Source organism: Neovison vison, chromosome 5 (genome assembly GCF_020171115.1).
Source record: "Neovison vison isolate M4711 chromosome 5, ASM_NN_V1, whole genome shotgun sequence".
Taxonomy (NCBI): domain Eukaryota; kingdom Metazoa; phylum Chordata; class Mammalia; order Carnivora; family Mustelidae; genus Neogale; species Neogale vison.
The window spans coordinates 112,740,718-112,872,354 of record NC_058095.1 but is presented as its reverse complement, the minus strand read 5'-3'; the positions used below and the strand labels follow the sequence as shown (position 1 = coordinate 112,872,354).

At 38.6% G+C, this 131,637-nt stretch overlaps 1 protein-coding gene across 2 annotated transcripts; it reads left to right on the top strand.

The window, feature by feature from the left end:
• Positions 1-26,914: 26,914 nt before the first annotated feature.
• On the top strand, positions 26,915-111,971 carry DNAJC15 (DnaJ heat shock protein family (Hsp40) member C15). Of its 2 annotated transcripts, XR_006384685.1 has the most exons (7): positions 26,915-27,073; positions 55,450-55,501; positions 58,544-58,617; positions 66,447-66,523; positions 75,461-75,531; positions 104,837-105,033; positions 110,880-111,971. XR_006384685.1 is itself a non-coding variant. In XM_044249798.1 (6 exons), exons 1-6 carry the CDS (start codon positions 26,969-26,971, stop codon positions 104,905-104,907), a joined length of 450 nt encoding a protein of 149 aa, XP_044105733.1. In that variant the 5' UTR covers positions 26,915-26,968; the 3' UTR covers positions 104,908-105,062. The 2 variants fall into 2 exon arrangements, 1 of the variants encoding a protein (XP_044105733.1); XM_044249798.1 differs by lacking the exon at positions 110,880-111,971 and having other exon boundaries at positions 104,837-105,062.
• Positions 111,972-131,637: the final 19,666 nt, after the last annotated feature.

Below are 131,637 nucleotides of genomic sequence, written 5' to 3'. Positions count from 1 at the left end.
AAGGGAGCAAAATCAAGGCATTCCGAATGAAAGGTTAACATGGTTAGATAAAAAACTAGATACACAGGTGCCTGGCACGCTCAGTCAGGGGAGCAGGCGACTCTTGATCTTGGGGTTGTGAATTCAAGCCTCACATTGGGTGTAGAGATTACTTAACCCACTGAGCCACCCAGGCGCCCCCAAGTGTAGAGATTACTTAAAAAATAATAATAATAATAATCTTGGGGCTCCTGGGTGGCTCAGTGGGTTAAGCCTCTGCCTCATGATCTCAGGGTCCTAGAATCAAGTCCCACATCGGGCTCTATGCTCAGCAGAGAACCTGCTTCCTTCTCTCTCTCTCTGCCTGCCTCTCTGCCTACTTGTGATCTCTCTCTGTCAAATAAATAAATAAAATCTTTAAATAAAAGAATAATAATAATAATAATCTTTAAAAAAAATACTTAACTAAAAACAACTAGATGCAAAAAGGAACTCAGCTCCAGAGGTAACAAAGACAGATGGGGAGACAGCTTTTACAGTATCCTTAAACTCAGCTCTGCCACATACCTGCCCCATGACCAAGGACAAGTCAATGATTTCCCCAAAGACTCATTTTCCTGATCTACACCATGTGGAATGAAGCTACAATACTTAGCTTGTGGGATACTGCAAAGAATAAAGAGATAGTCCACAGCAGTGCTTCTCAAATGGAGCTGGAGTTGATTTTGCTTCCAGCAGACTTTTGGCAGTGCCTGGAAACACCTTTTATTGTGAAGCCCAGGGTCAGGATGTGTCTCATGGTGTCTAGAGGGTAGAGGCCAGGAATGCTGCTAAATACCCTGTAATGGACAGGACAGCCTCCCAGAGCAGAGGATCATCCTGCCCAAGATGCCAATAGCACTGAAGTTGAAAAATCCTGATCTCCATAATATTCTTAGCTTAGAGTCCCAGTAATTTCATGGTACCTGTCTTAGCTTTGTGTGGTTGGAAGGCAGAACTGTTGATCTTAACCAGGAGGAGAGACAGGTTTTTGGCAAAAGTGAAAGACTTTCACTTGGAAACTGTTGGGTTGCAGGTGCCTACAGAGTAAGAAAGAATAAGAAAGGCAGTTGGCCAGCCCACCAAAAAGTGGATCTGGCTAGTTTCTCTGTAGGTCAGAATGCATCAGAATGTCATCTGGGGAAAATACCACTGGAATTTTTGTTTCAGAGGAAAAAGCAATTGTCTTGGTGATTGGATTCAATAGAGAGTTTGAATAAGGGAAATCCAGTTCTTCTAAAGGAGCTAGTAATAGTAATGCTGACCTCCGGAATACACTTAGTTGACTGTTATTTATTTTGCAACCCAACCATGGAGCACACCAAAGTTTCAAACATGAGATAGAAATAGAGGATAAGGGGCGCCTGGGTGGCTCATGGATTAAGCCGCTGCCTTCGGCTCAGGTCATGATCCCAGTGTCCTGGGATCGAGCCCCGCATCGGGCTCTCTGCTCAGCAGGGAGCCTGCTTCCCCTTCTATCTCTGCCTGACTCTCTGCCTACTTGTGATCTCTCTCTCTGTCAAATAAATAAATAAAATCTTTAAAAAAAAAAAAAAAGAAAGAAATAGAGGATAATAGGCCAAATATAAATTGCTTGATCTGTTCATTTCATTTTGCTACACTCTCAGAGTGTTAAAAAAAAAAAAAAGGTGACTATGATTTATTACTGCAACGGACGTCTGTAGGCTCCTTTAGGAGACTTGAGAGTGGGTCATCTACTTGTGTATCATGTATGCTCTTATGTTATGTGTGTGTGTTTGTGTGAACATATGGACTGACCTTTTACTCGGGCTGCTCAGAGTCATGTGCTTCTGCAGCAATGGCTGGTGGAGCGAAGCATGGTGAGTGAAGAAGGTTCTGAGTCCACCACTGCCTCAGCCAGAGTACTTGAGCCCTTATCTCTTCCATGTACCAGATTGCTGCCTGATTTTGTTTGCACAAGAGTTCCGTGGCTTAAAGTTTGACAAACCATTGTACTAGACAATTACCTGTATGTTTCCTTTTTTGGAGGGAGGTGGGGGTTGGATCATTCTTGATTCTAGCCTGTCCAAAGCATCCTGGGATGTCTAGCAGCATTCTTAGCCTTACTGGATGTCAGCATTACCTGTATGTCTCAAGGGCTATGGGGGAATCTCTGAAATCCAGTGAGACTGCTAAATTGCCTGAAGTTTGGCCGGTTAGAGATTCCTTTAGGAAATGGTTTTCTTTTAAAATGTAACTGCCTCCAGGAAATAATCATTTATTTATTCCTTCCTTTAGGTAAAGAAGTTTAATCTAAGCAAAAGACATTTTGGTTGGAGGAAAGGAAACCTGAGTGGAAAGAAAAGGAGGATTCAAAAGGCTGTACACTGGAAAATGTTGTAAAATGAGATATTGATAGGAAATAACGATTGGGGACTACAATGAGCCCAACACACTAGGATAAGATTAAAGATAAGATGAAATGAAAAAGAAACGCCACCAGTTTGGGCTAATGCTAACAGATCGAAGTATGTCCTTTATCTTCCAAGGAAATAAGTGAAAACAAGGCGCCTGGTGGCTCAGTGGGTTAAGCTTCTGCCTTCAGCTCAGGTCATGGTCTCAGGGTCCTGGGACTGAGCCCCACCCACATCGGGCTCCCTGCTCAGCAGGGAGCCTGCTTCCCCGTCTTTCTCTACCTGCCTCTCTCCCTCCTTGTGATTTCTATCAAATAAATAAATAAATAAATCTTTTAAAAAAATGAAAACATATATCTGATTTTAAGATTAGTTGCCTTCTATTACTCTTTCATTATTGTGAATAAATACATAGAGATGTAGCATCTCAGCTGTTTCTTGTCATAAAGTGTCTCAATGAAAATATTAGCTTCTGAAAATTCGAAAAATGTCATGCTTCCTTAAGTATGAGTCTGCAGTGTAAGGTTAAATTAATCCAAGAGATTGAGGAGAGCAGTTATTTTAAAGCTTTGATTTCTCTCTTCAACAAAGGAACTATGTAAACCTCACCTGCTACTAAGCATCTCCTCATTTTAAGCATGTGTGGGGTGGGGGGCTGACTTGTGTTATGGCAATTTCATATTCTTTAGAAATTCTTTAAACTTATGCCATAAAATCATGGAATGGTACAGTAATAAGTCACCTTCAGTTTGTGTAATAGATGTTTATTGAATGATAAGCATAGTCTGCTCACTCTGTCAGACCCAGGAGCTACAGTGGGGGACAGAACCTTGTTATGCTAACTCCATGTTTAAGGTCATCTAGCCACCTCATTTTAGATGGGAGGAAATGGAAACTTAGAGAAGTCAAGTGACTTGCTAGTATCGTGGGACAAGTTAGTGGGAGAACCCAGAATTTGAATTTAGGTCTTCTGAGTTTATGGCTAGCTTTCCACATTTTGGAAGATGATTGTTAACAATATGTATCTTTTGACAAAATTCAGAATTTGGAATGCTTTTCATTTGTTATAATCTTCCCCATGAGCAGCTATGTATTCTTTTCCAAAAACAGATATGTCAAAGTCTCTAAACCTATTAGAATCAACATTAATAAAAGCCATTGTGCTCCAACATTCATCCCTATAATTAATGGTCAGATAATCCTTACAGTGACAGTGCTTTACCCAATTTGTCAAATTTTCATAAGTAGCAAACATACTAAATTTGGGTTAGAATTCCTTTTTCATCAACAGTGTTAAAATAGTGAGCTTTGTAGTGTAGCATGAAGAATTCTACTTAGGAATGGAAAGAGGTATATTTGTTTGCTCTATTTTTCTGATGACAATGAGTACTGTCACTTGGGAAAAAAAGGGGGAAAGTGCTTTCAATAATATTTACTATCTTCTGGAAGGTGGTTGCATTGCTTTGTTTGTAAACTCTGATCTGAGCCAAGGGTAGTGGCTTCCATCCCTGGGTTCTAACACTATATAGTAACTGTCACAAGACCTCTGCTGGCTGCAAGGATGAAAGGAATTTCCCTTAACTGGGGAAAGTTCTGAAGACTCTGTCAGTGGCATGGGAGAGAAATTCCCCTGAAGGGTTTCTTTAGTTGTGATAAATGAATCAAACAGAAACTTTGCACAGCCCTGCTCATTTTTAAACCCCACCACTATGCTTTTTCCAAAAAGAGTTCCCACTCTTAGGTAACTCCTAATTGTCCTGATGTTTAAACTCTAAGTCAACTCCTGTAAGTATTCACATCCTTTATAAATATGGCCAGGTATATATAAAAGAAAGTGTAGTGAGGGACAGAAGACCTGAACTTGAGACTTGGCAGAGCCATTTAAGAATTTTGTGACCTCAGACAAATACTGAAACTCTCTGAGCTTTGGCTGCTTCATTTGTAAAATGGAAATATTAATCATAATAAGACCAGCTGTCCAATCTACCTTCAGGGATTTGTGATGGCCAAATTAGATAACATATGTGAAAGTGGTTCCAAAATTGCACCTTGATGCCATATAAATGGAAGGTTGTGTTGTGGGGTTTTTTTGAGCTGTCAATGCAAGTGCTTTATATATGTTTTCTAATAATACTTAAATTTGTCCTCAAAGAGTTCTTAACTTCAGTTCCAGCTGCTCTTGACTTTCAATTGCTAAAACACAACAGAGCTATATCCTCAGTGTGCTTTATCTTGAAATCCCTTTCAGAATAGAAATAAAGCAGTATGCAGTTTTATCTACCAATATATAAATGTCTGGTATAAGTGTACAGTCCCCACTGAAGTGGAACTCGATTGGCATAACAGGAAGGTACTGAGTACTCCCTAGGCATTTCATGACACTGTTCCATCCCTAATATCTTCAGGAAGCCAACAAGTGTTCCATTTCTGTAGATAAAACCTAGGGTTCTTCTATTTGACTTGACTTGTAAAAAGGAGTCATATTAGAAATTCCCATGGTCTTGTAGGCTTCCAGGAGGGAGATTTGGGCTTGGGACTCCCCACAGGCACATGACAGAGGTTAGAGTTCAAGACTCTCTTGAATAGTCTTCAGGAGCCAGCCAACTATATGGCTCTTCTCCAGTAAAACAATCTCTGACAAAGGGAGGGTGATGAAAATGATTATAGTAATGAAGTTACATGCAGTCTGAAGAAAGGCAGTGATTCCCATGATATCCCCCACAGGTTTGTCATGCAAGCTTCAGGCTTTGTCAGATCAGCCTGGGTTTAGATCTTGACTCTACCACTTAAAACTGAAAGACTTTGGGTGAACTACTGAACATTCCAGGGCTTCGGTTTCTTCAACTATAAAATGCAAATGAGTTATAGACCTACTGAACATTGTTGTTGTATATATAAAGTAAGCATAAAGTGCTTAGTACCATGTATCCAACATAGTATACTCAATAAATATACTGATCAATACTATTTAAATTTTTTTTATTTGTTCAGGATTTTATTTGAGAGAGTAAGAGAGAGAATGAGAGGGGAGAGGGTCAGAGGGAGAAGCAGACACCCCGCTGAGCAGGGATCTCGATGCAGGACTTGATCTTGGGACTCTAGGATCGTGACCTGAACCAAAAGCTGTCACTCAACTGAGTCACCTAGGTGCCCAATACTATTTAAATTCTCAAAAAATAAAGTGAGCGGAGTGAAATACTTGAACAAACACTTTGCATTAAAAAAGAAGAAGAAGAAGAAGAAGAAAAGATATCCAAGTGGCTAGTAAATATATGGAAAGGAGTTCCACTTCATCTGTCATGGGAGAAATGCAAATTAAAATAATGGTGAGATACCTTCATATACTCAACAGAATTACTAAAATGAAAGAAAAGAAGTACCATGAGTAAGGATGTGAAACCAAAATTTTCATGCCCCACTAATGGACTTGTGAATCAGTACCTTTTTGGAAAATTGGCAAAATCTTCTGAGGCTGAATATTTTCTTATCTAGCCATCACCATTGGTGAGCATGTGTTCATCAAGTCCTGTATAAGAATTTCATATGAGCATTATTCATAAGATTATAAAACTAGAAATAAATTAATATACCTATCAGAAGCAAATGGATTGTAAATCAAACCATCATGTTATGCACTTTAAACTGATCCATTGATGGGACACCTGAATGGCCCAGTTGGTTAAGCATCTGCCTTCAGCTTAGGGCATGATCCCAGCGTCCTGGGATCGAGACTTGAATCAGGCTCCTTGCTCAGTGGAGAGTCTGCTTCTCCTCTGCCCCTCTCCCTCTCTCTCTTCTCTCATGCTCTCTCTCTCTCTCTCTCTCTGTTCTCTCTCTCTCTCTCTCAATTAAATAAAATCTTTAAAAAAATTGATCCAGTGTTGAATGCCAAGTACATCTTAAAACTAGGGGAAAAAACAAGGAAAAGAAATAATAATAGATGGAGTATTCTAACAATGTAATCCTACATATGAGGAGTTCTGTATTTGTCATTCTCTAAGTGCTAAATGGCCATTTATCTTCCTTCCTCAGGCTATTTTCAGGCTTGTATTTCTATCTAGCCCCTCTCATGTAACGTATTAAACTACAGGTTCAGCTGCAATAGTAGAGACTCAAAATTACTGTGGTTTAAACAGCTTAGAAATTTGCTATTAGGTACAAATCCTAGCATATTCAGGCCAGGGCTAGTGTAGTGATGGTGTTACTCTATTCCAGTGTCAAGGGTACAGGCTTCTACTGTGTTGTTCTGCCTTCTCTAGCATGTTTCTCTTATCTGCAACTAATGCATAAATAATCCAGCCAGTGAGGAGAGAGTAAAAGAAACTGCAGGACAAGTTTACCTTTAAGTACACAACCTAGAGATCACACTCAAGACTTCTGCTCACATTTTGCTGGTCAAATTTAGTTGCATAGCCACACCTAGTTACAACAAAGGCCAAGAAACATAGCCCTACTTCAGTCATTTAACACACACATATTGAGTACCTACTATAAGCCAGGCACTAGGGATATAGTAGTGAATAAATGCCACACACTTTAATTCTGGATGGACAACTAAGAAAACAAATAAGTAAGATACGTAGTTTATTATTGTTAATTACAGAAGTAGTCAGATTTCAAGACGGCTTCCTGTGATTCTTGCTTCCTACCCCAAATCTGGGATGAAGTGTACTGCAGAAGTTAACAAGTAATATAAATGATAGTACCTGGAAGTGTGGCATAGTCTAACAAAAACTGCATATATGGGCTTGGCTTTAAAACTGGTCAGAGGGCAGAAGCAGGAAGGACTCTGAGGAGAATGTCAGCGTAAGCTGAGGAACACTGTGAGGGATCTTTATAGTGTGGTGGTAGACAGCAACCCTGTGATCTGTGGTAATGCAGGAAGTAGGAAATGTGCTTAATGAACTGAGTGAGCCAGCTGAGAAGATGTCCAGGCAGAATGTGGAAGATCCTGCCTCTTTCGTTCTTGCTGCTTATAGTAAAGTGTGGGAAGAGGGTTGCTAACCTAAAAGGAGCTAGGCATTGCTGGTTTTGGAAGTTCCCAACCTCTCTAAATGGCAAATTATGCTAATTTGGCGTAGTTTGGCTTGCTAAGGAATGGCTCCAGGAAGAGTTCAAGTCAGGGCACCATCCTGAAAGCCTGATCTAAAGTGGAACATAAGAGAGTGCCTATTAATTTGTTTGTTAAGACATTAGAATGATCTAAGGAAACAAATATCTCCAGGAACCATTCAATCAAAGAATAAAACTTTCAGAAGCTTAGGAATGTTGGCCTTAAATAGTGTAGCAGAAGCCCAAAGTAGACAGAAGCCAAGATGTGTTTTTTGTCCAATGGGATAAACCAAAATTAAATTTGTAAAGAACACTCAGAGTTAGTTTCTTTCTTTCTTTCTTTCTTTCTTTCTTTCTTTCTTTCTTTCTTTCTGTATTTAGAAGTAATCTCTGTACCCAAAGTGGGCTTTGATCTTACCACCCTGAGATCAAGAGTCACAGGCTCTACTGACTGAGCCAGCCAGGCACTCCTCTCCCCTTAAGACTTTTGGAGAGAATTGTACTTTCAAAAATGCCACCAGTTTGGAATGAAAGGAATAGACACATGATGAAATGAAGTCCCACACTGACAGGGATCAGGCTGGGAAAACCACCAACTGCACACTTGGGCTACCTTTCATGGAAAAGAGAAGATCACTTAAAGAGAACTGAAAGCCCACAGTGTGTAACCAAATGCCACAATTATTCCCATGCCTTGAGTCCTAATCAAGGAAGTGCAAGCCTATACCTTGCTGAATTTCAGAATCATTATAGCCCAGTGACTCCTATGTTCTTCCCATTTCCTCCTTTGAACAAACCTATACTGGTTTTGAACAAACCATATACTTTGAACAAACCTATACTATCCTATGCGCATCCTACAATTTTATGTGGGCGATATTGGTGGTCAATAATTTGACCCTTTACTTCATAAGTCTTCAGGTCAAGAGAACCATACTGGAGGAGCTATACCTAAGTAACTACATGTGTGGACTTGACTGCCCCAGACTTGATTTAGATAACAAGATTCTAGATTTTGAGCTGATGCCGTAATGAGCAGAGTTTGCATGTGAGTCCCGTGGGGACCAGTGGGCATACTGTCTAAGGCAGCCTCCAGTGATTCTTGTGTTCTGCTATTCTTGCCCTTAAGTAGTTCCCTCCAACTCTGAATAGGATGGTGTGGTGTAAGCTCCAGCTTCTGTCAAGATGACTATAACTCCAGCTGACATCTTGGTGCAACCTGAGCAAGAATCATGTAGCTAAGCTGTTCCTGCATTTCTGCCTCACAGAAACTGCTCGAGAAAATAAATATTTAATATTGTATTAAGTCACTATATTTTGGGGTAATATGTGATGCAGCAAAGAATAACTAATACAAGTATGAGGAGAAAAATTAAAGTGGAAAGAGAATAGAAAGTAAAATAGGTATGAAATTTTAAATAGGGTGGCCAGAGAATGTCTTCTTGTGACCTCTTAGTAGGAATCTCAGGGATGAGAGGGCACAGGAAGAACATTTCAGGTAGAAGCATGTTGATACTCAGAATATTTAACAATCAGTATAACACAGGCAGTGACCAGTCACAGCATATGCCCAAACCAATAAAATCTAATGCAAGTCATAAACATCCCCTAGGGCCCCATGTTGAAACCCAGCTGAATTTCAGCCTTGAGCAATTGGGATGGAGTCAAATGCCCTGAGGTAAGAAAATGTCGGTTGGATAAACAACAAGAAGGTTGATGTGAACAGAAGGAGAGAGTAGTAGGAAATGAGGACAGAAGCATAACTTGGGGGCCAGACCATATAGGGTTCTTTAAGTCATAGTAAAGCTTTTGGCTTTTACTCTGCACAAAATAGGAAGCATTTGGAGGATTTGGTGCAGGGAAGTAACGTGATGTAACATGTTTTAACAAGATCACTGGGACTGGTATTTTGAGAATAGACTGAAGAAAAGCAAGAGTAGAAGCAGGAAGGAAAGGTGAGAGGCAACTGCAATAACCCAGATGAGAAATGTTGGTGGCATGAACCATATATATGTGCGTGTGTGCGCGCGCGCACACACACACACACACACACACACAAAAGAAGTGATGAGAAATGCCCAGATTCTTGATATATTTTAAAAGTCTAATGAACAGGGGCGCCTGGGTGGCTCAGCGGGTTAAGCCGCTGCCTTCGGCTCAGGTCATGATCTCAGGGTCCTGGAATAGAGCTCCGCGTCGGGCTCTCTGCTCAGCAGGGAGCCTGCTTCCTCCTCTCTCTCTCTCTCTCTCTCTCTCTGCCTGCCTCTCTGCCTACTTGTGATCTCTCTCTGTCAAATAAATAATAAAAATCTTAAAAAAAAAAGTCTAATGAACAGGATTTAAAGTGAAGAATGAACAGAAACAAATTGGATGTAACTTGCAGAGAAAGAGTCAAGGATGATTTGAAGATTTTCGACTTAGTTGCTGGAAGATGGAGTTACCATCAACCAAGTTGGGGAAGGCTGTGATGCGAGTGTTTCTGGTATTGGTGGTGAGGAAGGGTATTGTCATGAGCTCACTTTGGGACATGTTGAGTTTTTAAGAGCCTACTAGACATCCAAGTAGAGTAAGTTGTTAAAGGAGAACTGTGGGCTCAAGGATGATGTCCAAAATGAATATATAAATATATATTTATATATTTGGCTTATATATTTATATCATTGGCTTATAGAGTATATTTAAAGCCAAGTGGTTGAATGAGATTACCTAGGAAGGGAGTTTAAACAGAAAAGAAAATTTGGGTGTCCTTTTCCTAGCTTTAAATAATAGAAGCAATTTTATCACTACAGAAGAAGAGAAGCAATAATATTGAAGGAGAACTAGAATTCTCTCCCTGCTTACTCCAGGTCCAGGCTGGTTAGTTAGTTGGAAGGCATAGGTGTCCAGGGATGGATATTAGTGAGCCAGGCCAATATTCCAGTGGTTTGGGGTCAACACTGAGAGTACAGGAACAAACAGACACATCTGAACATACAAAACTCAAGTCCAATCAGGAACACAGCCACAGACAAGGTAGAATAGCTATTGACTAACCAGCAGCTGGTGAAGCAGCTCTTTATATTCTAGCTCAGTGGTTCTCAATGTCAGCTCTCTTTGGACCCACTTGGGTAGCTTTAAAATCACTGAGGCTTGGGTTGCACCCCAGAATTCTGATTTACTCAATCTAGGGTACAACATGGACATGGGAAGTTTTACATGCTTGCCAGGGATTTCAGTGTACAGCCAAGGTTGAGAATCAACATTGTAGATGAAGCACTACAGTTCATAAGTCAGCATTGCCAGCTCTTTTAAGAGAGCTCTTAGTTTCCTTTTTGTCCAGACAGACATTAGAGAGAAGATACTAAACTATAACAAAATGATAGCTTAGAAGGCTCAAAAACAAAGTATAAAAGAAAGTCTTGAACTTATATTTTACATTGCTTCTAGTAGGTCATTTCTCAGAACATTAGGTCTAGACCAAATAAATGCTGGCTGCAAGCAGAACAACAATTTGGGTTTCTTTTTTCATAGTTTGTGATAGAGTCGGTGTTGTATAGCATAGAGCAGAATCATCAGCTGGATAGGATAATGAAATATGTACACAGAATGTACTGAAACAGAGGCTATGGCAGTGAATGCAATACCTGACCCTTTTTAGGAGAATGAGGAAAAAGTAAGGATATAAAAATTGTTCATTGATGTAAGAAATTTCTAAATGTTTAGACAGTGCTTTCAAAATTCCTTCTGAACACACTTCCAGTAAATCTGTTTGTCAGAGTACGGTTCTACTGGACCCCATGCAGGTGACCCTGAAGAGGTCACACTGCTCTTGGGTCTGGAGTACAGGGACATCACCTCAATGAGATGAGTTTTGTGGCACAGTGTTGTGAAAAATTAAAGTATTTTGAAGAGCAAGCCCACATCCCACTTAGTCCCTTTTGCTTTCAATAAATTTTCATGGCTATAAAGTAGGAAGAACAAGTAAAATTCCAGGAAAGTAGTACAATTTGCACTCTGTCAGTATTAGATAGAGGTTCTTTGTTACTCAGTGTGGGTTAAAACAATCCAGTAGAGGTTGTCTCAAAACCTCGCATATTTACATAGAATCTGCCACAAAAACAAAGTTGAGGGGCGCCTGGGTGGCTCAGAGGGTTAAACCTCTGCCTTCGGCTCAGGTCATGATCCCAGGGTCCTAGGATCAAGCCCCACATCGGGCTCTCTGCTTGGCAGGGAGAGTGTTTCCCCTCTCTCGCTGCCTGCCTCTCTGCCTACTTGTGATCTCTCTCTCTGTGTCAAATAAATATATAAAATCTTTAAAAACAAAAAGCAAAGTTGAGACCCAAACAAACAAAAAACAAACAATAAAAAAAAAACCAAACAATGTTTTCTATTTCCTTGTTGTGTTTGTCAGCAATGCTTTTTCTGACACAAACGGTCTCGGATCATCATGCTGTTAGTCCCTTGTGGGGTGTATTTAATCCAAGATAAAACATACTCCTGGGCTACGGAATGCCAAGATGAATTTTCAACCCACTGGGAAAATAAATGAAGCAATCAAACGTATTCTGTTATAAATAGTAATAAGTGGATTAGTTCTCAGGTACCATCAACAATCTATGCTTCAAACCAGATGTTTACTTCTGGCTAAGCTGTGTTCTAGACAGATGATTGACAGCGGTATTTTAGGAATTTTAAATAAGAAGGTTGCCCATGTTGTCTCTTCTTCTTAAAAGCTACATGACCTTGAGAGAATTATACAACTCCTCTGAACCTGTTTCCCTCTCTGGAAAACCTTTCCTATCCCATTTGCTTTTATATGGTTTCAGGGCCAAATGTGATCATGCCCCACTGGAAATGATAAAGGTGGTTTTTCGGGTTTGTTTTCCTAGTTGTTATTTCACAAGTTAACAATGGCAAACCTGATCATCCGGGTCTGCAAATTGGAATTGTAAGCATGTATTAGTGGGATAGTAACATTTTTATAGATAATATAGGTATTCTCTGCAGGAGGGTTTAGAAGTTAAAAAGAAATTTTACATTTATTATCTCATTATTTATCCTGACATAACCTGTGAAGAATGTTAGTTTCTCGATCTTAAATTTAAAGCAAGCAACTCAGAATTATTGCATAATAATTCACACACACACACACACATATACATTTACACTTACTGGATGTGTACTAGTGTGTGTCAGACATTGATAGGCATTTTCACCTGTGTTGGGTCAATTCCAAAAGCAGGCTTCAGATCCAATTCATCGAATTCTCTACCACTCTGTCCACTGCCTCACTCTGCTTTTTCGTATTGGCCATTTTAAAAGAGATGCTATCCAATAAGGAAATAAAAATTAAAAGAGAGTATCATAGTCCATTTGGGCTGCTACAACAAACACCACAGACTGGGTGGCTTATAAACAGAAATGTATCACTCCAGTTCTAGAGGCTGGAAGTCTAAGATCAGGGTGACAGCATGGTCAAGTGAGGCCCCCCTCTTTGGGTAACAGACTTCTTGTTTTGTATTCTTACATGACAAAAGATGCTAAGGAAACTCTGTCTACCTCTTTTATAAAAGCACCAGTCCCATTCATGAGGCTTCTACCTACATGACCTAACTGCCTGCCAAAGGCCCCTATCTAGTAATAGCGTCACCTTTGCGGTGAGGATTTCAACCCTAACATACATATTCTGACCATACCAGATATCATACGCAAGACTCGCATAGGTACGTGGATGAAAGCAATGTGCATAGAAAAATAACAAATATTTTTTATGTGTACATAGAAATACATTATTATATTGCTCTTTCATTTGCTTTTTTAAAATATCCAGAAAATCAGATGCATAAGATGCTGGTGTTAATAGCAAGCCAGCAATTTGGTTTGTCTTAGTTTCCTAGGGCTGTCATCTCAAAGTATCACAAACTGGGCGGCTTGAAGCAACAGAAAGTTAAGGTCTTACAGTTCCAGAGGCTGGAAGCTCAAAATCAAGGTGTCGATCAGAATTGGTTCCTGTTGGAGGCTCTGAGGGAGACTCTGTTGCACACTTGTCTCTTAGCTTCTGGTGTTTGTCGGAAATCCTCAGTCTATAACTGTATCACCCCAACCTCTGCCTCTGCCATCACATGGCCTTTTTTCTTGTGTCCCTGTACCTCCCAATCTCTCCCTCATCATACGGTCATCCGTCATTGTATTGAGGGACTACCCTAATCCGGCATGCCCTCATTTTAACTTTGATTCCATCTGCAAAAATCCCACTTGCAAATGAGGACACATTCATAGGGATGGAGTTAAATGTTCAACATTATCTTTTTAGGGGCACAATTCAACCTTCGACAGGGTTTTTAAAACTTACTTTTGCTGAAACATTTGAGTATAAGTTGTAGACACATAGCCCCATTATTCCTAAATACTAAGGCATGCATTTCCTAAAAATGGAGACACTCTTATACATAATCTTATTATCCACATAAAAATCAAGATATTAACATCAATACCTGCTGCCATCTAGGCCACAAAATTCCATTCACATTTTGCCACTGTGTCAAAAAAAATCCTTCCTAACAAAAACAGACAAAGAGAAAACTTCTTTCCTTTTCCCCCCTTTCTTCTTGATCCAGGATCTAGAACAATTTTGTTGTTGTGCCTCTGATCTCTTTCAAGCTGGAACTGGTCCCAATCCGTCCCAATCCGTCTCTACCTTGACATTTTTTGAAGAGTATAGCCTAGTAATTCTGCAGTATTCTTTGCAAAGGTTTGTCTGGTATTTCCTCAAGATTCAAATAAAGCTATGCATTTCAGCAGAAATACCACCACAGGGATAGTCTGTTTTTCCCAGTACATGATATTGGGAAACATACAATGGCAGTCTGTCCCATTATTGGCCATGCTGTTATCACTTGGTGAAAATAGTACGGGCTGGATTTCTCCACTGTATAGTTAATGAATAATTAATAAGCAATTGGTATGTAATTCATGGGAAGTTACTTTGAGGCTATGTAAATATCCCATTCCTCATCAGACTTTTACACACTGGCTTTAGCATCCACTGATATATTTTTTGCCTGAATCATTTGTCATTGCAAGAGAATAATTTTTAACTCTATCATCTCTTCAACACTTATTAGCTAACATTCTGCTTTTAGGAAGAGATTTCCCCTTTTCCCTTATGTATCCAATTATATGAATAAGGACTCATGGATATCTATTTGATTCAGTAGGTTTTAATCCATTATTATCATTATTTAGATTGTCACATTTGGCTAATGAGAATCCCTTCATCCTGACCCCTGATCCTTTTGACATGGCCTACCATTTTTTGAGCACTCCTTACTTTCTGTTGCAAGGCCTCTTGTACTTTCCCTGCTTCAACCACAGAATTATCCAAGAAACCCTATTTCCACTTAGTGGGGAATGATATTTAGAAACCATTTGAGTGCAAGGTGTACTCATCGATACTGGGGTATCATCGTTTCTAGGCTCTTTCCAAAGACATGTATAGGAAATACACACACACATAAACATTTCTATATCTTCCCACATAGATATTTACTAACCCATTGATGATATGGGGAAAAAGAATTCTAAAGATAGCTTGCCTAAGATTCTTGTCTCTCATTTATTCACTCAAACACCAACTGGGTACTGCTGTGAAGGGATTTTGCAGATATAATTAAAGTCCCAAAACATTTGGCCTTGAAAAAAGATGGTTCAGATAGGTGAGTCCTTTAAAAGCAGAATTTTCTCCAGCTGGAAGCAGAAGGAAAGTCAAAAATGGGAAGCACAAGAAGGTTTGACATGCTTTTGCTGGCTTGAGATGAAGGGACAGTGTATTGAAGAATACAGGTGGCCTCAGGTAGTGGAGGATTGCCCTGACAGCCAGAAAGAAACAGGGACCACAAGAAACATAACTTGCAACCACAAGAAACATAACTCTGTCAACAACCTGACTAAAACAGATGCTTTCCCAGAGCTTCCAAATAAAATCCCAGCCTGACCAACACCTTGATTTTGGTTTTCTGAGACCTTGAGTATAGAACCCAACTGAGCCCCCTTGGATTTCTGACCTACAGAACTCTGAGCTAATAAATGAGTATTGTTTTAAGCCACTAAATTTGTGGTAATTTTATAGTAGCAATAGAAAACTTATACAGATGGGCAATGATATAAATATAAAACTGAATTTACACTGATTCTAACTGAATACCACTGGGTTTTTCTAATCTTTCCTTTTTCATATCTGAACCTTCAAAAATTAATAACCAATTCTTCTTCTCTTCAAGATATTTAGTTATTTGCTTAATCATCTTACATATAACCAACTGCTTTGCCTGTGGACCAACCATTTCACCTGTGAGTCATCTCCTGACCTTGACCCCACAGTACAGAGGTTGTACTGGTTGAATTCCCACCACCTGTGACCCCATTATACACACTAAATCCAGACTTTACCATCCATGGGAGCCATGCTAGCTAAGTTATGACACTTGGCCTGTGCTCTGCTCCTTCACTCTAGAGATTTCTGTTTAAGTATATTCATTTTTTAGCATCATTTTAGAGACAGTTCTTCTCTCTTAAAAAATGGTGGTTAGGGGGACATCTGGGTGTCTCAGTGGGTTCAGCGTCTGACTTCAACTCAGGTCATGATCTCAGGGTCCCTGTATCCAGCCCCACAAAGGGTTCCCCACTCAGCGGGAAGTCTTCTTGTTCCTCTGCCCCTTCCCCCGCCTGTGCGTGCACATGCACTCTCTTTCTCTTCTCAAATAAGTAGATGAAATATTTTTTTTAAATGGTGGTTATGTACCACTTCCTGTTCTAACAACTTTATTGCTGCCATAAACATGAAACAGCACTTGACTGAGTATCACAGTACTCACTGCTGTGTTCGATATTGTGATGCACTTCTAAATGAGAAATATGATGCCTGCTTCCAAACTACCATTTTATAATATAATAAGTGTGGAAGAATTACAACCCTGAATTGATAGCTGAACTTTTACTTTGGCTAACATTGTTTTTCAAAAAAAAAAATAGACTCTCTCATCCAATTTTGAGTTTTTGTTTTTAAACAGTCCATGTATTTATTAGTATAAAGGAAAAAACATGCCTGTGTTTGTCCTTTGCTACTCAAGCTGAACCCGTCAGACACTCCTGGTCACAAATGTGTGTGTATGTGTGTTGGGGAGTGTGGGTTTCCCCACACCAGGCAATTCTGCAACATCAGCTGGGTGTTCTATTCAATTCAATTCTGACACAACCTAAAGACAGCATTAGATCTCAGATGTTAAGGGCTCAGACCCACAGGACTATAACCTCAGTCTCACCTCCTATGCCAGTTGCAAGTCCAGGTTGTTATCCATGTTTCTGTATGACTGACTAGAAATTGGGGGTCTCCAAGACTGTCTCCTCAGGTTTGATTAATTTATTAAGAACGACTCACAGAACTCAAAGAAACATTTAGCTTTTGTTTACCAATTGACTATAAAGGATATTACAGAGGATACAGATGAACCTCCAGAGTCCAGAAGAGTGCCAGGCACAGGAGTTTCTATCCCTTTAAAACTGGGGTGAACCACCCTCTTGTGTTCACTAACCCAGAAGCTCATCAAATCTCACAGTTCCAGACTTTTTATAGATTTTAGTGTGCAGCCCCCCAGCCCCTCTCATTCCCAGAGGTTGATGGGTGGGGTTGAAAGTTCCAACTTTGTAATTACTTGGATTTTTGTGACTGGCCCCATCGTGAAGCTATCTAGGGACCCCAACGTAAGCCATTCATTAGCATAAACTTAGGCTGCTCAGAAGATGTCCCTTATGAATAATAAGGGACAATCCTATTGGTCAAGAAATTCCGAGGTATTCAGATTTGTGTCAGTAGCCAGGAACAAAGATCAACTATATTTCTTATTATACTACAAGTAGGAATGCATCTTCCATACATTTCTTCTCTTTTGGAACAGAGAGAGAAAAGGGAAGGGCTAGATTTGGAAAAACATAAAACATCATAAATTTTAATTATAATAGGCAGGTAATAGAAAGAACTTGTTTTGCTATCTGGTAGAAAAAGCCCTCCTCTCTCAACTATAAATCTGGCTGAGAGACAAGGACAAAATAATTATATATGCACCTCAGTCTTTCAATAAAGGCAGAAAGAGCTTTCCATTTCAAATTTGTTTTGTTTTGTACCACATGTGGGTTAATTAGATAAAACCATGTCATGTGCCAGATTCAATCAGCCTGAAAATAATCAGAAAACTGGGTTTGGCATTGTTTATGCTGTTCTGGCTCAGATCGACAAAAGCACAAAATGTAAATTGGCTCCAGAAAATAACATATGTGCGCTGGTGCCAGGTTTTCTTTCATGGGATTTTCTCTAACTGGCACCGGAACAGCAGATGCTGCTCTGGGTGACCATTAGACAAACCTACACCATGTAGATCCCCATTTTCTGTGAGTGGACACCTCCATGAAGGGCACTTGTCTTCCTGCCTTTGACATTGGCCCAAACCAGCTTTCCAGCTATTGGCAGACAGTCAACTGAAAATGCACGTTGAAGTTTAAAAATGAAAATGCGTTTTTGTTTGGCTTATCCCCCAGTGACTTCCTTTGGGTTTATTTCTTTGTTTTTAAAATCTCCTGTAAGATTTAGAAATACAGTCCTGACACCACTCCCCTATTTCTTTGCTGTAGATAGTTCAGTGAATATTACTAAGGGGAAAACGACAGAACATTTTCTTGTCTTCCTACTTAAGTTCCAAGGGAGGGATAAACATTGTAGCAATTATCCAAGCAATCATGGAATTGAGGTGGTTTTGGAGTATAGGTGAGGTTTGGTGGGGTGAAGTCTGGAGCCAACGACCAAGAAAGAATTCTTGACATGTCTTTGGTGCAAAATGGTGGTTTATTAAAGCACAGGGACAGGACCCACAGCAGAAAGACATGCTGCCCTGGGTTTTGAGGAGTGGCTGATTATATACCTGGGAGTTGGGGAAGTAAGGAAAAGGGAGGTTTCAAAAGAACTTTCATTTGCTAAGATACCTACAAGATACCCACATGATACCTTGCCATTGCCAAGTTAAGGTTGTTTTCATCTCTAGCAAAGTATTAACAATTAGATAGTTGAGAGATTCCTGGAAGAATGTCATACATACGCCACCCAAGAGTAGGGGGTCTGGGGAGGTTCCCAATGTCAGCTTATGTTTTGTCTTCAGCCAGCCTTCTGTTCCCTCATCAGAATGACATCCGTTGGATGATAGAATCCAAACTAGCTAGCTTTTCCTTCTCTTTGTGCTATGTAAACTATCTGATATCAATGCACAGGGGAATAGGAATTTCTCTCCTTACTTTTTTTTAAAAAGAAAATATTTTTAGAATATTCTAGAATATTTTTTTAGGGTATTCTAGAATGTGTGATGGTGGTGATCACTTCTCCCAGTATGGATGAAACTACTTTGCTTGGGTCACCAGTGAGTACCTGGGATAGGGAAACTAAAGGGATTCTATAAAGAGTTGCTTTCTTGTCCCTTTTCCTGGTTCTATTTTTCCTAGGACCTGCACCCTTGCCCTACACATGCTTATAATATGTCCTCTTTTAAGGATCAAGGAGTTAATGATTTCTTTGGAATCTTCCAACATAGTAGATAACATCTAAGGAGTGACCATGTGAGATCATCATGTATGTTTTCCAGACCACTAACTCCAGACACCTTGACCCCAAGATAGCCCCCTAGCTCTGTTATGGAAAATAAAAATCGGACTGGTGAGAAACCAAGTGACACATGGAAAAGTAGGAGAACTTGGGTTTATTTTATACAGGAGGACCCTGAGGAGCTCACATTGGAAATTCTGGGCCCTGGGTAGTAGGGTCACAGAACTTTTATAGGGAAGTGCTGGGGGTCAAGTTACAAGGGCTGTGCTGACCCTTGGTAGGTGGGTTTAAGTTGAGGGTGGGGGTTGCTTTAGGTGGGAACAGTGGATAGTGCAGTGGCCTGAAGCTTGTTTACAGAAGCAGAAATGGCTGGTTATCTCTTGCTCAAGTAGGACTCCTGGTTATCTCTTGGTATTACTAGTAACTTTCCATCTTCTGGGGCTTGAGGGCACAGGTCTGTCTGAGTTATTTTCCTCTTCAGCTTCAGGGCATAAATGACTTATGGAGGATACCGGGACCCTTGCTTTTGTTTAAACCAGTTCCTGGATGCCTGAGAGGACATGTACACCAGACCACAATCCTCAATAAAAACCCAGACTCCAAGAAAAGGGGACATTCACCCTCCCCTTAGAGGCTTCCAGATGCTCGGTCCAAATCTGTACTCTCTGTGTCTTCAGTAAACTCTGCTCTCACTTCCTTCTGGTTCGTGTTTGATTTCTATCCTGCGTGAAGCTGTTGGGTCATCAATGTTGGGTCCCGCAAGAATGGGTCCATGGTCAAAGGAGCGAAACTGATACAAAGCAAAGGTCAAGCAAAGCTTTATTTCGCCCCAAGCATCAAGAATCAAATCGACCATTAAACAGACCGGTCAGGGCCACCCCTTACAGAGAGGGCGACCCCTCCCTACCTCACAGACTAACTTTTATAGAGCAAAGGCCATGTGGTTGGGCCTGGCCACACACAGGTGGCGAATGAGATTGTAACACACAGAGAAAGCTGCACAGTCATGCTAGGTCATACAGGGGTGGCCAATTGAGTTACAATTCATCCCATAGTAGCTATTTGAACTAGCCTATCGCCTTAGTCAGACTTGGCGGCCAAAAGGCGGGGCCCACACTCCTTGGTAGCTAGCGAGACAGTATGCGCACTTTACTGACTGGATGTCTCCACCTGACCGGACTTATCCCTGCATTCCAGCCATTATCTCCACCTGACCTGACCCACCCTTGTCTTTGGGCTTTGTTACATGGGACTGGTTTGACGGACTTGCTTTTAAGTAAGCTCCCCTGGGGGGTGGGGCAGGGTAAGTTTAAGTTTTATTGCATAAACAACAAAATGGCTGTTCAACCAAGGTGAGGCTGCTCTGGCTAAATAGGCCGGTACAAAGCTGAAAACCCTTTTGTGGTCCTGCCAGACCGCTTCTGGGTCTCCAGGCCTGGCCCGAGTATGGCATACTTACTTGTCAAATTCAATGGGCACATTTTATCCTCATCTTACTTGGTTGTTCTGTAGGTATTTGGCGTTTTTCTCTATTTCATCCTTTTTGAAATTTCCTTTTTTTCATGACCCCACTCTCTCCTGACTTCTACCACTTTTATCTCTGGCTTCTTATTTGTAGTTCCCTTTTATTTCCCCTTTCTTCTGTCCACTTTTGAGTCTCAGTGTGCAGAGGCTAATCTTTTCTTTCTTTCTTTCTTTCTTTTTTTTTTTTTTTGTTCTATGTTTTTCTTAGTTCTGTAGTTACCAGTGGCAGAAAGCTATGATTCTTGGATTCTTCCCTTTTCCTTAACCCTTCTATCTGCTCAACTCCATGTCTTCTTGACACTATCTCTTCACCCCTTAGATTTCTCCTCTTGAAATCGTAAGACTACTTTGGTTGCAAATACAGAAAATCCCACCAAACCTGGTTTGAAAATAGGGTGACAGTTTGTTCAACGAGTCACTGGGTGATGGACATTAAGGAGAGTTCGTGATGTTGATGAGGGAGCAGAAGGCTAGCTGAAGACAAAACATAAGCTGACACCAGTAATCTCCCCTGACACCCTACTCTTGGGTGGGACATGTGTAACATTTTTCCAGGAATCTCCCAACTGTCTTAGCGTTAATACCTTGCTAGACGGGAAAACAACCTTAACTTGACAATGTCAAGGCCTCTGGTATTTTGTAGGTATCCTAGAGGTATCATATCTTGTAGATTGGTCCTCTTTAGTATATGAAAGTTCTTTTGAAACCTCCCTTTTCCTTTCTTCCCCCAACTCCCAAGTATATAATCAGCCACTCTTCAAGACCCTGGGGCAGCATCTCTTTCTGCTGTGGGCCCTATGCCTGTGCTTTAATAAACCACCATTTTGCACCAAAAGTATGCCAAGGCTGCTAGGCAGGAAGCCTGCTTCTCCTTCTCCCACTTTGCTTGTGTTCCCTCTCTTTCTCTCTCTCTCTCTCCCTGTCAAATAAATAAATAAAAATCTTAAAAAAAATCAGTTTTTGGTTGTCAGCTCTGGACCTCACCCCAACAAACCTCACCAATATTCCAAAACCACATCAGTATAATGAGCACTGGGTATTATACAAGACTGATGAGTCACTGAGCTCTTCCTCTGAAACTAATCATACATTATGTTAATAAATTGAATTTAAATTAAAAAAAAGATTTTTTGTAACAGAAATTTGCATAAGAACTGGATATTAGATGATACTGTAGGGACAAGAGTGGAGTGCCCCAAGATGGACCACTTTGGCATGAACATTATTTTGAGTTAAAAGTTATCAAAACCCGGCATGCTTCTCTGTTCATGCCCAGCTAACTAGAGAAAAAGTTCCTTCTCCAGAAGCACCCCAAATGTAACCCCAATTTTCTGTAACCCCAATGTCCAAGAAGGGCTATGTGCCCATCCATGAAACGAATCACCATGGTTAGAATGATGAGATACCTTGGTTGGCTTAGCTTAAGCAGAGCCCGTCCTGATAGTAGGGGGCAGAGTTAATCCTTGGGTCCTCTTTGGGTAGGGCTATGAGGAATTGAATGTGGGGAGGAAATCAATAAAGGTAACTACACTCCTCCTTGCCATGTCCCTGCCACTGTCCTAGTTTAGCACCCAACATTTCTTACTCAGACTACTGAAATAACTTTCTTGCTGATTTTCCTCCTTTAGTTTTGGCCCATCAAGCCCACATTACTAGCAGAATGATCCTAGCATGCAGATCTGATCATGTCACTGCTACATTCAACATTTTTTTTTTTTTGATGTCTTGCCTTTACCTATAAGATCAATTCCAAATGCCTTTTCTTATTAAGTAAAGCTCTTTAATATCCGGCCCTTTTCTGGTTATCTGTCCACTCTCATCTGTCTATATTCTCTTCTCTATACTTTAAACTTTAGCAAAACTGAATTAGTTGTAGTACTGTTCATATGCAGTGCTTTCTCATACCTAGTTCCCTTAAGCCTGCCTCAATCTTATCAACCAGCCAATCTGTATTCATCCTTCCAGTCAGCTTGAATGCTATCTTCTCTAACTCCTTTCCTTTCTTTTCAGACCTATCCTTTTTTATGCCCACTGCACTTGCCACAGAGCAGAGCCCTCTTTTCTGATCATACCGGCATAGTGGTTGATAGGTTAACTGAAAAACTAATTAAATTGGGGATTATAACAATAATGATACATACTTTAAACATTTATAATCTTTTTTAAAAAGATTTTATTTATTTATTTGACAGAGAGAGATACAGCAAGAGAGGGAACACAAGCAGGGAGAGTGGGAGAGGGAGAAGCAGACCCCCTGCTGAGCAGGGAGCCTGATGCAGGGCTTGATCCCAGGATGCTGGGATCATGATCTGAGCTGAATGCAGATGCTTAATGACTGAGCCTCCCAGACACCCCTAAACATTATATTTTTAAGATTTTATTTATTTATTTAATTGAGAGAGAGAGAGAGAGAAGGGATGGGCAGAGGTGGAGGGAGAAAGAATCTGAAGCAGGATCTGCCCTGAGAGCCCAATGTAGGACTCAGTCCTACGACTGAGATCATGACCTGAGCAGAAACCAAGAGTCAGACGTTTAACGGATTGAGCCATGCAGGTGCCCCTAAACATTATTTTTTTAAGTATCACATACAAATCTATCACTATTTCTTAGTAAGGAGTGTTGTTTGCTTGCTTGCTTGCTTATTTATTTATTTAGCAAGAGCTATACCCAATGAGAGGCTTGAACTCACAACCCTGAGATCAAGAGTCATATGCTCTACCAAATGAGCCAGTCAAGCACCCATTACTATGGAGCTCTTTTAGACTTTTTCTAGTAGATCCTTCTTCCCTCTCCCTGTGATTTTTAATACCACAACAAACATACACTATATCTATTCATGCACTCTATGTATGTCTACAGGATCAAGGCCTTTCATTTGAATGTGGGTCCTCTGCCTCAGATTTTTTCCACATCAATAATCTATCTTATATGATGCCTAATTTCAGTTTGTTTAAATTGGAGGGGAACAAAACATTTTAAAAACAAACTGAATGTAATGACTCAATTGTTATTTTATTCCCGTGCCTACCACTTGACACTTCTTATACTCTGTGTATGTGCGTGTGTGTGTGTGTGTGTGTATAAAACTTGCTGTTATTAAGTCTTTCCAAAACTTGCTGTTATTAAGTCTTTCCAGCATATTAAGTCATTCTCAAAGCTTTTAATTTAGTTTTCATAAAAATAACTTCTTCTCTCCCCCACAATTACACTTAATCACTAAATAATGTCTAATCACATTTTATCATTTCAAAGACAAGACAACCACTTGAGGAGCCAACACCACTGTTGGCAGGGGGCAGCAATAAGAAAATATACAGGGGATGCCTGGGTGGCTCCATTGGTTAAGCAGCTGCCTTTGGCTCAGGTCATGATCCCAAGCTTCTGGGATCAAGACCCGCATCCATCTCCTTGTTCGGCAGGGTGCCTGCTTCTCCTTCTCCCTCTGCTGTACTCTCTTGTGCTCACTCTCTCTCGTGCTCTCTCTCTCTCTAACAAATAATATAAATAAATAAAATCTTAAAAAATATATATATATACAGGAAACAAATGAAATAAGTAATATACAGAAATAGTAACTAACACTATCAGAGAATTTATAAGGTATACAGCACTGTTTTAAGAGCTTTACAAAAGTCAACTTGTTTACTTCTCACAAACAGGGCTCCATCATTACCCCCCATTTTCCTGATAAGGAGACTGAGGCACATAGAGGCCAAAAAAATTTTTTTTTCTTTTTGCCAAAAGTCTTTTTAAATAGCAGATGTTTAAAACATCTTTTACTGAGATGTTTCTAAGATATATTACCAACATCTGCCTTTCTTTCACAAAGTTTATTGAACATAATGTAACCTGTTTCTAAAATGGTGTAACTAGTAAAAATAAGCTGATGAAAATTTAATGTGGCTTCCATTACGATTTCACTAAAGCATTCCTCTTCATTCTCAGGGAAACAAAAGGAGTGAGTTTAGCTAAATCAGGATGAGCTCTGTGTGAGGAGAGGCAAGACTTAATTGCTCTTGTTTCCAACCTTTATTAGGAGGGGAGGGTGACCTTAGCAAAGAACCAAAAGCTGAGAACTGACAGTCTTTATGGAAGGTTTTTCTTTAAAACTGACTCCTGCCGTAGGAGCAGATGCTCCATGCTCCAGTCAGCAGTAGAGCTGGGGCAAGTCAGCAATCTGCTTTCACTAGGTTGGGTTTTGAGCTGAGGCACAATCCTGCTGAGCCCACCTCCCCAGAATATTACCATTCTCTCTCCTGCCCCATTCTCCTTTCTCTTTTCCTGACTTGTGCTATGGAAACTTCCTTCTAGTTCTGGGGTGGGGGAGCAGCTTCCCAAAGAGGAGCTGGGGTTGACTTAGGTCTTGCTCTAACTGCTTGTTTGCTCTAGGCTGGTAGCGGGTGATTGAGAGGACCCAGCTGCTAGGGCACACTAGAACCCTCCCATAGTGTGGAATGCAAAGAATCAGTAATCTTACTTACTTGACCCTGTAGGCCCAATGCATAGTATAGTGTGCAAGACCTAAGAGATGCTAAATAAATACTTACTGAACAAATAAATGGACGAATGAATGAATGAATGAATGACCTGTGAGCCCCAACCAATTCATTTGCTTAATTCATCAGCATTCTTGATAGTTGTGGATCAGTCTAAGGAAAATTAATTTTTGTAATAAGATTGAAATGAGAGAGCTGGATTCTTGTCTCATGGAGTCAAAGAATGAATCTCATGGACAAAGGAGAGTGAGTAAACCTGTAGAGTTTTATTGAGTGAGGACACAGAAAAAGTCTCAGGAGTGAAAGGGGTCCCATTAGGGTTGCCATTGAGGGCTTTTAGGGTTGGTCTTTTATAAAAAGTTAACCAGGGAACTTAAACCTTTTTGACTTCTCTACTGGGAGCACCATTAATTAAGGACTAGTGATAACATTTTCAATAGCTTCCTTCTTTTTTGGGTCTGCTTATTTTCTCTTGACCACAGGAGGCTGTCAAAAATCAGATTTCCCTTTGGACATCTAGGGCAGGGTGGTGTGGTATGTTCCCTTATTTCTGGTTTCCTCACACCTCCATATTTTTGGGATTTCTGTGAGTCTGATCCCAGAGCCCCTTATCTATCTCTCCATTCCTAGCCCTGCCTGTCCCTTACTCAAGATCATGTCTCTGAAGATCTTGGCATGATTTTTTTTTTTTTTTAGTCCAGTTTTACATACTACCTTTGTCATTTCTTTGCATTTGTTTCCAGCTGAAATTTTCAGCCCTCCTCCTCTTACATCTAAAAATGTTTCACCCATTCTTTATTGACCATCTCAGCAGCTAAGCCTCCACTGACTCTTCTCTGAAACCTGGTTAAGAGTGAACATTCCCTCCCATAAATGCCAATAGGCCGGTGGTGGTAACTGTTTGAGTGTATGGTAATCGCATTGTACAAACTGCTTCCATATCCTTCTCTCCCCTCCCCTTTTGTTCATTTTATCCTTGTAACTTTCTGAGTCATTATGTTAGACAAATATTATTCCCCTTACACAGATAAGGAGATTTGGAGAGGTAAATGGGTATTTCAGGGACACAAGCCTAGAAAATTATAGAACATACAGTAGAACTCACGTCTTTTACAATGGATACAAAGGGCAAAGGCACTGCCTTGTTGGCTCAGGAGTTGGAAAACACTTCACCAGCTTCATTTGTTGGTTAAGTTTTGCTCCAAAATGTTTTATTTAAAAATTAATTTAAAAATGGGTCTTTCTATGTCCAAGTCAGCACAAAACCATTTGTGAGGAGTGAGGTTTATTTACTTGTTGTAAGTTTCTTCTTTGTTTCATCTTAAATATAGCCATTCATGTGGAGAGAAGGGGTAGAATAAGGAAATTGCCGCTACTATTGCTTTCATGGGTGGGAGATTGCAGCATTAAAGAGAAGTATGATCAGTAGCTGGGGTGGGAAGAATGGTCTGGTGTGGTTCAGGGACCTTCAAGAACTGCAGTTGGAGTCTCCGGGTCTCCCCTTGATAGCCCTTTGATGAGACCAAAATCTGACCATAGTGCTTAAATCCTGGTCCTTGGTTGGGAAGAGGGCTGGGGAGGAGCCAGGCTCCACCACACATTGCCCACAAGGCCCAACGTAGACTTTGGGCCTGCGGATCAGAAACAAACAAAAAACTCCTCCACGTCCCAGAGGTCTCCGCTCCGAGTCTGAGCCTCGGCTTCGTGGGGACAAAGTGGCCCGAGCCTGGGGGAGAACGAGATCTCCTGGAGACATGCCCTCCACCCGCGAGGCAGGGGCGGTGCCAGCGAAACCCGCGAGTGAACCGCCCTAACTAGTTTGTCCCTGCGGCCGTCTCGTAGCCGACGCCTCGGCGCCCCGAGTCTCCCTGCGTCGTATTGCCATGGCTGCCCGAGGCGGCGTCGCCCCTGCCGGCGAGGGTCTGCGCTACGCCGAGTACTCGCCGCCGGCGACCAAACGGCCGGAGACGGACGTGGACCAGGGACTGGTGAGTCCCGCCTGCTGCTCCCGCCTCTCCGCGGGCCTGCCTGCTGGCACCCCCGGATTCCCGAGGGCGCTGCCTCGCTCCTTTGTACCCTCTCACCCCCGATCCGCGGTGGTGCCGGTATTCACATTTTTGTCCCACCTCCTCCTTCGTCCCGCGGAGTCGTGCTCTGTGCCCGGCGCACAGAGTCGCTGTTCCCTCCAGGAGCTCACAGTATTGTCGGGGGTCCGAGCGGGAAGACAAACAATTGCACCTACTGTGTGATAAGTACTCCAGGGGGGATTCTCAGAGGAGGAGAGCCCGCCCAGTGTTGCGGGGTAGGGAGTGAGGTCAGAGGAGGCGTCCTGGAGAAAGGGACGATTAAAAACGGAACTATGAAAACGAGTGGCTGTGAAGTCAGCGGAAGGAAGAGGAAAGAGGAAAAAGTGTTTGACTTACCGGTAGTAGTAGTAGTTACGGAGTCGTAGGCCAGAGGACCAGGGGCTAGTTGGAAATCGCCAGGTGGTTTTTTTCAGGTTGAGCTGCTGAGTTGGGAAAAGCGTTCGACAGAAACGTAATGAGAGCCTCATATATGTCTTTAAGTTTTCTGTAATGATATTTGAAATCTAAAAAGGAGATGAATTTCATTTTAAGTGTATTTTTATTTAATCCAATGTATCCACAATAATATTTGACATGTAATCAATATAAAATTACTGAGATATTTTACATCCTCCCCCCCACTCCATTTTGCACCAAGTCTTTGAAATCCAGTATGTGTTTTATAATAACAGCACATCTCACTTGGGACTAGCCACATTTCAGGTGTTCAGCCACGTGTAGCTAGTGGCTACATTATTAATCATTTTAGTTCCCAAAGATTAATGGGAATTAGAACATATGAAGCATCTGGTAAAGCACCTGAAGGAGTTGGGATATCCTGAGGGCAGTGGTACCATTTTGATGAGTTTTAAGCGGAGAACTGATAGATTGGGCTGTTAAACCAAGCTCTCTCAGGCTTTGTATAAGAAGAATGGATTAGTTGGAGAAAGTCTAGAGACAGGGCTGTTTTAATTCTTTTTCACACGTCATTCCACGCTGTGCCAGCCCGCACTGCTATATAATTTGCCTTTAGATGCATAGCACTTATTGTCCATACCAGTTGCTGACTACTCATACACTGTATTGTGACACCTTTTAGGTTGACCCGTCATTTTCCAATATTTTTCTAAATTTCCCAAGAGCAGGGACTGCGGATTTACTTCAAGGAAGCACCAATTTATGAGCACTCAATTATCATTACTTGATTAATGGGTAGATTTCTGCAGCCATCAGAAGGGCTTACGTGGGAAGGTTTCAGAAAGCAATATGCTTTCATTCAACAGACATTTCTTGAATACTGCTAGATGCCCTGTATTATCCTAAGACCTTGGAATAGAGAAGAAAACAAAACAGATTGGGTTAAAGCCTCTGCCTTCAACTCAGGTCATGATCCCAGGGTCCTGGGATCGAGCCCTGTATCAGGCTCTCTGCTCAGCAGGGAGCCTGCTTCCCCCCTGTCTCTGCCTGCCTCTCTGCCTACTTGTGATCTCGCTCTGTCAAATAAATAAATAAAATCTTTAAAAAAAAAAAAACAGATAAAAGTTTGAAGTAGCAGGCTCTAAGCTTCTGCTTGTCTGATTCCTTCTTTACCACAACCTTGTGAGGCAAGTCCTTTTTAATTCTCTCTTTTTTTAATTTAGTGTTTTCAGTGTTCCAAGATTCATTGTTTATGCACTACATAAACATGTAGTTCCATGCAATACGTGCCCTCCTTAACTACATAAACAAGTGTTCCATGCAATACGTGCCCTCCTTAATACCCACCTCACTTAAGAGATGAGGAGACTCAGGGATGCTTGGGTGGCTCAGGTTAAAAGTCTGCCTTCCATTCAAGCCATCATCCCAGGGTCCTGGGATCCAGTCCAGTGTGGGGCTCCCTGCTCAGCTGGGAGCCTGCTTCTCTCTCTCTTCTCTACCCCTGCTCTTTCTCTCTCAAATAAATAAATAAAATCTTGCAAAAAGAAAGAGAGAGACTTAAAGTGGTAAGTAACCTACCCAGAATCATTCTCCTAGTAAGTGACAGACCTAGGATTCCAAATCCTGTATACCGTTTCCACTTACTGACTTCTTAGAAATAAGGCTTTCTGAGTAGAGTGTTCAGTCTGTGATGTAGACTGGATAAATTATTAGGTTAGGTAGAAGGAATCTCTTTATGGGGAGTTGTAAAAATCTCCATACTGGACTGATTGGCAAGGCAGCTGGGAGCTTCTGTGGTATATTGAAGATAGAAGTAATGTTGGTGATCTTTTACATCTGTAGGTACTTCATTTGGAAGAAGATACGTGTAGAATTTAAGATATCAGTTAGGAGACATCTTTAGTAGTCCAGTCACGTGAAGGCTAAGATGTAGGCCAGTGATTCTAGTGATTCCTGTCCAACCTAGTGCCCCCAGTGCCCCCTTTTTTATAACCCCATTCTTCAAAGTCTCCTGTAATATCCTAAAATGCTACTGACAGGCAATGAAATCTGTTCATAAAATAACTTAAAAATCAGTGTAATGCTCTAATTGAGACATAAAGGTGAGGTATTTTATTAGAAAAAAAAACATGTTTACTATTTAAGCATGTAAATGGTCAGACATGATTACATTAGGAGACATAATGAAGTAATCAGTTGCTGGCATATTGCACCAGTGCAAAGAACCACTGTGAATGTAACAGCTACAAATACAGACCACTTTTCCAATGTATTATACTGGCGTTTCAGATACCATAAGGGCCATTGTCATTGGCAAACTGATTTTTCCCAAATTGTTAACAATTTTTGGTAGAATTTTAAATTAAATAAAGTGGAATCTTCCCTCAATTTACATAAGATTTGTGCTTAAGAAAAATTTAGTCTTTTTAAAACAGTGTGAAATGATACATTTTATATATACTGTATTACATAAAGTTCTAGACTAAGATGATAACAAATAAGCTTTTTACCTACTTCAGTGTACAGTAGAATCTTTTAAAACCCTGAGGGATGCAGGTAGTTCTTTGTTGTAAAGGTTGTTTCATACATTTTAGAACTTCTAGGATGAATAGTCCCCCATCCACCAAATACTTGCCCTCCTATCCAAATTATTATTGCAACCAAAAGGTCCTCACAAATTTTCAAAATGTCCCTAAGGGCCTATTCTGCTTCTGTTGGAATCATTGGTCCAGGTAATTATGAGTGATGAGTTAGAAGTTAAGAGAACTGATAATAATAATTTGGGGGGAGCTCAGAAGTACTGAAAATGATGGAAGGCTGACAAAGGGTAAGTGTTAGGAAAAAATAAATGACCCAGGAGTGGGACATTTTGGCAATCTTACTGAAAATAGTAGAAAATAAAATGTCAAGGAATTGAAGAAAAGATTTTTCTTATCATTTTTTTTTTAAGATGCAATTTATTTTGAAGTTTTTGAAATACAGCATCTGTAGTTGTAGATGTTAAATAACTCTTAGGTAAACTTTCCCTTAGGGACTAAGAATTCATCTGCATTAACCAGTTTAGGAGATTAAAAAGATAAAAATGTAGATAAAAGTACTTGGGTAGTACCTTGAATAAAATAGTATCTTACAATTAATTGTGTAATAGTCAGAGGTCATGGTCAGATTTTGCTTTAGCAAATCTGATTCTCATGGAAAAGTAGAGAAGAAGCTTTAACGTTAGGAAGAGAATATTATCAATTTTTAAAGCATTTTGAAAAAAAAAAACAGTTTGTATGAAATGATAACCTTTAGTTTTCAGTACTTTACCCAAAAGTGTAACTCCTTGTGTTTGTAGGATAGTGTAAAATACAAGAAAATTTGCTATATATACATTTCAGTGATAGGCCAACTTGATAACATGAAAATTAAAAATGTACCAAACTTGTAAATTATTAAGTACTTATTTATTACTGAAACAAAAGAAAGCACTTCTTCTATTTTTCATTTAAAATGTTTACCTTGAAGCTTCCTTTTAAGAAATCACATGGATTACATGGATTACAGATTTTTTTTTTTTTTTTTTTTTTTTGAGAGCGACAGGGGTGCTGGGTGGCTCAGCTGGTTAAGCTTCTGTCTTTAGCTCAGGTCATGATCCCAGGACCCTGGGATCAAGCGCCACATTTTCATCGTCAGGGCTCCCTGCTCAGTGGGGAGTCTGCTTCTCCCTCTGCCTGCCACTCTCCCTCCTTCTGCTCTCTTTCCCTCTCTCTCTGAATGAATAAATAAATAAATAAACAAATGAATAAATAAAATCCTCAAAAAAAAGTGACAGCAAACATGAGCTGGGGGGAGAGTGGAAGAGGGGGTGGAGAGAATATTAAGCAGGCTCCACAGCCCAAGGTAGGGCCATCTCAAGACCTGGAATCATGACTAGCCAAAACAGAGTTGAATGCTCAACTGACTGAGACACTCAGGTGCCCCAGACAAGAACTTTCATATGCTTCTGTCATTGGCACTGTATTTGACTCATGGTAGTCACTTAGTTATAAATTAAATGAACAGCTATTAGCTTCTGTTACTATTGAGTGACTTTGAATGTTTGATTCTAACTTCTTGATAAAGGTATTTTTTTCTGTAGGACTTCTCCTTAATGTTAGCTTCTAAAGGAGAACAAGAGTCTTTCTTACTCACTATTCTATTCCTGGAACTTAGCATAAAGTCTGGTGCATGCTCAACAAATATTTGTATATGTATATGGTAAATGCTAAATAAATATTTGGGGTATGAGTGAATAGTCTCCATCTTTCCTTTCTCCATCACAACTATCTTCTTGAGGCAGAATAATGTTTTTCCTTATTAATTTCCCACTGGTACAACCGTTGTCTATCTTGAACTTAAATATTATAGTCTTGAGATAGAAGTTTTGGCACTTTATAATGCTTTCAGCAATTTATATTCATTGAGATGGTTATTACTGCTTATTTATTGTTTTGGAAGAATTAAATGCCTTAGGGAATTTGTAAACAACTTTGATTCTACTCCCCACCCCTCCACCGCCCCCCTCACCGCCCCCCCCCAATTGCCAATGAGCAGTAGCTGTGATGGAATGGGCTGTTTTCCCAGTTTACAGAAATTCTTTGATTCGTAGTAGTGGAACATTTAATTTTTCTGGTTTGTTTTTTCTGGTGGATATATTTTTTAAAGATTTTATTTACTTATTTGTAGAGAGGAAGAGGGAGAGAGTGTGTGTACAAGAGCTGGGGAGGAACAGAGGGAGAGGAAGAAGCAGACTCCCCACTGAGCAGGGAGCCCAGCATGGGGCTGATTCCAGGACCCTGGGATCATGACCTGAGCTGAAGGCAGACACTTAACCAACTGAGCCCCCCAGGCGCCCTGTTTTTTTTCTGGTGGATATTTGAAACTAGATGGCAGTAACAAGAGATACCAGACTTGGCCCATTTGTTGATTTGCTGGTGTTATTTAAATAGTGCTTCTCCTTTTTGAAATATGTCTTTTATTTATTTTTAAAGATCTGTTTATTTTAGAAAGAGAGAAAGAGAGAGCAAGCGGGAGCAGGAGGGGCAGAGGGAGAGGCAGAGTGAATCCAAAGCAGACTCAGACTCTGAGCTCAGTGCCCAGTGTGGGACTCAATCTCACAACCCTGAGATCACAACCTGAGAGGGTGCTTAAACCTTCCACCACCCAGGTACCACTGAAATATGTCTTTTAAATTAAAATTAGAGGGGCTCCTGGGTGGCTTAATGGGTTAAGCCTCTGCCTTCGCTCAGGTCATGATCTAAGGGTCCTGGGATAGAGCCCCACATCAGGCTCTCTGCTCAGCAGGGAGCCTGCTTCCCTCTCTCTCTGCCTGCCTCTCTGCCTACTTGTGATCTCTATCCGTGAAATAAAATTTTTTTTTAAATCTTAAAAAAATTAAGATTAGATATTCATTATAGGCAGAGATCATGTTTTAAGGATCCTCTTTCTCTCAGCTCTCAACATAGTACCAGTACCAGTCACATAGTTACTGCTCCATAAATTTTTGTTAAATGGTTAAATTAGTGGTTCAATGAAACAACTGGATAGGAAAAAAAATAGAGGATTTGAGAAATGTTTTATAGAAGTATAAGCTGATAGCCCTAAGGAATAAAAAGAGTAAGATAAATGAGACTGTCTTTTTTTTTTTTTTTACTTTTTTAATAGTAAAGGCTAAAATATAAGTATCTAATACATTTTATATACCATCAGAGTACACTCTGGACTTCTGATGGTTTTTGTCATTTTATTGCTTATTACGTCCAAAAACACAGTCTCCAAATCTCTTTTTAAAGTTTTGTCAGTGCATTCAGTTTAATAAAAAAATTTTTGAATACCAAATACATGGAGGCTATATACTAGATGTCTCTGGGGCAGGTATGGATAAACCACAATTGCCCCTGACCCTCAAGGACAGAGGTAAACAAATTTTTTTGGTAGAGGGCTAATAGTATTTTAGGCTTTGCAGGCCATGTGGTTGGTCTCTGCTAAACTAGGGAACTCTGCCATTGTCAAGCAAAAGCAGCCATAGATAATGCATAAATGTAGCTGTGTTTCAATAAAACTTGATTTACAAAAGTAGTTGGAGGGCCAGATTTGGGTGTGGCCTGTAAGTTTGCCAGGCACCACTCTAGAAGGTAAATTGGATCAAATTTAAATACCTAATTCAAGACCAGCTCTATTAAGCACTGTTGTTTATTTGTTCATTCATTCATCCAACACTTATTTATTGAGTTTCACTTTAAAGCTCCTAGAAAAAAACATGGGCACTAATTGCTTTGATATTGGCCTTAGATATGTCTAAGATATGTCATTTTTTAGATATGTCTCTCGGGCAAAGGAGACAAAAGCCAAACTTCCTAAATGTGAGATCTGGAGTCCCATTAGGTAAGGTACTGAGGCTAAGTGCTGTAGTTAAGTACAAAGACAAATTAAACATGGGTTTTGTCCTCAAGGGGCTTGAAAAATATTTGATTTTTCAAAAGAAGCTAGAGAGAGAGAAAAGCAAATGTAGTTTACTATCAAGGGGAAAAAAATAAGGAAAAATATATTGGGATTACAGTTGTGGATACACCTGAATGGCAGGTTTAGGAGCAAGGACCATGTCTATAGGCAGTTGAAGTTTTGTAGGAGCTGGGCTTCATGAATATTAAGCCTAAAGAAATGTTTAACAGAGGGGTAGAGGATAGAGAAGCAGAAAAGGGCAGGATCAGTGAAGACTGTATTAGAATGGGCAGTCCTCTGGATTCTAGAGGCCATAATGGCAGCAGTAATAGCAGTGGTAGCCAAATTTTTTTTTACCAGGCATTAGGCTAATTCTTTAAATGCATGAACTCATTTAGTCCATGTAATAACCCTGTGAGATGTAGGTACTATTATAACCCCCCACTTACAGATCTAAATTGAGGCATAAAGCAATGAAATAATTTGCCCAGGGTCCCACAGTTGATGTGTGGATGAACCCCAAAGGTATTGTGCTTTTTGGCCTCTGCTTTTAGTCAAAATATAATTCTATCTTCTTTCCCCTTCAAACTTCCTAATTGTGTCAGGGAAGGTCTAACCAGGAAAACAGACACATCTAAATTATGTAAAACGAAGGAAATGTAGCACAGAGAGTTGGCTTTATAGGTGAAGGAGTTGCTGCGAAGCCAGGCCGGATTGTGAGGCAGTGCAGAGGTTGAGAACAGGAAAAAGCTGTTAGCCTTCTCAGGGCTGTGGGGTCAAAAGGAAAGAGGTAGTGTTTTCATAACCATCCTTGGTAACTGGACCACGGGGGTCTGTCCAGTGGGGAGCTGCACTCACGGAGACACAGAGAGGAAAGAGGAGAGGTACCCTGGCCTTTCCCCTTTACCACCCTCCTGTCTCCCACGATTGCATCCCATTGGTAGGACCCCGCTGGACCAGGTGACGCAGGAGCCTGCAGGACTTAGCTGTCCTGCCAATGGAGCGGAGTAGGGGGAAGCCGGGGAATGGATCAGTGAATACAAACAGCTCTGGGATGAGCACTCTCACATTGGTTATTTTCAGCTGTGACGTGATTTGAATTCCACAGAGGTTGAGAAATTTGTAAGCACAGTCTCCTAAAAACACTGTTACAGAACACTATTTTATAAATGGTGTGTAGTCCTTTAGTCCACAGGAGTCTCATTCACTCGCAGTGTAAGGCAGAGTATTCTTTCAGGAACTCCATTTTCACTGTCTTATGCTCTCTGAATATTATTTAAATGCTATTAGGAATTAAATAAGCATTATTCGCTCTCATGAAAATCTGATCACCATGGGTAACATTTTTTCCTTTTAAAATTAAATAGGCTTTTTTTTCAAATACAGATTTAGATTTATAGAAAAGCGAAAAGATAGCACACAGAATCCCCGTGTACCTCACTCAGTTTCCCCTGTTAACATCTTGCATTAGTATGGTCTGCTATCATTAACAAACCAATATTGCTTAATAACATTACTAACCAAAGTCTGTACATTTTTCAGATTCTTCATTTTTTTTAAAGCAAGTTTTTTTTTTTTAAAGATTTAATTTATTTATTTGACAGAGAGAGATCACAAGTAGGCAGAGAGGCAGGCAGACAGAGAGAGAGGAGGAAGCAGGCTCCCTGCTGAGCAGAGAGCCCGATGTGGGACTCGATCCCAGGACCCTGAGATCATGACCTGAGCTGAAGGCAGCGGCTTAACCCACTGAGCCACCCAGGCGCCCCCAGATTCTTCATTTTTTACCTGTTGTCCTTTTGATGTCCCAGGATCCCATCCACGGTACCACATTACATTGAGCTTTTGTGTCCCTTTTGGTTCCTCTTGGCTATGAGAGTTTCTCACACTCACCTTGTTTTTGATGACCCTGACAGATTTGAGGAATGCTGGTCAAATATTATGTAGAATTTGTCCATATGAAAGGCACATACTATAAACATGATCTCTCACTATATAAGTTAGCCTTGATCTAATCTGATGAAGTAGTATATTTCTGGTTTCTCCATGGTAAAGTTAACTTTTTTCCCCTTTCTATTTAGTACTTTTTGAAAGGAAGTCACTATGTGTGGTGCACATTTAAGGAGTGGGGAGTTAAGCTTCCCCTCCTTGAGGGTAGAGTTCTTTATGAAATCACTTGGAATTTTTCTGCACAGGAGATCATTCTCTTCTCCCCCACTTATTTACTCAGTCATTTATTTACATCAATCAAGATTTGTGGATATTTATACTTTGGAGGGTTATAATCCAGTATTGTTTATCTTGTAGCTCAAGTGGTTCCACCTTTGGCCTTGGTGGCTCTTTCAGTTGGCTCCTGTGCACTTTCGACATACCCCATTGCTGTGGGGGGTTTTTTGAGCACTTCCTTACTTTTGGCATTATAAGGTAAGGTGCTCTAGGCTCATCTTGTATATTTTTGTCCCTGTCCTAGAATCAACCATCTCTCTAAGAAGCGTTTTGTGTATGAAATCTTACCTCCTGGGAAACTTCATTCTGGGTCACAACTCTGGATCCTAATAGTTTCATTTTTTTCCTGTTACCCAACTTTTCCCCATTTTCCTTATCTTCTCCTTATATCGCTGATGAAGTATGATAGTAAAAGAGCTCCTTGTCTTGAGGTAGGTGGCTACCCTTTCAGTCCACCAGAAAATGTAGTATTTCTCCTGCAGCTTCAGCCATGCTCTTTTTTGTTTTGTTGGTTTGGCTTTATTTTTATTTTTCAACTTCTTCTATTAGGGACTGCTAATAGAGGATGCCAGTGCACTGTGAAATCAAAGAGAGAGATAGAGAGAGAGAGATTCATCAGTCTTTTTGTATTTATCATTATATTCCAGGCTTGTTGTAGAATTTTACTGAGTCAGTGAGCAGAAGTGCCTATCTCCAGGTATAAAGTAAAATATTGCATATTCTCTAAAAGATTTATTATGATCTTCCAGGGAATAATTTCCATTTCACTTTGGCATACCTGGAATTTAACAACAGTTGTCACCACTGCCTCAACGGAAAAAAATAATTTTGTATAGCAGATATATAGAACTGAAGGGATAAGAACTAAAACAGATGAAATCAGTTATATATGGTACTATAAATAGCCCTTTTTCCCTTAAATACTTCCTATCTGCAATAATGCTAAAGTTTTACTCATCAAGAACTTTATAACTGTATAGTACTTACTTTTTTTTAAAAAAATTAACATATAATGTATTATTTGTTTCAGGGATACAGGTCTGTGATTCATCAGTCTTACACAGTTCACAGTTACTTACTACAGCACGTACCCTCCGCAATGTCCATCACCCATAGTACTTAATATTTCTAGGTATATTTTATGGGTTTTTGTGAAAAGTTTTATTTTATTTTATTTTATTAAAAACGTTATTTATTTATTTATTTGACAGACAGAGATCAAAGTAGGAGGAGAGGCAGGCAGAGAGAGAGGAAGGGAAGCAGGCTCCCTGCTGAGCAGAGAGCCTGATGCGGGGGGGGGGGGGGGGGGGGGCTCGATCCCAGGACCCTGAGATCATGACCTGAGCTGAAAGCAGAGGCTTAACCCACTGAGCCACTCAGGCACCCCTTGTGAAGAGTTTTAAATAGAAGTTTTAAAAAGTACCATGAATTGATACCTAATTTGTATATTTCCTTTAAGTAATTTGGGGTAACTTGTTTCCGCCTTTACTTCCATTCTAGAAAACTTGTGCTATTCTACTATAAATATTTAGACTATCATGTAGTTTAGAACAGTTGGAATATCATGTAGGAATATCATGACTCATTCATTCTCTTTTCTAAGTGTCAACAGGTCTGTTTCTGACGCTAACATTATTGTCTGCATTGGTATTCTCGGGCTTTTTGACACTGAGATTTTGTAGAATATCACTTTAGGTCCTTGTACTCCAAATACTCTTTTGGCCAGTACAAGTTTTTTTTTCAAGTTGTTTGCCCCAAAACGCTGCTTCTTAATCTTTTTTAAGTACGTTATTTTATAAAGTGAAAAAAATTCATACCTATCTCCTGCTTCCATAATACTAGTAATGTTTTCTGTTTTTATTTTTTGAATATATAAAAATAAGATAAAACAGAATGATAGGTATGAAGGTACTGAGTTCATGATGTGCATGCACATAACTGAGGAAGTAAACTAGCACTTAGTCAGTGTCTGCTAATTACTAGATGCTGTAATTACATTTTCCCATTTCTCATAACCCTGAGAAGGTGGATGTTACTTTTCACCATTTTATATATAAGAAAACTGAGGACCAAAGTGGTCAAGGTCATATAGCTGGTAAGTGGCAGGACTAAGATATTAAACCAATTTTGACTTAAAAAGTCCTTGACTTTTTCACTGAATGATATTGCTGCTCCATCATTTAGTATCGGAACCTGATGATATCCAACTCTGAGAAATGATTTATAGTCCTGGTATTTGTGGTAATTTTCAGTCTTCAGATACTTCAAGATACGTTTAGAAATTCTTAAACCTTGAAGCCAAGTTAATTTTATTTTACCTTAACTCAGAAAGGAAGAAAAGAATACTGTGTAATGAAATTTAAGCTGTAAGCATAACCACTCTTAAGAAATTGTTGCCTAAAGTGAAAAGCTTATTGTAAGGGAGTAAAAGTTTTCAGAAAATGGCATGATTTCCCGAGCAAGAAGAATAAGCAAAGCCACAGTGTTGCAGGTAAGGTATACATCAGATGTAAGCCAAAAGAGTTTAGGGAGTACTTGCCAGGGACTCTAAAGTCAGTGTAATAAAAGCTTGTAGGAGTACATGATAAAGACGAGGCTAGCTAGAGGTGCAGCAAGATCATTTTTATGATCAGGGTGCAAAATTAAGTGTAGCGATAAAAAGGGAGATGCCAAAGATCAGTGCGTTTGTTTTTATTGAAGAGTGCCAGGAGGAGTTTGTTTTCAAAGTTTATTTGGAAATAGATAGGTCAGAGGGTTTCTGGCTTAAGAAATTAAGTTATTAAACCCTTCTGACCAAGTAGGATTTTCGCAAGGTTTTTCTTTCCTAGTAACCTTTATTTTTTCCTCTGACTTTGAAAGAAACAACCGTGTAATAATATATTATAGTAATTGTAATACCTACCATTTATTAAATGCTTATCACATCCCCAATACTAAGTGATACATGTGAATGTTCTAGTTTATAAAAATTCATACTTATCTATAATTATTATCCTCATTTTACAGATGAGAAGGTTAAGTAATTTGTCAGAGGTCATGGAGCTGACAAGTAAAGATTCAAAAGTCAAACCATATTTCTTTGATTTAAAAATCTGTGATCCTAGGACTTTGTTTAAATGATAAAATATAGGTACTAAGAATATATAACTACAGTTAAATTTTGGTTTATCTCATTCTGTTTCCTTTTTCTTCTGTGTATATGCTGTGCATTCTGTTTTATAATCATTTATTATATCATCTATAACCATTCCTCAGTATATTATTTGTCAGTGCATATTTCAGGTATGCCCTAATTTATTTAATTATCCCCTATTGCTGGGTATTCAAATTGTTTCCAGTTTTTATATTGCGAATAGTGCAGTGATGAATATTCTCATATGTAAGTTTTTATGCACCTCTCTGATTATTTTCTTAAAGATAATTTTTTAAAATTATACTTACTGAGCCTAATGACTTGAATATATTTAAGGCTGTTGATTCCAATGATGAAATTACCCTCAAGACAGATTGTCCCATCTGTCCCATCTAGCATCAGTTCATGAGATTTTTTTTACTGACTCACTCCCTCAACAACTTGTAAGACTTGGAGTTGTTGGCTAAAATGTATGCTTCTCATTAGTGGCCTTTGTACTGGAAGAATGACAAGATTGCCACATGTCCCTATCTAGAAGAAAAGTTTAAGGATATAAGAGTGATTTCACTTACATACTTATTAAAGTGGTCAGTGTAATCTATTTCCATACTTAACAAACTGGGTGATTTTATATTAAATGTAAGAATATTGAAAATACAATTTCTTGGGGGTGGGTGAGGGAAGATCAAATTTGTGAAAAAGTAGGGAGTTATAAGAAGCAAGGGCATCAAGGACTGGTGCTAGGATCTAGTTTGGCATTAGATAATTAAATGGTAATATGTTTTCTAGGTAATTAAACTAATAAATAGGATAAGACATGACAAGGTTTTTGTGAATGGTCATTAAAGTCAGATAGGGATGTTTAATCAAATATGAGTTTACAATGGAAAGATTGACAGGTTTTTATAATTTGAAGAATATGGGACTAATTTTAAATTGTTGGTTGAAGACATAGGGGCCCCTATGGAATTAAAATACTTACATTTTAGTTCTAAAGCAGACACTGATAACCCCGCTATAACTTGGGCAAGGCATGTCACTTTTCAGGACTTCAGTGTCTTCCTCTGGAAAATGTGGATTTTTCTATGCTAGTTTTCTGTCTTTTGTTTCACCTCTATAATTGTGACTTTGACTTACTGCATTGTAGTAAGAAATGCCAGCAAAACATTGGACACCCTGTGGAAGCTGTTGAAAATAAAACAGAAATATATCTTTTTGTATAAAAGTATAGTGTCTCTGTATCTAGAATAATGTATTTCTGCTTGCATCTTTTAAAACAGTCAATAGAAATTTTCCAGAAAGAGACAACAAATAAATATATTGAGGGGAGAAGTAGGTGTGGAGTGTGGAGGTGTGGGGAGGGGAAAGCTCATTTTAAAAAAAAGGCTAAAAAGTTTAGACCTTAATTTAGGGATAGTTTAGAACTCTTGATTCAGGAAGTCACTGGAAAAGAAATAATTTAATAAAAGTACAGTAATAAAATGGTAAAGGATATCCATTGGGTGAAAAAGTCCCTTTCTTCCAAATTTTAGAAACAGAACTAAGGATACTCCTTAAACTTGAAAGAGAAATTTAGGGCAGTGAAGAAAGTTAAAGAAACCAACTCTTAGACCTAAATGAACCTTGAGTGCCTAAAAGACACAGCTTTTGAGAGCAGGTGTATCTGAAGCTTCAGATCAAAGAACAAGTCTCAAAAGTTACATTTATAGATTTGACGTGTTTAGCATTGGGAAACACAAAGCAAGGATGCAGAGCCTACACTGGATCTTACTTCTTAACAAATCTTTTCCAAATGTGATAGTTGTTTTTCAGTACCATTCTGAGTTAATTTTCTGATTAGAATTTTGCTTTGAAGATCTTACCTGCTTTTGGTCGATCTGCTTAATCATGAGATGATTCCATATTGTTAAATAGATGGAAGTTGACTTTATATAAGTTGTCTGGTTGAATTTGTTTAACTATTTCACAGGCAACGAATCTAATCTAGATTTAACATTTTATAGGTATTTAACATAGTTTATAGATGATCCCTGTTCTCCAACACAGAGACATATTCACTCATGGTGACCTAAGTTCACAGTGAATTAAGAGCAAACCTTAATCAGAATTCAGGTTCCCCATCTTCTAACCTTTTTTTGTCCTAGTACCTTTCCATTTTCCTCCTTGGCCTAACCTTGACTCGGTGTTTCAGGTTTATCTGGACTCTTCTCAGAAGCCATCTATTACCCAGAAGCAGAGTACTCAGCCACCTGGCCATCTGTCTGTCTAACCATCTATCCCCATAGGCATCCATCCTGTCACTCATTTGACCCATACTCTGTTTTGGGACTACAAAGTTGAATAAAGCCTACTTCTTGCTCTCTAGAGGCTTATAATTTAGTAGGGGAGACAGATCATGAAGTTGTAGTCTGGGATCACAACAGAAATAAACTGGGAGGTAGAGAGGTGGTGCTATTGGAATAGGGGAGATTCCAGGGGCATTGATTTCTTTCTTACTTGGGTGTTTACTTGATCTTGCTGCCTGTCTAGAGTAGTTCCATTTCTCCTCTTTGCTGTTTAGTAGCTGAAAAGCCATATATCAAACACCCTTCTGTGTTAGGGATAGGGATTGATCATCTCTTTTAGTGAAGGGTGGTGAAACAGAAGGGCAGGGACAAATAGAGTCAGTGAGAGTAGTGGGGATATGACTCAGGTACCTCCGCTCCCTTCCTCACAGCCAGCATCTTCAGAGGAGAGAGAGTATTTTGAGAAAAAGTGCCATGGTCCAGATAGAGGGTGGGGCCGGCTCTCAGGGAAAATGTGTAAGAGTAGGTTCAGGTGTCTTATTGGTGCCCCCTGGTCAAGTATCTGCTGAAGTCATCTTTTAGCCTCTCCATTCCACTGCTTCCTACTACATTGACTAAATTATAATGAAGATATAAAAATGAAGTCTTCCCATCTAAAGTTAAAGTAAAAGTTTTTACAAATTTTTAGATAATTCCAATTACTATGTGACTATAATTTTATATGCTTAGGGTTTTTGGTTAGTGCATCCTTGTTCCAAAATTGACTGATGAACCTTGTTAACACCAGCAAAGTCTGTGCACTACATTATTCTCTGCACACTGTTATCTCAGTAAAATTGTATAAAGCAGTGGATCTTAACCTCAATGCTCCTGCACGTTAATATAGCAAGATGAAGAAAGGGATGGGATTTATAGCCATGTGCCTTTGCAAAGAAACTGGAGTATGTTTTTATCTGGTTTAAAATTTGAGCTTAAGAATGGTAATGTCCTATGTGTCAACTTTTGAGAATCATTAACAAGTAGTATTAGCATACTTTTATTATTCAGGAAGCATTTCTGGCTAAAAATTTAGTAAGTTCTCAAAGGAATTAGATACATTTATAGATAAAATAATTAAAGCAGGCTAGCAAAATTTGAAGACATACATTTTTTGTTTTAAAAATTTGAATCAGTTTATAACTTTTGTGAGGTCATCTTACTGTTCTGTTTCTTTACCCCTAGTGCAGTGCCTGGTCCTGTAGTAGGCAACCAGATTAAATGTTTGAATATTGGATGAATTAGTGAACAATGAACAGATTAAGGGCATATAACTAAAAGCTTTATTTTCTGATCCTGAAACACTGCAGAAATCTTTATCAGTCAGGATTTTTCAGAAAACTGAACCAAGTAGTTTGTATTATTTATTTATTTGTGATAAATAGTAGTTTGTATTATTTATTTTTGTATTATTTATTTTGTATTATTTATTTATTTTGTATTTTGTATTATTTATTTTGTAGTTTGTATTATTTATTTATTTATTTTGCTGATTTGGCTTACGTAATTGTGTGGACTGGCAAGTCTAAAATTTGTAGGGCAGGAGTGCCTGGGTGGCTCAACCAGTTAAGCACCTGCCTTTGGCTCAGGTCATGATCCTGGAGTCCTGGGACTGAGCCTCACATTGCATCAGGCTCTCTGCTCAGCAGGGAGTCTGCTTTTCTTTCTCCCTCTGCCCTCCCCTCCCTGCTCATCCTCTCTTTCTCTCTCAAATAAATAAGTCTTTTAAAAAAAAAAAAATTGCAGGGCAGGCCTGAGGGCTGGAGACTTAGACAGTAGCTTATTCTTGAGGTTGAATTTCTACTTCCTGAGGGAAACCTCAGTTTTGTTCTTAGGCCTTTCTACTGATTGTACAAGGCCTACAATATTATCAAAGATAAACTCCTTTAAAAGCAACTGATAGTAAACACTAACCACGTGTTCGAAATAATCCACACAGCAACACCTCCATCAGTGTTGCATTGATGACCTAACCAAATGGACATGGAAATGAACCACCTTTGAGTTTAAGGACTTGTAACCAAATGTACAATCTTGTTGGGCAAACCTGTGATAAGCCCAGGAGCTCTTCGTGCTTTCTGAGGCATCCACAGCTCTGTTGATATGGGGGCAGAACTTCAACCAGCCACACTTAATATCAACAAAGAAAGCTGCTTATTTTATTAGGAGAAAGTGGAGACAAGGTGGATCACAAGAAAGTGGATCACTGAAGAAACAGTACTTAAAAGACTATTCTTGGGGTGCCTGGGTGGCTCAGTGGGTTAAGTCTCTGCCCTCAGCTCAGGTCATGATCTCAGGGTCCTGGGACTGAGTCCCACCTTAGGCTCTCTGCTCAGCAGGAAGCCTGCTTTCCCCTCCCTCTCTGCCTGCTGCTCTGCCTACTTGTGATCTCTCTCTGTGTCAAATAAATAAATAAAATCTTAAAAAAAAATTATTCTTAAAAAATCATTATGTAGGGGCACCTGGGTGGTTCAGTCTGTTAAGTATCAGCCTTCAGCTCAGGTTATAGTCCCAGGGTCCTGGGATTGAGTCCTCTGTAAAGGCTTCCCACTTGGTTGGGAGTCTGCTTCTCCCTCTCTTTCTGACCTTCCTCCCTGCTTGTGCTCTCTCTTTCTCTCTCTCTCAAATGAATACATTTAAGAAAGAAAGAAAGAAATCATTATGTATAGCGAGGTTATAAGTTTGGGGAATTTTTATTAATTATTTTAGAAGTTAGAGAAATACTCAATTGGGCCAAGCCTAAGAGTTTTGTTTTTTATTATGTTTGGCTTTTGGTTTTATTTTATTGTTTTGCTTTATTTTTGTTTTGCCATTTTATTTACTCTCTAGTCTCGGTATAGAAATTAATGCTTGCCTGCAGTTAAAAATAAACCAAGTGACTTTAAAGTGGAGCAAATAAAGATGTAGTTTACTTTGTCTTTCCTTTTTTGCTTAATTTAAGGTTTTCAGGGGAATTCGTATTTGAGAGTTTCACATCTATTTGTTTTTGGCAATGGATGGTAAAGGCTAAGTAAATTAATGTGTACTGGTCCAATTTAGATATGAAAGTCTGTGAAATTCATGCCAGCTTGAAGATTTTAGGGAATGATTATTGTAAAAATTCTCTTCCTAATGTCATTCATTTTATCATGTCTGACACTTTTTCTTGAGTATAAATTGTCTTCTCTTTCTTTTGATCTGTATGTGCAATACCTTTCTTTCCCAAATTCTGCTGATTTGCCAACAGTCTTTCTTGTTTCCTATCTTTTTTCTTATTCACTTACGCTGTTTAAATTCAAAGAGCTTTCTTTGTAGAAATTGAACCAAATAATAAGGCAGCATAAAACACTGAGTTCAGCAGAAAGTGATTTGCTTGTGATTAACCCTTGAGAGTTGAGTCACTGCAATATAACAAAGAAAGAATGTTTTTTGAAACAACCTGCTCATTCTTCTTCTCCATTCTTAGATGAGAACTTTTTTTCTCCCCAGGTGTTATGAATTCACATACCGCTTTGCCTGGGCTTTATTTACCATTTTCATCATGATATGTTTTTAGAAAAAAAAGTCCAGAAGAGAGCTGATGACTTCCCTTTCTTCTGACCTCAGTCCTCTCACAGATTTTTTTTCTCAGGCAACACCATTCTTCCAGTTGTTTAAGGCAATAACCTTGACATTCCTTTTAATACCCCAGCTTTATTGAATTATAATTTACAAGTAAAAATTGTATATATTGTATAAAATTGTATATATTGAAGGTATACAGTATAATTTGATATACATATACATTGTATATGTATATCAAGCTAATTAACACATCTATCACCTCACATTGTGTGTGTGTATGTGTGTGGTGAAAACACTTAAGACATACTCTTGGCAAATTCAGGTGTAAAACTTACTCATAAGTGCAAGTTTGGCCACCATCACCCCATTTCTCCTATGCCCAGCCCCTGGCCACCACCATTCTAATCTCCGCTCCAATGAGTTCATGAGTTCAGCTTTTTTAGATTCCACATAAATGTTAGATCATATATAGTATTTGTCTTGCTGTGTCTGGGTTATTTCACTTTGCATAATGTACTTACTCCAGGTTCATCCATGTTGTTACAAATCCCAGAATTTGCTTGTGTTTTTTTTATGGGTGAATAATATCCCATTGTGCGTATGTGTATACACAAACACACACATTTTCTTTATCCATTCATCTATCATTGGACACTGTTTCTTCTCCTCTCATTACTTCCAATCTCTCAACAAATCTTAAAGCCTTCAGAATGTATCCAGAAGCAAACTACCTTTCCCCTTCTTCATCACTAATCCCTTTGGTGCAAGTTACTATTATTTCTCGGATTGTTTTAATAGACTCCTAAGTCATCTCCCTGTCTCTGGCTTTGACATGTTTATTCTTAACATGACATCTAGTGAATTTTAGAATTCTAAATAAGATAATGTTAGGCTTCTTCTCAAAACAGTCATGTCTCGTATCACTCAGAGTTAAAATCCTTATGTTGACCCCTAAGGCCTGACATGATCTGTCCCCATGTTACCTTCTAACCTCATTCCATAATCCTTCCCACTCTGTCAATTTCTGCTCTGTGCACATTGGCCTTCTGGGTATTCCTTAAACACACCAGGCTTACTTATGGTATGTCCCTTCCCTTGGGGCCTTCATTCTTATTCTTCCTGCCCAGTGATCTTTCCTTAGACACTGGCATGGCTTCTCCACTTCCTTCCGGTTTTTTTTCCCCCTAAAAATCACCTTTTCAGTGAAGCTTTCCCTGCTTACTCTATCTAAATTTGTTGCTCTCAGTATACAAGTACACACCCACTTCTTTCCCTGCTTAATATTCTCTACAGCACATAACACTTTCTATTGTATATTTTTCTGATTTATATTGTTTAATGTCTGTTTCTTGTGCTAAAGTGTAGCTTCAGAAGGATAAGGATTTTGTCTGATAAATCATCAGAACTTAGAATTGGGACTGGCATATAATACAGTAGGCACTCACTGAGTATTTATTGAAATCAGTCAACCAGTCAAAGATGAGAGATAGCCTCCAAATAGCTACTTGAAAAGTACCTAACTCTTTTATTGGAAGTTTCTTTATTTTCTTTCTTAAAACAATTCAGTCTTTTCATGTTTTCCTACATGGACCTGTGAATTATCTTGATTTTTGTAATGAAATTTAACTGACACACAGCTCTTTATTTCATTTTCTTGGTCATCTGTGAGATTGTTAGATATATTTACCTGGTCTAGGATGTTTAGAGACTTGATTATGTGTTAGTGTCTTAGTGAAATTTGATGACCACTGTCCATTTCTTTTCCCATTTCAAATATAATTCCATTCACTTGTAGACACACAATGCAGTATATAAATCATACAGATTCTAAAAGCCATTTGTATAGTGGGGAAGCTTCTTAAGGTCATTTTCATCTCATTATACAAATTTTTAAAAAGCTACTTTGTACTGGGTACTTTGTTAGGTATTGGAAATCCAAAGAGATAAATAGTCCCTACTTCCAGAAAGCTCCCATTTTAGAAAGTGAAATAGACAGGTAAAACCATTATTAAATTGTGTACCATGTGTTATAATAGATCTGTTAAATACTGTGAAGGCACTAAAGAGGTTTGCTTGGGTAAGGAGATGGGTGGGGAAGGCTTCCCTGGGAGATAACCTTGAAACCATTTGTTGAGGAGTAAGTAGGAATTTTCCAGGAGGACTGAGCAAAGTGGACGGAGTAAGAGTATAGACATGGGAGTAAAGAAGGAGTAGCAGAGATCTGCCACATTTACACAGTGTGCTGGTCATTTTTCATAACCTTGTTTCATAAATTATTTTGAGCATATTATGACATAGGTATTCATATTTCCATTGTATAGATGAAGAAATGGGTTCAGACAAATCAGCTTAGGGTGACAGAACCAGTAAATGTTGATTTGGATTTTGAGCCTGATTAACTTCAAAGCCCATACTTTCAGGGGTGAAAGGTATGGATAATCAGAGTGGAAGACTGAGGTAGTTCATGCTTGCCACATGGATGAAAAACATGAAGTCTTATAAAAGAATACAAATTTAGAATACTAAAGGCAAAGAGAAATGGGGAATGGTATGAGTTAAAGATGAGGAGGAGATGATATTAAGCAGATTTGAAGGCCAACAGACATCAGAAGCCATAATATTCTTCTGATACCGTTTAGTGTGGACATAAGACTTTTTTCTTCAGTCAGACTTGGCAGTGTAAGAAAAGGAATCTCTGTGGTACCTCACCAACTATTTTGAAACCATTCAATGATTTCATTGAGAGTTTATCATTCATTGGTTTCTGCAGTGCTATTATGCGTATGCCTGGACATTTTAATATCTAAAGTATTCATGCTTCGTGTATGGTCAAAGGTAACACAGTGAAAACTGTTTTTTGACATTTTTCACAGATAAAATCTAAAGTTGTCCTGAATTTTTAAGAATTAAATATCATTGGGGCACCTGGGTGGGTCAGTGGGTTAAAGCCTCTGCCTTCGGCTCAGGTAGTGATCCCCAGGGTCCTGGGATTGAGCCCTGCATCAGGCTCTCTGCTCAGCGGGGAGACTGCCTCTTCTTCTCTCTCTCTCGGCCTGCCTCTCTGCCTACTTGTCTGTCAAATAAATAAATAAAATCTTTAAAAAAATTTTTTTTCTTTTAAAAAAAAAAGAATTAATACCATTGGCCAATATCACATGAATTTGTTATGTGTATACATATTGTCTTTGTTTTTCAAGGTGACCATAATGAAATTGTTAAAAACTGAATTTGTGAATTGAAACAAATGGAATGTTTTCTATTTTCCCTATATCATAGACCGCTGTTTCCGAACACCAGTCTGGACTAGTTGTAAAAGAATTAGTTGGTAGAGTTTCTAACTGATGTGTAACTGATCTAGTTCTTATGTATATATGTATACATTTTTTCTAAGTTTTTATTATAACCAATTAACTCTAGTTGATTAACATATAGTGTAATATTACTTTCAGGTGTAGAATGTCACTCGTCATTTAACGTAGGACACCAGGTGCTCATCACAAGTGCCCTCCTTAATCCCCATCATCTATTTCACCCATACCCCCACCCCTGTAACCGTCAGTTTGTTCTCTGTAGTCGAGTCTGTTTCTTGATTTTTGTCTCTCTCTCTTCTTACCCCCATGTTCATTTGTTTTGTTTCTTAAATTCCTCATATGAGTAAAATCACATGGTATTTATCGTTCTTATATCTGCACATTTAAGATCTTTTATAGAAAGATATGCTTCTTTAAGTATGTTCTAGCCTAATTTTGTACAGAGAAGAAAAATGTATCTAAGAATTTATTTAGACCTTCTGTGGGTCTAGATAATGTTCTTTCCAAACCCATATACATCCGAGTCTGCAAATATTTCAAAACTAAAACTTGCCCAAGACAGCTTTGTGGATATTTTTAAAAACAACAACAAAAACCCTTGTATGGCATCCACATTTACCATCTTCTCTTTCCTGTGTGTATATGACAACTATGGCACTTTTAGCTAGGTGAGAGTAAAGGTATATACACATCTTTCTTTTTTAAATACCACTGCCTGATTATTTTTATTTGCAGCACATATTATAGTTTTCCTAAGTCAAAGAAGTGCATTTCTCTAGTTTCTGTAAAATCACAGAAGTACCATGATGCTAATCCAATCACATGAGCAATTTTAGACATTTAAATTGGTTATTGCCTCGTTGTTAGAAAATGACTTTCCTTGTGGTACTAACACTATGCTTGACTCACCCTTTTGCTTTTAAATTGTCTTTGCTGTGTTGTTTTTGTCATTCTGTTACTGGAAATTTAGCTTTACAGAGTCATTATTTAAAAAACATTTAAAATAAAAATTGAGGTGGGAGGTTGGGGTACCAGGTGGTGGGTATTATAGAGGGCACAGCTTGCATGGAGCACTGGGTGTGGTGAAAAAATAATGAATACTGGTTTTCTGAAAAGAAATAAATTGGAAAAAAAATTCCAAAAAAAAAAAAAGCCACCAAAAAAAAAAAAAAATTGAAGAATACCATGAGCTTGACACTGGATCAGATACAATGTTGCATATGTAAAAGAAATAAATTAGATCCTGTTAGCCTGAGGATAGAATACTGAAGTTTAAGTAAATGTGAAATAACGTAGTAATAAAGCTTATGTGAAATTTTTTCAACAGTTGTAAATTAGAGAAGATGTTGATGGAATTCTCTGATACTTACCCAGTTGTGCCAAATAACCATGGGCAATTTAAAAGCCCTAGATGTTATTTTACTTTTAAAAATTAAAGCCAAATAAAGGTATGGTTAAGAATTCTGTGTGAGCTACTTGCTGAGATTTCAGATTTGCTCTCCTGTACTTCCTGTTTTCTGTATTTGTAATTAGATAGTTTCTTTTCCGCATTGGGGTTGTTCACATATGTGGAGGGCTGGGGAATTTATTGCTCTTTTAGAGCTTTCTCAATTTGTGTCTGAAAAAGAAAAATATCAATGACTTTTTAGTGAATGGAAAATGGTTAGGTAGTAGATAAATATGTTTTTCTGGGAAATTGATCATATTCTTATTCTGGACCAGTTAAGGTTAAAGTTTTAACTTAATGGCTTATAGCTAATAGTTTTAGTATTTCCACTGAAAACTTTATGAGAAAGACCTTTGTTCGTTCATTTATTTATTTATTTATTTATTTGACAGACAGAGATCACAAGTAGGCAGAGAGGCAGGCAGAGAGAGAGGAGGAAGCAGGCTCCCCTCGGAGCAGAGAGCCCGATGTGGGGCTCGATCCCATCAGGACCTGAGCCGAAGGCAGAGGCTTTAACCCACTGAGCCACCCAGGCGCCCCAGAGAAAGACCTTTGTTCTTATGTCAGAGTACAAAATCTGATTGTGTAAGTAAGATACATGGTATTTTTTTGGAAATCTCAAGTTGAGTTCATTTTTCAAATAATATGTTTTTGTTTATCAATTATCTATGCTTTAAAGTATAAATTATTTTAATATCATTAATTGCAAATACTGTTAAAGAGGTAAATTAGATATAACACCTTCCAATAAGGAATTTTAATCCCATTAAGGAGAATGAGTTTTTGATGAGCTGTACTATAGTTTATCCGTTCACTGTGGATAAATAAGACTTGATTCCACAGTTTTTGGTCATATATTGAATATTTTTATTTGCTCCAGTGATCTACCTAATCTGGGTTTGGTTTTGTTGTTGTTTTTAAAGGTTGCAAGGCCTTTCACATTTATCTTTCTGTAACGTTAGTCTTTAGAAATAGAGGTTAACTCTGGCATCAACATTATTTTTCTTGTATTACTATTTTGTTATAATTATTAATATTTTTCTTGTTAAATGAATGAAAAATGAAATTACATGGCAGGTTTCTGATGTGCTGTAGGAGCTCAAATATATCTGATATACTCATTTTTACTTTAGTGAGCTTTTTTATTTATATATTTTTTTACAGAGAGTCTCATACTGGGACTTGTAAACTGAAAATCTTCAGAGAAATCCTTGGATCCCTTCAAAGTATATAAAAATTTTGCTGTGTGTATGTATTTGTGGTTTTCTGGGGTGATCCATAGATTTCATTAGATTTTAATTTTATTTATTTTTTTTTAAGATTTTATTTATTTATTTGACAGAGAGAGATTACAAGTAGACAGAGAGGCAGGCAGAGAGAGAGAGAGAGAGGGAAGCAGGCTCCCTGCTGAGCAGAGATCCTGATGCAGGGCTCTATCCCAGGACCTGGGATCATGACCTAGCCGAAGGCAGAGTCTTTAACCCACTGAGCCACCAGGCGCCCCTGGAAGAGGAGCCCTTTAACAGGCCAAAGAGGAAACATAGCAGGGAGTAAATTCTACCATTACTTCGATCTCCTTCTACCTTTTGCTTTTCTGCTAATGCTTCCTGTTGGGAAGGACTGTGTCTTATGCACAGTATTATGTGGCCCTGTTGGCCACATAAAAGTGGGTCTTGGGCTCAGAATTCTTCCCTACCAAGAGATGAAGACCTCATATAGCCTCTGCTGGATTTCCCACCTCTGTGGCATTATCTTTCCTGGTTTTGAGCTTATTGAGTGTTTCTTTGCTCCGCTTAAGCATAGTCAATGGCTTCACATATGCCCTCAGATATTTCAGTGTTTCCGACTCTAGAGACAGTGTGGGGTAGGGAGGGGGAAGGTCCTTCCATCATACCACCAGAGAGGTGGGTGCTTATAGGCCCATTTCCTTTAGTCAGCTAACTGCTGGGGGCACCCACTAGCCATAAGGGACTAATGCATAAAACTAGAACTGATCTTTATCTTCTTTAAGTAAGTAAAGCATTATCCAGTGCTTGACTTTACAGTGTTTTCCTTGGCAACTTTTATACCAAAATGCAGTAGGCAGAAGTGTCTGGAGTCCTGCCTGCTATTGGTAACCTATGCTTGGTGTTCTTTTTGACACTTCCTCTCCTTGGCAAAACCCACCCAGAAACTAGAGGGCAACTGAGGATTTGGATAATGTGGTCTTTAGAAATAAGGGAAGACAGAAGTACGAAGAAAGTCTAAACAGAGTTTAGGTTTATGTATTAAAGTGAAAAATGAAAAAAAAAATTTTTTTAAAGTGAAAAATGACCAAATGCCTAGTGCTTTAATGTTTCTGATATAAATACCTTTAAATTAAAATCTCTTTGGAATTGTAGAGACAGCTATTTGTGTTTTGAGTAATTGAAGTCATAAAAATGATAAAATATTAATTTATAAAAATATGAAATTAGAATAACTCAACTTTTCAAGACTTTGTATTTTTTAAATATGCATTTTTTGAAATGTGAAAATTGGGATTATTTAATCTAGAAAAAAATCAATTCATTTTCGAGGGCCTACCTCAAATATTACTTCCATGAATTTTCCTCTAGACAAATTTCAGTGTTTACATAACACCATTCATACTTCTGTCATACCACTTATATTCAGTAATAGCTAGTTATTTTTATTGATAATGTTAAAAGCAGTTCCCACTTACTATTTACTATGTGCCAACCCACTATATTAAGTCCTTTATATACATTATTATATTATATCCTTACAATAATCCTCCAAAGTATAGATACTGTTGCTTGGTGCTTAGGATCCCTCAGTAGGCAGAACAAGTTCCACAAAGGCTAGAGATCTTTATATGCTGGTATTAATATTTCAGCGCCATTTTGTTGTTGTTGTTAGTATCCCCTAGTTACTCTTTCAGTTGAGTACTTTTTATATGTTTTAACCATTTAGCTTTTTTTCTATGAAGCTCCTGATGTTTTGCCCATTTTTCTATTGGATTGTCCCTCTACTTATTATTGATGTAGGGGAATTCTATATATGTCTTTGGATATGTGCTCATTGTAATGTGTTACAAATGACTTCTCCCATTCTGCGGCATATTTAGGCTGAAGTGTTGTCAAGAACAAGTCCTATCTGGATAGGCAAAGATAAAATATTTCTAGTCAGGGGAAAGAATAAACAAGGTTTAAGGAAGGAAAATAATTCACAATGAAATAGTTGAGTAGTTTGTTTGGACTGAAGTTCATTGAAGTGAACCAGTGGAAGGTAAGACTGAAAATTTCAAACTATATAACTTCAGAGAAGCTCTAGAAAATAGCAAAAATACACCTCAAGAGAATATCTTCTTTTAAATCAGTACTCACTTCCCTTCTGTTCAGGACAACCTGTTTAGACAACCTAAAAGGAACTTTGGGAACTATTTTGCCTCTCTTTATAGCTGGCACTAGGCTCCCATTCCTCTGCCAGGGGAAAAAAATCTCCTTTTCCTAAAGTGTGCCAGTATACTGCCTTGTGAAAGTTGTATCTTAGAACTAGAACTAAGAACTATAGATAAACTTCATCTTGTCTATGAAGAGCTCTAGATTTCTAAGAGAGAGCTACTGGATATTAAAGTTAAAGCACCTCATATAGCTGCTCTTCGTTTCCTGGTGTTTCTCATGATAAAATCTTCCCCTGATGATTTGGAGCTTTGATTTCCCGAGACTTGTATTCCCTCATGGAACTTGTAGACTTGTAGATGTTTGCAGGGCTTTTTGGTTTTATCATCCCTCTGGTCTCAGCCTCCAACTTACTACTTATGCACCAATGTGAAATGAATCCATTCTGATCCCTACTGAGACTATTCTGGATTTGTTTTTGATGGTCTTTCCTGGATCTTGTGGATTTACCTCTCTCACCATTAATCAGGCAGAAATATTTCTGTGGTGTCTGTATTTAATTCTGTATCATCAAAATTTGATTTGGTTGCAAGTGCCTGGAAATAATAGTGGCTTATGAAGCTAGAATTCTGTTATTATCTCACATAAATAAAGGCAGTCCAGGGGTGCTGTGGCAGCTCCGTGATAATCTAGGATACAGCCTTCTTTCATCCATTTGTTTTCCTTCTTTATCCAAGATCTGCTCCAGGAAGAATGTCTACATTTCCAGCAAGCAGGAATGGAAGTTTTCGAGAAGGACATTTCCCCTGTCCCCGAAGGGCTTCTCAGAAGTTGCACATACCACCACCCTTCTTATTATCTTAAAAGCCAGCACTTAAGAGAGGCTTAGAAATAAGTCCAGCTAAAAATAGGAACTCCTGATCCTAGAGAACAAAGGGAGAATGGATGTTGGGGGGAAACATTGATCTCTGCTGCATAAACCTTTTCTGTTGTGACTGAAATACTTTTCTGAGATGGTAAAGGAGAAAAGCCTAGAATAATATGAAGTATATAACCAATTTAAAGTAGATTTTTATCAGAATGAGCTCATAATTTTATATTCTGAATTCTTGACTAATTGAAACATTTTTACATTGGTCTAGAAAGGTAGAAATTAACTTTTAAGTTATTCATTATTTTTTTAAAGATTTTTAAAATTATTTATTTATTTGACAGACAGAGATCACAAGTAGGCAGAGAGAGGAGGAAGCAGGCTCCCTGCTGAGCAGAGAGCCCGATGTGGGGCTTGATCCCAGGACCCTGGGATCATGACCTGCGCCAAAGGCAGAGGCTTTAACCCACTGAGCCACCCAGGCACCCCAAAGTTATTCATAATTTTTACTAACTGTTGTCAGGTTGACTTATTTACTAAACATAGATCTAATGTTTTGTCAAAATTTTAAATATAGCAAATGCCATTGAGCATTGTAAATATTAAGGAAATATGTGCTTTTTATCTTTGTAGAAGATAAATATATTTAACCAACTATTAACAATAATTTACAGGAGTGCCTGGGTGGCTCAATCAACTGAGCATCCAACTCTTGGTTTTGGCTCAGGTAAGGATCTTGGAGTTGTGGGATCGGGTCCCATGTTGGGCTCTGTGTCAGTATGGAGTCTGCTTGTCCTTCTCCCTCTGTTTCCCCACCCCCCAAAATAAATGAATACATAAATACATAAATAAATAAAATCTTAAAAACAAGTAATCTACAGAAAATATTTTACCAATAGGTGACATACAAACTCTTGGGTAGAATGAATTCAAATATATGGAAATTAAATGATATCTAGAATGATTTTAGTTTACTGAAAATTAGCTGATATAGTATGCAATAGGTAGAATCCCATAGACACTGCAGATGAAAAAAATTCTCTTCTTCACAGCAGAGGTTGAGGAAAATGTATTTAACATAATTATTTTCATTATTTAAAATAATTATTTTCACTATTTAAAATGGTTTACTTTAAAAAAGCTAGTGTGTAAGACCGTAAGTGATATAATCATTTTTTCCTTCATAGGCAAGAAGTTTGATCGCTGTAGGACTGGGTGTTGCGGCTCTTGCATTTGCAGGTAAGATAAATAAAGAAAACTTATCAATAAATGTTGCAGGAGAAATATTTTCAAATAGTTTCTCTAGTGATTCATGAGGAGACCCTCTGTATTCTGAGGTTTGGGTTTTAAGACCTACATTCTCATTTTTCCTCCATGTATAGTCACTGAACATTTGTCAGTGTAGCAAAAACTAGGTAAACCATGTAGTAAAGAAAATTAACAGAGTAGAAGTTAGGAAAACTAGCCCTAATAGTAGTTGACCTTCCTGGCTTTTTTTTTCTTTTTTTTTGTTTTTAGTTTGAGCTATAGTATACTTTAAAGAAATTCTTTAATAATAAGCAGTGTAAATGATATAGGATTCCTTTAATCTCCCATGTTGATTTTTTTTTTCCTTGCAGGATTAGATTACACATTTCCTGAGCTGTTGCATGTTCTGATGAGCATAGTTCCCTGTAATGTATTAGTAACTTCATTTTTAACACATTGCTGTAATTTCTTTGATAAACTCAGGAGAATTTCTTTTACTGCCCAAATCACCAAAGAATAGGTATAAATATTTAAAGCAAAATTGCTTTATCTTCCAGGCATTAACTTATAGTTTTAAATTGCATAGCTATTTCCTAATCATATGTTCTCTGAGAACATCTCCTTGTTGATAAAGATTTACATTTTTTGTTTTAGCATTTGTATCTCAAGTTCCATGGATTTGATTTTGCTTCTTGGATCTTCTTTTTAAGTGAAGCTATATACCATTGTGGCATATATCCAGTAAAAAAATGATACATAAAAAATTGTTGTTTCGTTTTATATGGTACTTAATTTCACACAACAACTCTCTTTTAAAGCACCTTAACAATAAATGCTTTAAAATCAAGAAGATCAGTGGTTCAGATTCTCTTGGTCTTTATGATATCAGGGTCTTGTGTCTTGGCATTATAACTATACTGACGTTTCATGAGGAGACTCTAATGTCCAGAAAGGAATTCTGACAAACTTGCCCATAAACATGAAACAATTGTAGTTCTAACTGTTATAGTATTAACTATTATTGACATAGTTATTTTAAAATTCAAATGTAAGATTTTTATTTGAAATTAAAGAAAGATGCTGTACTTCTGCCAGATTCTTCTTTCTAAAATGAGAAGAACTGGCATGTGTATTATATATATACCACACTGTTGCCAAGTTCTTATTACTAATTTGAATATTAAGTAGCAGGCAGATCTCTTCCAGAGCCAAATATAACTGAACAATAGAATTTAGGAGAAAGTACACTTAAACTTGTTGGAACTAGATCTTCTGGTTTATGATTCAAGTAAACCTCCAGATGTCACTTGTTGAAGGCCTTACTTGCTGTTTTCATTGAGACTGCCTGATTGTATGTGCTTTTAAAGGAATTCCGAAGTAATTTAAAAGGTATGCTTTGTACTATTATAGAATCAGATGAAAGTTCAAGATGGGATCAGGAGGGAGACAAACCATAAGAGAGTCCTAATCTCACAAAACAAACTTAGGGTTGCTGGAGGGAGAGGGGTTTGGAGAGGGTGGTGGGGTTATGGACATTGGGAAGGGTATGTGCTATGGTGAGTGCTATGAAGTGTGTAAACCTGGCAATTCACAGACCTGTACCCCTGGGGATAAAAATACATTATATGTTTATAAAAAAATAAAAAATTTTAAAAAATCTCTAGGATAAGAGATTTAAAGGAGTTAGGCTTTCACTTATTTTAGTTATTTAATTTCACTTGTTTAATTTATTTAATGTTATCCTTGATCTCGAGAATTTTTTTATCTTCTGCTTGGGTGGACTACTTCCCATTTTCCATTTATAGCATCCTGTTTTTCATTTTTAAATGTTGTTTGCCAGGAATAACAGTATGGTTAGACGGTAACTTTTTCTAAAAGATGTATATAATTATACTCTCCCAGTGGAAATCTTGATTTGCAAAGAAGGTTATGGCTGGAAATGAATAAAGTCCAGAGTGTCATAATGGGTTTTCTAGCAAGACTTTTGGGAAGAAAGACAATACTGTTAGTAGATCTATATGCTGATTAGGGCACAAAAGGTAAATTGGCCAGGTAATATTTTATTTTTGTTTTATACCCTTGAAACAGTTTGGAACCTGTTTTGCTATTGAAGACTCAGAGGAGTTTTAATTAATAGGATACCCAAGAAAAGAAAGCACCAAAATAAAATATGTTCTTAGGAGAATAGTCATCCTCAGTGAGAAATTGACAGAAAACATCTTTGGTGAATATTTTTTACATAACTGCTTTTTTACTTTAGAGGTAACGCCATTAAAATTATTCCTGTGTTGTACAAATCATAAGTAATTTTTGTTTTCTATATATTTCAAAGTGATTATCACTGAGAAAACCAGTACAAATAACCAGATGTGTGAATATACATACGTGAGAGGACTTTATCTATAGTTTGTGGCAGAAAGAGTACTAGGATATTATTTTTTTGTTACCTAGTATATTGTATATGTGTGAGATACATAAACATTGATATTTTCTAATCTTATAATCATGAATTAGAACTTGATAAATTTAGGAACTACTTTAATTATGTTAAAATGAAATGCTTCCTCTATTTAATAAATTAGAATTTGAAAATAATAGGACTTTCCAACCAGAGAAAGTAAATTATCGTATGGTTTCACTTACTTGTGGAGCATAAGGAATAACATGGAGGACATTAGGAGAAGGAAAGGAAAAGTGAATTGAGGTAAATCGGAGGGGGAGATGAACCATGAGAGACTGTGGACTCTGAGAAACAAACTGAGGTTTTGGAGGGAGGAGGGTGGGGTGGTAGGTATTAAGGAGGGCATGAATTACATAGAGCACTGGGTATAGTGGATAAACAATGAATCTTGGAACACTGAAAAAATAAAATTTAATAAAAGAAAAAATAGAGGACTTTCTAGTAGATTTTGAAATGATTGTTTGAAATAACATAAAAGGAAGAAGCTATCAGTAAATATTGTGGTTAGTACCTTGTGGGTATTGTGTTTGATTACAGAAAATATATTTGCTTTTATTCCTGTTATCATTTAGGTCGCTATATGTTTCAGATCTGGAAGCCTCTAGAACAAGTAATCACAGAAACAGCAAAGAAGATTTCCACTCCTGTGAGTTTAAGATGGTTTTAGTTAGAAGGATCATTTTGATTTTTGTTTATATGCCATATTTGATAGTAATTCAGAAAATGTCTTGGATTTTCCAACATTTGTAGTTTTCTTCATTTTATCCTTGGACAGTTTAATTTATTGATTTTTTTAGTTTCTTGGTCACATTATTTTTATTTCTAACCTCATTCCTGTTTTGACATCTAATTACTATATTCCTTTTAGTAGTATCACACTAACTTTGAGGTAATTTATTGTTTTTGTTGAATTAATACTAATTTATTCTTGCAGTGATTTTCTATACTAATCCCTGTGGTAGAAGCTGGGTATAGTTAATGAACAAAACAGATATGGTCCCTCCCCTGATGGAGCTTATTACCCAGGAGTTTATTTCATCCTAAAATTTGAAATGGGTCCCCTTATACCACCACCTGGTCATCTAAAACACAAAATTAGAAGATTCCAGTTCTGAAATCTGTATGATTTCTACATTCATCTACAGGCATTATTGTGACTTTCTGAGCTGAATATAAGTGAAGAATGAGTGATAGTAGGTACCTGAAAAGCTACAGTGTAGTGAACTGGTTTGTAACCATTGGACATAATGCAAAGAAAACTCACTGAAGCGTTATAGCGTAAGCATTGACTTCTGGGCAGTAGAAGTGGATCAGCTTGGGATAGATCAACTTGGCTTGCAGTAATCTGAGAATGAATGGTTTGTTTTAGCAAAGTCATTACAGGCTTGTGAGGCTTAGTTAGTCATGAACAATGACCACACTTTGAAAGGATGACAAACTGACAAGTAATTAAACTCAGGTTCAGAAGAAGTGCAAGTGATTTTGCAGACCTAGAAATGCATGTCTGTGATTAGAGGGAACATGTTTTTTTTTGGGGGGGGGTTCCTTCTGTTTTCCTATTTATATTTTATTTGGCTGCAGTATTAATAGGCATTTAGCATTCATTCAGTAAATATTCATTAAACTCCTACTACATGCCAGACGTTATTGTGGGGAGTGGGCTATGGTCAGGGACCATACAAATACGTTGCCCTTAGGAGCATACATTTTAGTGGACACAGGCAATTTACAAGTAAATAAGTAAAATGCATAATATGTAGAAGTGTTGACTGCTTTTAAGAAAGCAGGGTAAGAGGTTAAAGAATAATTGCAGTGAGGAATCTATGTTAGATGGATCAGGGAAGACCTTTATGAGAAGATGAGGGACTTGGCCAGGTGAATCTTTCCAAGCAGTGAGAACCCTGCAGAGGTCCTGAGGTGGAAATGAGCTTTGCCGTAAGAATAACTCCAGAGGAGTATGCAAAGATAATAGTGGTAGAGAAGGGCCTAGATCATTTAAAGCCCCATAGATTATAGATTAAAAACTGAAAATTTTACTTACAGTGTAATGGAAGGAAAGCTTTTGGAAGGTTTTAACCATGGAGGCAATGTGATTTGCATTTTAGATTATCACTTTGCCTGCGGTGGAGTGTAGACAAGAATGAGCCAGAGTAAAAGCTATCAGTCCAGTTAAGAGGGTATTGAGATAGTGCAGGTAATAGATAATGGTGGCTTGAAATCCAGGAATGGAAATAGTAGCATAGTTCTTTAATGGATTGTTATTTTTTTCTATATGTTTATAAATAACGAATGGAGAAAATTTCAGAAATTATTTCTCTTCTGTTAAGGTGATCTTCAATAGATATATTTATATTGTAAATAAAAGATTCACAGGTTTTGTAGAACTACATCATTTAACATACAGGAAGAGAGAGCAAGAAAATGAGGAAATTTTCCCTGCTCTGTGGAGGCCCACGGATAAGGTGGAATAATTTAAGAGATTGTCATGGGTATATTGAACTTGGTACCTGCATTTCTTAAGGAGAGAGAAATGATGTATTCTTCTTATCCTTCACCTTTGTGGGCCTGAGGTAAGGAACACTTATACAAATCTGCCCCCCCCCCCGCCCAACAAAGTACTATTCCTACAATTTGTAGTGAAAATATTTCGTAGAACATCTTTATCATCATCACGGCCATCAGAATTATACCTCTGTGAAGATAAGAGTGTCTTAAACAGTTCTTTAAATATTAATAATTCTAGGGAAACTGAGAAATAAATATATACATACTTTCTCTTGGTAGTAATGATTTCAAATTGTCAAACTTCACAAAACACGGCATTTACAGTGTTTTGATGTTGTAAGTATGGTTCATTATGAAACCAAATAGAGTTGCTAAAAAATGCAAATTATAATCATGGGCCACTAAATCTCTGTGACTCAAAAGAAAGCCTTCAAGGTTCAAGTTTCTGTGAAGTTTGCTTTCTCTGTGCTTTAACATCATCTTGTTCTTAAATCTCATCTTTGTTTTTTCATACCTTTTTCCCTCCATTTTTCTGGAATACTGCCTGGAGTAATTTTTTTCATATGGGATGTATGGATGGTAAATGTCTTAAGTTCTCTGCTAACAACTTGTTTCTTTTGCTCTCACCATCAATCCTCAGCTTTGGAATCTGATGGAGCCAGTATGAGAGGAGTATAGAAATCTCTGCTCAGGGAGCTCCTGGCTGGCTCAGTCAGTGGAGCCTGCTGCAACTCTCGATCTTGGGTCTTGAGTTTGAGCCCCACACTGGGGGTAGAGATTACTTAAAAAAAAAAAAAAATCTCTGCTCAGATTGAATGAACCTCAGTGGCCATGTACATGCTTTCTTAGCCACATTTTCTGGTACACTCAAGGCTCTCAGCCAGAATGTCTGATGTTCTTATTCTTCTTACTCCTTTGTAAGGTGCCTGTTTTAGTTTTCTTTTGTTGTTTGTGTTTTATGCTTTGGGGTTTTTTTTTTTTGGTGATTTTTGGTTGTTTTTTTAACTCTGGAAGTTTTGGGGGGTTCTCTTTATTATTGATGTTCTGAAATTTCACAGGTCTTCTTAGTGAGACTTAAGTGAAAATTGCCTTTTATTTTAGAAGATTCTCTTAGACTGTTTTTTAATTTTTCCTTCCATTGTCTCTCTTCTCTGTTCCTGGAGCTCTTATTAGAGACACATTGGACCTCTAAGTATGTCCTTTATGTCTCTGAACATTTTCTATTTTACATCTTCTTATCTTTTTGTTTTGCGTTCCACAGTATTTCCACAGCTTATTTTCCAGATCATCAGATTGGTTTTTAGCAGTGACCAATTTCTTATTTAGTCCATCTGCTTATATCAGTAATATTTTAATATCTGAAAATTTTCTTATTTCTTTTTCATAGCAACTTACACTTTTATGGATATAAGATACTAATTCAAATTTTGACAAATCCTCTTCTGGTTGCTGGATTTATTTCTTTCCTCCAAAAGCCAGTTGTTATTTGTTCATCTTTGTTCTGCTTTTCCCCCGTGATACTGGATTTGTTCAAATGTCTGGTAATCCTTGGTTTTTCGTTTATGTTTGTGAGAACTAAGTTGATTAATATAAGTGGGCTTCCCCAACAGTTTGGTAGACTCACTTCAATAATTTTATTGAATGAGAAGGTTGATAGTGGGCCATGAATAGGTAGATGGGATATATCAATAGCATGTCTTCCCAAGCAAGGAGCCAAGAGGCAGGCTTGGAACCTCCAGAGAGAGGTTGAGGAGACATTGAGTACTATGTATATCTTATTCATTGGCATAACTGTGTCCCTCTCTGGCCTTGTGGGTTCTGATATGTGATCTGCTAGTACTCTACTTTGCTTCTCTTGGGACCTACCCCCCACAATGAGATACATCCCAGGACATGCAGTTGTCTTTCTTAGCCTATGGGCAAAATGACAGGTGGTAGGCCCGTTAAGCTCTGTGTTACTGAGGTTAGAAATTGTCATTTCTGCTGTCGTAGTTTAATTAGTTATCCTGATGTTATTGTATGGTTGATTCTAAAGGTATATTTTTCTTTTTAATTTCCTGAAAAGGGTTTTCTTCTTTCCTCTGGTATTTAAGGCTGTAGTGATTTTTCCATATGTGCAAGTCTTACCTGTTTACAGCCTTTCAGTATTTATCTTTAAAGTTTTTGGTTTGCTACTTGTATCATCTCTCGTTTTCTAGGGCTATAATGGGCTTTCCTTTTAAAAACATCTCTCTTTAAAAACAAAAAACAAAAAAACCTCTCTTCTCATTTCAGAGGTACTTTAGAAAGCAAGAGAGTTTTTTTATGCAATCTTCTGTTTTGAACCAGTACTTTTTTGCTTGATTTTTAATATGTTAGTATGTTATTAACTCAGCTAATGTTTACCCCTATTTTTTCCCCCTAGGGGGGAAAACCTAAGTCATTCATCTTCTTTTAAGACTTTTTACTTTACTATTTGTGAAAACGTCCTTTTATTTGAATATAATTTTTTTAAAATTTGACTTCCTTTGTCTCAAGGTTAAGTGAAATTCATAGAAACAGCACAAATTAAAATCATCCCTCTGTGGCTCTCTAAGTAAAATAGATTATTGTAAATGATAGGAATTTATAGTTTATGGTAAATGTGTTTCTTCTCTTAAGATTATGGAATGATATAGTTCTTTGTTGTCTGGAGAGTTTTTGTATATCTAGCTCTTGGCTGAGTAAATTTTATAATGAAGATTTTGTTTAACTTGATTCATTTCATATTTCCTTTGATAATATATAGCACTATAGTATTTAATGATAATTTTAGATGGAAAATGATTTTGAGGTATGTTTATATATATACTCAATGAATAGAATAACACAAAATAATAATTTGTAAGGTTCAGGGTATATTTCAAATAGACAGCAGCATAAAAGTAGTGGAATCATACTGCTTTTGTTCTTAGAAATTCTATTAGAAAGGTATAACCAAAAAAAAAAAGTTCTAATCATCCACTATTTGATGGAGTTGTTCTATAGTTGTTCCTTATAGATAGATACACACATGCTCACTTATTCTTCAGGAGGTCCGTGTTTTAGGGTATGAGCCTTATCCAAATGCTGGATTTTAAGTTCTGGGTCTCCTTTTCCACCTGGGCAAAACTGAAAGTAAACAACTGCTCAGATATGATTCGCCATTAGGGTTAATGAGCATTGTGACTAGTGGGAGTGACACTTCCTGAAACATCAATTTATCTGTTTGTTATGTTGAAATTTTGGAGCTCCCCAAGCTAAATAAATACTTACAGAAATGTCAGGGAGGAAGGTATGCATCTAGGAAAAACTTTAGTCTGCTGAGAGAAAACTTAAAATCATCTGTTATTTCTCTGTTAAATCTCCTAGTCCTTTATATATTCCCCTCTGTGTGTGTGGAAGTGTATGTGTGTGCATGTGTATAATTTGTCCAGGTTACTATGTGTACTTAAATAATTTGATTCTCTTCCTCCCGTCACAATTTGGAGAAGGGTATTGTTTTTAGTTTTCTTTCTAGATTACAAATTACTTGAAACTTGAAATAGTATGTCATATTCCTCCCAGCATTGGTACATTAATAGATTAGCATCTCTGTGATGAAGAACTGAACTTGACCTGTCTCATTTGAAATGTTCCTGGCTTTACTAGGTGCTGAAGTGCTTGTTACGTGAATTAATTGCCAGCGAATTCTTACCAAGTAGAAATTTATCACAAGCTGTTCGAAGACAACAGCTTATATAAATGACCAGATCTGGCTCATTTTTTAAGTTCTACTAATTTCCTTGGTCTTTTATTTAGTTCTCCTTTTTAAAAAATTATACAGGTAGCCTGTGTTCATTTTTGAAAATTTAGAAAGTAAAAATAAACATAAGAAAAAAAATTATTCATGATATCACCAACCAAAAATAACATTTTAGTGTATATACTTTCTGATGTTATTTTATGTAAACATACACTTACTTATTTTTCCTTACAAAAATAGAGGTTCATGTTTTAAAAACATATATGCAATACAGTCACTGATGCATTTTTTTCCTTCTAAAAGTTGAGTTCATGCATCCTGTTTCTTTGTTAAGAACTCTTAAAGCATTGTCTGTACTGCTGTCTCCCATTCCTTCCATCCTGTTCTCTCTTAAATCCACCCTAATCAGACTCTCACTCCCACTCCCTGCAGCTCTTGTCAAAGAGTTTGACCTCTTTGATAAATCCAACAGCCAGGTGTCAGCTCAGTTCTGATATAACCTATCAGAAGTGTTTGAAACTGTTTTTCCCTCCCTTACTTTTGGTGTCTGCACTGCTAGGCCTCCTCAGTCTGCTTACTGACTTAGCTCCATTTCTCTATCCCTCAAACTTGCAATCTCTAGGGCTCAGTCTTTGGACTTTTTTCTCTTCTCTCACTCCGTAGGTGATCTCACCCAGTGTCATGCCTTAGCAGCCATTCCACAGGGGGCCCACACTTAGGAAGCTTCAGATAGTTCTGCAGAAGATCTCATAAGAATCCCTGGATTTAAATGTCAAAACGGCAACCCTCTTGGGTCCCCTCCCTCTTTGGGAGCTTTGTACTACCGCTCAATAAAGTTCCCCTTGCTGCCCACCGCTCTTCGTCTGGTCTACCTCTTCATTCTCTGAAGCAGCGTGACCAAGAACTGCGGCACTAAAGGAATAGAAATCCTGCAACAGTAGTTCATTAGGAAGTGCTCTTAGGATCCGCAGCTCCAGAAGGGAAGAGAGGGGAGAAAGGCAGAGGGACAATTTAGGCTGCAGTACGGTCATAACAAAGGCCTCAGTCAACCTAATACCAAGCTCTGAAGCTCCTCTGGCTCATTGTGGTTGTCCCAGATTGGGGCAAGGAGCCATGAGACTAAACGAGATCACCTGGTCAGTGAACTATAGATATGAAGTTGAAGGACTGAGCTCTAGAGAACTACAATGTTTATACCCCCATATCAACGAGTCATTACATAGAGACTGCTCTGGAAAAGGGACCTGGACTTGACTTTCTTCAGCCAAGGCAATTCCTAAAGAGTCTGACAGCTGACTGCTATCTGCCAGTGATAGCCCCAGCACCCAAAGTGTTAAGTCCTTCACTTCTAAAGGGGAAGCTGCACAGTGTATAGTGTGTTTAGTACATCATCGTCAATCCTTCTCTTTCTCGTATCCTTTATTTATAATCTACCAAGAAAACGTTAGTGTTGCTTTCAGTATACATCTAGAATCAGATCACTTTTAAACTAGCTCTGCTCTTACCATGTTCGCACAAACCACTATCATCTCTTGACTAGATTATTGTTGTGTCCTCTTGGCTGGTCTCCTGCTTGCCTCTTGCACCTTTCTTTCTATTTCCCACATAACGTTTAGAGTAATCCTTTCAAAATATAGTCAGATGACATTACTCAGTGCTCTGAGAATAAACTCCTAAATTATTTCTGTTGCTTACAGCCTTGCTCCACCATTCTGGCCCAGTTGCCTCTCTGATTCTGCTCTCTTTCTTGCTCATGCCTTTCCAGCCACCTTTCAGTGACCTTGCAGTCCTTTGCTGGTCTCCCTTGGCCTGTCTGTCTGCTCTCCTGATGTCCACCCCACTTGGTCAGTTCCTTTTCTTCCTTCTTTATCAGCCAGTCCAGGAGGTAAAAAAGATGTGTGTCCTATCAACATTAGTGACTTAGCAAGGTTAGCCAAAGAGAGAATTGCTGCAGAGCTTAGGAAAAGTTCAAGCCTTTTGCTTCTACTGATTTATTTTAATTCTGTTATATCTTAGTGTAGAAAAATTAATGTATTTGAAAGTGAAAAAATTGTTAATTTTTTTAAGTTCATTTTGGTCATAGTTTCTTGTAAAGGCTCATTGTTTAGTTCTCCTCCCTCCACAGATTCAAGTTGACTTCTGGTAAAATGCATAAGCTATGATGGGATTGAGGTCATGCCACCTCATACATGGAACTAATTATTTCATGCTCTTTCTTTCCTGTACAGAGCCTTTCATCCTACTATAAAGGAGGATTTGAACAGAAAATGAGTAGGCGAGAAGCTAGTCTTATTTTGGGTATAAGGTAGGTGTGCTGCATAAGTATTATTTTGTTCTGTGGCCAAGCTTGTTTTGAAAAAAATGAGAAAACATTACAGTAAAGTTATCCTTATATTTTAAGTTATGAATAGGAGGCAGAGGAGAAAATACAAAAATTTTACATTTTAAAACCTCAAATCTAAAAATATATCCTATTCCGCTAAAAATATCAGGCATGACGTAATATGTCTTTATTTATTTATTTATTTTTAAAGTGTTTTTTTATTTTTTATTTTATTTGACAGAGAGATTACAAGTTGGCAGAAAGGCAGGTAGGGGTGGTGGAGAACAGGCTCCTCCCAGAGCAGAGAGCCTGACACAGGGCTCGATCCCAGGATCCCGAGATCATGACCTGAGCCTAAGGCAGAGGCTCAACTCACTGAGCCACCCAGGAGCCCCGTGATTTGTCTTTATTAACAAGGAACTCTGAATACTAATTTCACAGCAATTATCAAAATATCCCTTATTGTGACACTGAATTTTTTTTGGATTTTTTAGTTTCATAATTTGAAATCTATCATTTTTCTGTTATAATATGGGATCTGTCTCACAATTCTTTTTCCATAATTTGACATATAGTATTTTTTTTTTTAAAGATTTTATTTATTTATTTGAGAGAGAGACAGTGAGAGAGAGCATGAGCAAGGAGAAGGTCAGAGGGAGAAGCAGACTCCCCATGGAGCTGGAGTCCGATGTGGGACTCGATCCCGGGACTCCAGGATCATGACCTGAGCCGAAAGCAGTTGTCCAACCAACTGAGCCACCCAGGCGCCCCGACATATAGTATTTTTTATTATAATTGTTTCACCTTAGTAATCTGTTTATTGTGTAACTTTGGACAGTGTAGGAGAAAGTTAATGTTGTGTGATTGCTCTGTGATATTTTCTTAACTTTTAGTATTAAGTGATGTCCCTGCTATAGATTTGCCAGTTGCTAATATTCATTTGTTTACCTTATGATCCTTTAGAACTCACTTAAATTTTTGTGGGGGTTGGTTACAGTATGTCATCTACAGCAGATCTTCTGATAATTTAATCAAACAAGCAAAATAGGTCATAAAGCCCTATGTTGAGATAGTCTTTTAAATCTCTTGTAGATCAGCATGTTTTTAAGACCAAAACATTTAATTATTTCTTTTGACTTAGCAAGAAAGCCAAAGAGGTGGAAAGCAATGGAAACAGCTCTTTCAGCTTGGTGCTTTATTAAATAAGAGATGAATTATCTCACTGGGAATAGGTTTTAGGTAGGGGAAACCAAATTAGGAAGTTGGCTATATTGCTGATTATTATTTGCTTTACTATTATTCAGGATGGCATTTTTATTTTTCCTGAACTTTTATTGGACCCCCATACCATCCATTCATAGTCTTGAAATGTGAATATGAAACTTACTTTAAAACTGAACGTAAAGGTTTTTGAGAATATTAGTTAATATCATCCAAGCCAGTTCTGTTGAAACAGATAATTAGGACTTAAGATTTATGGTTATAAAGGTTTATCCTGTTGAACTAGAAGCTATAGAAAATTTTACAAGGATAATTTGCTGATTAATATGAAGAGTATATCCTCTAATAACAGGTGAGGATGAGTATGAATACTGGTTTTACCATTTACTAGCTATGTAACCTCAATGTCATTATTTGTAAAATAGAGATAAAATAGAGTTTCTATTGCCTAGAATTGTTGTGAGGTTTAGTACATATATAATACATGCATTCTTTGAAAGATTTTCTTTATTTATTTGACAGAGAGAGAAAGAGAGAGAGAGAGTAGGAACACAAGCAGGGGGAATGGGAGAGGGAAAGCAGACCCCCTGCCAAGCAGAGCGCCTGATGTGGGGCTCGATCCCAGGACCCCAGGATCATGACCTGAGCCGAAGGCAGACGCTTAATGACTAAACCACCCAGGTGTCCCAATACATAACATTCTTAGTATAAACATGGCACTTAGTATAAACATGGCACTTAGTAACTACTCAACAAATACCAACTGAACCAAACAGATCCTTCTCCTGGTTCTGTCACTGAAGCACCGCATTGTATGAGCCTCGTCAAGTTATTTTTAGCTCTTCTGCCCTTCAGTTTTGATAGAATTAGTACAATTTAGCCTTGCTGAAATAATATAAAATGATAGGATACCTTTTTATAAAAGTACCAACCAAACAACAGGTGCGAAATAAATGTTGGTTCCTCTTTCTTCCCATCGATATCACCAATGCAGAAGCTAAATATTTACCCTTACTTAACACATTAAATAGAAAGGTAAGCTTTATTTGCTTTCTTCTAGCCCTTTCAATCAGGTAGTATTGTATTTTGAGAAGATTCTTTAAAATATGAATACATTGCCATGGCTCCATTCTCTTGCATTTCTTACTTCCTCTAATCTATCTAGTTCAGTGGTTGACAGACCTCATAGTACATAAAGCTTTATGGACTTTCATGTACAAAACCACGTGTACTGTTCTTTATAGGCAATGTAAGTGATTATCAAGGATAATCTATCAGGTGTAATTATCAAGGATAATATTCAAATGTTGTCCCATATGCTAAATTAAAGTTTAACATCCAGAATAAGATACAACCTACCATGTAAACCGCCCCCCACCAAACACACAGAATGCAGATTTGGATTTTACTGGACTTACAACTTAATTATGTAGTGGTCCACTTTAAGAAATGTTTTTTAAAGCTCCTCTTTTTCTACTTTAACATTTTCTGTAATAACAGTAATGCCTTTGAGTGTTAGTATTTACTAATATAGAGCCATTATTCTTTGAAGGAGTTTGCCTTTTTAATAGCCATTTTCTTTTGGAGGGTGCATAAAATGCATTAAGCCCTATTGTGTATTCAATACTAGATACTACTTTTTTTTAAGATTTTATTTATTTATTTGACAGAGAGAGAGAGACAGCAAGAGAGGGAACACAAAAGGGGGAGTGGGACAGCCTTCCCGCTGAGCAGGGAGCCCGATGTGGGGCTCGATCCCACATAGTTTCTGCTCTATAGTTTAGTGTCTACCTAAGGAGACATATCAAATATATACAGAACAACTAGAAAACATAACTAATAAAGGAAAGCAGTACTACAGAGCACCACAAAAGAGAATGATAAATGTATATTTACTACAAGAAACTAAACATACTAGAATTTTAAAAAATAATGTATTTTTCATTTCTTAGTGGGCAGTAAAACAATAAAGTCTTCATAGCCCTGGTGTAGTGTTTAGTGACTTCTTTTTCAAACTTAGTAGTCTTTAGAATCAGAGAGTGTCTTGATTGGTTATCTGGGAAGTATCTGCAAACCAGTAAAGTAAGTTTGAAATGGTTTCCCAGATGACTTTCATAAACAGCCAAAAGGAATACCCTACTAGTCCTTACAGAAAAAGGCTTTTTTAATTATTTTTTTGGAACGAACTAAACTTTTTTATTATTCAAAAATGTTTTTTAATTTAAAAATTTTCCTTTCATTTTTTTGAGATATAATTTACGTATAACGTTGTATATATTTATTTTTAAAGATTTTATTTATTTATTTGACAGACAGAGATCACAAGTAGGCAGAGAGGCAGGCAGAGAGAGAGGGGGAAGCAGGTTCCCTGCTGAGCAGAGAGCCCGATACGGGGCTTGATCCCCAGACCCTGGGATCATGACCCAAGCCAAAGGCAGAGGCTTTAACCCATTGAGCCACCCAGATACCTCTAACGTTGTATATTTAAGATGAATTACATAGTGATTTGATATATGTATAATATGTATAGATTGCAAAATGATTGCTACAAAAACTTTAGTTAACAGCCTTCACCTCACAGTGTTACAGATTTGTTTTTTCTTATGATGAGAACTTTTAAGATCTACTCTTTCAGCAACTTTCAAACATGAAGTACAGCATTGTTAACTGTAGTCACTATGCTGTGCATTCCATCCCCAGGACTCACTCATAACTGTAAGCTGGACCTTTTGACTACCTTCACCTATTTCCCCTGCCGTCCTACTCTTGCCTCTGGCAACCACCAGTCTGTTCTCGGTTTCTGTGTTTTGCTTTTTCAGATTTCCCGTATATATGAGATCATACAGCATTTGTCTTTCTCTCTCTCTCTGACTTATTTCACTTAGCGTAATGCTCTCAAGGCCCGTTCATGTTGTCAACAAATAGCAAGATTTTCTTCTTTTTTAGTTGATGGACACAGATAGTTTCCATGTCTTGGGTATTGTAAATAATGCTGCAGGGATCATGAGGGTGCAGATATCTCTTGGAGACAGTGATTTTATTTCCTACAGACACATACCTAGAAGTGGAATTGCCGGGTCATAAGGTAGTTGTTCTATTTTTAATTTTTTCAGAACCTCCATACTGTTCCATAGTAGCTGTACCAGTTTACGTTTCCATGAACAGTGTGCAAAGGTTCCCTTCGCATCTTTCTAACACTTATTTATCTCATCTTTTTTATGGCATTCATTCTAGAAGCTGCGATGTTGTATCATTGTGGCTTTGATTGCATCTCCTTGATGATTAGTGATGCTGATCACCTCATGTACCTGTTTGACATTTTCTGTTTTTTGTAAAAATGTCTAGTCAGATCCTCCACTCATTTGGAAATCAGATCTACTTATCTATGTATCTAGCTATGCTGTACTATTGATTTGTATGAGTTCTTATTTTGGCAATAACCTCTTATCAGATATATGATTTGCAGATATCTTCTCCTTATTTCATAGGTTAATTTTTTTCATTTTTTTAATAGTTTTCCTTGCTGTGTAGAAATTTTTTTAAAGTTTGATGTAGTCCCAGCTGTTTAATTTTGTTTTCTTGCCTTTGCTTTTGGTTTCAAATTTAAAAGTTACTGCAAAGACTGATGTCAAGGAGCTTACCCCCTGTATTTTTTTCTAGGAGTTTTATGGTTTCAGGTCTTTATCAAGGCTTTAATCCATTTTGAATTGATTTTTGTGTGTGGTGTAAGAGAAGGGTCCAGTTTCATTACTTTGCATGTGGCAGTCCCGATTTCCCAGTACCATTTATTGAGGAGACTGTCTTTTATTTGTTTTATGTTTTTGTCTCCTTTGTTATATGTTAATTGACCATATATGTATGGATTTATTTCTGGGTTCTCTCTTCTCTTCCATTGATGTATGTATCTGTTTTTTAATCTAATACCATGCTATTTTGATTATATTTTAGCTTTGTAATATAATTTGAATTTAAGAAGTATGATGCTTTGGGGCGCCTGGGTGGCTCCGTGGGTTGGGCCGCTGCCTTCGGCCCAGGTCATGATCTCAGGGTCCTGGGATCGAGTCCCGCATCGGGCTCTCTGCTCAGAAGGGAGCCTGCTTCCCTCTCACTCTCTCTGTCTGCCTCTCTGCCTACTTGTAATCTCTGTCAAATAAATAAATAAAATCTTTAAAAAAAAAAAAGAAGTATGATGCTTTGTCCTTTCCCAAGATTGCTTTGGCTATTTGGAGTCTTTGTGGTTCCATATAAATTTTAGGATTGTTCCATTTTTGTGAAAAATGCCTTTGGAATTTTGATAGAGATTTCATTGTATCTGTAGATAGCTTTGAATAGTATGGGCATTTTAACAAAATGAATTATTCCAGTCCGTGAATGTGGGATATCCTTCTATTTATTGGTGTTTTTAATTTCTTTCATCAATGTCCTACAGTTTTCAGTGTATAGGTCTTAAGCTTCCTAGTCCAATTTATTTCTAGGTATTTTATTCTTTTTTTTAATGCAATTGTAAATGGAATTTCTTTCCTGATAGTTTATTAGTGTATAAGGGGCAACAGATTTTTGTATATTGATTTTGTATCCTCCAACGTTACCAAATTTGTTGATTAGTTCTAACAGCTTTAGGGTTTTCTTTATGTAATAATCATGTCATATGTACTTTTCCTTCTTTGTTTCTGATTTGGATGCCCTTCATTTCTTCTTGCCAAATTGCTCTGGCCATGACTGCCAGTACTATGTTAGAAAAAAGTGGTGAGAGCATACAACCTTGTGCTGTATCTGATTTAAGAAGAAAAACTCTTGAGCTTTTCACCATTGAGTATGATATTTGCTATGCATTTGTCATATGGCCTTTATCATGTTGAAGTATGTTCCCTCTATACTGAATTTGTTGAGATTTTTTGTCATGAATGGGTATTGAATTTTATCAGATGGTTTTTCTACATCTTTGGAAATGTCATAATGATTTTTATCCTTCATTTTGTTTCACATTTATGGTGTTTTACATTGACTGATTTGTGAATGTTGTACAATCCTTTCATCCCTGGAATAAATCCTACTTGTTCATGATATATGATCCTTGAATGTTTTGTTGAATTTGACTTGCTAATATTTTGCTGAAGACTTCGGTATCTGTGTTCATCAGGGAAATCGGCTTGTAATTTTCTTCTAGTGTCCTGTCTACATGTGGTATCAGGATAATGCTTGCCTCATAAAATGAGTTTGAAAGCATTTCCTCTTCTATTTTTGGGAAAAGTTTGAGAAGAATTGGTATTCTTTAGATGTTTGGTATATTTCAGTGAAGCTTTCGGTCCTGGGCTTTTTTTCTTTGTTGGGAGGTTTTCGATTAGTGATTCAATCTCACTGTTAATAATTGGTCTTTCCAGATTTTCTTTCTTCCATTCAGTCTTGGTAGTTTATTTCTTCTACGTTGTCCATTTTGTCAGTGTATAATTGTTGATAGTAGTCTCTTATCATCCTTTGTATTTCTGTGGTATCTTTGTAAAGTCTTATTTCTTTAATTTCTGATTTTATTTGAGTCCTCTCTGCTTTTTTCTTGTGAGTCCAGCTAATGGGTTGTCTGTTTTGTTTATCTTTTTTAAAAAAACACAGCTCTTAGTTTCATTAATACAATAAAAGATAACCTTTTATTGTCTTTTTAGTCTCTCTTTCATTTATTTTACTCTGGATCTTTGTTATTTCCTTCCTTCAGCTAACTTTATTTTAGTTTAGCCTTCTTTTTTCTACTTCCCTGCATCATAAAGTTGTTTATTTGAGTTTTTTCTTTTTTCTTAATGTAGGCATTTATTACTATAAACTTACTATAAACTTTCATCTTAGAACTCCTTTCGCTGCATCCCATAAATTTGTTGTTATATTTCCAGTTTCATTTCCATTTGTCTCAGGATGTTTTTTCTCTTTTGATTTTGTCTTTGACTCAAGACTTTTTTTTACTCATAGAAGAATATTTTATATGCATATTCAGCAATTGATAGTATGTTTTAACATGCTTGCTGATCTGTTATTTCATCTCAAAAGATTAGAAGTGTAATTAACTGTCAAGGAATAGCTAGACTGGAACAATGGCAGAATCAAGGGTTCACAGCTGATAGCAAGGGGGGCAGTGCTAAATAACAGACAGAGGAACTTAAATGGAAGGCATTGGAGGACTCTTTAAGGGTGACAAATCTCTTCAGACCTTAAGAATTTCTTTGCTCTTAATTTATACTCAGATTAATACTATTGAGTCATTCAAGAAACATTAGGTGATTTATACTATATTTCTAGAAGTGGGACATATGTAATATATTTTCATAAATATGCTTTATCTTTATGATAATAACTAAAGACTAGTTATTCTTGAACACTTTCAATGCTATCTCTCTGCTAGGTTATGCTAATCTTCTTACTTACATTATCTAATTTATTCTTAAAATAATCCTGGGAGGTAGTTTAGAATGTTCATTTTACTTATGAGAGAGTTTTCGCTCAGAGTTTAAGTGAGCAGGACAGAGTGGAATCAGGATGTTGAACCTATGTCTGACGAACTCTAAAAGAATCTGCTTTTTAGCCAGTACAATGTGGTTCATCCATACAAATTAAATTACTTTGAGGTTTGCAACAACCACTCTGTACTTTACGTCAGCTGCTATTATCCCAGTTTGAGGCCCAAAAGAGTAATTTAGATAAAATCATATAGCTATTAATTAGCAATACCAGAATTTTGTTGTTGGTAAGTGTTAATTTTGTTTCCTTGCCTGGAAAATGTACTAGTGAGAAACATTTCCAATACCGGATAAATTAGTTTTTATTGAAATAATTTTAAGTTGATTTAACTTTCTCAATTTTTGTCTCTAGCAAGGGCTTCTCCCATACATTTCTTACAAGTCAAATAAACTACGAGTCATGAAGAGTTTTGAGATGCTCTGTTGAAATATAATAATTAATAAAAACTAACTGTTTTGGAACCCTTGCTACATTCCAGGCACTGTTCTAGCACTTTGAAGGTTTTAATTAATTTAATCCCTACAGTCTCTCTATGAGGAATATGTTGTTCCTAGCCATGTTTTATAATGAGGAGATGGGAGTACAGAGAAGTTAAGAATTTGACCAAGTTTAGCCCATCCTAAGTAGCAATGGAAATGAAATCTGGCTGTCTAGTATCTCTGGAGTCTGGATACCTGTCTGTAACACTTTTTAAGCTGCCTTCCCCCAGGTAACTTGAGGCATATGTTTTCAAACTCAGTCTAGTCTAGAGAAAATGCCCCTCCTACCTTGTATGCTGTTTTATTTATTTATTTATTTTAGAGAGAGAGAGAGAGAGGGAGAGAGAATCTTAAGCAGATTCCACACAAAGCCTAGAGACTAACTCGGGGCTGGATCTCATGATCCTGGGATCACAACCTGAGCTGAAATCAAGAGTGGGTTATTTAACTAACTGCCCCACCCAGGCACCCCATTGTGTTTTATTTTTTAAATTGATTGAAAAAAGAGACTGACATTAAAAAGGAAGAAAAATATATGCATCAATCAACAGTTTATTTTGATGGTTAGTAGACTTAAGTGACAAGCTGTAATTTCATATTTATCCACAAGATGGTGAAATTCTCATTAGTTTTTAATTCCTTGAAACCCATATAAACTGTTAATTTATAATCTGCATTTGACACTATTTATTATAAGCACTTTAATTTCTTTTTACAGCCCATCTGCTGGCAAGGCCAAGATTAGAACAGCTCATAGGAGAATTATGATTTTGAATCACCCAGATAAAGGTAAGTAAAATTCCTATTATTCATAAAATGTGCATCTGAATCTGCTCTGAATTCCTTTCAGTTTACTTAAACTCATTTTAAGTGATACATATAAGTGATATATATATATAAATATATGTATATATACATATATTTGAAATGGAAGTTTATATGCCACATGTACTGTGATTTTCTTATAAATAAATAAGCTTTTGGATTGAAGTTAAGTAGCCCACAGAAGTGGTGGATTCATATTAGTGCTTTCAAGAACTTAGTTACTGATTTTTATATATGTGTACCTAGCCTCTGTGTGAGGCTCCTAGCATTTTGACTGGGAAAGAGAAAACATGAGTTGTGAACTCTTGTGTAAACTGATATGGGCATCGTGAATTATGTTTGTTTAACCTTAAACATAAAAGCATAAGATTTAGAGGATATCTTCTAAATCTCTGTACTATGTCATAGATAATTCTAAATTTCTTAATTTTATTCTGGAACGCTCTGAGGCTGAGCCATTTGTTTTTAACTGGCCAGGTTTTTAATGTAAATTTATCTTACAGAAAGACAATTATTATAACTTTAACTACACTACAGCTGCTTGAGAGAGAAAGCCCATATGTTCATTACTGTTTCTTCTCTAAAATAACAGATGGTAGAAAGTTGCACTGTATTTCAGAAGTCAAGGGTGCGGAAAGGGGAAAGAGAGTAAAGGGTTTTTTGGATTCTTATTTACAGACTTTCAGTTTTCTAATATTTTGAAAAAAATTAAAAACAAATTTTAGATTTTTGCACATCATAACTGACACCAAAGTAGGACACTCTTTTTCAGTCTTCTCACTTAATTATGTACTATAAAAATTCTTTTCACTAAACATCATCTTTGGCTTTTTATTTGCTGTTGAAATTTGCTGTTCTTTAGTATGAATAAACAAGAGATTAAACTTTGAAAAGAGATTTTGCTTAAAATTTCTAAATAGCCTCAACAGTTACTGAACGATCCACTCAACTAATTTACTTCGCATTGTGGGCTTTCAGAGTGATTGACTCAGAAAGAAATGTGTTTAAAGTGCCTGCTTGAAACCCTCTGTCTCCTACTAAACATCCTTTGTCCTTTCCAGGTCAAGTGTATGCCCTTCTCTGATTGATTGCAGTAGGATCAGGCACTCATGTCTTTCAGATGATTGACAAGTTGTTGATTGTGCCTACTGGGAAGGAAGCAAGTTCTAAAACGTATCTAAGAGAAATTGTATTTTTAGATACCTTTAGTAAAGAAAGAAAATGTGTGTCCTGTGAGCCAGTAGTATTTACAGAATTACTTGATTTACTCTGAGGTTATATATTTATCAGAAGTGGGATTGATTGCCTGTAGTATGCTTATTGTTACCTGTTCTGGCCCTGTACAGGTAGCAGGATGTAAGGGAATGAACCTGGAAGCCAAAGGCTGATGTTTTTCTCTGGCTTCTGCCTTCTAACTACCAGTATGACCGTGAATACTCCCTTAACCTCTCCAAATGTCAATTTTATCTTCTACAAAATGAAGAGATTTATTTTTAAAGTCCTTTTTGTTAAGTAATATAGTATCTTTATATGCCTATTCAATTAATGAAGAACCTGTATCCTATATTTCTATTCAGATCACATTTTTCACTCCAGAAAGATGCTTTTAATCATTTTGGATTATTGTACCCTCTAGGAATGTATTAACAACTGGACATTTTGTTCATATAATTGGTCATTCACCCACAATTTTAAAAACATTTGGAGTTTCAGAGCTCATAGATTCCCAACACCCACACATAAGCTCACAGTTAAGAACTCTTACTCTAGTAAAAAGTAGGATAAACTTAAGGAATATTGGCATTACTGGAGGGAAGGTATTCATGGATGATGGAGTTGGGAGATGATAATGCATAAATCCTGAAATGGTGTCTTGAGAAGGAAGGTGGTTTGTTTTTTTTCTTTTCTTTTCAATGAGAAGTTACCATATTTTAACAAGAATGTCTCATTGTCCTTGGATAGAGAAAGCTAGAAGTATTGGGGGAAATATGAGAATAGGCAACTTTTAATTTTGTCTACTCTTTTTCCTAATTCCTTACCGTATTTGCTTTGGCCAGGTCAGCACTGACCGAGAATTATATAGGTAGTTTCAAAAACTTAAATCCTGTACTCCATGCTTCTGAAATTCATGAATGTACCCCCACTTCATCCCCAAGTCAGTTTTCTTCTGGTTTTGCTGCCAGCTAGTAAAACAAAGTTAGAACTTCAGATGTGTGATCAACTATAATTTATCACACATTTCATTATCAGTTTTTGCAAAGAAGGTGACATAAGAAAATTAGGTGTGGGGATGGCTGAAAATAAATTTTTTGTAACTAGTTTTAAATGAGCATTCACATGTGTTTTGGTAAAAAGTATATTTTGCTATTCAGTTTAGTGAGATAAAATCTCAGTTGATCTAATGCTTTCAGGTTAATATCTTTTAGGTTATGCTTTTTTAAATTGCTGAAGAGAGAGGTTAATTATTAGGAAATAAGCAGTTCATATTATACTTAATATAAAGGAAGACAGACTAGGTAAATTTGAAAAGCTGTAGAACCTCAGTGATCTCTTATAAACTCTCTAATTCAGTGCTACTCAAAAGTATAGTTTGCTTGTTCACATGGGCCAATTTGTTACCGGTATGCAGTGAGTTAAGAACAGAAGTCAAAAGAAACCCTTATGGCCGTTTGACATTGTAGTAACATCCAAATGTGTGATACCTTTGTAATTTGTAATTACAAATTTACCACAGAATGGAAATTTCTTTACAAGTGCGTCTTCACCATAGTTTGAGAGACACTGATCTGAACAATGCTGCCTACTAAGTCAAGACTTAGTCAAGTTTCTGCTGTATCATGGGGACAATGTCTGATTAGTTATCCTTAAAGATTTTTAGTGGTGGAGAGCTTCCTGCTTTATAGGAAGCCTGTAGGTAGGCAGCTCTAAGTACTAGAAAGTTCTTCCTTATATTTAACTGAAATCTGCCTGCCTATAGCAGAGATTCTCATTCCTTTTTCATTTATGCCCCCTTTCAATGAACCTACAGTACTGTCACTCTTCTTTAATTATATTTAAATAGGGCTCCTGGATGGCTCAGTCGGTTAAGGGTCCTGGGATTGAATTTCACATTGGGCTCCCTGCTCAGCGGGGAATCTGCTTCTCCCTCTCCGCTGCTTGTGTTCTCTCTTCTCTCTCATGTGCTCTCAAACAAATAAATAAAATCTTTTAAAAATAGGATTTAAATAAAAATTAAAAATTGGGGGCGCCTGGGTGGCTCAGTGGGTTAAGCCACTGCCTTCAGCTCAGGTCATGATCTCAGGCTCCTGGGATTGAGTCCCGCATCGGGCTCTCTGCTCAGCAGGGAGCCTGCTTCCCTCTCTCTCTGTCTCTGCCTGCCTCTCCATCTACTTTTGATCTCTCTCTGTCAAATAAATAAATAAAATCTTTTAAAAAAATTAAATATTGGGATTAAAAACAAATCAAAGTGAAGGGATTTTCACTAATTACTCTCATTATAGAAGAAGCTAAATTTGACAGAAAGTCCTGGTAATATATTACGATTTATTATGATATAGTACATTTAAAAGGTGTATTGTAAACATTTACAAAAAGAAAGACATGATCACCAAGAGTCAAAATGAATTCACTAAGAAAAAGTCATGCCTAATTAGCTTGGTTTCCTTTTTTTGATAGCTGTAACTAGACTATTAACTTCTTTCAAAGGTCTCATCTTTTCTTCCCCTTATTTTAACATTTTAATTAGACTTAACATTTTGTATTTAATAACTGTTTTGGTAAAAGTATAGTTTTATTTTATCCATATTCATTTTCTTTGATAAATGGTGTGATCTTTAAAAGGTAAAGAACATGGCCTATTCATTTTTATAATCTCTATTGCTGACACTTAAACTTTTAATTTTTTTCATGAATGAATGATTAAGCAAGTGAATAAAAAGATGGTATACAAAGAAAATGTACAGGTAAAATAGAATTGAGATTGATAACTAATACATAATGATCATATGAAAAATTTTAAAGATTTATTACACTGATATGAAACAACCTATAATTATTCTTTCATTCATTCAGAAAGCATTTACTCAACTTCTCTAATGTGCCAGATACTGTGGTAAATCTTAGGGCTTTAACTGTAAAACAGGACAACTACATCCTTGTCTTCATAGAGCCTGTATGCTGATGGAGGGACAGACAAAAAACAAGTAAACCTATTTCACATTGTAGTAAAGGATGCAGCAGGCAGAGATATAGAATATGAGAAAGAGGCAGCTTAACATAAAGTGACTGGGAAGACCTCTGTGAGGAGAGACTTAAAGGATAGAAAGAAGCTATCTCTGTGAAGAATGGTTGGAAGGTTGGGGAACTAGCATATGCAAAGACTCTAAGGGAAGAAAGAAAATAATGAGCTTAAGGCCTTGAAAGAAAACTAGCTTGCTAGAGATGTAATATGTAAGGGGAGAGATAGCCTGAAATGAGGTGGTGTTCACATTTTGAAAACTGCAGGTATGCTTTCTGATAATGAAACACACATATGTGCTGTGTAATACTTGAACTTGATTCTAAAGTCAGTGGGAAGTTTCCGTTAGCTTTTAAGCAGTAGAGTGATATAATTTAATTTACTTTTTAAGAAATCACTTTTCTCCTCAATCTTTCCTTACTTCTTTTTATTTTTAAATATACTTCATATTGAAGTATATAGTCATAAAAGTGGACAAATCATTAAGTATATATCTACGTAAATTTTTACAAACATCTGTATAACCAGCCTCCAGGTCAAGAACTAGGACATCATCACCCTCTGAATCCCCTTCATGAGCCCTCCCAGTCTGCTTTATCCCTAGAACGAACATTGTCTTGATTTATAATATCATAAGTTAGTTGTGCCTCTTTTGAATGTGTGTAGTCATTTGCATCTGGCTGCTTTCAGTCAATATTTATCCTTGTGAGAATCATCTATATTGTAATGTGGAGCAGTAATGTGTTCATTCTCATTGATATAGAGCAGCCTTAACAAAGTAAACCTAATCTTTTGGTACCAGTTGAGACCTGATTTGTGACCCATTATGTGATCTATTCTGGAAAATGTTCCTTCTGCACTTGAGGAGAATGTGTATTCTGTTGCTTTAGGATGGAATATTCCGAATATATCTGTGATATCCGTCTGGTCCAGTGTGTCGTTCAAAGCCCTTATTTCCTTGTTGACTTTCCGCTTAGATGATCTGTCCATTTCAGTGAGGAGGCTGTTAAAGTCCTCTACTATTATTGTATTATTATCAGTGTATTCTTTGATTTTGTTATTAATTGGCTTATGTAATTGGCTGCTCCCATGTTAGGGGCATAAATATTTAAAATTGTTAGATCTTCTTATTGGGTAGACCCTTTAATTATGATAGAGTGTCCTCCCTGCCTCCTTCTTACTACAGTCATTGGTTTAAAATCTAATTTGTCTGATATAAGGATTGCTACCCCAGATATCTTTTGATGTCAATTAGCATGATAAATGGTTTCCACCCCTTCACTTTAAATATGGGGGTGTCTTGGGGACCTAAAATGAGTTTCTTGCAGATAGCATATTAATGGATCTTGCTTTTTTATCCAGTCTGATACCCTGTGTCTTTTTTTTTCCAATTTATTTATTTTCAGAAAAACAGTATTCATTATTTTTTCACCACACCCAGTACTCCATGCAAACTGTGCCCTCTATAATACCCACCACCTGGTACCCCAACCTCCCACACCCCCGACCCTGTGTCTTTTGATTAGGGCATTTATCCCATTTACATTGAGAGTAATCATTGAGAGAAAGGAATTTAGTGCCATTGTATTACATGAAAAGTGATTGTTAACTGTATATGGTATCTGTTTCTTTCTGGTCTATGCTACTTTGGGGCTCTTTCTGCTTAGAGGATCCCTTTGACTATTTCTTGCAGGGCTAGTTTAGTGATCACAAATTCTTTTAGTTTCTGTGTGTCCTGGAAGATTTTTATCACTCCTATTTTGAATAACATCCTAGCTGGATAAAGTACCTTGACTCCATATTTTTCTCATTTAGCACCCTGAATATATCATGCTGGCCCTTTCTGGCCTGCCAGGTCTCTGTGGGTAGGTCTGCTGCCAATCTAATGTTTCTGCTATTGTAGATTATAGAACTCTTGTCCTGAGCTACTTTTAGGATTTTCTCTTTGTCAGATTTTTAAGTTTTACTATTAGATGTTGCGGTGTTGACCTATTTTCATTGATTTTGAGGGGGGATTTCTCTGTTTCCTTCCCCAGATTAGGAACATTCTCTGTCACAGTCTGCTCCAATATACTTTCTGCCCCCCCCCTTTTCTTTTCTTCTGAGGTCCCAATTATTCTAATATTGTTTCTTTTATCTTTTGAATTCTCCCCTCATGGTCCACTCGTTGCTTATTACTCTTTTTCTCAGCTTCCTTATTCTCCATCATTTGGTCTTGTGTATCCCAAATCCCTCTTCTGCCTCATTTATTCTAGCAGTTAGAGCCTCCATTATTTATTGCATCTCATTAATAGCCTTTTTGATTTCAATATGGTTAGATTTTAGTTCTTTTATTTCTCCAGAAGGGGATTCTCTAGTATCTTCTATGCTTTTTTTCAAGCCCAGCTAGTATCTTTATAATCATTATTCTGAAATCTAGTTCCAGCATCTTACTTATATCCATACTGATTAGGTCCTTTGCAGTCAGTACTTCCTCTTGTTCTCTTTTTTGAGGTGAGCTTTTCCATCTTGTCATTCTTTCCAGAGAAGAATAGATGAATGAAAGAACAAAATACTAAAATGGTAAAAACAACCCCAGAGAAATAGACACTAAACAAATCAGAATCAACCTGAAACCAGAGTTGGGGGAGGAGAAAAAAAAGAGATAAAGAGAATATAATCAGACAGGTGAGCAGAATAGAGCAGTAACTGGATTCTGTGTGTAGTTTGGTCTGCTTTTTAGAAAATGAGATCCCATAATTAGAAAGAAAGAAAAATTTATCTGTGTACAAAAATAAAATTAAATACAAGGAAAGGTTAGAATGTCTCTGTAAAAGTGGAAATTAAAAGCAAGGAAAAACAAAAAGAGAAAAACCCTTTAAAAGGGAAGGGATATAAACACACAGGTGAACAGAACAGAATAATACACTATCTTCTGAGGGTATTTTGGTCAGTTTGTTAGAAGAAACTACATCTCAAAATTGTAAAGAAAAATGTATATTAAAAAATAAAATTAATTAATTACTATAAAAAGGATAGAATGTAACTGTAAAGTTACTTTTTTTTTTTTAAAGATTTTATTGTTTATTTGTCAGAGAGAGATTGAGTAGCAGGCAGAAGGAGAAGTAGGTTCCTGCTTCAGCGCAGCAGGGAGCCTGATGCGGAACTTGATCCCAGGACCCTGGGATTATGACTGAAGCCGAAGGCAGGCACTTAATCAACTGAGCCACCCAGGCATCTCTAAAGATGAAAATTTTAAAAGACTTTAACAAAACAAAAAAACAAAAACAAAACAAAACAAAAAGCAAGAAGACAAAGAAAAGAAAAAAAAATCACAAAACAACAAAAAAGGGAATATGGTCAGACAGGTGAATAGAACAATGCCATACACTAGATTTTGGATGTATTTTGGTCTGTTAGAAGAAACTGCATCCCAAAATTTTAAAGAAAGAAAAACTTATATATATACACAAAAATAAGATTAAATACAATGAAAGGGATACAGTATAACTGTAAAAATGAAGATTGAAAAAGATTTAAGAAAGGAGTTGATAAGAAATTGGTTGAAAAGGGAAAGAAAAAATACTTTTTTTAAACTTGAACTTAATGGATTAAATAACCATGGGGAAAAAGCCATGAATTCTATGTGCTGTATTCCCTTCATGCTGGAGTTCTGCAGTTCTCATTGATCAGTAAACTTGGTCTTGGCTGTATGTTCCTGCTGATCTTCTGGGGGAGGGGCCTATTGCAGTGATTCTCAAGTGTTTTTGCCTCAGGCAGAATTGCACCTGTTTCCTCTGTTTGGCTTTCATTCCCTGAAGGCTTTCTGTGCAGCTTTAGAGGATGAGAATGAAAATGGCGGCCTCCCAATCTCTCCCAATCTCTGCCGAGAGCTGAAAGCTTGAGGTCACACTCCATGTTCACCAGGTCACTGGGTTTCTATCTCTAGCACACAGCCCATTTGGAATCTCCAAACCCTGCAGACTCCTAGGGGAGGAAATTGGGGGTGATCTTGCTGGTTCTCCTGCTTATTGGGCCCCTGCTCAGGAGCAGTTGCTTAACTGTGCTGCAGTTTGGAGTTTATGGCAACCCAGAGCTGAGAGCCCATTGCTGGGCTCGCTCTTTGCAGCTGGCTTCCCTATTCTGATGCCTGGGAGTTCTGCTGCACTCAGGCACCCAATCTTCCTGCGACCCAAGGGTCTTGAGACCACATTGTCCCAGCTAGGTTTCGGCCCCCACTTGGCCAACCTGAGTGATATCCCTTACCAGAGCAGACTTCTAAAAGTTCTGATTTTATGCTCCGCTGCTCCACCGCTTGCCAGGAGCCGGCTAACGGAGGCTCCCCGCACCAGGTCTGTCTTTTCATTTATCACCTCGGATTCATTTCTCTGCACCTCCTACCTTACAAAAAGTCATCACTTTTCTACTCATAGACTTGAAGCTATTCTTTTCTTCTGTTTCCGGTTGAGTCTGCAGGTGTTCAGAATGATATGAAAGCCTTCTAGTTGAATACCTGGGACCAGCACAATTAAGATCTACTCCACCATCTTGAACTCACTCCTATCTTTGCTGATTTCTTATTTACCTGCTATGGTTGTATGTTTCTCTATTTCTCCATTTAGGTTTTGTTTGTTTTGCTTTACTTATTGTGGTGATATGATTGTATGATTTGGGGACAGATAATTTAGATTATTATATTTTCCTTGTGGATTGAACCCTCCTCATTTTAAAATGTCCTCCTTCGTATCTAGTAATGCTTCTTGCCGTAAAGTGTGCTTTACTTGTAACTATAAATTCATCAGCTTTCTTTGGGTTAGTGTTTACATGGTATATCTTTTCCAGTCTTTTTCTTCAGTCTTTCTATATCTCTATTTTTGAAGTTTGAAGTTGGTCTTTCCTAAGAACCATGCAGTTGGGTTTTAATTTTTTTTAAGACTTATTTATTTGAAAGAGAAAAGGCCATGTGCACACACCCATTTGAGTTAGAGGAGGGACAGAGGGAGAGAATCCCCAAGCAGACTCTTTCCTGAGCATGTAGCCCAACATGTGGCTCAGTCCCATGACCCATGAGATAGTGACCTGAGCCAAAACCAACAATCAGTCACTCAACTGAATCAGCCATCCAGGCAGCCCTGGGCTTGACTTTTTTTAATGAGGTCTGACAATTTTTGACTTTTAATACAAGTTTTAGTTCTTTTACATTTAATGTACTTAGTGACGTTTGAATATATTTATACCGTGTTACTTATTTGTTTTCTTTTTTTTTTTTTCATTTTATTTCTTTTCAGTGTTCCAAAATTCATTGTTTTTGCACCACACCCATGCTCCATGCAATACTGTTTGTTTTCTATCTGACTCACCTCTTTTATGTTCCTTCTTCCTTACTACTTTTTTTTTTTTTTAAAGATTTTATTTATTTATATGACAGGCTGAGATCACAAGTAGGCAGAGAGGCAGAAAGAGAAAGAGAAGAGAAAGCAGAGAGCCCGATGTGGGGCTTGATCCCAGGACCCCGGGACCATGACCTGAGCTGAAGGCAGAGGCTTTAACCCACTGAGCCACCCAGGCGCCCCATTTTCTTTACTACTTTTGGCACATTCAAAATTTTAGTGACTTCATAGATATACTTAAAAAAATGAGTAGAGTGAAGAGAATGGTGCCATAGAAGCTAAAAGAGGAATATATTTCAAGAAACCAGTGATTGGCTTTGCTGAATATTACTGTGAGAATCATTAAGATGAAGACAGAGAAGGGGATCCATAGTATTTTTGCAACTTTGGAAGACTTTGATGACCTTGTAAAACAATTTAATTGGTGGTGGGTTGAAAAGTGAAAGGAAGATGAGGAAGTTGAGTTAGCTTATATAAACAGCTTTCTTTAGAAGTATTGTAAGGAAGATGAGGATAGAAATGGAATAGTAGCTGGAAAGTAGGGATGTGGCATTAAGGGAAAGAATTTCTTTTGTTTTCTTTGTTTTTTACTTGTAAAATATACTTTTTGGAAGCTTGTTGAACAGTTTTAAGCAGGTTTTTATGTCAGTGGAAATGATCAACTAGAGAGATCAATGATTTAGAAGAGATTAAATTTAAATTCAACAGGGATAAAGGTAATGTTCTTTTAGGTCCCCTAAATCAATTGTGTAAATACGGACAGAGACTTGGCAGTGTTTCAGATGTAAAGGAGCCATGGGGGTATATTTGGTCTCAAAGCCTATAAGACTCAGCAGTGTAAAAGTCACTAAAATATGTCAGTGGATTCTTAAGCTGCCTTAAAGGACACAGGGTATCAGTATTATGAGATTGAATGTTACTGTTGTCTTTTGTGCTTGTCATTCATTCACTCATTCATTTACCTGATACTTATTTTCCTGCTGTACAGAGCTTGGGCAGTTAGACCTTATGTAAAATTTTGTATCCCTTTCTAGATCCCAAATTTTGATTAGATCCCTGACAAACTAAGTAGTATTCAAAGGAAAGCAAACAAATGATGAAGGGCTGAAAGCAATGTCATGTGAATGGTCATTCATTCATTCAGCACACATTTATTGAGTATATAGTACAAGCCAGACATATACTAGACACTGAAAAGAGAGCCAGTCTTGCCTTCACAGATCTTATATTCCACTGGGAGAGGCAGTAGATAGATAATTTGTTAGGTTAAAATTGTCCACAAATTCTTTACAGCACCTCACATCAAGAGATGGTCTGTTTCCTTACCCTTTATATTTAGGCTAGCCTTGTGACTTGATTTGACCAATAGGATATAGTAGAGCTCAAGAAGTATTGCAGCTTCAGCCGTTACCCTCTTAGAAACTGGAGACCACCATATGGAGAAAACCAAGCTCAGCTCCTGAAGGATGAAAGGCAAGTGAGAGTGCCTAGCTGTGCAGTCAAGGTCCCAGTCCATCATTTTGCCCGGGGTATCCTATCCACGTTATAACCATCCAGTTATAGCAGACCTGACCCAACCCAGAAGAACCACCCAGCTTAATCCACTGAATAGTGAGAATAGAAAAACCACTGTTTTTAACCACTAAGTCTTGGGATAGTTTGTTAGGCAGAAAAGGCTAATATAGAAAATGTCCCATGATGGTACGTGCTTTTAAGAAAAATGAAGTAGGGGGAATAGAGATTGGCAGCTAGAGAGAGGCAGCTGCCTCTTGTAACTGCAGTATTACTTAGAGCATCTTAGAAATTCTCTGTAAGGAGATAATATTTGAGCAGAGACCTGAGAGAGTAAGTTATACAAAAATCTGAAGAAAGAGTATTTTAGGCAGAAAGAACATCAAGTACAAAGCGCATACTGTATGTTATGTAATTGTAAGGAGATTGTCCAGAGTATAATGAGCAAAGGAAGGAATGACAGGACGTATGATTAGATAGGATATCCAGGGTTAAATGATGGAGTAGCTTGCAAGCTATACTAAGAATTTTTGGCTTTTATTTTTAAGTGTGACAGGCATGATGTTACTTGATTTATAATAATTAGACTACTTTGGTATGGAAAAAATAGGGGAGTCCAGAGTAGAAGCAAGGAAGTTAGTAGAGAATACTGTAACCCAAGAAAGAATGATACTGGTTTAGACTAGGATTTTTGTGATGAAAGAGGTAAAGAACGGTCTACTTGATGATACAGTTTGAAAGTGAAGCCAGCGAGGGGCACCTGGGTGGCTCAGTGGGTTAAGCCTCTGCCTTCGGCTCAGGTCATGGTCTCGGGGTCCTGGGATCAAGCCCCACATCAGGCTCTCTGCTCATCAGGGACCCTGCTTCCCCCTCTCTCTGCCTGCCTCTCTGCCTACTTGTGATTTCTCTGTCAAATAAATAAATAAAATCTTAAAAAAAAAAAAAAAAGTAAAAAGAAAGTGAAACTAACGAAGTTGATGGATTGGGGATAAGAAAAAAGTAAGGAAGAATGGCTTAGGTTTTTGGCCAAAGCAGTAAAGAACAAGAAACCTCACTATAATGAGAATCTTGGAGGGCTTCTTTGTAACATCTAATATTTAAAATGTTGCGCATATGTGTGAAGTTTCTCTTCTATGCCTTTGTGAGGACAGAAGTATGTTTACTGAGACGAGACCATGAGCAGTGTGAATATTGGACCTCGATGTGGAAGACTGTTCTTATAGTTGGAGTTATATTAGTTCCCCTTCAAAAGATATCAGTCAGCTAGTTATTATGGAGTACCTTCTGGGAGCCAGGCCCTGTTCTAGGCACTGCAGCCACAGCAGTGGAAGAAGAGATGTTCAGACAGAGCAGTGAAGTGAACTTGAGATTGAGAACTGCTGGAGGACAATTTGTTAGGGATATCATAGGAAGTGTTCATTTATTGGGTAATGAGGTGTAGAACCCTTTCAGACTCTTCCAACTCTATGTTTCAGTGTTTCTCTACACCTGATACACTGAATCAAGATTCAAAGTTTTCTTCAAATTCTCCTGTCTCTACATGATTGTTTTTTTAAACCTCTATGTTGATATATAATTCATGTACCATGTGATTCATCCTTTCAAGTGTACAATTCAGACGTTTCTGATACATTTACAGATATGTGCAGCCGTCACCACTGTTGATTAGACTATTTTCATTACCTCACAAAGAAACCCCATATCCTTTAGCCAGAGCCTCCTTCCCCTATCCCCTCCCCTTCTCCCTTCTCCTAATTCCCAGTTCTATTTAACTTACCTGCATGTTTGTCCTTCTACCAGTACCACACTATCTTTGGTGACTTTTGCTTTTTTTTTTTCCTCTCTCTCTCTTTTTTAAGTTTTATTTCTTTTCAGTGTTCCAGAATCCATTGTTTATGCACCACACCCAGTGCTCCAGGCAATACATGCCCTCCATAATACCCACCACCAAGCTCACCCAACCCCCCACTCCCCTCCCCTCCAAAACCCCCAGTTTCTTTCTCAGAGTCCACAGTCTGTCATGGTTCATTTCCCCCTCCAATTTCCCCAACCCACTTCTCTTCATCTCCCAACGTACTCCGTGTTATTCCTTATGCTCCACAAGTAAGTGAAACCATATAATTCACTCTCTCTGCTTGACTTATTTCACTCAGCATAACCTCCTCCAGTCCCATCCATGTTGATACAAAAGTTAGGTATTCATCCTTTCTCATGGAGGCATAATACTCCATTGTATGTATGGACCATATCTTCTTTATCTATTCATCCATTGAAGGGCATCTTGGTTCTTTCTACAGTTTGGCAACTGTGGCCATTGCTACTATGAACATTGGGGTACAGATGGCCTTTCTTTTCACTACATCTGTATGTTTGGGGTAAATACCCAGTAGTGCAATTGCAGGGTCATAGGGAAGCTCTATTTTTAATTTCTTAAGGAATCTCCACACTGTTCTCCAAATTGGCTGCACCAACTTGCATTCCCACCAATAGTGTTAGAGGGTTCCCCTTTCTCCACATCCTCTCCAACACTTGTTGTTTACTGTCTTGTTGATTTTGGCCATTCTAACTGGTATAAGGTAGTATCTCAATGTGGTTTTGATTTGAATCTCCCTGATGGGGACGCCTGGGTGGCTCAGTTGGTTGGACTACTGCCTTCGGCTTGGGTCATGAATCTCCCTGATGGCTAATGATGATGAACATTTTTTCATCTATTAGCCATTTGTATGTCTTCTTTGGAGAAGTGTCCGTTCACAGTTTTCTGCCCATTTTTTTGACGTGATTATCTGTTTTGTGTGTGTTGAATTTGAGGAGTTCTTTATAGATCTTAGATATTAGCCCTTTGTCTGTAGTGTCATTTGCGAATATCTTCTATTCCGTGGGTTGCCTTTTTGTTTTGTTGACTGTTTCCTTTGCTGTGCAGGAGCTTTTGATCTTGATGAAGTCCCAAAAGTTCATTTTCACTTTTGTTTCCTTTGCCTTTGGAGACATATATGAAAAAAGTTGCTGTGGTTAATGTCGAAGAGGTTACTACCTATGTCCTCCTTAGGATTTTGATAGATTCCTGCCTCACGTTGAGGTATTTTATCCATTTCGAGTTTATCTTTGTGTATGGTGTAAGAGAATGGTCGAGTTTCATTCTTCTACACATTGTTGTCCAATTTTCCCAGCACCATTTATTGAAGAGACTGTTTTTTTCCCCTGTATATTTTTTCCTGCTTTGCCAAACATTATTTGACCATAGAGTTGAGGGTCCATATCTGGGCTCTCTACTCTGTTCCACTGGTCTCTGTGTCTGTTTTTATGCCAGTACCATGCTGTCTTGGTGATCACAGCTTCATAGCAAAGCTTGAAATCAGGCAATGTGATGCCCCCAGTTTTGTTTTTCTTTTTCAACATTTCCTTAGAAATCTGGGATCTCTTCTAGTTCCATACACATTTTAGGATTGTTTGTTCCAGCTCTTTGAAAAATGCTAGTGGAATTTTGATCGGGATGGCATTGAAAGTATAGATAGCTCTAGGCAGTATAGACATTTTAACAATGTTTATTCTTCCAATCCATGAACATGGAATGGTCTTCCATCTTTTTGTGTCTTCTTCAATTTCTTTCATAAGTGTTCTGTAATTACTTGAGTACAGATCCTTTACCTCTTTGATTGGGCTTATTCCCAGGTATCTTATGGTTCTTGGTGCTATAGTAAATGGAATTGATTCTCTGATTTCCCTCTCTGTATTTTCATTATTAGTCTATAAGAAAGCAACTGATTTCTGCACATTGACTTTGTATCCTGCCACATTACTGAATTGCTCTATGAGTTCTAGTAGTTTGGGGATGGAGTCTTTTGGGTTTCCCATACAAAGTATCATCTCATCTGTGAAGAGAGAGAGTTTGACTTCTTCATTGCCAATTTGAATACTTTTTATTTCTTTTTGTTGTCTAATTGCTGTTACGAGGACTTCTAGTACTATATTGAACAAGAGTGGCGATAGTGGGCATCCTTGTCATGTTCCTGATCTCAAAGGGAAGGCTGTCAGCTTTTCCCCTTTGAGGATGATATTCTCTGTGGGTTTTTCATAGATAGATTTTATGAAGTTGAGGTATGTTCCTTCTATCCCTATACTTTGAATCGTTTTAATCAGGACCAGATGCTGTATCTTGTCAAATGCTTTTTCTGCATCAATTGGGAGGACCATGTGGTTCTTCTCTCTTCTCTTATTGATTTGTTCTGTCACATTGATTGATTTGCAAATGTTGAACCACACTTACATCCCGTAGATAAATACCACCTGGTCATGGTGGATAATCTTTTTAATGTACTGTTGTATCCTATTAGCTAGGATCTTGTTGAGAATCTTAGCATCCATATTCATCAGGGATATTAGTCTGAAATTCTCCTTTTGGTGGGTTCTTTGTCTGGTTTGGGTATCAGAGTAATTAAAGAGTCTGGAAGTTTTCCTTCTGTTTCTTTTTTTTGAAACAGCTTCAGAAGAATAGATACTATTTCTTCTTTGAGTGTTTGGTAGAATTCTCTAGGGAATCTTTTTAATAAGTTTTAATTTTGTGCAGTGCAAGTCCTCTGACTGTATTCTTCTTTTTAGGATTGTTTCAGCTATTCTGGGTCCCCTGGAATTCCATATGAATTTTATTTTTTTTTCCAATTTATTTATTTTCAGAAAAACAGTATTCATTATTTTTTCACCACACCCAGTGCTCCATGCAAGCCGTGCCCTCTATAATACCCACCACCTGGTACCCCAACCTCCCACCCCCCGCCACTTCAAACCCCTCAGACTGTTTTTCAGAGTCCATAGTCTCTCAAGGTTCACCTCCCCTTCCAATTTACCCAACTTCCCTACTCCTCTCTAACGCCCCTTGTCCTCCATGCTATTTGTTATGCTCCACAAATAAGTGAAACCATATGATGATTGACTCTCTCTGCTTGACTTATTTCACTCAGCATAATCTCTTCCAGTCCTGTCCATGTTGCTACAAAAGTTGGGTATTCATCCTTTCTGATGGAGGCATAATACTCCATAGTGTATATGGACCACATCTTCCTTATCCATTCATCCGTTGAAGGAATTTTAGAATCAGGTTGTCAATTTTTGCAAAGAAGTTAGCTGGATTCTGATAGAGATTGTGTTGAATCTGTAAGTCAGTTTAGGGAATATTGCATCTTAACATGTTAGGCCATTGATTCATGAACATGGGATTTTTCCCATTCATTTAGATAATTTCATTTCTTTCAACTCTAATTTTATAGTTCTAAGTGTATAAGTTTTGCACTTTATAAGTTTATTCCTAAGTGTATTATTCTCTTTGATGCTAGTATGAAAAGAATTATTTTCTTAATTTCATTTTATATTATTCATTGAAAATGTATAGGAATATCACTAATTTTTAAATATTGGTCTTATCACCTGCAACCTTGCTGAACTTGTTTATTAGTTCCAGTGCTTTTTTAGTGGTTTCAGGAGAATATCGTGTCACCTGTGAATAGAAGTAGTTTTACTTCTTCCTTTCCTGTGTGGATCCCTTTATTTCTTTTTCTTACCTAATTGCCCTGAGTAGTCTCCAGTACAATATTGAAAAGTTGTGAGAACAGATAGTCTTATCTTGTTTCTGATATTAAGGAAAAGCATCCAGTCTTTACCCCATTAGTATGATATAACGGGGTTTTTTATGGATGCCCTTTATCAGGTTAGGAAGGTCCCTTCTACTTTTGTTTTTTACTCTGTAGATGTAATGGATCACATTAATTGATTTTTGGTTGTTAAGCCAACCTCACATCCCTGGGATGAATTTCAGTTGGTCTGGTGTATAATTTTTTTAAAATGTGACTAGATTCAGTTTGCTTGTATTTTGTTGAGGTTGTTTTTTTTTTTTTTTAAATCCATACTCAAGAAATATTTGTCTGTAGTTTTATTGTGATGTCTGTGATTTTAGTGTCAAGATAATGTGGACCTTATAAAATGAGTTAGGAAGTGTTTCCTCCTCTTCTGTAAACCACCTAGGCTTAGCCTTTGTTTTATGCGAAGTTTTTTGATTACTGATTCAGTCTCTGAAGTTGTCAAAGCTCTCTTCAGTTGTCTGTTCCTTCTTGAGTTAAGTTTCAGTAATTTGTATCTTCCAAGGAATTTCTTCACTTTATCTAAATTGCCTAATTTGTTGAAATGCAGTTGTTCTTAGTGTTCTTTCATAGTCTTTTTTATTTCTTTAAGGTTGATAGTAGCATTGGTTTCTAATTCTAGTAATTTGACTGTGTTGTTTTTCCTGGCCAAACAAGCTTAAGGTTTGTATTGCTGATCAACAAGTTAAAGGATTCTTTCCAAAGAATCAGCTTTTGGGATTGTTAATTTCTCTCTCTCTCTCTCTTTTTTCTTTTGTTATCTCTTTTATTTCTATTTTAACTTTACCTCTTTCCTTCCTTTTACTTGCCTTAGGTTTATTCTTCTTTTTTAGTGTTTTGTGTTTTTTTTAAAGATTTTATTTATTTATTTGACAGACAGAGATCACAAGTAGGCAGAGAGAGAGAGAGAGGGAAGCAGGCTCCCTGCTGAGCAGAGAGCCCGATGTGGGACTCGATCCCAGGACCCTGAGATCATGACCTGAGCTGAAGGCAGTGGCTTAACCCACTGAGCCACCCAGGCACCCCTTTTTTAGTGTTTTAAGGTTGAAGTTAGGTCATTGATTTAAGATCTCTCTGTTAATGTGGGCACTTACAGCTGTAAATGCCATGTTGTAGACACTGGTTTCGTTGTACTCATGAGTTTTAATATATTGTGTCTTCATTATCATTTATCTTAAAATACTTTCTGATTTTCCTTTTGATTTCTTTTTTGACTTGTTAATTGTACAAGAGTATGTTTAATTCCCACAAATCTATTTCTTAAATATGTCCTTGTTTTTATTTCTAATTTTATACCATTGTGTTTGGAAAACATGATGTATTATTTCTATCCTTTTAATTTATTTCGGTCTCTTTAATAGCCTAGCACATGGCCTCTCCCGGAGAATGTTTCATGTGCACTTGAGAAGAATGTATATTCTGGTTTTTTTTTTTTTTGGTGAAGTGTTCTATAGATTAACGGACATTATATAGATGTCTGTTAGATCTAGTTGTTTTAAATGTTGTGCAGTTTTTGCTTTCTTGTTGATCTTCTGTCCATTAATTGAAAGTGGAGAATTAATTTTTGTTGTTGAATTGTCTTTTTTCTCTGTTTATGTCTTTTAGTTTCTGTTTTTGTGCTCTGTTGTTTGATGCATATATGTTTATAATTGCCAAATCTTTTTTTTTTTTTTTAAAGATTTTATTTATCTATTTGACAGAGATCACAAGTAGGCAGAGAGGCAGGCAGAGAGACTGGAAGGGAATCAGGCCCCCTGCTGAGCGGAGAGCCCGATGAGAGCTTGATCCCAGGATCCTAGAATCACAACCCAAGCCGAAGGCAGAGGCTTCAATCCACTGAGCCACCCAGGTGCCCCTATAATTGCCAAATCTTAATGAATTGGCCCTTTTATCATTATTAAATGTCCCTTTTAAAGTCTCATTTACATTTTTTGTTTCAAAGCCTATTTTGAGTATATGCACTCTAGTTTTTCTGTGATTGATTTTTTTTTCATGATACATCTTTTTGCATCCTTTTTGCATCTTTTGACCTTCAGTCTGTTTGTCTTTTAATCTGAAGTGTGTCTCTGGCAGATAGTATGAAGTTGGGTCATGTTTTTTAAATCAAATCTGATAACTTTTGATTGATTACATTATTTAATTCATTCACATATATTATTATTATTATTATTATTATTATAGTTGCATTTACATCTGATTTACTTTTTGTTTCCATATCTCATGTCTTTTTTACCTCTTTATTAATCCCTTTTACTACTTTTACACTGAGTGAATGTTTTCTATTTAGCTTTTTAGTATCATTAATTAGTTTTTCATGGTTTTTGAGATTTTTTAAAAGTGATTGGGGTGCCTGGGTGGCTTAATAGGTTAAGTGTCTGCCTTTAGCTCAGGTCATGATCCCAGGCTTCTGGGATCAAGCTCTAAGTCAGACTGACTGCTCATTGGGGTCTCTGCTTCTTCCTCTCCCTCTACCCCACCCATTATTTACTCTCTTTGTGTCTCAAATAAATAAATTCTTTAAAAAATATTTTTTTAGTTTTATTTGTTTATTTGACACAGAGAGAGAGAGAGATCACAAGTAGGCAGAGGCAGGTAGAGGGGGATGGAGAAGCAGGCTCCCTGCCAAGCAGAGAGCCTAATGTGGGGTTCAATCCCAGGACCCTGAGATCATGACCTGAGCCAAAGGCAGAGGCTCAACACACTGAGCCACCCAGGCACCCCTCTTTAAAAAAAATTTTTAAGAGTTTATTTGAGCAAAAAATCTATTTGAATTGGGTATTGCCAAACTGAAATTGGTTAACCACTCCACTGACAGGAGCTAGGGGAAATGTTTTTATAGAGAAGAGGCAGAAGCAAAACAAATTATTTGATTGGCTGCAGCTTAAGCATTTGCTTTATTTAGAAAAGCCTAGTTGACTTTGATTAGTTGTCCTCAGGTTTCAATTTCTTAATGTTAAGGGATTTACAGCCTTAGGTTTTGATTTGGCTATATAGGCTACTAAAGCATTAAAGCCACTTCAGTCTAATGACTTCTTTATTTAATCAATTTAACACTACTTTATAGATTTTCTCCTTGTCTTTGACTTTCTGCATTTTTACTATGATTTAGATTTACTATGTTTTTAGATTTACCGTGTCTTTAGATTTCTTTTTATTTATCCTACTTGGAATGTGTTGACCTCATTAGATGTGTAGGTTTTTGTTTTTCAGTAAACTATGGAAGTTTTTAACTATTTTTTCTTCAAAGTTTTCTTTGATTTTCTTTCTCTCCTCTTCTTCTAGTACTCCCATTACATGTATATTTGTGAGTTTAATGATGTCCCATATCTTTCTAAGGCTCTGTTCTTTTTTCTTACTTTTTTTCTTTTAGATCTTTGGCTTCCTTAATCTCGATTGTTCTAACTTCAAGTTCACTAATTCTTTCTTATGCCAGTTCAGATCTACTCTTCAGCACCTCTAGTGGTTTTTTAAAAAATTTTGTTCTGTAGATCTGTAACGACTATTTTGGAATCTTTTCCCATAAATGCATCTGATCACTTTCACAGGTAGTTTCTGTTGCTGCTTTTTTCATTACATATGCATGGCTCATACTGTCATACTTTGCTTTTTTATTGCATGCCTTGCCTATTTTGTTGGAAACTGAACATTTTATATTATGTGTCATAGCAGCTCTGGGTACTTGTCCACCCCAGGGAGGGCTTATTATTTTTATTTGTTTAGTATCTGTCAGTATTATTTTAATGAAATCGATACCCCCACCCTGAAATGTTCAGCTTCTTACACTGTTCCCCAAGGAGGTATAGCTTTGGGTATGCCATCATTTACCATGGGATGACAGTGATACTAGAAGGGCACTCTTCCTCTCTTTTCTTGATCACACCCAACTGTAAACTAACCTAATTTCTGACCAGTTACTCAGTCATTCTCAACAATGCCCTGAGATATAAATTCCTCTACAAACTAATACAATCAAATAGTTGCTCCTTTGATGGAACAGTTTCTGAGGTCAGTGTTTGATATTTGTTCTGACCCCAGAGGGACGCCTCTCTGCCTGTTTGTTCCCTGGTTCTGTCCTGTGAACTGGCCTATAATCTATGCTGTATGTTCACTAGATTCATGAATCTTCTTTCATTTGTTTTTTTGTCCCTGTGAGCACCCTCCATGCTATGTTGCAAATGAATTCTGTTCCTTTGGAAAGAAATTAGGGGTGCTCTGTTCTATGGCCTGTGTACTTCACAGGCAAAATCTCTGCCGGGACTCTGGAGCTGAGGGTGGAAACTATGGCAGTCTTCTCTCCAAGTGAAACCCCCACTGTTGGATCCAAGCATGCAATGCAGGGAGCAGTAGTCTTCTTGGCTTGCCTCTTCTGTGTGAGACTACCATGCCTGATGGACTAGGAAAAGGGCTCTTGAGACCCAGTATTCTGAGGGAGCCACAATTAAGGTATAACTTCTGTATCACTTCCTTAGGACTTAGCCTTGGTATCAGGCAGCTAGAAGCAGGAAGGGAAATATGGAGAGCCTCCTCCTCCCAAGAAGAAAGTCCTTTGTGCAGGAGCTGGGGAGAAAGGGAGCCCTGTTTTTTTGGCTGCAGCAGTCCAGTGCCTGAGCTGGGAGGAGCGAAGGAAGAAGCTGTTTTGGTTCAAATACCAGTTTCCTGCCTTTCTTACTGAATTTTTCATAGGTTTTCTTGAATGGATGTTTCTTCTTCACTTTTAAGACCATTTTCAGAGGTTTTAAGTGATTGGGGTTTTTTACATTATTTTCACCAGTTCCAGTGGGGAGCAGATCAGTGGAACTCCTCATGTCAGAAGTCAAACTATCTGCCTCCACATGATTTTACCATCTTTCTTTTAAGAAATGTGGGTGGCCTTTAAGAACCCTTCAGACAGTAGATGATAATGATAATACTTTTTACTTCTGTCTTACAGATTTGGTATGTAGATAATCATAAGTTATCATCAAAGTTAAAGAATATATAAAAACCCATGAAAAGATCTAAGAAAGACCCAAGGATATAAGGCAACTTGTATCTTCTTATTCCTCAGATTGGTGTGCTTGTTATGAAACTCACATTAGTAACAATTATTATACTTGATTAGATATAATTATTATCAAATTATAACTATTATTCTTAGTTACATATAATTATTAATAATTCTACCTAGCTTTGAAATTCTTATTTATAGAATATTTGCTTATTTTCTCTTGTGCTGGTTAGATTTCTTACTCAGATGTATTGCAGAATTTACTTATTTTTTAAAGCACCTACTTGTAACACTTGTTTACCTGTTTTCTGAGTCTTTGGAGTAGTTTTACTTCTGTGAAGCTGATACATGATGCATGAAAATAATGGAATAGTGACTCATCACTTTTCCTACTCCTCCACAAAGAGTATCTCAAGCCCCATCTGTATACTCAGAGCTGTGTTGATAATACATTCATATCTAAGGCAAGAATGCTCTTCAAGGTATTTATTATCTAATGGGTAAATAGACATATTTAAATGATAAATCACAGTCATGATTTCAATCTTCTCCAGGCAGAAGGGAACCTGGGATGAGATTATATTAAAAAGTAGACTAATGCCTAGTCACTGTCCTCATCATCGTGGTCTTGATCATAGGTTTGTTGAGCCCTAGTGATTTGGGAAAAGTATAAATTTATAGTGTCATTGAACTGCAGGAAGTCAACATATCTTAGTAAATTTTTTAAAAAGATTTTATTTATTTATTTGACGGAGAGGGAGAAAGCACTAGCAGGGAGAGCAGCACGCAGAGGGCAAGGGAGAAGGAGGCTCTTTGCAAAGCAGGGAGCCAGATGCAGGACTCAATCCCAGGACCCTGGGATCATGACCTGAGCCAAAGGCAGACATTTAACCATCTGAGCTACCCAGGCTCCCTTACAGTAAATTTTTTAATAAACTTTAAAAAATTGAAATATATATATTTATAAAGTTACACAGATCATAAATATACAACTCAATGAATTGTCCCAAAGTGAACCCATTTATGTAGCTATCACCCAGATTAAGAAAACCAGACAAAACCTCTCCTCATGGGGCGCCTAGGTGGCTCAGTGGATTGGACCTCTGCCTTGGGCTCTGGTCATGATCTCGGGGTCCTGGGATCAAGCCCTGCACTGGGCTCTCTGCTCAGCAGGGAACCTCCTTACCCCCCACCCCACACCTGTCTTTCTGCCTAGTTGTGATCTCTGTCAAATAAATAAATAAAATATTAAAAAAAAAAAAACCTCTCCTCTCCTGTCATTCCCCACTCCCCAAAAGTGATCACTATCCTAGCTTTTATTGCCATAGATCAGCTTTGCCTGTTTTCTGAACTTTGTGTGGGTAGAATTATATAGTGTGCAGTCTTCTGTATTTGTCTTCTTTCATTTATTATCTTTGTGAGATTCATTTATGTAGCAGTGAATGCAGTAGAAATGATTCCCTCATTTTTATTGCTGTATAATATTCCATGGTATGACTATCCTGCATTTATTCATTTTTTTCTGTCGTGTCATCTCCTTTTCTTATTGACTTCTGAGAAAATCATATATTTTGGTATTCTAGACATGAGTCTTTGTGTTATAGGTATCTTCTCTCTGTGTCTTGCTTTTGCCTCTTAATGGTATCCATTCATTGTACAGAAATTTTAAATTTTAATATATTCCAGTTTATCCAATTTTTCCTTTATACTTAGTGTGTTTTATTTTGCCTAGGAAATTTTTGCCTGTCTCAAGGTCATGAAGATAACTTCTGAAACCTTTATTATCTTGCATAATTACATTTATAATAAACTAGAATCATTTTTTTAATATCATGTGAGATATTAATATAGATATCCAAGTGGTCCAGCATTGTTTACTGAAAAGAATGTTCTTTCACCTGGTGATCTACAGTATTACTTTGTTATAAGTCAAGTAACTTGATATTTATAGAAACCTTTTTGTATTTTCTCTCTTCTTCTGATTGCTAAATTCTTTGTCTTTATGCCAATACCATACTATTTTAATTTGTGTAGCTTCATAACAAATCTTTATTTTTGGTAGTGTAAATCCTACTTAAGATTTTTTTACTATGTTTGGCCCTTTGCACTTTAATATAAAGTAGGAATTATCGTATCGATTTGCACGTGAACATGTGCAAGTGCACACGTACACATTCATACATAAACCTTCTGGGGTTATGATCGGGATTGCCATGAATCTGTAGATCCACTTCAGGAGAATTGACATCTTTACAATATTGAATTTTCCAATCCAGGAGCAAGGCATATCATTCTGTTTATGTATGGGATCTTTAATTTGTTTCAATAAGGCTTTTCCGTGTTCTGGGTTGTAGTCATATACTTCATTTGTTAAATTTATCCTTAGGCGTCAATTTTTTAAAAGCTACTATAGATTGTGGTGTTTCAAAAGTTTATATTGTATAGTCATTTTTTTCTAAGACATAACTATTGAGTTTGTATATTTGCTGTTGTGTATCCAGCAACTTGTTAAATTCATTTAATTCTGTGATTTTTGTCTTTAGATCCTTTTGGATTTTCTACATATTCAGTCGTGTCATTTGTGAAGAATGACAGTTTCATTCTAATCATTATTTTTTTTTAATTGGGAAAGGAGGGGAGCATTTATTAAAATGGCTAGTCCCTTGAATATAATGTTAAATAGAAATTATGATAGTAGGTATCTTTTTTCTTGTTGCTGATCTCAGAGCCAAAGGTCTCATCATTTTACTAAGTATGTTTGCTATATATTTATTTTTATGTTTGCTATATTTTTTGATGACTTCTATTACGTAAAAGAACTTCCCTTCTGTTCCTAGTTTACTAAAAGTTTTTGTTATGAATATGCATTGAGTTTTCTACATCTATTGAGATGATTATAGGATATTTATTCTTTATTCTATTAATGTGGTGAATTACATTGATTCATTTTCTAATGTTGAAGCCTTATGAAGTATCTTATGATACTTCTCTCAGGGTTTGTTATCAAAGATATGCTAGCCTCATAAAAAGAGTTGAAATATGGGGTGGGGGAGGTTTTTTTTCTTTTAGTTTTTGGAAAAATTCACTGATGAAACCATCCTGACCAGGCTTTTTGTTTGTGGGAAGATTTTGATTATAGATCCAATTTCTCAAAAAGAGAGTATCCTTTTGGTATTCTATTTCTTTTTGTATCCGTTTTGATATATTACATTTTTCCTGGAGTTTATTTCTTTTTTTTTTTTTTAAGATTTTTTTTTTTAATTTATTTAACAGACAGAGATCTCAAGTAGGCAGAGAGGCAGGCAGAGAGAGAGAAAGGAGGAAGCGGGCTCCCTGCTGAGGAGAGAGCTCCATGCGGGCCTTGATCCCAGGACCTGGGATCATGACCTGAGCCAAAGGCAGAGGCTAAATTTAACCCACTAAGCCACCCAGGCGCCCCATTTCCTGGAGTTTATTTCATTTAAATTTCAGATGCTTTGCTATGAATCTGATCAGTTTTTTCAGAGAACTAAACTTTAACTCTGTTAATTCTCTTGAATGCTAATTTCTGTTACATTTTCCTTGATGCATGGGTTATTTACAAATATAGTGCTTAATTTCCAAGCATTAGAATCCCCAATGTGTGTTTATTATTGTTGTCCACCTTAATTCTACTGAAGTCAATTAGCATGTTGCATATAGTACTTCTCAAACTGTGATAGAGGACTTGTTCCTTTTTCCCAATCTATGTTGGACTAGCAACTTTTAAAAAATACAATAAAAATGAATTTATTAGAAAATCAAATAAAAAGATATTTAAGAGCAAAGCCCCAGGTTTATTTTTTATTATTAGGTTCTACAGAGATACACTACTATGTCAAATGGCTATATTTTCTAAACACTTATTCTCAATATTTAAACCTATCTAGTTGTGGTTCATTAACACCTGTGAACCAGCAGTAGTCCATGGGACACACTTCATGTTGCACTGCTTGTTGTGATTTTAGTCTTCAGAGTTTGTTGAGACTTGCTCTATAACCTTCCACATGGTCAGCTTCAGTAAATGTTCCTCATGCAGTTTAAAAGAAGGCATATTCTATACTTGAAGAGTGGAGTGTTTTATATATGTTACTTAGATTGTTTCTTTATCATGTTTTTTAACTTAACTGTATTGAGACATAATTTACATGCAATAAAATATATCTATTTAAATGCACTGTTTGATGGATTTTGACAAATGTAGACACCCAAGTAACTACTAACACAATTAATACAGAACATTTTAAAACTCAGTGCCAGTCCCTAACCTTAACTCAGGCAATCACCATTCTACATTCTGCAGCTATGGGTTTGATTAGATAGATTTGTGGGTTTTTTCTGTTTTTTGTTTTTTTTTTGTCTTTTGTTTTTTGTTTTTTTTAATGGGGAAGGAGGCCCAGAAGGAGAGGGAGAGACAGAACCTAGTACAGAGGCCGATGTGGGTCTTAATCTCACATTCCTGAGATCATGACCCGAGCTGAAATCAAGAGTCAGATGCTTAACTGACTGAGCCACCTATGCACCCCTAGAAATGTCTTTTCTAACGTTTCATATAAGCAGAATTGTATAGTATGTGCTATTTTGTGTCTGATTTCTGTGAGGGATATAAATAGTGCAGAATGTTGGGCTCATTATAATGCATTTTCCTTATCTCTAAGATCTTGACCCTCAAGACCTGGCTGACTTGGTAGAACTCCAGTGCTTTCCTACTAACGTGTTTTTTCAGCTCTTGTAGTTGGTGTTAGTGGGATGGTTGGTCTAAAACAATAGTTCATGGTAGCCAAAGGCAGAAGAGCTCTGGCAGTATTTAGTGAAGGTACAATGGTATAGAGATCAGGTGTGAGGGTGAGTGTTCTAACAAATGGAATTCAGATGACTCTCCCAAGAAATCTGAGCAGGATTGAAAGATCCAAAAGTAGATTGTGTCCATTAAATATAGGCTATATATCATTATATCAGTCAAGATTCAGTGCCAGAATCTGGATGTTCTAAACAGGAGAGCGTTAAATGCAATGAGTTAGTGTTTACAGATTGTTGGAAGGTTTGAAGGTGTAAATTCTAGACTTGGCCTACAAAAATGACTCCCAAAATAATGCTAGAGCTGCTGTGTCAGGGAAACTGCTACGCTGTGGACTGCCACTAGCACTGCACAGGACGCCTGGGTGGCTCAGTTGGTTGAGCAGCTGCCTTCGGCCCAGGTCATGATCCCAGCGTCCTGGGATCGAGTCCCACATCGGGCTCCTTGCTCGGCGGGGAGCCTGCTTCTGCCTCTGCCTGCCATTCTGTCTGCCTGTGCTCGCTCGCTCTCCCTCTCTCTCTCTCTCTGACAAATAAATAAAAAATCTTTAAAAAAAAAAAAAAAAAAAAAAAGAAGCACAGTTGCTGCCACTACCATCCCATGATCTCACTGATAGCAGCAAGAACAAAGAGGACCATCAAGAAAGCCTTGCTATCGCTTGAGCCTTCCAGATCTTGCAAGATTGCCCTTCACTGAGAGATCCAAATTAGAATCACACACTACTTGTAAAGAATATAGGAGTTGTAGTTTTCCAAGTTTTAGGAAGACAGAATGAGGGTAGAATGAGAGCTGACCAAAGTTCCTACCACGCACATAAATTGAAAGTGCAGTGTGCCTCTGACTTAAAGACGGTGAGTGCTAATCCAGCCATATTCTAAATTGTCAGTTCTTTTTCTGTAACTCTGCCATCAGTAAATGTAGTGTTTAATGCAACTTTTTAAAAAAAGATTTTATTTATTTATTTGACAGAGATCACAAGTAGGCAGAGAAGCAGGCAGAGGGAGAGAGAGGAGGAAGCAGGCTCCCTGCTGAGCAGAGATTCCCGATGTGGGGCTTGATCCCAGGACCCTGAGATCATGACCTGAGCCAAAGGCAGAGGCTTTAACCCACTGAGCCACCCAGGCGCCCCTTTAATGCATCTTTTAATTTAAGTGTCTCTGTTTTTTTCTAGCTGCTAAATGAGCATATTATGGTCTATGATTCAAATATCCAGAGTGCATATCAATCAATTACAGGTTATATTTGAGTTCAATTAATATTTTAATATTTGTTGAAGACATACAAAATACCTGGCATCACCTTGGAAACTCTAAACATTCAAACATCTTACCAAGATTGACACTACCTAATTCAAGATTATTTTCAAAGATAATCATGAAATAAATTTATTTCATAACCAAGTGCATATGGGAACGTTCATCAACTTCATTTGTAATTCTTGCTATATAGTCAAAGACACTCCATAATATATCCCATAACTGTTCATAGCAATTGAGATCTTGATATGGAAATGTCAGTAGGATCCTCAAGGGTAAAAAGCTATATATAGCTTCCTCTAGCGTTGCCCTTTCTACAATAGCACCGTGTTTGTTGATCTGTTTTCCCTGCTTTCTTCTTCCTGTATAAGTTGGTGTTATGATACTAATAAAAGGCTTGGTTATGGTCTGGACAGTTTATACACCAGTGCTATCTAGATATGTTTTGGTTTGTTGTAAGCTACTGAGGTTTTCACAAGCCATAGATGGTTTGTACTCAGGGGGAGAATGAAAAAATAAAAACAAACACAAAGAGACTGGTGAACCGTAGTATGATTGTTAGTTCAAGCATTAAGCAGTGAAAATATTCAGGACTAGAAGTTAGAAGGCATATAATGCTTAAATAGCTTTAATGTGACTTTTTGGGGCTAGTATTTTTGTATGTCAGATTCTGTTTGTGATTCATGATGATTCTGAATTTGAAATTCAGCTCAGTTTCCTTCCATCTTGCTGTTTGCATTAGAAAGAATTCATTGCAAAGAATTCTAAAAAAAGAACTGATGTAATTTTATTTTAGGGCACAGTGAATCTAAGACTGTATTCTAATTAGGATCATTTCAGAGAATAGGGAGCATTTCCTTTAACGTTATTTTTATGATCTTCATTTATTAGTTCATTCACCTGTATGAATAATTATGATTTTTAGAACTGGGTAGTACATAAGTTGCATTTTCTAATATTTTGTGTGTGTGTGTGTGTGTGTGTGTGTGTAAATGTAAGGCTTGATATGACTCTGAAAGTTCCCTTGAATTGCTTTACCTTCTTCAAAAAGATACCCTCTTTCATAGTCGAATATTCTTCCCTTTACAGAAAAAAAGTTTTGGAGTGAGACCATTATTTTATATACCTAACCATCCACTTAATCTCTGATCAAGTATTTGAATGGCAACGTCTGACCAGTGAAATATTTGAGCGTTTTTCAAATTATTCCTGATCATAGCTTTCTTTCATTATTTTTTTCAGAGGTTATCTTTGATTGTTGGGTATCTGTAGTGCTTTGCTAAACAAATTTAATTTATGCTATTGTGATTTCTACTTAGCTTATAAAATAATTTTGTCAAGAAGATGTATATGTGGGAAAATATCAGAGAATTCTAATTAAGAGTGTTTTTCTTTATTTGAGACTTTAGAAAATATCAATAATGAAGTATGTTTTAATCCATTTATTTTTTCTTTGTCCTTTCAGGTGGATCTCCTTACTTAGCAACCAAAATAAATGAAGCAAAAGACTTATTAGAAGCAACCACCAAACATTGATCAATACTTAAGAATCATTCTGAAGGAAAAGAAGGGAAAATATTTAAAAAGTCCAAATTAATCTAAACCACAGTGTTCATAATTTTCATTCATGTACTGACCACAATCATTTATTCTACTATTAAGGTATATAATAATAAAAGATTAATAGTCTATCTTTTATTATCTTTCTTTTTAAAGATTTTATTTATTTGAGAGAGAAAGAGAGCACAAGCAGGGGGAATAGCAGTGGGAGAAGGAGAGCTGAGCAGGGAGCCTGATGTGGGGCATGATCCTAGGACCCTGAAATCGTGACATGAGCTGAAGGCAGACGTTTAACTTATTGAGTCACCCAGATGCCCCTATCTTTTTATTATCTTTTAAAGGAACACCTTAAAATTCAATGATTGATCTTCTTTCTTTTTTTCCCTTCCTTTCTCTGTGATAGTCATACATTTGAAGTTTTTTGTTCTTTAGTCCTAAGTTCTCTTGGCTCCCCACCCTCACTCAGTTATCATCATCAATAATGTGGGAATTATGAGCAATAAGTAGAAATTTTCTTACTGCTGATACTAATATTCACAATATCCCTTATTGACTTAGAGAACTTTACTACTCTGCCTGTGTAAGGGTTTGAGATCAAACACTGACTGCCATCCCATGAGAAAATGATTGGAAACTCAATCAAAATTTACTAAATGGTGTTTTGTAAAATAGTGGTTAGGACTTGTTAAAGATCTGTGCTCTCTCTGAGACCCTATAACTGAAGCATGGGAACTTGGAGAGCTACTAAAATGATTAAAGATTTGCAAAATGAGCCCAGTGAGGAAAAGTTGAAAAAGTGGTAGGAGAAGTCTGAGGAATTTGTCTTTAATTACAGCCTTCCAGTGCTGTATATTTATTCAGTTATTCGTTCTGCAGATATTTATTGACCACCTATAATGTGTAAGGCTCTGTAGTGGGTCCTCTGAGAGTTATAGTTGTGAACCAACCATGGATCATGACCCCAAAGAAGTTACATTTAGAGAAAAGATAAGTCACACTATTAGAGAAGTACAGGTGATATGCTAACAAAGTGCAAAGAAGAAAAGAATATTTTAAACTGAGAACATAAAGGAGGAGCTTCATAGAATAAGTGGCATGAAAGCTGGGCTTTAGAGATAAATCATATGATTAGTGAGTCAGTGTTGTTTCCCCTGAGATCACTCACAATTAGCAGAAATAGGATTTATTAGTGTGATTAGAGTACAGGGTTTCTCAGAAACAAGGGACAGACACATAATCTTGAAGGACCAGCCCTTTAATTTACACTGCATGAAATTATTATCTCCAGTAGCCCTCAGTCATCATCACTTTACTGTCCCAAAGGTGAGAAAACAGATTCAGATACAGAGTAACAACATCATTTTCTTTTCTTTTCTTTCCGTTTTTTCTTAAAAACATTTTAGTTATTGATTTGACAGAGAGAGAAACAGCAAAAGAGGTTACACAAGCAGGGGGAGTGGGCGAGGGAGAAGCAGGCTTTCTGCCAAGCACAGAGCCCAATGTGGGGCTTGATCCCAGGACTCTGGGATCAGGACCTGAGCCGAAGGCAGACACGTAACGACTGAGCCACCCAGGTGTCCCAGCAGCATCATTTTCCAGTACTCCTTTATAAATCCTGGGTCATCCCAGGTAAACTGAACCACTGTATTTCAACTATCTTAAAATTACTCTTTAAATACTGTGGAAGAGCCTCTTCATGTTGCTGGCAAGTGAGTATCGGCTTTGGCTGGAAGGTTGACCAGGGCCATCAGCCAGGAGGAGCCTCAGTTGCTCTCCACATAGGCTTCTCCCCAGGGCTGTGGAGAGAAGCATCAGCACACTACAGCGGCTGTGTAATGAGAGAAGGTGAAGAGACAGGAAGTGGAAGCTGCAAACTCAAGCTGGCTCTGGTAGTGGTTCCCATAAGCACTGAGCCTGCCTAGACTCAAAGGCGGAGGGTACAGGGGATCGTGAAAGAACTAGTAGCCATTTTTAACATGTAGCAGGGCAGGGTTTAGATTTTTTCCCCCGCTTACTCAAATCAGTTAAGGCATTGCTTTAAAAATTTTGTCAGAAGAATAGAATTCAAGTAAACTAGAGTAGTTTCAGGTGACACAAGTACAACTCTAGGTAGATATTAATTCAGTAGTCATTCTGTAAATGGCGTTAGACTTATGCAATTGGGTTTTTAAAAGCTACCCACCCTCAACTCCTTAGTATCTGTAAAAAGCTTATTTGAATGGTTACCTATCCTCAGTAAAGATGGCTTTTAAATATTTGCTGTCATTGCATATTCTTCTTAATTAAGTTCTTTGTTGATATTGCAGTTTCTGTTTATTCTTACAACTTAGATGCAATCTGAGAAAGCAGAAAAGACATTTAAAAATAAAACAGTTACTTCCCAGATCCAGAGAAAGTGTAAGTCAAATGGACAGTTAATTAAAGGGAGCACAGGATGCCATTTAGACCATAGTTGATGGCGCTGATCTGCAGCATAAAGTCAAAAGTGGAGAGTTGTTCAGTAAGGAAAAAGCTATGGCGATTGCAGAAGACATAGTTTTATTTAGTCTTCAGACCATTCCCTTTATTTGGTTTGAAATGCATTTCAGTGATTTGGTTAATATTAAATACTGTGTCAGGCAGTACAGACATAAAATAAGTATATTCTTAAAATGCATAATATGCTCAAAATAAATAAAAAGATTCTTCCTTTTTTTTCCCTGATACTACTGAATTAAGAAATTCTGAATTTTATTACTGGGCACACTTGTGATTACCCAGCATGGTCATTAGACATAATGTATTTTATCCGAGGACAGAAATCCTTTGGTTGTCATGGAGAATCTTGAATACAAAAAAGAGCCTTTAGTGATGTATCTTCAACATGTTTGGCAATTAGCTTAAGGTAGTTTGCTGACATTTGTGGGAGAAGATGAATCAAAACTACTGAAGTTTCTCTGACTCAATTCACTGAAGATGAGCTGTAGAGGCTGCAGTGCAAAGTTAAATATCTAGGTAGGCCAGCTTCTTTTGCACATTGGGAACCACATCCTCCACAGGCACTCAGCTCCTCGCCCACAGTCACCTCCTTAAAGGCCTCTGGCTCCAACGGGGATTTGATGGCAGTGAGGGACGGTCAGCAGTGTGCCTCCCTCCTCTCAGAAGGGCAACCCAAAGAGCATATCCCATTAACACTACATCAGTATCATCTACTTGTCAAAAGCATTCCATGAATTATGGGCCGAATTTTATTTATGGTAGAGTTAGACACATTAGAAAATTAGAATTTTAATTTATTAGCTGGAAAAGTTGAGAAGCTCTTTGGACTCATTTTTTTTAGGTAGAATCTAACTGATCTGGATCATTGCCCACCAGTGAAATTGCTGGGCATGGTAGACAAAGAAAATGTTCCTTCTAATGACTTTTATGAGCTGAGTAGCTATTGTTCCCAGTTGAGTGCTCTTTTCCTTTTTTTATTGTTGCTGAGCAAAAGAATTTATAAAAAGCTTTTTTTTTTTATTAAAAACCCTGCTCAATTGAAATGCAAGTTCATTAAGTACTATTCATTTCTCTTCCTGCCATAATAACCCTTTCCCCCTCTGCTCAATTCAGGAGTGCCTAGCAGCCCTGGTCAACATTTTAAGTCTGAACAGACTATAATATAGATGGAGATATGCAATCTCCAACATCAAGAGAGAGTTTTATTTCATGTGGGCAGAATATGATCACACAGGCTGGATGTTAGCTATAAATTTCACATAAGTACCTCAACTTAGAGGGGCAAGATGCCCCTGGAAAGTTAAATCAACAGTGGGAAATTTAATTCAGTTTTGACAAGATGAAAATCACATTGAAAATACTAGTTCAATATTGACATCTAAGCTGTAGTGCTAAAGACTAAGAAATTAGAATCAGCTCGTTATCATAAGTCCAAGAGATTTTATTAATACTAGCTAATAGTTGTTGAGCACCTTGTGCCGAGCATCCTGCCTACATTATCTCTTTTTTAATTTTCACAGTATCCCTAAGAAATAGGTACTATTTATATCCCCATTTTACAGATAAAGAAAGAAAGGTAAGGTCAGAGGAGTTTAGGAACTTTATCAAAATTATGTAATTAATAAGCGGTGGGACTAGGATCCAAATCAGTTTGGCTTGATTCTTTTTTTTTTTTTTTAATTTAAAGATTTTATTTATTTATATGACAGAGAGAGATCACAAGCAGGCAGAGAGGCAGGCAGAGAGAGAGAGGAGGAAGCAGGCTCCCCGCTGAGCAGAGAGCCCGATGCGGGACTCGATCCCAGGACCCTGAGATCATGACCTGAGCCGAAGGCAGCGGCTTAACCCACTGAGCCACCCAGGCGCCCAGTTTGGCTTGATTCTGAAGCACATACTCTTTACCCTCCCATTATATTGCACTGAATCTAGACATGTGGGAGTCATTGTAAAATGAAGGGGCTTGCATGGCCCTGTACTCATTCATCGATAACCCTGAATGTCGGGTGATAGGTTGCAAAATGTTTATGGAAGGGTCATGTCATTTGGCACTATGAATGAGGACTGCCTAATGTCTGGATTTCTGCCCTGGAAACTTATGACGCCCGTCCAGCTGCACTTGTGAACAAAGTTCACTTGGTAGAGTAGCAGCTGGGTTTCTCTGACTTGAGGGGGAGTCGATGAAACTTAGAAGAGATTTTATGTGAAACTTTCATGGGCCAAAGCTTCCTAGGAAAACATCGAGAGCAAAGTTCAGAAGACGGCTTGTGAAACTGAAGCAGCAGGCATTGGGAGAGAAATGAAGAAATTGCTCGATATAATAAAGATGAGAATAAGAAGGCTGAACTTATTGAAAGGAACGGAGTAGTGAAAAAATTAAGGTTAACAAGAGAGACAACCGAACCAAGAAGAGACCATTCACAGCATTTGAAAGAGAATTGCCAGAGCACAGTAGATTTCTTGAAAACTTTGCAATATTCCCAATTGTAGACTGGCTTATTTGCTCATGCCATGCTTTTATGCCAAATTCCAGAATTACATTTTGCACAGCTAAAGGCTTGTCTAGTAGAACCCATAGTTCTTAAGTTGCCAATCTAAGAATGTGTCTTAAGTTTACCACTTAATTTTCTGTGTTCTCAGCTGCTCTACTCAAATGGTGAAAAGGTTTCTAACTTCCAGAGATTTATAACTCTGAATAACTCTAATATTGATAATGGATTTGTGAGTTCTTTGAATGTCAGAAACCCCTATATTCACGAGTAAGTTCATTCCAAAGCCACAGCCTGGTCTTTCCATCTATCCTCTCTTAGATTCCCAGGCCCTTTGCTCTTTCCTTCTGTAAATGTGGACCATCAAGAGTTCATGTTCGAAGTATTTACATCTTGGCTTCTATGCCTCTGGAATGGGACAAAATTATCTAATAATGTTTGTTCTGTGGTGGTGGGAAGTCAGATGATATCTGCATCATCTGCATCTCTTAGGCTGTCCTGGGATGTTGTAGCACAGCGTGGCAGAGAGAGCAGCATGTACAGAAATGCAGCCCTCCCTAATCAGCCCCACTCAGATCTGATGGTATGCTTTGTTCTCAGCTTCTGGGTATTTAAGTATTCAGTCTTTTACTTAAGTATTCTAATATTTTACACTCTTACACTATATACTCGTTTGGGCTTTTTTCCCCTTGCAAACATTTTTTTTAGCCCAATATGAAAAAATTATATACATACTTACATATATACATTTATACTACTGTGTTTGTTTTGCTTTAAAATTGTAAAGGATAAACTAAGATACTTCTGTCTCGTTTTCCAACACGGTTAAAATTAAATCTGACTTGGTAAAATTGAATTTACACTAAATTTTTTCTGTCATACAACTCGAAGAAAATACACTAATCATATGTGTTATGTAACTTCGTTTACACCATGATCGCTCTTGCAGGCACTGCTTTTATTTCTTTTATATCTCTGTTTCAGGAGATGCTGGGCCCGGCTGCCTCTCAGAACACAGTAGTGATTGGTTCACTTCTAAGGGCTACTATCAGAAACTGGAACTGTAGACACGTGGATTTTCTTAGAAGCCCTTGGTGAAACTTGAGTTTTTACCCTTCGTACCAAAATAAGTAAGGGGAAAAAATAGAAATGAGCCCAATGATACTTTAAAATTGATTTGTATATTTATCTCATAACAGATACCAAAGAAAGTACCTATTTCCTTGGTTTATTTCTTTCTTGCCTCAGGTGTATCCCTAGCAGCTTTTGGCCTGCAGCTGCATAAAGAACTCTAAACAGAGGCATTGGTATTCGAAATGCTGATGCAACCAAACTGTTACCCTGGGTATATTACTGAATATGTCTGCACAAATGCCTGGATTCCATACTTAGTGTAAATGACAGATAGGCTACTGTTCTGTCGCCAACTTCTCGCTGAGGGGAGTACAGATAGGCATGCCCTGTGTTTCTTCTCTGTTGCCCTTCATCATCTGGCCAGTCCCACACAGACGCCATGCGGCGTAAAGTGGTCACTTCGTAATTCTCTCCCAAGGCCAGTTGGACAGTGCACGCCACAGTCACCTGGCCTGGGAGGGTCTCGTGTTGTCATGAGACACCGTCCTGTGATGTGTTTGCAGACAGGAAGGGGAAAGAGGATTGACAGTATTGGGATAACATAACATGAAGGGTGTGTCTACCATAAAATACGAGCTTGAGTTTTGTTTTGTCAGAGAGGAATATGTTTTCCACAGCAGTCTGGTGAATTAAGAACAATATACTGAGTCCTACAGGGAACGTGTTCTATTTGACTCTGTTGATAGGATTTATGTATGGAACATCAATTTTCTGTACAGACATAATTGAGTACATATTACCATGATATGAAAAACTGGAAGCATACATATGGTTGTGTAGGCTGTTAAATTTTAAGAAATGTAACAAAGAGGAAAATCAAACCTGAAAACAACGCAGCTGATGAAATTATTAACTTGAAGTTTTTGCTCAAGATATATGCAAAGTACACACATTCTATGTAGAAATACAAAGACAAATAAATTATCTTAATGTGTTACCTTCTTCCTTTTCAGATTGAATTTTTTAACAGCAAGAATGCCTAACGGGCAGTTAGGATGGCTTGGTGACAGCGGCTTCAACAACAGCTTCAGCCCTCAGGACTCCAAGTAGAGTATCTGGTGTCAGGAGGTCCGAGGGCCTTTTGTCCCCGTGCATTTTTTCCCCAAAGCCAGGCTGAAAGTTAGTCCTGGGGACAGAAAAAGAACTTGGCTGACCAATCTGTCACCAGCCTGAAAGAAATGTATAGGAGTCCTACACGCGTAGTAAGTGGACATCAGCTGGAAGCCAGGCAGTCTGTGTTCAGAGCCTCCTTCATGGCCCGTGGTGGAATTACCATGGCATAATGTGACTGTAGGGGACAATTTGATCAACCAAAAGAGGTTTGAAGATTTTTAGTGTTGGTGTTACAACAAAGGTTCTGATGTTCTGACCCAGTGGAGAAATTCATAGCAGCTGACTGTGAATCTTTAGGTTTTGTGTCCCCTTCCAAGCCCCAACAGCAAGCATTTCTTGTTCATAAGGTGGCCTAGCCTGAGGCTGAGATTTTGGTGTGTGTTTGCTCTCTGGGAGTTAGAAGTCCACCATATGGTAGCCGGAGTTTTACTCTGTCCTAATAAGCCCATCTGCCTTTGTCCTCTTCTACTGTTGGCCTCTTTTTCACTTTAACACCAGCCACAACTTCATCAGGCTGGGAGACTCCCCAGCGTCAGGGTGCTGGGGCATGTTTCCTGCTTTGCCATCCGTGAGCTCTGGGCCCACAGCCCAGCACCCCAGCCCACCTCACCGTGTTTGCTCCTGGGAATACCATCCACCTACCTGCCCATAGAGTGAGACAGTGAGACTAATGAGAAAGGATTGGAAAATAATGAAAGAATGAGAACCACACGGAATGTTCTGGACACCTTCAAGAGAGGTTCAAGAAACCTTGAAGGAATCTTTGCAAGGAATGGCAACACTGATTTTTTCATCTGAGAACCATTCTGCATGTGTACAGAGTTGGAATGTTCATACTTCTTCTTATAGGGGCAGTTGGTTAAGCATCTGCCTTCAGCTCTGGTCATGAGCCCAGGGTCCTGGGATTGAGCCCCTGCATTGGGTTCCCTGCTCAGTGGAGAACTGCTTCTCCCTCTCCCTCTGCCTGCTGCTCCCCTACTTGAGTTCTCTCTCTGTCAATAAATAAAATCTTTAAAAAAGAAAGGAAGGAAGGAAAGATGGAAGGAAAGAAAGAAGGAAACTTTCTCTTGTAAATGGGCGAAATGCCTCACCCACAACCTAATAGCACAGAATTTGAAGCCAGTATTTTTTTTTTAAAGTAACTGGTTTTCTTTCTTTCTTTCTTTCTTTTTTTAGATTTTATTTATTTATTTTGACAGAGAGAGATCATAAGTAGGCAGAGAGGCAGGCAGAGAGAGGAAGGGGGAAGCAGGCTCTCCGTGGAGCAGAGAGCCTGATGAGGGGCTCGATCCCAGGACCCTGGGATCATGACCTGAGCCGAAGGCAGAGGCTTTAACCCACTGAGCCACCCAGGCGCCCCTGAAGTCAGTATTTCTTATTCCGGTTCCACGTATGAATCTCTGCTCCATTTTGTCAGTGGCTGGGAGATAATACTGCATTCTTTTCTGATTTCTACCTGGAGCTCACTGTATGAGTTAGCCAGTGTCGAGCACATACTCCATCGTGCCAAGAATGCTCAGTACAGGCTCTGTGCGGCAAACTTAGCACACGGATGGATTTGAAATTTTCCTTTGCAACGCAGCCAATCAGGTGTCCGACTATACCTTGAAGTCAATTAGTATTTTTCACAGAGCCAGGTGCAAAGCTGCCAGGTAACATCTGTAAGTGACTTGGATTGCTCTAATGGGATCTGCATATGTTCAGCCCTATATGAAGATGTTTTTCACTTGACACAGAGTCATCTTTGGTCTTGTTCTCCACCCACTCCATTAAGTAGACACACCTACACATGTTACCGATTTGATTTGCTTTCTGAGGAGGATGGTGCCTAGATTTTCTCTTCCTGATGCTACTATTTGTGCAGATGCCTCTTGGAAAACTTCCCATCCCAAGTACTTTCAGAGGGGAGGGGACAACAAATCTCATGTTATTATCAAGGCATTTTTCTCATAATCTTGCTTGTCTAACCTAAATTATCCAGTAATGATTTATTTGAGTATCTTGTGTTTTCTTTTTTTAACAATAAGATTAAAGATAGCACTATTCCTCAAAGGGACAACACACCTGAGTTCCTGTAACTTTGGGGACTGGACACTTGGGTTCTAATCCCCTGGCTCTGCAACTCATAAACTCTGTGACTCTGGGCAGGATGCAGCCTTTTTTGAGCCACTTGAATTAGCTGTTTTCTAAGAGTCAAGCAGTCTGTTGAAGAAGCACTTGTTCCCAAGTCACATAGACCTAAGTGTAAGTGTCTGAACCACCTTCGATTAGAGTGGTCTTGTGGAAGTTTTGTAGCCTCTCTGGGCTTCCTGACCCATAAAATGGGTATAATAATATGTACCTCAGAGGTTGATTTCAGGAGTTTAATAATTTCATAGACAAAGATGTGCCTGTTTACCAGTGCCTGTACATGGTAGCTTCTCCACAAATGTTTGTTTTTACTGCTTGTCAATTTGGCTTTACTTTTTTTTCCTCTCTCAAGTACTGCACAAATATAACAGCAATTAAAGGATTTTTAAAAGAATGAATAACATACCAATAATGCCAATATCCTAACATTAACCATTTTCTTTTTTTCTGGGGCCCCTTCCTGTGCCTCTTAATATAGATCTTGGGAATTTATCTTCCAGAAAATGCCTATGGACAAATACACAGATCTCTAGATTGGAAATCAAGCTATAATATTTTACAATATTATCTCAAATTAAAATGCTTTTACTAGAATGAATACTTTTATCAATGCTAGTGACTAAATAAGAATATTTTCTCTTATTTATTTAACAGCTGAAAAATTGATCCAGGGTGCCTGGGTGGCTCAGTGGGTTAAGGATCTGCCTTTGGCTCAGGTCATGATCTCAGGCTCCTGGGATCGAGTCCCGCATCGGGCTCTTTGCTCGGCAGGGAGCCTGCTTCCTCCTCTCTCTCCGCCTGCCTCTCTGCCTACTTTTGATCTCTCTCTGTCAAATAAATAAATAAAAATCTAAAAAAGAAAAGTGTGTGTGTATATATATATATATATATATATATATATATATATATATAAATTTTTAAAAATGTAAAAAAAAAGAAAAATTGATCCAAGAGAATCTAGAGAAAGAACAGTCCTTTGGCCAGCTTTATGGCAAAGCAAGGTATGGCAACGGACAATTATTAGGTGCCTCATGTTTGTGCCAGACATTCTTTATATACATGATGTCTTTACTCCCCAAAACAACCCAGTTATCTAGGTATTTTTATGCCCATTTCATCCACAAAGCAGGGGGGTTCAAGAGCTTAAGCACCTTGCTCAGAATCCCAATTAGGAAGGCGTGGAGTTGGATCTGCTCCCAGGTTGACTAACCCCAAAGTCCATCCTCTTTCCCTTTTCCTGCTGCCTCCCAGGGAGTGTTCTCAGCCACGTACAAAACTCCTTGCCCTTAAGACTTTTAGCCTAAGTTCCGAAAAACTTCACTCCTGCCTTAGAGTGGATGCTGGGGATTTTATTAAGTCTCCTCGGTGTGGTCATTCATTCCAACATGATCGCAGTCCAAGGACCTCCCTACCTCTGAAGACATTTGTCACTTGTCATGTCGCATTCAGGATGCCAGAGGAGGCATCCAGCAAAACGAACGGAGGCCCTTTTGTGACGAATAGACTTACAAAGCCGGAGTTGGAGCTGGAAAAGAACTTGCAGATCTGCAGGCCTCCTTCAGGCGCTGTCTGATGGATTTCCAGATCCATGGCATTTTCTAAGCATTTGATCACAGCAAAGAGGATAAACACTGCGAGTTAAAAGGGATAGCATCAGGCCTGGGGGCAAAAGAGAATGTTACCTCTTTCATGTCCCCTCCATTGGGAACCGGCAGGCTTCCAAGAACTCAGGCTTCAGAGGTGGACTGATGAGGGTTTAAATTCTGGCTCATACACTTGTGGCTTTAGACAAGTTACTTAACTACTACTTTTTTTTTTTTTTTTTGAAGATGTGAGTCTATATTTATTTTTAAGGAATTATTTCTTTTTAAAATAAAAATGGGGCACAAATTATTGCTTTGCTAGATACAGTAACCATTATATCACTCTTATTTTATCAACTGGTTCTTATTTTTTTTTTAAATAATCTTTTTTTTTAAGATTTTATTTATTTATTCGACAGAGAGAGATTACAAGTAGGCAGAGAGGCAGGCAGAGAGAGGAGGAAGCAGGCTCCCCACTGAGCAGAGAGCCCGATGAGGGACTCGATCCCAGGACCCTGAGATCATGACCTGAGCCGAAGGCAGCAGCTTACCCCACTGAGCCACCCAGGCGCCCTCAACTGGTTCTTATTTATTTATCTATTTAAAAAATTTTAATTCCCATATAGTTAACAGTGTTGTATTAGTTTCAGGTGTACAATATATAGTGATTCAACAATTCTATACATTATTCAGTGCTCATCGTAATAAGAAGTTACTTAACTTCTATGAACCCTCAGTTTTCTTCTCTGAAAAATGGGGATCATGTCACCACTTCACAGAATTGCTGTGAGGATGAAATAAAGTGATGTGAGTCAAATACCGGACATACTGTCCAGTGCATAGCCAATAGTCCCTCACTGTGCACATGACTGATTTCCTTTCACAAAGCCAGGGCCTCTCTACTTTGACTATTCCTTGAGATCGCCTGTGTAGCTTTTACAACTCTCAATGCCCAGGCAGTGCCCCAGACTCTCAGAGTTTCTGGGGCAGGATCCAGGCCACGGGTTTTTCCAAAACCCCTCCGTATGTCCATGTCCAGCCAAGGTTGGGCATCCTGGGACCGGTTACAGTGTGAGTGACCCAGCAGGTGCACAGGGCTGAGCCTGTTTTCACGGACTCTGCAGGAGCACAGTGGACCAAGCATCAGGGACTGACGGCCACAGGGCCATGTGGGAGCTGTGGGCAGAGCTGTCCCCAGGGCCCGGCTGAAGTTAATCACCCTGGGACCACTCCTTCCCCGTCCCCCCACCCCTGCCAGAATTTTCAATCCAAGTGAAACCAGCTTAAAATGGAATTTGAGGGGCACCTGGGTGGCTCAGTGGGTTAAAGCCTCTGCTTTTGGCTCAGGTCATGATCCCAAGGTCCTGGGATCGAGCCCCACATCGGGCTCTCTGCTCAGCAGGGAGCCTGCTTCCTCCTCTGTCTCTGCCTGCCTCTCTGCCTACTTGTGATCTCTGTCTGTCAAATAAATAAATAAAATCTTTAAAAAAAAAAATGGAATTTGAGGGCATCTTGGGAAAGAACCAGGTCCAAAACAGAACGCTTAAGGGGAGATGACATGTAAAGGGGGAGAAGAGGCAGCAGAAGGAGATAGTGAGAGCAAGCCTGTACTCGCAGGTCCTGACTATGAAGGCGCTCTGACTTTTAGTGTAAGGTGCCCAGAGTTACCCTCTCCTTGTCTCTCCAGAGTCAAAGACCAATGGACTCATTACTTTGAATGAGGTCTCCCCATATCATTGTTGGGAAGCGCAGTGTGGTTAGTCCTGGGACCAGCAGTATCACTGGGAGCCAGTGAGAAATGCAGAATCTCAGACCCTCACCCCTCGGCCAACATGAACCAGAATCCTTAGGGGTGGGGCCTAGGACTATGCAATTAACGAGGCTCCCAAGTGAGTCTGATGCTCATTAAAGATTGAGAAGCACAACTGTAGTGAAAACAGAACAAGTTTTAGAGGTGAGCAGTGCTTCTAAGTTTGAACCCTGGCTCTTTCACTTACTCTGTGATCTTAGAAAAGTTAACTTCTCTGAGGTCTGGTTTCCTCTTCTGAAAACTGGGGATACAAACATTTACCTTAATAACAGACTGCCAAGGGGATTGTGGATGGAATCCGGGGGGGGGGGGGGGGGGGGGGGGCTATGGACAGGATGGGAATGAAAACATTTTCATTCTCAACAATCTTTAACTGAAATTTAGTATCCTGTTTAATTATGAATGTCCCCAACAAATCACGACTTTGTCGATAGTGGAAGTCACAGAAGTTTGCATATCACATTACAGTTGCAGATATCTCTACATACATTTGTATTCTTCTACTTCAAAATTATAGCTTCAGACTTGCTGCTGGATCTCAATATTTAATGTTTAATAATGAGGCACTTACTCCATCATAAATGTTTTAAATCTTTATGAAGATTGTGTTTTAAACTAATTGGTTTTCTTTGTAATTTTATTTATTTATTTATTTATTTATTTATTTTATGTGTGCATTTGAAAACTTTATTCTGAAAAGGGGTCCAGTACCCCAGGGCACAAAAAGTTTAAGAAACCCCTCTCCTGTTTGCAAGTTGTAATGATTAAACAAGGGAAGCCAGTGTCTCTAACACTTAGCAGAGATGTAAATAACGACACCCTGACCATTCTCAACAACATCATGCTTTGTCCTACACCTGGACCATAGGATCCTCCAGTCTTTCCACGTGCACTGTGTCTGGTCAACATTCCCTGTAGACATCTTTCTGATTAATTCTGGTTTTATGGAATGAAAGTTATTCCTTACTGAGTGTCTGCTCTGTGTCAGAGAGGTGAAGTGAGCTCTCTAGAATCACACTAGCTAGTGTTTGGAAAGAAGACATTCAACCTTCACATTGCATTGTATATTCCTATATCTAGATGTAGATATAGATCTAGATAGATCTAGGTATAGTTCTAGATCTAGGGGACTAGATTAAGGGTTCCTGCATCCTCCTGGTTCAAAAAGACTATCATAGAGGTGGTATCATCTGGCTCACTGAACACCTACAATCTCTCAGTTCTTGTACATTCAACGAACATTTATAGAAGAACACTTAGGGAGAAGGTTCCTTGACATAGGACTTGGCGATGACTTTTTGGATTTGATACCAAAAGCAAAAATAAATAAGTGGGACTACATAAACCAAAGAGTTTCTGGACAACAAAGGAAAACATTAACAAAATGAAAAGGCAGCCTACCAAACTGGAGAAAATATTTGCAAGGCATATATCTGATAAGAGGTTAATGTCCCAAGTATATTAAAAAACTCGCATAACTCAATAACAAAACAACAACAACAATAACGTGATAAAAAAAAATGGCAGAGGATCTAAATAGACATTCTTCCAAAAAAGACATACAGCTAGCCAAGAGGTTCATCAAGGAAATGCAAATCACACCACATCAAACCCATAAAAACCACAATGAGCTATCACCTCACCTGTTACAGTAAGTCTAACCTCAAAAGATAAGAGATAGCAAGTGTTGATGAAGATGTGGAAAAAAGGAAATCCTTGTGCACTGTTGGTGGGAGTGTAAATCAATGCAGCAAGGAAGGAACACAATGTGGAGGCTCATAAAAAAATTGAAAAGAGAACTACCACATAACCCAGAAGTCCCATTTCTGGATATGTATCCAGAGGAAATGAAGTCAGGATATTGAAGAAATATCTGCACTCCCATGTCCGTGGCAGCCTTATTCACAATAACCAAGATACGTACAGAAACAACCTTAACGTCTACAACAGATGAATGAGAAGATGTGGTACAGATATATGATGGAATATCATTTAACTACGAGGAAGAAGGAAATCCCGCCATTTGTAACAGCATGGATGGACCTTGAGGCATTATGCTAGGTGAACTAAGTCAGACAAAGACAAATACTGTATGATCTTACACATGTAGAATCTGAAAAAGCCAAATCATGCAAACAAAGAGTAGAATGGTTGCCACAGGCTAGGGCATGGGATAAAGGTGTTGGTCAAAGAACATTAACTTGGGGCATCTGGGTGGCTCAGCGGGTTAAACCTCTGCCTTTGGCCCAGTTCATCATCCCAGGGTCCTGAGATCAAGCCCCACATTAGGGTCTCTGCTCAGCGGGGGAGCTGGCTTCCCCCTCTCTCTCTGCCTGCCTCTCTGCCTACTTGTGATCTCTGTGTTAAATAAATAAAATCTTTTTAAAAAGGGGGGGCATTAACTTTCAGTAATAAGATGCATAAGTTCAGGGGATCCAATGCACAGCACAGGTTCATAGTTAACAATACCGTATTATACACATCAAAGTTGCTGAGAGAGTAGATCTTAAATGTTCTTAAAAAAAAGAACACACAAAAAATGATAATTATATAATGTGATAGAAGTGTTAACTAAAGCCTATTGTAATTATTTTGCAATGATTACGTAAAGAGACCAAATTATCAGCTTGTATATCTTAAATGTATACAACGCTTTATGTCAGTTATATCTCAGTAAAGGTGGAACAAAAAAAAAAAAATAAAATTTAAAGAAATAACTACAAAAAAATCCTGTTAAGTCCAATTGGCTCTATCCATTTGTGATTATGTACCCATGTGCTTTACTTTTTGTTTGGTTCTGTTTTATTACAGGGCTCCTGGCCTGAGGTTCAAGGGTTCTGGGCCTCTGAGAGATCTTTATTTCCATTAAAGATCCTTGGCAACAGTGTTGTATCTTGACTCCTGGAAATTGCGCTGGTTTACTAGACACAGACCATTTAGGGAGCACTGAGAAGTCTGGGGTTAGGGAGAAAGGAAATAACAGTTATTGAGTGCTTGGCACTATGCATTTTACATTCATTTTAATCTCTAGTTATTAGCGCACACAAAGGTATTTACAAAAAAGAATTCTGTCCATTTCATAGACAAGAAAACTAACATCTAGAGAGGGTAAATGACTTTCCTGCGTTACCCAGCTAGCAGGAAGGATCAGAGCTGGCATCCAAACTGCAGTGTGTCTGCCTGATACCCAAGACAGTCGAGGCCAGGCTCTTTAAAACCCAGGTGTACCTTCTCACAGAAGGTGCTTCCTACCACCAATGGGCCCCCCGCAGTCATGCCAACCCCTCCGTGAGAGATTACTCTATGCCCTGCTTGAAGCCCACCAGGACCACCAAGTTGTCAAAGAAAGAAGCCCTGGAGTCTCAGCAGACTTTGAAACATCCCACTTTGGTCTTGGTGCAGAGCTTGGGCTCACCCCAGACTCTCTGGGCCTCAGGCATGTTGGGCATCAAGCTCCACTTGACCTTGCTCTGGGTCGTGCTCTACTGCGTCCCTGCCATCTTGCTCTGCTGATGAGAATGTTACATTGGGCAGAGCTGAGAGCTCTTCTGCAGCCCTGGGAGATTGCATCTATTTCTGCTTCCTTATCTGTGTGTTCTTTCATTCTATCAGACAAGGAAATTAAATAGGTCTGGCACCATTTGCTCTCCAGAAAGCTACTTTGGCTGCTAAATCTACCAAAAAGGGTGGATTTATTTGGGTGTTCCTTTCCGAAGTGAGTGAACAGGCCTCTTCAGAGCTGCCCACAATTAGCCAAAAGGCCTGAGTTGCCGTGCCAGGACCACCTGTCAAAAGGATGGCAGCCAAATGGGGCAGATGGGATCGGACCAAGGCCAACAGATAGCCTCTTAATTTGGCCTCAGAGTCCTTTCCCACTCTGCTCTGAGTGCCCCTGGAAAGAGGAAATCCATGGAAGGCAAGAATATGAGTCAGAAAAAACCATCCAGGAGCCTGTGCGTTAAAAACTCACCTCCAAACCACAGCAGTAATTCTTTGGGGGGGGAGCTGAAAACCAAAATTAAATATTGGTTTTGCTCATGGTTCCTGGAAGGCTCTCTCTTGCCTTGTCCTCTTTGTGAATAAATGTCTACCTCTCTATCCTTCAAAGGTCATCTCCTCTCAGGAGCTTTCCCCAGCACTGCCTCCTCTCTCTACCTCCCCAGACAGAGCCCGCCCATGCTTCTTTGCGCATATTGAAACAACCTCTTGGCATAGTTGTGAGTTCATATTATTGAATATTTTTAATATTCAATTAAATTGAATATTTTAATTTTGACATGCTCCGAGAGGGAGCAAATGGTGGATTGCAAATGTACAATTAAAATGTAAAATAAACCACATACTTTAAAGTAGGTAAAAATTCAGGGCATGGGGGAAAAGGTTTAAAACACAAGAAATAATAAAGAATGAGGTTTATGCATAGAATCCACATTCTGGGGTCTTCTACTCAGTCTTCGGGTGGGCCCCAGCTTCAACCCTAAGCTTTATAGCGGCCCACCCAACCCTTTGAGTGGTTGTCAGCAATGTCCTCAGCAGCATCCTTGGAATGGACGTAGTACAGCTCATGGGGCTGTGCTAGGAAACATACTTGACTGTCCACCTATGGCATCACATCTGAGTGCCCTTCGGGGTAAGCCATTCTGCACGGTGGCCCATTCAAGGAGATCTGGCTACACAGTCTTTGCTTGGCCTGGCTAGATTCACAGACAGGCTTTACTGAATCAGAGGAACTGCAGGTCTTGCTGGCCTCCCTGGAGATTTGGAGAAGGACAATGCAGTGGTCATGATGGATATCCATTCTTTTCATTACTGAGCATCGGAACCCCTTCCTAGCTTTGTGGAATTCCCTGAGCTGACATGGATCCTCCCTACCATTACAGAAGCTGAAAAGGGCAGCTCCTTGCTCTGCCAGCCTCCTTTGCAACTGGGAGGTGGGCAGGTGACCCGGACCAACTTGCCCTGGAGTTACGATGACAACATAGGTCCTGGCAGGTGCTGCAGAAAGATGATCTTTTGAGGGTAGCACCGATACCCACCTTGACTGGTGGCACGCAGTGACTGATGTCACTTTAGTGGAGATTGTGAACTCCCCATTTGGCTGAAGTCACTGTCCTGGCTGCAGGACCCTGAACCTGGTTCCCATGCCCTCCTGGTGATTCTGTGCACCTCTAAGTATCTTTGTAATGAGTTTATTTTGTGCTAAAATCAGCCTGAGTTAGTTCCTGTCTCTTGCAAGAAAAAGCCTGTGTGATTCATGCAGCTCTTCTCCCCTGCCTCCTGCTACTTGCACATGGAACAAAGGAAAGTCAAATGACTGTGAAAATCAGGGCTGTGTAAGAACATAAGGACACAACCCAGGTCTGCCCACAGAGAGTCCCTAGATGTGTGAATGAGAGAACTGAACACGTGAGGGGAGACTGTTCCAGCGCTGGCCCACCTGGAATCTCAAACCCGAGAATTGTGCTGACCAATATGGTAGCCAGTGGCCATATTGGCAGTTAAAATGTGAATTTAGTTAAAATTAAATATAATTATAAATTTATTTTCTCAGGTGCGCTATCTCCATATCAAGTAATCAATAGCCACCCGAACCTAGTGGCTACCATTTTGCACAGCAAAGATACAGAATAGTTTCAACATTGCAGAAAGCTCCATTGAACCATGCCAGCCTACGACCTTGAGATTCCAGGGTTGAGTGGTAGGATTACTGCCTTGTTTGGCCACATCCATCTTTCTGGTGGCTGATGAGCCTAGATGTACAAAGGCAATGGGCCAGCAGTTCTGTGTTTCTCCATCCTGGGGCACAGCAAATCCATACCAACGGGCAGGACCAGGAAACACTAGGTGTACTCTGTGAGAAATGGTGGAGGTATGGGGAACCCCCCGACTACCCTCCTGCTTCTTTGTCTTGTTTACATCCCATATGCTGCGTGTTGTTGGCTGCCTCAGAGGGAAACAAACGTAAAAGCAACTTTGAATCTAGTATCCCCATCATTCTCATGGTTCTAGGACCTGGACTGTGCTTTGCAACCCAGGGAGGGACAGAGGCTGCCTCAAGCGGAGACGCATGTTAGTGGTGGGGGCTCTGTGCTTACCCAGGACTGGTGTAGTGCGTGGCTTACTGAAGTACCCAGCAAGCATTCATTGGGTTGACACAGATCTAATGCAGACCCCCAGGGACCTGATGTAGGACAGTCAGGCAATTTTCACGCCAAATACTTTTCACTCAGGGGGTAAGGGAAACAGTATAATAATGATGACATGTTGGGGGCACCTGGGTGGCTCAGTGGGTTAGGCCGCTGCCTTCAGCTCGGGTCATGATCTCAGGGTCCTGGGATCGAGTCCCACATCGGGCTCTCTGCTCAGCAGGGGGCCTGCTTCCCTTCCCCTCTATCTGCCTGCTTCTCTGCCTACTTGTGATCTCTGTCTGTCAAATAAATAAATAAAATCTTTAAAAAAAAATAATAATGACATGTTGGTGTATAAAATAAATGGGAGTTTAGGGTATAAGTTCATTATAATTGGAACTATGGAAAAATTAGGTTGCATGTGTGAAGATGTTTAGAGTTCTGGGATTTTTTTTCTTTTAAAATTCCTTAAATATGATGTATATCAGGATTTAAGAATATGGTCAGATAGATATGATCCCTTCTGTGAAATGAGAGCAGTAATAGTGCCTACTCATTGGGTTGGATGAGGAATAAATGAGATAATGCATGAAAAACATTTAGGACAGCCCTTGGCACATGATAAATGCTAAGTACAAGATGGCTATTACTGTGATTGCTCTAGAAATCTGCAGGATAATAAAAGATCAAGGATCCTTGGCATCCCTATCACAGTATGGCATCCCTATCACAGTATCCCTTTCCAGTGGGACAGGGCTGAGAAGGGGCAGAGCCTGGGGGTGGTTTCTGGATCCCATCAGCCCCAGCCCTCTGCCCACAGGGCAGCCCTGCTAAGTCTCCGTTGCCCGCTCTCTCCAGGAGGATGGATGCTGCCAACCTCCTCACACCGCTTTACATTTCTTGGTTTAAGCCATGGAGGTTTGGAGGGATTTTTTTTTTTTTTTTAACTACAAGTCTGTCAATTTTGCAAATGATTTTTGCTTTTTGCAACAATTCCACCCCCAAAAAATACACTCTCCAGTTTTCTTTCCATTGGCCTGTCTCCTCCCTTCTGTTCACATCCTACGAGGGCTATTAACGAGGGCTCAGTTGACAACCTGGGAGGACCCACAGAGCCACCTCCTCCTCCCTCCCTCCCTCTTTCTGTCTCTATGCATATTTGTGTCTTTCTCTGTGCATCTGTTTCTGTCCCTCCTCCCTTGCCTGTCACCCTTCTTCTCTCTATGTCCCTTGAATCTTCAAAACCCCTCTGGGGGCTGTGGTTTGGAATGCAGGTACTACTAATAGTAGTACCCCCTCCCCAAGCTCTAACACACCCTCAGCAGACATATGTTGGAGGAGCAGGAAGGGGGCTGACCATCAGAAAATGGATTCCTAGGGTGCCTGGGTGGCTCAGTCATTAAGCATCTGCCTTCGGCTCGGGTCACCATCCAAGGGTTCCAGGGTCAAGCCCTTCATTCTGCTCCAGCCCTGCATTGCGCTCCCTGCTCAGCAGGAAGCCTGCTTCTCCCTCTGCCACTCTCCCTGCTTGTGTTCCCTCTCTCACTTTCTGTCAAATAAACAAATAAAATCTTAAAAGAAAGAAAGAAAATGGATTCCTCCTTCCTAGGCAGGAAATCAAAATTCACCGCTCTTCTTACCGCCCTCTCTCTGAAATAGAAATTACTGTACACGGGTTCCTGCCTGGAAGAACTTCTGGTTGACGAAGTCCTGTTGCAAAACAAACCTTTAAATATCAGATGTATTGAAATGATATCTTCGTGGCTGTTTAACTGGTTTAGTCTACTTGCAGACATACAGAATATCTAAAAATAAAATGTTTATAATTATAACAGTGTGCTGTATCTTAACCCTTTCATAATGTATTTTTTGATATGTTATCCCACTCTTTGTCTCTCAGGAAAAACTTTTCATAGTAGGAGAGGTGGTATTTTTTTTTTAATTTATGTATATGTTTTTGAGTGAGAGAGAGTGGAGGGAAGGGCAAAGGAAGAGGCAGCAGACTCCCCACTGAGCCTGGCAGCCCAGCACAGGCCACAGTCCCACCACCATGAGATCATGACCTGAATGGAAACCAAGAGTCAGACAGACACTTAAGCAACTGAGCGACCAGGCACCCCTAGGTGGCATTATTATTATTGTCTCCATTTTTAAGAATGGGAACTGAGGTTCAGAGAGACACAATGATTTGCCCGCTGTCACAAAGTTTCATTGTCCGGGACCCCCATCCCCTGGGGACCTTGAGGCCCTCACTCCCCTCCATGGCCTCAGTTCTTGGACTGTATGGTTCCCTCCAGAAATTCCAAACATCTCAGACCAACTTTGCCCCAGAGAGTTGGTGTGGCTTGTATGCACATGGTGTCTTCTATAAATCCTGGTCTAGGGCCGCAGGAGCTGGCTGGGGCTCCAGGCTGAGCGCCGCTCAGAGATCTAATCACGTTCTCAGTTTTAGTCATCGCAGTGAATCTTACAGCGGAGCTGCGAGAGCCAAAGCAGAAACCCCCGGTGACAGAAGGAAGTCTCTGAGGGTTTGGTGGAATATATTACTCAAACACTTGGGTTTCTCTAAAAGCGATGAAACTTAATTTGTGGTATGATACTGGGATAAATGGAATGTAATCTACAGCATTGTCCTAGCTCATCCAAATTGTATCTTCTTTTTCCATGTAAGTAATTGGGGAAAAAAAATTGCAGAGACCTTCTGGAGCATTATCTTATTTAGATCCGATTTTAACCAGAATGCGAAATATTTCATACTGAAGGCAAGTGCATAGTCGCTGTAAATGCAAGGCGAAGTTCAAGGTGAAGTAGCTCCCCGGTATGGTGGCAAATGCAAATGTTTAAAGCTACTCAACAATTTTCCCCTTGCAGCTGCCCATTTTATCTCTTGCAAAACTAGTAATGATACAAGCAGTTGATTATGGTTTACAATAGCAATAAACCTCTCACAATTGGTTGTTTCCAAAATAAATAGCCATTCTGTTAAATGTTAAATAACAAGTCATAAACTGCTGAAAACAACCAATTTCTTGTGGATTATTGCCTGAATAAATTTCAGCGGGAAAGACAGATCATTAAGCTGTGAACACCACAGATCAAAACTACAGAAATTTAAAAAAAAAAAATCAATCAATCAACAAATCCATGAAGAAGAACTCCTGTTTTACCAACCGAATCATACCACGTATCTTAACATATTCTCTGGATCCTCTCCTTTCGGTGGTCACGGTTAGCTCTATTCTTGCCCGAATCCTTACTCACTCTTTCAGAGATGGAAAAGTATCTAGCCTCGTGGTGAAATTGGCCCACTCCGAAGGCAGACAATTTCACACAGCTGCATCCTATAGGCACCACCTGTAAAGTCTACAATATTCCAATTGATAAAACAGAGACCTGTCCACTAAGTTACACGTTTGAGTCAAAGCTCAGTGGCAAATGTATTCAAACCACAGCTCAAACAGAATCTGTTCTCGCAAGAGGAGCCAACTTCGTGAGAGTGATTGACAGAAGATTCCTCGCCATAGCAACCGGGGTTATCTCTCTGGAATAACAACATTAACCTCCTTCATAGCCAGTTTTTCATCCTTAGGTATAAAAGGCAGTTGCATGCATCTTGCGTGATCCTTTATTTTTATTTTTGAGTGAACAGTTAGCACGTAGATAAAATAGGACGAGAGGCGGGGGATCCAAATGAATTTCAAATTTCTCCTAGAAAAAGCACGTCAATGGGTCTTGTGGGTAGAACGGTTAAAGGGCAGGAAGAATGATGGCAGGAGATTTCTGTTCCTCCATCATCTTTAAAATAGCCTACTGCATTGTACTGATTTGCTTTGGGCATTTGTAGGGCTAGGCTGGAGACTTTTTTCAGATCGTATTCCTGCCTCATTCTTTGGCCTCATAACTCCTAATACATGTGCACATGCTTGCACATACACACACACACACACACACACCCCACATGCCCCTACCTTAGCTGTGTTCAAGTACTGAATAATAAATGGTCTGTGGAAAAGGGTGGGAAATGCACCTTCTATCTGGGAAAATATGCATATGCTATCACTTTTTTGAACGACATTGTTAAATGGATCCTAACCCTTTTCATCTTACATCTTGAGTTCTGTGGAAGTCTTAGACGTCAGTGCATTAAAATGTCACTGAGGCACTTGGGCAGCATCTCGCTTAGATCCCATGCCATTACTCTGGGCCCTCCTTCGACCACCCGACTCTGCAAGTGAAAAGCGAAGCACTCCAGCCGCAAGGAACACTTGGACGGTGATGAGGAGAGACAGACCGTAAGCCTGGATGGGCCGCCGCCGAATCTCGTTCTCCCCATCTCATATCCTGGCTCAGAATCATTTCCCAAGGGAGTCCGCTTAATTGCAATTGCTACCTCGACAGGTTGAGCAATCTTTCTTGAGGCTTGTGTATCATTCAAAGTCACAATCTTGCAACCTGAGTCCCCAGTGGTACTCTCGGAGAATTTCCATCCTCTGCTGAGGGAAGGGACTAGGTGGGAAAGGAAAAAATGTGTCACCTGGGCTACAGTGGGAGGAATCTGGGAATACGGGATTGAAAACAAGCAGTACAGCAGGGGCTGAAAGAGGGAGAAGGTAGCAGAATCCTTCCAGGCAAAGCTCTGACCTGATTTGGATTTAAGCAGACCAGTGAGCCAAAAAGGAATGGCAACAGATTTCAAAAAAATTATTCTGTGATACAACTTTGTACTAAGTTTGGCAGTAGGAAGAATTTTTTGAGAAACCCATTGTAATAGACCCAAACGCTGAAGATCTCAGATTCCCTTTTATGACCTCCTTACTTCCGAAGGTGCTACCCATTCCCTCAGCCCCCACTGACAGCGCTGTTGCCTTTGCCAAGCTCTGGAATTGCCTGGATGCCAAGCGGAGGCTGTAAGCCTCATAGCCTCACTGACAAGCTCATTCATTCCAAGTTGCTCTCCACCTTGGGAGTTAGATGTAATGCCACAGCCATGGGACATGGGACCTGGTTTCCTGAGTGGCTGCTGAGGGACCAGATGACACCCAGAAGAGCAGGGTGTTGCCTCCCTGGGAGTGAACCTGGGCTCAGGTCACTGGAGATGGAGAACCTATTCTGTCTCTAACCTGGGGTACAGCTTCTGCTGGCAAACCTACAGCAGTTCTTTGGGCTGAGGGGACACACGCAGAGCAGCCTGTGTCTTCAGCTACCCACCAAGAAGCAGTGCTGGGGCAGCACATCACATCACATCGCTACTTGTCTTCCCTGCCTTTCCACCCATGTTCTTCTCATCCTCCCCACTCTAGGGTTTGACTTCCCAAATACAGTAGCTGTCCTCTGTCCTTGCCTCGGTCTCTGCAAGCAGGATGTGGCTGAGAAAATCACCTCTAAGAGTCCTACTCAGGGCTCTGGCAATGTTCTCTAAACAGCTTTTAGGCAAATAAATGGGCAGTGAAAAGTATAGCCCTTCCCTCTGAGTGAGTCCAAAGACCCTCCCTTTCGTTTGTTGAATGATTCGTGACCCACAGCCAGCTCTGGAAGCCACGAGTTTCCTACAGACCATGGCAGGAGAAAGAGTTGGTTATTTGCTTTTAAGAAATAGCGTTATGGGCCTTTCTTATTCATCAACAAAGGTATTGAACTGGGAGAAAATTAAGCCTCTTTGCGTCCAAGGTGTTTGCAATTAGTTTCTTTTAAAACAGAAAGAAATGTTTTTAGTAATCCAAAGAACAGTAGCAACAGCCGCAAAACCCCATCACAAATTGCTGGTGTTAGCAGACTGAGGAGACTTAAGGCCTCCTTTTGAAATGCACAGAGGTGGCATTGCCTTTCCTGGTTGAGAGGAAAGAATACCGATGCTCCTGCTTTCCCACTCAATGCTCTCCTCACGAAGTCTTGCTAAACCCTGTGGCTCATGTAAATATTTCATCATTTACGGGTGTGTTGGTTTATTCACGTGTCTGCCCCAGCCATCCTGTGTCCTCTCTTTGTTTCTCGGAGTCTGTGTGTGACTGGTGGGTGGCAGCTGGTGCTAATGAGGCCAAAGTCTGGGTTCAATCCCTGCAGGGACCAGTTAACTTCACTCTGCTCCACTGCCCAGGACTGCACCCAGCCACTCTGGTTGGAGCCTGTGCGTGTAACCTGGGCGAAGGGCACATCAACAGAAAGGAGGGAGTGGCAGGAGATAAATGGCTCCACACTCAGACTCCACCTCTCCTGGAGAAACAGCAATGCCCCATAATACCTCTACCCTCTGCAAAGGTCCACACTGGTTTGCTCTAAGATTACCTATTAGATCCTGGGAGGTGACATTTGGGAGATGACATCCTCTCGAAGGTGATTGTGCACATGTTTTGGAGCATTCAATTTTCATTAAATGAGCAAGTATTTTATTTGTCGGTTACCTGCCACACATTAAGGACTGTTATACACTTCTTTTGCCTCAATTCCCTGGCACGTTTGTTTTTCACTTACTAGAGTACACCAAAGGCTCTGGTGTGGGAGGCGGGGAGAGCAGTCTGTGGACATCAGAAAATAAAACTAGTGGAATTAGAGATTTTGTAACGGGTTTTGAGACTAGAGCTATGGCAGTTATAGTGTGGGGGCCAATAAACAATAAATAGAAAAGCTAGTAAAAAACCAGTGTGTTACCTGATGATAAGTGCTAAGGAGAAAATTAAAGCAGGAATAGGAATGGAGGTGGCTGGGAAGGATTAGGTGTTTATAAAGATGGCGGTCAACAGTTACCTCACAGAGGAGTGGCATTACGGCAAGAACCTGACAAGGGAGAGATAGCTGTGTGAATAAGAGGCGGGAGAACATTCCAGTCAGAGGAAACAGCAAAGGTAGAGACCATGAGGGGGGAGCATGCACAACATGTTTCAAGAAGAGCGAAGGGGTCAGTGTGGCTGAAGCAGAGTGAGCAAAGGGGAAGCGATGGGAGAGGCAGCAAGAAGGAAGGGAGGCTGAAGTGTCAGGGAGGGTCTACAAGCACTTGTAAGGGTGTTGGCTTCTTTCTGAAGAAATCAGAAAACAATTCGTCAAAGATAATACTTTGGAACTGGATCTTAAAGGCTGAGTCGTGTTAATACATTCTCCCATGGAAAGAGGTGTTGCCAGACCTACCATGTAATTTGGGAGTTGACATTTGTGTGTATCAGGGTGTATTGTCAGACTTGAAGCCTGACTGAAGTTAGCATCTACTCCCTGCCCTACGCCTCACCCACCCTGTCCCTAAGCACATCCACGCTGCAAGCCTGGGTATCACGTGTGGTCCTGTGGCGGGAACCTACACTCTACTCTCACTGGCATGACTTTTCCCACCAGCTGGGCAAATGGAGGCTCAGAAGAGATGTAGAAGAATAAAGGGCTGAGTCATTTCTTGCCCTGTAGAGTTAGAGTCATCAGTTCATACCTGACCAAGAATCATGAAAATTACCTCACAAGGCAACTGAACACCAAATGAGTGAGGAAGAAAGCAGACACTCCCTGAGTTCCAAGCAAGAGAGGGTGATCTCAGGGTGACTTGGGCGGGAGTTGTGTGTTGATGAGGGGTTATTGTGGAACACATAGAGGAGGAGGAGATTTGAGTAGGTCGTGAAACATGGCTAAGATGTGGATCCATGTGGAGAAAGAACACTACAAATTTATGTCCCTGTGTGATGGACAGTAGGCTATTTTGGACATGTTCAGGGTTGAGGAAGACTGTCCAGGCTAGAACAGAATGGCTGTACTGGGAAAGAAGAGAAAGGGGCTGGCAAAGAATAGGGCAAATAGTGGAAGTCCTGGCATGCCAGACAGAGAAGTTTGGACTTGTCCTAAGAGCGACTCTCTGCTTTGGACATCAGGGT

Bases quoted from the DNA above. Each gene is read 5' to 3' on its own strand.
- DNAJC15 (XM_044249798.1), top strand. From the start codon at position 26,969: ATGGCTGCCCGAGGCGGCGTCGCCCCTGCCGGCGAGGGTCTGCGCTAC. The intron at 66,524-75,460 runs GTAGGTGTGCTG...TTCTTTTTACAG, and splicing joins AGTCTTATTTTGGGTATAAG to CCCATCTGCTGGCAAGGCCA. The intron at 75,532-104,836 runs GTAAGTAAAATT...TTGTCCTTTCAG, and splicing joins TTTGAATCACCCAGATAAAG to GTGGATCTCCTTACTTAGCA.